General features: G+C 43.0%; 2 protein-coding genes across 9 annotated transcripts; one reads left to right on the top strand and one right to left on the bottom strand.

Moving 5' to 3' along the window:
• Positions 1 to 65,020: 65,020 nt before the first annotated feature.
• On the bottom strand, positions 65,021 to 120,151 carry SETD4 (SET domain containing 4). 7 transcript variants are annotated; one of them, XM_073231386.1, is made up of 12 exons: positions 119,052 to 119,436; positions 117,825 to 117,994; positions 115,645 to 115,740; positions 113,019 to 113,056; positions 109,985 to 110,073; positions 108,038 to 108,467; positions 105,789 to 105,963; positions 104,251 to 104,332; positions 103,300 to 103,380; positions 100,173 to 100,296; positions 99,329 to 99,495; positions 65,021 to 65,139 (listed from the first exon to the last, which is right to left on the bottom strand). In XM_073231386.1, the coding sequence occupies exons 2-11, from the start codon at positions 117,895 to 117,897 to the stop codon at positions 99,361 to 99,363; spliced, it is 1,323 nt and encodes a 440-aa protein (XP_073087487.1). In that variant the 5' UTR covers positions 117,898 to 117,994; positions 119,052 to 119,436; the 3' UTR covers positions 65,021 to 65,139; positions 99,329 to 99,360. The 7 variants fall into 7 exon arrangements, 6 of the variants coding, with proteins under 6 accessions (XP_073087487.1, XP_073087486.1, XP_073087489.1 ...); XM_073231385.1 differs by lacking the exon at positions 65,021 to 65,139 and adding an exon at positions 97,528 to 97,675; XM_073231388.1 differs by lacking the exon at positions 65,021 to 65,139 and having other exon boundaries at positions 99,221 to 99,495; positions 119,387 to 120,151.
• A 7,549-nt stretch (positions 120,152 to 127,700) lies between these two features.
• LOC108405052 (carbonyl reductase [NADPH] 1) lies at positions 127,701 to 133,453 on the top strand. Of its 2 annotated transcripts, none has more exons than XM_073231390.1 (3): positions 127,701 to 128,105; positions 128,675 to 128,769; positions 128,990 to 129,363. In XM_073231390.1, exons 1-3 carry the CDS (start codon positions 127,817 to 127,819, stop codon positions 129,305 to 129,307), a joined length of 702 nt encoding a protein of 233 aa, XP_073087491.1. In that variant the 5' UTR covers positions 127,701 to 127,816; the 3' UTR covers positions 129,308 to 129,363. The 2 variants fall into 2 exon arrangements, with proteins under 2 accessions (XP_073087491.1, XP_036870562.1); XM_037014667.2 differs by lacking the exon at positions 128,990 to 129,363 and adding an exon at positions 132,763 to 133,453 and having other exon boundaries at positions 127,709 to 128,105; positions 128,675 to 128,782.
• The last annotated feature ends 10,726 nt before the right edge of the window (positions 133,454 to 144,179 follow it).

Raw genomic sequence — 144,179 nt, 5'->3', positions numbered from 1 at the left:
GTTCATAGTTTCCCAACCGGCCTCTTACAAAAAGAGACCTGGCTAGTTCAGCCAACCCTGGTCTCCTGGCCTTTCTGGAAAACCTCCTTACCCAGCCTGGAGGCAACCCTCTGAGGCACAAACCAACAAACCACACCATGGTTCTCCCCTGATGAAAGCCACTAGCTTGTCCCCCACCTTCAGTGGCAAACACCTAAATATGTCACATGTAAACAATATAAACTACAGCCTCACCCAGCTTCTCCTCCAGCCCCTCTCCTGGCCTCAGGCCACAGGAACCTTCTGCCTTCCTCTGAGAAACTCTGTTACGTCTTTTTCTCTTTCAAACAAGACTATAGTGAATGTTATTGTGCATGTTCATCCAACCCTGGCCTCCTGGCCCTTCAGGAAATGTTCCCTTCTTTGCACAGGGAACTCTTCCTATATGTCTTTCATTCATTTCTTCATTTAGCCAGTGCTTTTGAGTGCCTAACATCTGACACCTAGACTTTAAGTTTAAAAATAGTATGTCTAACATGTTCCCAGACTACTGAACCCTTAGGAACTTCATTGATGTGACAGACCCCTAAATTTTCATAGGGTGCATCCCCTGCTTTCGGTACACAGGTGAATTACTAAGGCAGTGTTTCTCAACTTCTCACTATTGAAATTTTGGTCCAGATGATTGTTAGAGGGTGGAGGGCTGTCCAGAGTTTTGTAATCTGTGTGGCAACATCCTTAGATTATACCCACTAGATACCAGTTGCTCACCATCCCCCATTCTCGACAACCAAAAATGTCTCAAGACATTCTCAAATGTCCCCTATGAGTTGAAACCTCTAATTGAGAAACACTGCAGTAGGGTATCTATGAGACTTACCACTTCCTAATCAGCAAGTCCAGGCAGCATGATATCATTAATAGATGGACCAGAGTGATGTTCTGAGGAATGTCAAGATGATCAAGATCCCTGCAGACACGCGGACAGTGAATAGGCACTGCTGTCCTTACCATATAAAGGCCAACCCCTACAGATTTTCCCTGTTGATGGGGACTGAGAAAGAAGCATTTGCCAGATCGGTAGTCATGTACCAAGTTTGAGAATGTGTATTGATCTTCACCAGAAAATATAGTGCATTCAGCACATCTTCAACAGGGATTACCACCTGAATAAGTCAATAGCAGCCTCACAACTCCTGCTGTCCTTTAACTGATAATTACAGGAACACAATGGGTAAATGGAATGGAGATATGGGGACTACCAACTTGCACCCTTTATGTCTTTGATGATGACACCAATGTCTACAATTCTCCTGGGGTGCAATATTATTTCTGACTTGCTACCATGGATAATGGGGGAAGTAGTTTCCCATCGTTTTGCTTGGCCTTCCTGCAAAGCTTTACTTCCAGGAATCCTATTTGGAGTTCTGCAAACACTAAATATATCTGCCCCATTTAGGGACCTAAGAAATAAGCACAGGGTAGTTTTGTAGGCCCAAATGGGCCCATTGTGAAATGGACTTGGGGAAAAACTTCACTTGTCACCTGGCCTCTGACACTGCTAATCTAACTGTGGGACCAACACGTGACATTTCATATCATCTGGTATCAGTGTCAGCTCAGGCCTTGTATGTAGCAGCCCTCAAAAATCCTGACTAATCCCCATTCTCTAGCACTAGTTACTTGAGGAAATATCTACAGCTATCCTTGAAGGGGAGGATTAGAAGAATAAATTTTCCTAATACTGAGGGAAATAATAATGTCCTTCTCCAAGGGGACCTCAGCCTCCCTTAGAATCTACAGCATCTAGATGTGTGAACTGCCTTAGCTTTGAAAACTGAGTGAGAGGTCATTATTTTCCACTGCAGTGACTGAGGTTAACCTGTACTCTCCAGCATATTATTGTTACATAGTTTTAACCACACTCTAATCAGCTGCCCATCTGTCTTGTGTGACCTATTAGCCATTGCTACAAACCTCGGAAGGTTTAGGCCCCGTACTCACTATTCTGCAATGCTGGTTGTGATATATAAGGCCACCCTGGCCTCTGACAAGGAAAAGCAGCCACCTGGCTTTTTTCTAATTCTGGAATTTCATTATCTCCACTGACATTACAGAGCCCAGTTCCATGGCCATGTTTCTCACCATAACCCCTGCCCACAGAAGACAGAATCCAGCCTCTCAAAGATGTCAGTGGGCCCTTAGCTTGTTCATCCTATTGCCTTCAGAAGGATGCATGCTCTGGTCTCTTTCAAGAAATATACTTAAGTGGAGGGTTCTCAGGTTTTACACAGTAAATCCATTCTACCATTCCCAACTCCTTGAGCCTGACCCTTTCCTGAGTATTAGGCCATCCCTGCCTTGTCCGTTGTAGCCATCATCCTGTCTAAATATCAGAGTCATCCCAATAGCCTATTAAGACTATTAAGCTCCAGGTGACCGCGACAATCTAACACCCTCAAGAGCCAGTCATACAGCATCTTTGATGTACATGTGCCAGTTCCCAGAAGTCCTTTGACACATAGATTGCTTTCTCTTGGAGCACGGAGTGAACTTGCCCACTGACACTCTTCCCAGACCTGACTGGTTATTGGCCAGGAGAAGATGAGGGATGATGGGGACAGATATTGAGGAAAACAATCATCAGCTCTGGAGCACCTCCACTATGAGTTCAAGGTGACCCCCTGGAAGGGGGGGGCTGATCTCTTCAAGCTGTTGGGGACAGCTTCCGCAAGCCAGGAAGCTTCAGGCTATTTGGGATCCAATATTCTCAGTCTCAGCCAGGCAGATGTCACCACCCAAGGTCTCAGGTCCCACTCTTTCCCCATCAGGGAGTTTTTTTTTACATTGAGGAGCCATTAAGTCTGTACATCTAGTCTTTTGCATTTCTGCCATCCTTACATCCCTGATTTTTAGAATCTTCTGCCCTGCAGCTTTAGGAGATGAGAACCCCTTAAAAGTGACAATGGAAATATCCTGGCTTTCAGAGAGAGCCTCAAGATGGCAGTTAGCCGCCTTCCACTTATTATTTTCTTTTTTCCCAACTTTCACTGCCTTCAAAAGTAACTGCACAATCCTTATGGTTACCACGGCCCCGAGATGTATCAAGTGTCCCAGTGAGTTGCTATCTCAACACTTCACCTTCACCTCCTCCTCATTAACTTAATATAAAAGTTTTAGCAACCGTGATGCTACCAAGTGCCAGCAGTTGTCGCCACACACTTACTATGGCCAAAGCCCACAGAAGGGTCTGCTTTCTAGGGTCCCAATTCCCCTAGGCCAGGATCTCAAGACAATAGATCCTGGAGCATATGTTTAACACGCTAACACTTCACTAAACATGTGATCCTGGAGAAGCAGAGGTTGGGGGGAAAGAGTCCTGGGGCAGGGCAGAGGGAGCCCAAGGCCAGAGTGCAGGGCACTGCACTGGCCAAAGCTTTGTGAAGGTCTGGCTGATTGTATGGTATCTTCAGGAAGGCCATAGAGATTATTGCTTCTCAGAACAGTTTCCGGGAATGGGGGAAAAGGAAAAAAGGATTCATCAACCAGCCCTGCCCTCTCCACTTCCTCCACTGAGGCAAAGTCGGGCCCAGGGGTTTAAATTCTCTGCACTTCAAAGCTGTAACCCCCCAGCCTCTTCAGGTGCAGTGGAATCTTCTCCCCAGTCAGTACCACAAGGAGGGCAGTTTGATCTGCAGTAGTGGCTGTGATGGCAATAACCTGACATTGTGGCTATAGAAACAGTGCAAGCCATCGCTGATCCAGCTCCAGCCAGTGAGCAACAAGGGTGTGCAAACCTGGATTAGCACATAAACTGAGTCTGGCACAAGCCCTAAATGCTAGCCTTGCATTTGGATATAAACAAAGTCAATAAGTTGGATATAAAGAAGGTCATTTGTGCACAAACACAAGACACAATGACTTGCAAAATCATATGAAATACCTCTATTCTTTTCAAATGTATGGCCTTATATTTTTTTTAAAAAAGAAAGCTTTATAGTGGCTAACAAGCTGACATTTCCTTAATAGGTTCCTTGAAATAACCTAGATTTTCAGGGAATTCTACATGTTTAACCAGTAAGGCTAATGTAGGAAAGCAGCATTGTTTTATCTTATAAATTCTACCCCATTGGGCACATTCTTACTGCTCACTGCTGCTATTCTGTCTTATGGAGTTATGCTTTAACCAACAAGACAAATTGCTTAAGTTCTGCACTTACATTTGTTCTTTAAATAGCCTGCTTATGTACAGCTGCTTATAGCCTCTCCCGGTCCCCAGCTGATGTACATCTGTACTATAAGGCAACTCTAAATGTGTGCTGGGGGCAGGAGTTTAATTGTCTAAACTACAATTTAGTAAAATATAAGACAAAGGGATAAAGAGAAAGGAAAGATACAAGAGTCTCCCACTTACACTTAACCATGAGCCAAACTGAATTGGAGGGACACTTGGGATATTTAATTGTGAAATGCACTACCTATGATTCAAGATTCTACTCTTAAAATGGCATAAAAATTGGTTACAGTATATTTTATCTGAATAATGAGGATTTCTATTTAAAGACACTACATTGGAGAGTTTTGCTGCTAAGTTCTCCTTTTATGATATGAGTAATCACAACTTATTTTATCCATTTTATATGTTCAGATCTATTCAAAACTCCAGAGAATATCCCTGTCATTCATACATTTGAATTTAGGACTTAGTATCCAAGTAATACATGCATGGCTTTTGTATTAAATGAATAATACAATGCAAAATAATTCAATACAAACTAAAAACAGGTGTAGAAACAAAATTGCATTCAGTGGCATGAGGGCAAGTTGGCCACGCCTACAAAGTCTCCTGTTACCACATACCTAAAATAACATGCAGACACCGTGTTATTCCAGATTTGCATTCAGCGAACCAACACTCAAGCAGCATCTGAATGCCATGACAGAACAAAGTCTAAACAGTAATCTTTCATTTTGATCGTGCTCAGCTATCTTTGGAGTGCATGGCTTGAGTGTGTCCACTTGACTCCCTGCATTATCAAAGGCCTACAAAGGAACAAGGTCAATAGTGCTGAAGCAGAGACAGTCGACACAACGTTACCCCATGATATGAACAGGTAGGGGGTTTTGTTTTTCAATAAAAATATCCCCTCTTCCTGCATGAATATTTCAGACTAGATTAAAAGGGGCTTTCTTAGGCATCCCAGCAATCTGATGGACATTGGGTTGCCGGCCACAGAGCCTGCTGCCAGGCCTACAAAGGGTCCTCACAAGTATACTTTGCCTTAGGTTCTTAACTATTTTCCAATTTAGTCATATTCTGGGGTAAAATGGGGAAGTAAATGACATAGATGAGAGCCACTTAGGAACAAAAGAAGTCACACAACAAAGCTATCCACTAAACTCTTGATGAATGAATGAGTGAGCAATGTGACACAACATGCATTTTTCTGTACCTACAGTCCTACCCAACTAGCCGAAGCCTTGGTAAGACAGACTCACTTACGTCTTTTTAATCTCTTTTTTAACATAAGCAAGCACACCATACATTAAAAAATGACATCACTAAAATGTGGAAAATCAGAGATGAATGTTCCCTAGGTGCTATTTCTTAGATGTTACCTCCGTGAACAGTTCGCTGCCTAGTATTCCAGGCCTTTTCCCATGCGTATCTAAAATACCTGGACATAGTTTAAACAAAGTGAGATCATACACTGCATACCATTCTGTTAGCCACTTTTTTTTTCTTTTTTTTTTTGTTAGCAAAGTTTAACTTTTAGTCTTTTTATTATTAAGATCTCATTTTCTTAAATACTCTGACACCTTACTGAGACTTTAAGCATGAGAAACTGCTTTGATTAAACAATTAGAGAACTTTTTGCAATATTTCAACATTAAGAGCAGACTAACAGTTAAGAAAACTTTGTCTTTTTTTTTGAGAGAGCATCTCTCATATTTATTGATCAAATGGTTATTAACAACAATAAAATTCTGTATAGGGGGGTCAATGCTCAATGCACAATCATTAATCCATCTCAAGCCTAATTCTCGTCAGTCTCCAATCTTCTGAAGCATAACGAACAAGTTCTTACATGGTGAACGAATTCTTACATAGTGAACAGTACAAGGGCAGTCATCACAGAAACTTTCGGTTTTGATCACGCATTATGAATTATAAACAATCAGGTCAGATATGAATATTCGTTTGATTTTTATACTTGATTTATATGTGGATCCCACATTTCTCCCTTTATTATTATTATTATTATTTTTAATAAAATGCTGAAGTGGTAGGTAGATGCAAGATAAAGGTAGAAAACATAGTTTAGTGTTGTAAGAGAGCAATTGTAGATGATCAGGTGTGTGCCTGTAGACTATGTGTTAATCCAAGCTAGACAAGGACCTTAAAACATCCACGGATGCAGATTTCTCTCAAAACAGGGGGGGTTAGGTTCTAAGCCTCACCACTGTTGATCCCCAATTTCTCACCTGATGGCCCCCCTGTGACTGTGCCTGTCTGAGGTTGTTCCTCCCTTGAGGAATCTTACCCGTCTCTGGCTAACCAGCCATCTTCCGGGGCCATACAGGGAGATGTAAAGTTGGTAAGTGAGAGAGAAGCCATATTGTTTGAGAAAGTTAGCTTTTTACTTCTTTGCAGATTTATGCCCTGTGGCTTCTATGCCCAGCACTTGTCTCGAGGTATCTTTACCACCTGGAAGAATTATGATTCTCAGTGAATTCGATATGAGGCATGAATTCTATTTAAGCGTTGTAATTAGGAAGGAAGAAGAAAAGCTATAAAGGTAGCATATGGAAGAAAACATGGGAGGATTGATTATTTCTTTGCCATATCTCCTTGTAGAGTACCTTAAGTATGTATAGGTTTTAAACTACTAACTACCTTGCACACACATATTAACATAATAGGAATACAATGACATAAACTAAGCAAATCTATAATTACCAGCCATCTCCAGTGAAGCCAAGAAAACCATTTAGGCACCCTAGGCATTTGTGAGAATTTATCTATGATATGATGGATATTGTCCAACTGTACTTGAACAGTCTGAGAGAAGTCAGACAAATTAAAGCAACCCATTTCTGGGATCTGTTCACATCCCATATGTTCTTTTAACCATAGATAGTCTATAGTCGTAAGATTTTGGAGGGCTACAACTTTCACCCCTCCCAACTCCTGGTTGAGTTCCAACAGTACAGATCCACTCAAATTCATTGTCTCACTGTATGCACATGCCAGCCTAGACATCTCCCTCCTCATTCCAGTGGCAAGTCCAGGAAACGGTGGGATGGACGCAGCCACAACCGCAGCATCACCCGGATCCCTGTGGAGGCTTTTTGATGATCATCCCCTGGCACGAGTCCTCCAGAGAATGCTGATGCCGGAAGCTCCTCCTCATATCATATCTTAGTTCATTTTCTGGGTAGCCAAGCTAGGCCTTGATCTGCATAAAAACAAACAGACCCTTTGCCCACACATTGACATGCCCTCTATACCACTGTGTAGAACTCATTGGAGGTCAGCACACAGGGACTGCCTTTTTTTTTCTTTTTTAATTAAGAGAAAGGAATATTATCAGAAAAGAGTACCTCCATAGCCGATCATCTGACACCCTTTAAGTGATCAAAATTAAGGATATTTAAAGCATGCGTTGATCTTTGATTTACCAGTAGTTTTATCCTATCAAGGAGTAATCCCCCTTTTCTTTCTTTCTTTCTTTTTTTTTTTAATCTTTAATCTAACTTACATGAAGAATACTATGTTTACTATGCTCTCCCCTATATCAGGTCCCCCCTAACAACCACATTACGGTTACTGTCCATCAGCTTAGCAAAATGTGGTAGAGTCACTACTTGTCCCCTCTGTGTTGTGCAGCCCACCCTCCCCTTTCTCCCTCCCCCCCATGCATGCTAATCTTAATACCCCCTTTCTTCTTCCTGTTAGCCAATTTTTAAAACTCTCTGTGTAGGCATTTTGTATGTCAGAACATGTAGAAAGTATACCTCATTCTTTTAAGCACTGAACGAGACTCCATAAGTCACTTACCCAATCCCCTGTAGATGAAGAAGTATCATCATAAGGTCAAAAACATAAGCACTTCTTTCTTTTTAATAGATACTGTCAAATTTGTCTCTAAAATATCAAAACACCATCAATATTGAACAATATTAATCTTCTTCGCTCAAGCAATATTAATTTGTTCGCCCAAGAGGGTACATCCTTGCATATTATCTATTGATTAAGGAAGAGAAAACAAATATGCTTTTGAATGAATGTGCCCATCCGACAAATGATCTCAGAAGTTCTGCCCTGTGTAATGTACAAGAATAGTTATTACAAAGGCCATACTTTGTTTTCTATTTTTAAATTTTTTTTAATTGAAGCATAGTTGGCATATTATGTTATATTAGTTTCAGGTCGCAAATGCTGTACTTGACACTGAAGGCTGGGACTGGGACTGCGCCTGGTACCACTTTGCTAAGCCTGAACCTAACACCAGCGCCAGATGCAAAGGGTATTTACTGAATGTCAGAAGGCTCCATACACACAGCCTACAAAATGCCCTCAAGGATCTCACTGGGGCAGGGTCAGCTCTTTATTGAGTGCAACACCTTCAGCTTCTTCAACCGCTTATGCGGCTGTGGCCTGTCCATACAGTTCCTTTCAAAATCTAACAAAGCTCTAGCCACCATTTCCAAAGGAGAATATGAATTTTAACCTGGTCCTATCACATTAAATATGAAAAAACCAAAGTGGCATAGCAACATAATATATCCACTCACCTAAGATTCTAATATCAAATGCCACATTCAGAGGCTGGACAGTAGCAAAACAAGTCAATAGTCACTAGGTCAAAATTTTTGCTTCTACTTCTTTCTGAACCCTCTGGGTACACGGAAATTTAAGGGAATAGGAGGTTGACTGCTCTTCAGACTTTAAAGTAAACACAAGCCAATAGTGTGACACGGCTGCCCCCCCCCAAAAAGAACCAAATCTTACGATGGACTAATTAATAGAAGTATAATGTTGTGAACAAAGGAGGCAACATATCTCCGTATAGGAACAGCATGTGCGCCCCACTCATGACCAGAATTAGTAGGGACGCCCGCAGGAGGAGGCAGAGGGGTGGCCAGTGTTCTTCCTTCCAATCAGAAAGCAGTGGGGGCATTCGGACGGGAGACAGTAACACAGCACAAACATAGCGTCACCTTCAAACGTTGCAGGAACATTTAGTGTGCGAAGAGGGACAGATTTGTCCAGATTGGTCCAAGGTCAGTACTGAGACCAATAGATAAAAATGACAAGGACACAATTTAGCCAAACGTGCGGGAGACCTTTCAAACAATTAAGTTGTTCAAATACTGGAACAGTCTCATGAAGTGGTCAGGGGCCTGTCACTGAAGCATCCACCCAAGGGTGTCTTCCCATTTTCTCATCTTCAGGGCTTCAAGTCAGATTTTGTGGAAAATGTCCCAGAGGAGAGAGGTTAGGTTGGGTGGCCTCAAATGACTGCCTACAAGCTGACCAAAACCTCTTGCTTCATAAGATAATATTTTTTCCTATTACAAAGGTTCAGGATATCCTGTATCAGATTTTAAATGGGCACCTAATTGCATCATTAACATTTCCAGCCCTTTTACCAACCGGCAGGTCCTGTGCCCAGTGGTGGCATTTGTGCGGCCCTCCTCCCTACCCCCCACCTCCCACCCCCAACCCTGCTGCCAAAGTCACACCCGCACTTTTGCTAAAAGCTGTTGACTATAAACCTCATCATTTATAATGCAAAAAGAGAATCATTGATTTTGTTCTGATTAGTCATCATATGCTTTTCTCTTATATGTACTTAATCACTGTGGTTTCTCCGAGAATGGAAAGCTTTCCTTTCTATGGGAGAATCTAAATAGCTCTCTCAACAGACACCAGCTGGGCAAACAGTGCAGAGAATTTCAGGGCAATGTGATGAGAGCAACCACACCCACAGCCAAGGCCAAGCAGCCTCTCAGGACAGCAACCCAATCACAAATAGCTGCAGAGTCGCTCCTTTTGATCTAAGGCAGGACGTTTCCATTTCTTAAGAGAATGTTCCACCCAGTTTTGTGGTTAGTCACAAAGCCTGGGAATGATCAATGTCCTGTATCATGGGCCAGTATTTCCCTTCCAGAACTAGAACCGGACGGAGCCCAACAGCACCAGGACAAGCGGGAAATAATAAAATAATAATCCAGTTTACGGCCTGGCAACAAGCCATAATGAGAGGCCTCCCCCACATCCTCATTTCCCAGGCAGCCTTCCCTTCCCGGCTGGCCTCTCCACGCCGTGCATGTCTCCACACAGGAGCAAGGCCTTCCATGCCCACATCACAGGGAAGCCAGCGCAGTTTGCCATGTGAAACTCCAGGAACACAGAGCGGCATCCCAGGAAACATACTCAGCCTCTGCTCCTCAGGAGGTCTCAGCAGCTGTGAATGGGGTGAGCCCATTCCCATTACATAGCTGAGCAGGATGACATGGGGTGAAGAAAATGAATGAATGGATGATTCCTGTAAGACTACGAACTACGGAATGGCCAGGTGGCATTCTTCCCTTTAGGAATGTTATGGAGTGTGTGTGTATGGGGGGACAAGGGGACGTGTTCTAGGAGCAGCGAGACTAGTCAGGGGCCTCTGCTAAGCAGAGAGGCTCCTTGGAGCTGGGACAGAGGGAATAAGGTCTTCAATGCCGAGGCCACCTGCGGTCAGACCCTGGGCACGGCCGGCCTCCTGAGTAGGCCGCAGTGGCCTCGGAACCTGACTCCCTCGGGGTAGGAATGCTTGGCTTCTTTCTCTAAGGAATGAAGTAAGAAGCCACATGATCAATTTGTGTTTTCTCATTAAATGGAGTCAAGCCCTTTTGTATCCTCAGATACTGCTGTTGCCTTGACTGGATGGTGTCTTTACATACCAAATTTCAAATTACCAGATACAAACACACTTTTATTTCTGTGTGGTCTGACTTTATACAACCTAGAGCATGCTCCCAGGAAGCTGAGCATGTGTCTGAGAGGACACCCCACTCGCCCAGTTCTGCCAACCCCAGGCCAGGGAACCTGGACGCATCAGGAACGCCGGGTCTACCAGGGCCAAGTCTCCAAGTCAAACAATGACTAGGCTTTAAAGTATAAGACTTGGCAAACACAGCAGAACTATTAACCCCTCCCTATGAATTGAAAACTAAATTACATATATATTCATTCTCCTAGGAGTTGACTTTGGCATTAGTTATTTATCTACAGCTAAGAATTATATTTAGCAAGAAATGGAAATTAACAATGGGTGAGGCCCAGTGCATTGCTGGTGCAACCAGGAGCTCCCTCTCTCTCGCCTGAAGAGAGGAAAGGCTCCGCTCAGCAAGGGCAGGGCTCTGGAGAGATGCTGCAAGTAGAAAGGGAAGCAGGTGCTGGCTCTGTTCTTGGTATGGAAAAGCTCATCCCGGCAGACAGAGTGTCTCTGCCTCGGGTGATGCCTGATCTGCAGACACACAGCTGAAGGCAGCCTCAGAAATAGGCTCCCACCAGGAAGAGGCCCCCCTCTGCGGGCAGGACCACAGCCAGGTGCTCAGAGGCTGCAGCCTCACAGAGCCGACTCCCCAGCTTCTCTCTGTGCTCCCCCTCTTTCCCTACTTTCTCCTCCAGGAGCTTAGGCTGAGAAGCAGCTGCATGTACATCAGCTCATGGTGCCTGTGGCCTGTCCCCAGAGGTGGCCCTGGGCAAGGCAAGCACTGCTGCACTGGCAGCTTCCCCAAGAGCAGCCTGTACCCCGTGTGGGACCCCCATGCATGGAGCCTGCTCATCCTTTCCTGAGTGGCCTGCCACTATTTCTGCAGGGCCTACACTGGGAGGTCACTTTCTTGTTTCAGGTACCTAACTCTTGGTCTCTTCTATGAAGTGCCCCAGGTTCCCTTTATATATTGATTATGTGCCTTTATCGAATACTCTTACAGAGCTGGCTTCCCCCAGATGATAGAAGCCCCCCTCACTTGGCTGAATCATGGGGTGAATCCCAGAGCTCTCTGGCTCGCTCTGTCCTCATGCCCTCTGGCAGCCCCATCCTCTGCCACAGGCTGTGCGCTGCACGTTATAGGAGAGGAATCCTGGGAAGAGAGGTTTCTCCACTGGGTTCCCATGGTGGAACTATGAATACCATGACATGTTTAGAGGGAAAAATCAACAACAGCTGGTGATGAGATGTGAATGGAGAGGGAGGGTCCCTCGGTGACTCCCCACCTGGGAACTTGGATGACCAGCAGATGGAAAAGCTTGGGAGAAAGACAAAGCACAGTGGGGGTGGTATCCACCATCCATCTCCTCCCAAAGGCAACCCCTCTCTGGAATGTGGTCCATCATCCCCCTGCTCTGTCACATACAGGCAGTGCTGTGATGGTAAAAGGCTAACAACCAACTCTCCAAAAACTGAATGTGTGTGTTTCCCTACATAAATTTGTTTTTTTTTTTATACAAAGGATGGAGAGCACCCAATTTACAAATAATAATAAAAAACATAATATCCCACCATCCTTTATTGTAAATCTGTACAGTTGGTCGATTCTCAAGAGTTTTTTTGGTTGATTTTTGCCAAACCTTCATCACCACAGCCAACCTATGATTGCAACTGAGGAACCAGTGTAGTGCCAGTGTGAACATGGGTTGATATTTTTGTTCACATACAAGTAAGAAGAAAACAAAATGACAAGGACATATGATAGAAAATCACTTTTTCCTCAATCATGTCAGCAACTTCCTTGTGGAAGCAGGTAAGTTTTCAAATCCTGGAAGACTATTTCCTCTAGATCTATGCTATCCCAATGTAACAACCACAGATGCACAAACTTCTAAGTTCATCTACTAGTCAGTAGGAACATTTTGTCCTTCATTTTGTTAGGTGTATGTTCGTATGTGGATACAAAACAATCAAGCCCTGATTTGTAGCAGCTTTTGCCAACAACGTTGTTCCTGTGGGGATTCCCATCATGGCCTATTTTAAGCTACCCAGGGAGTATCACTGAACGCAGTGCAGAAAGAAGTCACAGTGGCACCCAGCACATAGGATTTCCACCATACAGACGCAATAAATACAAATAACCTCAAACACATAGGTAAGAGTAAAATTCAGTAAGATAATTAGGAGGCATGAGTATAGAGTATTTATTATCATGGTCTTTAGTAGAATTTATTGTAAGTTGATATACTGTAATTTTTCATGCTGGCTCTATTTAACAACTGGCTTGCAAAGTTCCTGAAGACTGAACTATTTGGGTGTCACAAGCCAGTGTGGGCTGGCTCTGGTATACCATTGTATGAATGCCCCAAAACTATGTTGTTTCATTTCTGCACTTCATAAAAATGGTACTCATGCCGTAGGTAGCCTTCTGGGACTTGTTCTCTCAGTATCATGTTACCCCTGCCCCCTTTCCTGCTCTCAGCTCTGTCACAGGATGTGGAGGGAGAGAACAGCAACTCCCAGAATCCCCGGCCCACAGGGTTTCTGATCCTTCGAGTGAGACGTGGATGGCGGGACAAAGGCGGATTTCGCTCCTCCCCAGGCAGCAGGGCTGGCAGGATTATGGGGGCCTCTGCAGTAGCAGTACTGGCCTCCCGCAACTTCCTGCTTTCTGAGGCACACTCCCGCCCCCGCTTTCACCCCCTCCTCCATCCCTTCCAACGATTTTGCAGGACCTGGTTTCCCATATTAAACCCTTCCTGCTGGAAATACATACAATTGTTTCTGGTTTTGGATTAAAAGATGGATTTATCCACATCACTGTGGCATAATTTTCTACTCTGTGATGGTATCATGTAAGATTCTCCGTAATTAGGTGCCATTTTACACTCTGCCGGCCAGATGCTTTGATTACAACCAGGGCCAGATGATAACCACCAGGGGCAACAAGACACTGTGCTCTGGCACTCGCCCCCTGGTTCTCAGGCTCACCCACTCCACCCGCCTTTCCTTGCTCCCATCACCTGCCCCGCTCCTTCTGTAGGAAAGCCAGTGGATCTTGCTCTCTATCCTGTCAGCCTTGGTATAACATGCTTTAAACACAGGACTGTTAAAAGAGAGTCTATTGGAGGTAGACAGACTGGTCCCTAGGATCGGCAGAGGCCCACAGCGGCAGCAGGGAAATGTCCTGTCATCAAAAAGTCACTCATCTGCTCACAGTAAATTGTTAGATGTAAGTTTATAAGAGCATAACATTATAATTGGCAACAGTCCATAATGTTTCCTAGCTGATCAGACGCTGTCCCTCCTGCCCCCACACAACCTGTGTGTGAGATGCTCAGGAAAGGAGTTAATTAATTCTAGGAACAAAGGAGAAAACTTTTCTCCACTCCACTTGTCTATGGGTTGGAGCCCTAGTCTCCCTTCAAAGCCCAGCTCAGATTATCTCCTCCTTCCTGAAGCCTCCTCCAACACTACCAATCGGAAATACCCTGCTCCGTACCCTCCTGAAGCCTCCTCCAACACTACCAATTGGAAATACCCTGCTCCGTACCCCCTGTGCCCTGTATGCAACGCCTTCCACCCCTGAGGGATGAGGTAATGTCTTCCCCCAGCAAGGAACGGACTTGCTTACCACTTACTACAAGAGCATTGATCCCCCAGGCTCAGTGTTCCTCAGATGTGATGCAAAGCCCTGCATGCTTAATGTCCACCAAGGCCCGCTCGTGTTGCCCCAGGGAGATTCAGGAGACAAGGGGACCCCCGCCAATATGCTGCACACTCAGCTTGCTGGGCCGTGAATAACAAAGTCCTCTGTCTCTGACCCAGGTGTCTTTTGTCTTCCGCCAACATCCATGAAACAACAACAGGCCAACTTTGTAGCTTGTAAGTAGAATAAAGTCCTAGACCCTTCACAGATCCTGGACTGAATCCATGTTCGTTTCATCCTTAGGGGCTCCAGAGTCTAGCACAGGTGCTGATTAGTATATGTTTGGAATTTAATCAAGCTGAATTGTCCAGATCAAAAACAGGGAACTTTTCTTCTCCTGAGTACCGTCTAGCCCAGTTTCTCAACCTCGGCGCTACTGACATGTGGACTGGATCATTCCCTGCTGCGGGCACCATCCTGTGCCTTGGGGGACGTGTAGGGACATCCCTAGCCTCGGCCCAGTGGGGCCCAGCTCGGTCCAGTTATGGCAGCCAACAATGTCTCCAGACATTGTCAACCGTCCCCTGGAGAGGGACCATCGCTCCCCTTGCCCCCAGCCAGTGAGAACCACTAGTGAGGACTCCGAGTGGTGGTGAGGGAGGGGGTGGGAGGAGCAGCGAAGGGACCATAACTAAATGATAATTTACTGTGGTCTGAGATTTTAATGCACTGGAGATATAAAATACTACACAGTCAACTGTATTTCAGTGAAACTGGGAGAAAAACATTGCAGTCACCTGCCTTTCCACACTTAACAAACACCATTGTGAGCACCTTCGGCATAGGTGCCATGAGGGCGATCAGCCAGATCACCCCATTTACATCCTCCAGTGATTCTGTGCAGTGGGCGTACACTTTGTAGGACACTGAGGGATGAATTGGGTAAGTAGTATCCAGGCAACTCAACCTTAAGCTCACTCAAAGGGAATATTTGGACTTGAACCCAGAGCTGAGTGTCTCCAACACTCTTGTTCTTAATTATTAACATCATGTTACGATCCCATAAAGAAAGGGGAGACAGCCTAGAGTCACTCATTCTCAACTGAGTCATACATGTATTGATGCTCCATGAAATGGGAAATCAAAGTTTACCTGAAGAAAAAAAATAAAACTCATATGTCCATACCACCATTTTAAAGGTTAAAAATACATAACCTTTTAGATATTTTAAGTGGGCAAGTAAGTACCAGAATCTGTCATAACATGTACTTTACTTTCAGTGTTAAAGTACAGCCATCATGAGCTGCTCTCTTTTCTGCATCCAGAAAAATGCTAACCATCCAGTCTAGAAAGGAGGAAAGTGCCCAAACCCGTTTCAACAAAGCCAACACCACGCTGAACTTCAATGGAGCACTTTCTCCATCTGGCGGCGGGTTATGGAATCGTCCCCAAAACACACAGCCACTTGGTTCTTTGCAACGAGGGCTTCCAATGAGTGTCCAGCTCATTCTCAGCTGAGTCAGACATGTATTGATGCTCCAAACTGACTACTGTTTAACACCAGACTTTGGTAATTTGGAGAGCAGGAAAATTATTAAATACCTTTGGAATTACAAAACAGAGTAGCTCCTAAGAAAAAAAAACTATTTTGACTTCATTTAAAACTTACCCTGAAAATGCAAATCAAAACCACAATGAGATACCACCTCACACCAGCCAGAATGGCTATTACCAAAAGGCAAGAAACAACAAGATTGGCGAGGATGTGGAGAAAAGGGAACCTTCCTGCACTGTTGGTGGAAATGTAAATTGGTGCAGCCACTGTGGAAGGCAGTATAGAGGTTTCTCAAAAAAATCAATAATAGAAATACCATACAACCCAGTAATCTCACTTCTGGAAATTTACCTAAACAAAACAAAATCACTAATTAGAAAAGATACTTGCCCCTCTATGTTTTTCAGAGCATTATGCATAACCTATGGAAACGACCTAAATGTCCATCAATATATGAATGGACAAAGAAGAGGTGGTTCATATACACAATGGAATATTATCCAGCCACTAAAAGGAATGATATCTTGCCATTTGCAACAACCTGGATGGACCTAGCAGATGTTATGCTAAATTAAATAATCCAGTCAGAGAAAGACAAATGAATTATTTCACTGATATGTGGAGTCTAAAAAACAAAACAAAACAGAAACAGACTCACAAACACCGAAAAGAGACTGCTGGTTATCATAAGGAAGGTGGGAGGCAGGGCAGGGAGACAAGTGAAATAAGTAAAGAGGTTCAAACTTCCAATCATAAAATAAATCAATCACAGGGATGCAGTTATAGCATAGGGAATATAGCCAACAATATTGTAATTTCTTTGTATGTTGACAGATGATAACTATACTTATCATGGTGAGCATTTAGAAATGTACATAATTGTCAAATCACTATGTTATGCATCTGAAACCAATATAATATTGTATATCAATTGTATTTCAATGAAAAAAAATTTTAACCTTTCCTGAGATGCTAACATTCTCAACCATCCTACAACCTTATATAAATTTGGTCCATTCCGATGGATTTGGTCTGTAGGGATGAATTCCCTACATCCTTAATTCTCAGAAATATTTAAATGCACTTGAGTGATTCATCTTGGAGGTAGAGAAAGACAGCAAGAAAGGAGGGGAAAGAGAAGACATGGAAGAGAGAGGACATCTTTGCTGTATTCAATTGGTAGCCTAAAAACATAATTCTATTAAATATATATTTGTCACATATTCTAAGATGTGTAAGTCAGTTTCTCTCAGGAATTCTGAATAACAACATCTAGAAAAATGAATGATGAATCCTTAGCTGAATAATAAATTTACTTAAAAGTAGAATTAAAGCCCAATACTAAGATATATCTAGATGACACATGTTGATAAAAATATCTTCTTCCAATTATTATATTTATTTGCAATACAATTATCTCATGTCTTCATTCCTCAAATCTTTAAACTAGTCTCTTGCCTTCTGCACTAATGCCACAGGTGAATCTATGACACATGTTCATTAATCTGGCAAATATTTTATTGAGCACCTACTACACACAGGCACGTAGCTGTAGCCATGCACAGACATAGCCTTGCCCACTGGGCTTATACTCTAACAATCCACAGGCTCTATACCAAGTCTGAAGCAGCATCTGATTTTGTTTTTACCACTCCACGAGGTGGGTCTTACCCCCACTTTATATTTGAGGCTCGGCAAGGTTCAGTGGTTTGCCCAGGGACTCAGAAGAGTGAGTGGCAAGCAGAACTCAGGTATGTCTTCTGCAAAGCTCCGTTCTTAACATCTCTACTATCCAGCTACAAGTCTTCCACAGCAAAGCAGGCAGTGTGCACTGAGAGCTAGTATGCACTGGGCACACTGCCACGCCCTGGGGCACACAGAGGTGACTGGCCCTACCTCCAAGATTAGAACAGCTTCTGCCCACCAAGATCAGCATATCAGGCTTCCAGGATAAGGGCACATCCCTCCACTCACCAGCACTCATTACCAAAGAATTCTCCCAAACTCAACGCCAATATTCCAGGAGGGGGCAGCAGGGGTGGGGGTGCGGAGGGCGTCATGGAATCCTTCTTAAAAATTATAATTAAAATTAAAGTAAAAATCAACAAAAAAAATATTAACATCAAGAGGATCATCAACAGATCCTGCAATTTCTCCACAGAGGGAAGAGAAGTTAGGTTTGGGGCAATGCATTCTGTGTGGCTTTCCCCTGCCCCACCTATTTAGAGTAATGATGGAGACCAATTACTGGAATTTTCAGGTGGCCAAATACAGCAGTTGAAGTGGAGATCTTGTTTCTGTACCAAGAGTCATTTTGAAAGGCTCAGTGAAGCAGGACATAGAGCGAGGAATGAAAAATTACAAAAGACACTCCACTTGATCAGACATAAAGTCAGCCCTTGTGTGCATCACATGCCTCTTGGGCAGGTATTCAAGAGTCATCTAACAAAAACCAGACTTGATATCAGAGGAGTAACCCCACAGTTACACTATCACTAAGGCCCACTACTCCTGGCCATTTCTGGAAAACCTTTGTTTCCCATTTCTTGTCTGAAACATACTGTTTGCTTGGCAAAAGCCAGGAGATGTGAGAACTTCCTACAGCAAATGTTGATAGAAAGAATGTCCTAAGTGACCAGTGGTATTTATCCATGTATTATTTCTGTCACCTGCGTCGAGTTTACCAAGTAGGTGGGGAGGGTTGCTCTCCTGTGTGCGTTCAGCTTGAGTTGCCTGGATACCACTTCTTGTGAACAGGGAACATAAATCTAATTGTGCCTCTCTTCACTTGAACCATAAGGATTCCAAATTAGATCATATCTCTGAACCACATGAATGAACCTTGTGCATTTGAACGCTCTGTGTGGCTTGCCAAAGCTGCCCTCTAAAACCAGAGGCAGCAAGCTTCACAATCTAGAAGCTGTTTTGGGGTCTCGCCGAACATAGCTGATGTTCCAGAATCCCTCTGGTGGCAGGCAGGGTTTTGGTTTACCAAGCCTAATTGCTGATGACATTAAGGAGCAGATCTCTGACATCTAATTCTTTTTCTGCAGCCAAATTGCTGGCATATGTAAAAAACACCCTCATAAACTGCCATTTGTGGGCACAGTCATCAGTGCCCATTTATCCCAGGGCATACTTGGCTTCCACAAAAAAAAAGAGGAAATTTGAACAAAAATAAGCCCAGAGACGGACATACCTAGAAAATGCAAAACTACGAGTAAACTTTAAAGTTGCAGCTACTGTAGAATCTTAGGCAAATCTTGAAGTTATATTATTAAACATCATGAAAATTTTCAAAGTATCTTCTCATGGAATCAACTTTTTTCTTTTGGCTGTATTTTCATTTCATAGCACATAATCACTATTATGATTCATGAATTATCTGCATGATTTTTAACTGAATGTCAGTCTCTGATTATTGTAACTCCTTTAGGAAAGGACCCAAGACCGATTTGTTTATATTCCCAATGTCCCATAAATTAGCACAAAGTAGGGGCTCCAGAACATATCAATGCTATCTTTGCAATAGTACTGTGATTTCATTATCTCAGTGTGTTGCCTATTTCAAAAGCATTTTACTTCATTTCCTAGTTTTGTCATCATGCAAGATGTCACAAGGTGAAAGGTACCTGGGACCTCCCTGTATGTGTTTTTTGCAACTTCCTGTGAATCTATTATTCGAAGTCTTGGATTTCACCTAAATAGGACTTCCATTTCGATCCTCTCACACCCACACACAATGTTCTTGGCTTCCTGGATTTCACCAAGTGTTTTCTGTGTTTCACCAGCTCTACTTCCAACAATCTGACATCCCGGACAACCTAATAAGAGCCAGAAACTCGTCTTTTTTTCCCTCCAACCCTTGACAGAGCAGATTAGTTTGAACAACAGCTGCCCTCCTGGGACAGCCAGCCCAAATGCAGAGCATGATGGCACTTCTCACACACACTCTCTCCTCCATGCAGGGACCACCAAAGAGTGGTCACACGGTAGTAATTTTCAAGAACCAGCTGGAATACCAAGGGTCTTGGTGAGACGTTATACTGATGAGCCAACATTCCTTCAGGATTGTCTGTTGGCAGTAGAACCTACAACGTGCATGCCTAGGTTCCCAGTCTATGATCGACACTCCCAAGTGTTAGTCAGCCTCAACCATGGCAGCTTCATGTTACACAAAGAATCAGGCCACGGACGAGCTGCCAAGAGCCTTGGAAAACTGTGCAAAGCACATTAAAATCAACAGAAAGTCTTCCCATGTTACAATATTTGGATAACTTCTCACCCCTCCAACCTCCCCCTGAAAGCCACTGTGCGCTGAAGTTCGACACTACTGGCTTGGATCACACAATCAGATCCAAACTTTTAAACAAACCACTGAATATCTATTAACTTCCCTGTGGGCCTGGGAACACAACTCAGTCCTGCTGGACGTTCTGTATCTGGGGCAGAGCTGAGTCAGGACTGCAGAGCTGTCGGAAGGTGAGTTTCCCAGTTGCCCAAACCAGCCCTGAGCCAAGCCCACCACCCTCTGTGGTTCTTCACCCTCCCAGATGATGACCTTCTCCAGGAGAAAAGAAGCATTTCCTGCCTTACTTGCATCAGCCTCTGTGGCTCAGAAAGCCTGTCTAGCAGCCCAATACCCACACGAGCTCAAAGCCTTGCCTTCAGCTGATGGCAATACCATAATTCAATGAGAAACAGCTTTGAGAGCCTCTCCAAACAGTGAAGCTGGGCACAGGAAAAAGAAAATGAAATGTAAACCAACTTTCAGCACCTCATGGACAAGACTGGGAGGGAGGGAAAGAAAGCCTGGAGGAGGAGAGAGAATGATCTTCATTATTAAAATGTTCTAATACAGAAGCATTATATTCTCACTGCTGGGCAGTGAGTCCAGAGAGGGACAGAAGGCCTCTGCTGTCACAAGTTTTTTGGTGGAGAAATAATGTTCATTTGTACAGCATTTTTAAATTAATACACAACTTGCACAAACAGAGACTCACTTCAACTCTCAGCAACCCTGAGCTATTATGCCCACTTTACAGATGAGGAAAATGAGACCCAGAGACCCAGACCCAGCAGTAAGGGGCAGAACAGTGGGATGGGTCAGCATTAGAGAAATGAGAGAAGCACGTGAAAACTGCCATGCTATTCTTTGGGGAAAAAAGAAATAAAACACAGGCCCTGGATGGGGGAGTGGGGTATTCATCTCCATCTCTGGTGGTGGGCCTAGGACTATGGAAATGGGACATCAGAGTTATGTTTATTCTTATTCCTACAATTCAAAGAGAATGGTCCTTAAGCTGATAAATTCTCATTTCAAAGATGATTCATAGAATATTGTCTCCACAAAGAAATCCACCCAGAAATGTAAGATGAGAGAGTTATAAACAAAGGGCCCCAGCTGTGACTTGAATGGTCGATGCCTCACACAGGACAGCAGCTTAAGCCAAAATATCAAAGGACTTTAAAAGCAAGCAGCTCACCTTGAAGAGACTCTGGAATATGACCTGGGCCGCAGATGGAGAGGCTGCTGGATCTCAAAGGCTAGGCCCCATGGCAGCATGAGGAAGCCCAGGAGCAAACCCCAAGACCCCTTCTAATGGGACAGGCAGAGCCACACCCTCCAGGGCAGCCAGAGAAGCCCCGCTCCCCAGCTTCACAGAATATCCACCTCTTAAACACAAATACACTCACACCCGATTTCCGTGGAGCAAACAGAGCGGCCTCAGGGGCTGGAGCAGTGGGCACCACTCTGCCCTCCTTTCCATTCACCATGGGAATAAACATGCTGGGCCGAGCTGATGTGCCCACCCAGTCTTCACCAATACCCTTGAATATATGAAGGTAAAGGGGAAATAAGTTTGTTGTCAGGTTCAACCTACAATTGTATTCTGGATTCTTTCCTCATCTGGCTGAGCATCTGTAGCCACACTGACGTCCCTACAGGCCACTTAGGAGGTCAGCACTGCGCTCATATCAAGTATACTGAATCCAGTCAGCACTTCCCCAGGGCTGAGCCAGCCTGACTGCATGTTCCATCATGTCAGATGAAGTGTTTGCCTCCAAAATAAACCATAAGGCCAGGAAGGAGGGACTGGAGCATTGATTCTGAGGAAAGCACAGACGCCCTACCAGCCTGATCCCAGGGCGACCCCAAGGAGCTTCAACCACCCAGCTGCTCCCCACTGCTGTGGGAGGCAGAAGTAAACATCAATTGGATTTAAGGCCCTCAAAACACTTACAAACTTAGGACAAGGGGCAACTGGGGCAACCCAGCACAGACTCACTTTTGGTGAGATTTTGGACTATATTTCTTACATTTGAATACGCCAGAAACGTGCTCTGACTTCATGCTCTGCAAAATGACTTAGCCTCCCTCTGTTTTCTCAGATTGCTCTTCAGAAGTCTTATCTGGGTTTCTCTTTTCAACTCAAACTTTTATACTGGGTGAGGCCCGTTTTGTGGCCCTTTCAATTTTCTTTTTTTTTAACTGTGGTAAAATACACATAACAAAATTCAACATCTTAACCATTTTCGAGTGTGCAGTCAGTGGCAGTCAGCACGCTCTCACTGTTCTGTAACCATCACCACCATCCACATCCAGGACTTTGCCATCTTCCCAGATGGAAACCTGGTCCCAATAAATGCAAACTCCCAATCCCCCGGCCCTGAGTAACCACCCTTCTGCTTTCTGTCTCTGTGAATCTAACCTCTCGGGGCACCTCATGAGAATGGGATCATACAGCATTTTTGTGACTGGCTAATTTCACTCAGCATAATGAAGGTAACCACATGCACTCATGCACGCTGTAGCAGGTGTCAGAATTTCCATCCCTTCCTTTTTAAGGCCACTGCACAGATACACCACATCTTGTTCATCCAGTCAGCCACCCACGGGCCCCTGGGCTGCTCCCACTTTTGGCTGTTGTGAATGCTGCTGCTGTGTACATAGGCCAAGAAATATCTGTTGGGGTTTGCTGCCCTTCCTCAGAGCTGCACCAGCTGAGATGAACAGAGTGAACGGTGCATCACAGCAGGCTGTCCTTTTAAAGATGCTATGTCACTGCCCAGCCATCTAAAGTCTCAGTGGTTTCCAAGGCCCCCCTTCCTTTGCCCCCTATGCACTACACCCAACCCTCACCCCAAGACCCAGACCTTCACAAACATACCCCAACCCTCTCACACACCCCTGACCTCCCAAACCCCTGACCTTCCACACCCTGACCTCACACACCCCAACCTCCCACAGCTCCACCCTCACACACCCCGACTTCACACACACCCACCTCCCACACTCTGACCTCACACCCCCCCACCTCCCACACCCCGACCTCACACACCCTGACCTCACACACCCCCATCAGAAGCCCCCTTGACTCTGGGCCTTCACAGAGTGGCCTCCTGCCTCCACATGAGAACCTCAGCCACTTCCCAGCCTCAGCATCACAGAAGGGGCCCCAGCAATTACATTCCCACCCCCCACCCTCTTTAAACAGGACGGTATCGTTTGGAAATCAGAACACATCCTGCCTCTGCCATGTGGGCAAGGCCCGATCCAGGTCTCCCAGACACAAAGCCCTGCTCTTACCTTGGACATCAGTGGTACGGAGGAAAAACTATAAAGCATCCTGCACCATAAAGGCTTTTGTGTACTCTCTAACTCTGGCTTCTTTGGTCCCATTTTTACTACATTATGTTCACTTTGCATCCAAAGGGAGGAAGCAATTAGAAAAACATATTTTAAATATCCCCATAAGATTTTCTGGCTGACCTTGGAGCACAGATAGTACAGAAAGACTATGGAGAGAGCTTTTAAGGAAAGAAAATGTGTCCAGAAATGATTCTGCAGATCAGACAGAAACAGGCTTTGCCAGTCTCATTCTCAGCTTTATCCCCAATGAGGATTGCATGTATGCAGTTGGCGCTCAATGAATGACTATCCAGTGAGAAGATGAATGAATGTTGGAAGTCAATAGAAGGATGAAGGGAGAGAATGGGTGCCTCTAGAGTGCCCACCTTGACTCAGGCAGGAGAGGGAGCTTCAGGGAAAACTTGGAGCAGTGTGCAATGGCTGTGTGCAAAGAGCCTAGGCCCCTGCAAAACTCACAGGCAGAGGACTCAGTGTGTGCCTGCCTGGCTCGCCAACCCCCCCCCAGCATTCTTGCAAGCAGTGATCACATGAGATGCAAGGACAAGTGCAACTGGGAATTGCACAGATGCTGATCCATCTGGAAGGGCCATCTGGTCTTCCTGAATTCCCTTGACAGTGAGACACCTGTGGTAACAACAAAGCAGGAAGTTGTCCCAGATTTCAACCTGCTTGTTTCCTGCTTCTCAGCTCCAGTTCCCAAGGGATGCAGACTCATAGCTCACTGCACCGACAGATGGCCCATCCTTCACCTTCAACCTCAGGCAGTTCAGCATCAGACAGTCAAAGTGGGGAGAAGGATGCTTTCCCACCCTTTTTCAGAATGACTGGGGCAGAAAAGTGTATCTGCCAACAGTGCACACATATTGACTGGCTTACTAAGTCTGGATAGTTACAGTCACAGATTTGGACAAGATGCACAAAACAAATGACCCTGCCATGAGAGACCAGGTCTGCTTCTCAGCAGGGTACTGAACAAGGAAATCAAGTGGCTGATGAAGAAACCTGGTCAAAACCAGTAAGACACCTTCTCAGCCATTTCCACTACATGGGCCTTTGCCTATGACAGAACTACAGTTTTCATCATTTGAACCAGTGCATTTAGCTATGCCTCAAAAGACCCCTGGCTCTGGATTCAGCCTACCTGAACTTAAGACAGGAAGACTGGAACCCACCCTCCAAGGGACCAGGAGGACAGACAGCCCACGAAGAGCACAGGCTACTGACTCATCTCTTACAGAAAGCGTTGCTCTCCATTTATTGAAAATACTAGGGCAACTGCAGAAATAATTACATAATCCCCATTTCAAGTGACCTCTTCACAGTAACTGAGGCCCAGGAAAGTCTGTCATTAAAGCATATAAAGAAAAGAAAAGCTATCATGTCGAGTTTTTGCGGGGAGCAGAGACGAAATCTCCCTAGAGTTTGCTGGTATCTCACCAAGCGGCTTTATCCCAACATGGCTGTGGTTTGATCTGCAAACAAGTTAAAAGATAAGCAAATGCCCTTCCTTCCAGATTACGTTTAACTGCCTTCAATATCCAGTGTGTTTCACGAATGCCAGCAATATTGTAGAAAGCCACAATTCACCCGCAGTCAGTCACAGAAACCCCATCTAGAATAAACCAGAATTGGGGCAGAGGAACCTATCCAAAGAACAAAGTCAAATTTGATGAAACCAGTGATGCAGCCAGCCTCTTTGAGCCACGGCTCTTTTTGAAGTGGGAAATGAGAGAGTTAGGAGAATCAGAGGAGTAATTCAAACCACTATAAAACACAACCAGACATCACAAATGATGTCTTAACATCAGAAACAAAAACTTTAGAATGGATTGAGACTAAATCTGCACTGTTCCATTCAGTATCATCAGCCACATGTACCTATTTAAATGAAACTTTTAATTAATTAAAACAAAATAAAATTTTAAAAATCCGGCTCCTCAGTCACACTAACCACACATTTCAAGTGTTCAATAGCCACATGTGGTCAGTGGCTGCCACATCAGACAGCACGTTTCCATTAGGGCAGAGTGTTCTATTGGACAGCATGGGACTAAATACTAAGAGGGGAAAGGAAGAAGAAGGAGTTTAAAGAGAAATAAAGAGGTTTTTTAAAAAGCAGAAACCTAAGTATCCACTGTGTACCTACCTTGGAGCTTCCTGAAGGCATACTCAACCCTATGGACACACAGTTGACTTGAAACGAGAGTCTAGGACTACATTGACCAATGGTGTTCCATTAAAAGGTAGTCATAGTACATGTGCCATGAGTAATTATTTTAATGATTATCATAACTTTTTTAATAAGCTGAGAGCAGTCCTTTCAGCAAAGTTTGGTTGGCGGTCTCACACTCACTTTGAGTGTGAAGGGAGAACAGGAAAACATCCCACTTCCCACTCTTAGAAACTATTCATTTATTGGCCCTCTTCTTCCCATAAATGTTCATCATAGCATAAATGAATTTTTTTTAATTTTAGGATTTTTCTTAGCACAAGCACTTTCCCCAGCCACACCAACTTTGGATATTAGCTTTGGAACAGTAGATCATTTTAGCCAAGGTTCTTTGCAAAAAAAGTAACAGAAACCAATTTGGGCTACCTTAATGAGAAGAGAAAATTTGTCAGATGGAGTCTAGGGTGCCTCATGGAGCTTGACAATAAGAAGGTCTCATGAGGGACTTGAGGACCCAACAATCCACCAGTTCTCTCTGCTTCTCTTTGTCCAACTACTTAATTCTTCACTCTCTCCAGAACTTTATTTTCCACCACACTTCCCACAGGGTGGAAGAGGGCCACCTCTCAGCTCCAAGGAACATGTGACCACCCCACGACTCTCAGATTTCACATGTCCTTTGGTACTCAGAATTTCAGAGACCCAATTCCACATGCCCAGAATTGCTGATTGGCCCAGCTTGTCCAAACAATGGTCCAAACAACCATGGAGGAAGAGTGGAACCTTCCAGAGTAACATGTCCCCAGTAGCTACTTAGGTACAGGAGAGTAGGGAGCAGACAGTTCTCAGAGGAATGTCCTCACCCTCCAGGCAGTGATATCAAGGAAAAGAAAATGTAAGTGTAAGAAACTTAAGGGTCATCAAGTAGATATATTCCAATACCCAAAAATATTATAATACAGGGTATCCATAAATTCTGGAAACGTAACTAAAAGTAAAATGTTATTTTACTTTTTAACAGGTTAAAGATGTCCTTGATAACTGTATATTCATTCACCTATGTTTCCAGACATTATGGACACCCTCTGCATGACCAGCTTCTTTAGCATTCTGACATTAACTACTATATGCTCAAAGAGAGCAAATATTTTATAAGGAGACTAAAGAGTTAGCAGACTTTTTTCCAATATACTTGAAAACCTGAGATAATTTTTGTGATTAAATTTCCAAATATACATGTTCTCTTCACAATAAAAATAAGCTAAAATGGAGGAAATACAGTTAATTTTCACTGTTTACTGTTTCTATGAAAGCCTTTATATTAGAGACATGCTGTAAAGGTGAATTTGTTGCCAATTATCTCCCTACCTGTTTTCTCAGATACTAAATACTGATTATTCTTTGAAAAATACTGAAGCAAAACAATAATAAAAGCCAAATTACCATATTTATATTTTTGCTGTGAAAGACTAAAACAATTAAAGCTTATATTGTCAGTGCAGCTCATTTTTTTGGCAAACATTAAGTTTTTTTATTTTCAATAATATTTGCCTAAATTTTTCATGCCAAAAATTCATTTCTAAAGAAATACTTTTCCTTTATATCGAAAAAAAGAATTTGTTGCCATTTGGATCCTTTCGCCAGGTAAGTTTTTTCTTCCGAGAGTTCCCAGATTCAAAGTTCAAGTCATTTAAGATGGAACTGGGTCAGCTTTCCTCATCCTTTGGCCCAGAAGGGCCAAGAAAGGTGACAAACTGAAACTTTGCTTTATCCCTTTGACTTGTCATGTCTCATAGCCCAGCTTTCAAGAACTCCAGAAATCCACCCAATTTTCCCTCTGTTCATGGCTAATGGGGTAACAGGAAAAACATAGTCTTGAAGTTAAATACCATCAATAAGTTAAATTCTGAGCAAATTGCTTAATCACACAGAGCCTATTTCCTCATCTGAATAATGAGGCTGATAATGGAAATCTCACAGGCTTTTATGAGATTAAGTGAGTCAGTATATATAAAGCACCCAACCTGGTTCTCAGCCCACAATAATTAGATCTATATTAGTATTAGAATTATGATTGTTGTCTGTCTCTCAATGGCACAGCTTTAATATGTACTGTATTCCTGAATGTGACCTTCATTGGCTTAGTCTTGCAGGTCCCTTCTCTGATCTGCTCAATGGTCATCCATGCTGGGCACCCAGGCTAAGTCCAGCCTAAGTCCCATATTCTGTTCTGCTGGATTGCAGTGCACTTCAGTCCAGACACTGACAGAGGAGCAGCAAGACAAAAGTGGATTCTTTAAAACAGCTAATAAATATTGATAAAACTTTGTAAGTCTGATTTTTTAAAAGGCAGAAAGCACACATAAAAAAGAATTAAGAATGATAAAGAAATATAAAATAGATGCACAAATTTAAGATAGAAAATTATGAATAATTTTTGCCAATAGTTTGAAAGCTTAATCAAAACAGATAAATACCTAGAAAAATAAAGATTGTCAAAAATGACTATTGAAGAAATAGGAAACCTGAATGCTCCTATAAACATTTATAACACTTAATTGGTAAGTCAAATCTTTCCTCAGCTGGATGATAAGTGCATACTATTCCCTCCCTTACAATGGAAAATTTCAAGTATATGCAAAAGCAAAAATAATAACAACATCTCATACAGAAATGCTTTTGTAGGTAAGTTTTACAAATATTTGAGGAAGAGGTGTTAGAGTAGGCAGTCAGTTAGACATAAGCAAGAGAAAAGGGCCAGGCCATCACCAAGGAAATCTCCTTGCCGGCCCATCCCTACGCCCTCCTAAGTTCCCAGTTGCACAGTCAAGGATGCCTAGCTTATTATTAAGAGGCCCAGACAATCAAGGACACTTAGATTGTTAAGAGGCCCAGGATCACTAGGGCTTCCCTGATTACAGGGCATGCACATACAAGGTCCTAAGACCTTGTCCATAAGTAACCTCACCTCATTAAAATAACATTTAAATCTAATTAGCATTGTGGTTTTGGATCCCCTTTCACCTAGGTACTTGTAGGTAAGGTGCCTGCACACTGAAAAAAAGTTATATAACCTAGAGCTGTCAATCAACCTGTCAATCAAATGACATAAGATGCAGGGTGGGACTTCTCAAGAAAAAAATAAAAGCCAACCGAATCCTAACAGCAATGCTGCTTCTGGTTTCCAGGACACCTGCTGTCCACTCTCTTGAGAGTGTACTTATGCCTTGCTTAATAAACTCCTGCTGTTTAAAACTGTCCTAAGTCTGTCTCTTGACTGAATTTTTTCCTTTGAGAAGACAAGAATCAGGGAAATGATGTGTTCTGCCACTGACAGAGGGACTCTAATCTCTCATAAAATTTTTCAGATACTAGGAAAAGAGGGAAGAGAACACCTCATTTTTAATGCTAGTATAATATCAATGCCAGAAGCAGACAAAGATAATAATAAGGAAAATTTTAGGTCAGAGAAGCTATACTGGGACCTGGGGTGTGTCCATGCAGAGGTTGGACTCACTAGTGACTTTGTCCTTTAACAAAAAAAAAAGCCTTATTTTACATAAAAAGTTTTATCATCCTTCCCCTTTTCAATTGTGATTTATCTTAATTAAACTCCAATTCTTCCATTAATAGCTGGTAAGTGTCACGGATGTAAGTGAAGAATAAGGCCAGTCCTACACCCACTACCCTGGTTCCCAGGGTCCTTTAGGGTCAAGAAGGGGCCTCTGGCCAATGTGTTCCAGGCAGAAATCCTTAACAGAGCACTGGGGATATATGTGATTCCTAATGGCTTTGTTGCTGCCTAGCTCCATCTCCAGGTGACTTTTCAAAGACATGGTTTGATCTCATCAAATTATATGAATCTGGAAGGTACACCAAATGGCAGGCCCACAGCCATGGCTCGGGACAGGGTGATACCTTTCCCCTTCTCCTCTAATCGGAAGTGGAGCCCATGCCTTACTGCCCCACTCCCCAAAGGTGTTACACTGGCAACGTCAGAGGCTCAAAGCTGCCAACTACTTTACTCCTGTGTCCCTCCTGCTGGCAGTGTTGCCTCATTCATATCATCAGCCCAATGACACACTATCTTGCTAAATGAGGCCAATTTCACTAACTTCAGGAATTAGAATATTTACAGTCAGTACTTTCCCATTTTCCAAGGCTCAGTCATTGCAAACAAAACCCACGTAAGTGGGGACAGGCATGATGTGTTTAAGGGGCTGTGAGATTATCGCTCTGATTGATGTGAATTCACCTGGGGAGTAGTGAAAGGTAAGTTTGGCCCAAGCTAGACCAAAATGAGGATGGTTTTACTTGTATGAATAGGCTGGGGTTTTTTCTCAGCAATTTTTTGGGGGAAGAAGAGGACAACTATCCAATACTGATTAATAAAATTGATGTAGGTCTTCAAAATATAAAACTGATAAAATCAGAGCTGGCCTTCTTGTAGAAGGAAGATGGAGATTCAGCAATTCACCCACTTGGCCTTCTCTTATCCTCTGAGTCATTCCCTCCAGACCCTAGACCCAGCCCTCAGCACTGTGGGCCCTGAGCACACACACAGTTCAAAATCCACTGCCATGGGCCACTAAATTTCCACTTAAAACCTCTGTCATAGAGTCATGCCTAATTCAGAGTTAGAAGGTTTATGAGAACCAAACCCTTCATTTTACCAATGACAATATTGTGAGGAGGGTCTTCCTGACTTCTCTGAAATTCACAGCTACTCAGTGGCAGAGCAAAAATACTATATATGTACCTTGATTCCTAACCCCTCCTATTTCCACCACACTCCACTGAAGCTATCACTAATTAAACAGAATTGAAATTGTTGAACTTGAACCCGCTAATGAGCCCTATACTACCTATCCCCATACCTGAATGATAAGTACATGAACTTCTGCACAGTTCTAAGGATATGTGTAACAGAAGTCCTGACTAGGCTGCAAATGAAGTTTGCAAATATGGATGGCCCACCCACACTTGTCATCCATTAGGTATTGTGATGGCCAGAAGCCTTCCCAAAATTGATTGAGTTTCTGTTGAGCTGAGGGCAGGTAGAACCAGGCCAGCAAGGGCAATCAACAGAAGGTAGGAATAGGGAAGACTGTGGGGGTCCCTGGGAAAGAACCCACTGTGCTGGATAGAAAGCTTGGATCTGATAGGCCAGCCTCACCATTAGAAGGGAAATGGTGACTCCAGGTATGATAATGCCTCTGCCTAGATGCTGCCCCAGACTCGACCACGCTGACAGCGTGTACATGACTTGGGAAAGAAGTGGGTGTGGAATACAGACAATTAAGAAAGCTGTAAGTCCTAGAGGAGCCAGTACCCAGCATCCTCTAGGGACCCCCGCACCCAGAGGAACAGAGATTGGAGAGGTGTCTTCCTATCAGCAGGAGCTGGAGTAAGCCTGGACACCACAAGACCAGGAGGTGACAGACACTGCCTTCTCCCACTCCTAGCTCAACCTCCAAGTAGGGAACAGCAGCCTGAAGGATTCTTGGGGCTCCAGGAGACTTGGAGCTCCCAAAGCAAAGGAAGCTCTCCCTGCAATGTATAATTGCAGTGTATAATGTATAAAACTACAGAAAATCACACAAATTGGTCCTGCTTGTGTCACATGACAACTCCTGGGACCAAATACCTGAGTCAGGTGTCCCTCGGGCCAGCCAGGCCCCCACAACCACACGTGATGGGGAGGAGGGGCAGGACCCCAGAGACAAAGAGAAGAACTATGTTGGAGGGAGAGGGCAAAACAAACCAAACAGCAGATATCCACCCCAGACCCTGAGCTTGAGAAATGTCTTGAGTGTTACCTCAAAAAGGTCAAGAGTAAATGGTTGACTAATCCAAACTCATTTTAGAGAGGAGCATCTGAAAAATAGGATGCAGATGAGAATTCCAAAGATAACAATTTCAGGAACGAAGATAGTAAAGGAGTAAATTGAAGATAACAAACTCCCATGTAGTCACGCGTCCCAGCACTGGATATGTTATTTCATTTTATCCTACTGAACACCTCTGAATGATACTTAGCATCCCCCAGCAAGAGCTGAGAAATCTAGGTTTCACAAGGTCAAATAAAGCAAAGCCATTTGGCTAGCTACATGGCAGAACAGGAAATCAAACTGAGATTTGAAGGACCCCATAACCTCTCCCTCACCCTCCATGCCTCTCTGCACCCACACCCTCATGCCAACCCCTCCCCCCCTACACTGTCTCCCATGTGCTGCAGCATTTTAAGCCAAATCATGACGATTCTGGAGCTGGTGTGTATTTGAAAACACACTAATAGCCAATATTAGAGGCTGTTGTATAAGAATTTAACAAATACTTATGAGTGTAACTGGAATGCAAACAAGAGAATGGGAAACCAGGAAGGTGTAGGGCAGTTCTTCCCAGATGTTAATGTGGAAAGTATCTCTGGGTACTCATTAAAACTGCACCTTCCAGGTTCTCATCCTCAGAGATTCAGAGACCTTAGGTTTGGGGTGGAACCCAAGAGTGGCAGCTTCCATAAACACCTTGGGATCTGAGGTAGGCCATTGGCAAACCAGCGCTGGAAAACACCAGGGAGAATTAATAACAGCAGTGCAGTGAAACTAGGAGGACAATTCTCAAAAAGAGGGAAAAGAAACACATCAAACACAACCACTAAATCTACTTACCTGCTTTTGAAGATGGATGCAGTCTTTGTCCCAGGAAGAGAATATTCTGGAAAAGCTGGGCAACTAGTAAAAGGAGGAAGGAGAGGACGTGCCTCCTGCATCACTAAGTGGCAAAGTACCAAACCTAAGCTAAGGCTTAAAAGAATTATTAATACTTGATCTAAAGTTATAAAAGAGTAAGGAAAGAAAGTAAGGGGAAAGAATGCACTAAGTCAATGTTATTGATTTACACTCTTAAAGGAATGCCAGAACTATTATTTAGATGTCAAAATAACTCCAAGAAGAGTACAAGGCTGTTTTGATCATTTGAAACCAAATACCTGCTTTCTTTGAGATGGGGCTTTCAGACATAGAGCCTCCTTAAATACCACTGCAATGCTCTGAACAGATCATATTTCCCCTTCAAAGGTTATACCATGTTAAATTATATGCAATTTCAAAAAGAACAAGTCATTGTCCTACTTGGAGTCCCCTTCTCTTAAAAGCATGTTTTGACTAAGATTAATTTATAGCCCAAGGAGATTTGGGGAAAGGAAAAAGCTTGACATTGCAAGCAAAAATAACTAAGAATTCCGGTCGTTTCTTAAATATCAAGTGACGCTATTTTGCGAATAGGACCAGATTTGCACAAAGCTACAGGTAAATGGACCAACTTTGGGATTTACAGTATCCAGTAGACACTTTATTAAGTAAAAAAAATCTAGCTGGATGCCAAAATCATGGAGTAGGTAGTTTGCTCAGCCTCTGAGTGGTTCATCAAACAGAAAGCTGTAAAGTAAGAAAATGAGGGCAAGATGCTTATTAACCCCACAGGAGTATTGTGAGACTAATTAGTGAGTTCTCCTAAAGCACTGAAGAATGGATCAGCAAGATGGCTTGGTGCTTTCTACAGCAGGTTCTATGAAACACACTTCTGTCGCATAGATATCTGCACCTTGACTGCTCCTGTCACAGTAGAAGCAACCACACTCATCTATTTCCATACTAATTAAGACCTTTTTATTTACTTAGTAAAAGTTTTCCATAAAACTTTATCATTTGGGTGTCCCTTTTTTAAACCAGAAAAGAAAGCATGTCCTTGTGCTTTTATGTTTTCCTTCCGTACGGCAGGAATCTCTTGGTCAGTCATCTATGTAATACTTGCTCTACCAAATCAATACGGACCATTATTAACTGAAGGGATCCCAGGGGAGCCGGTGTAGCAGGTAGTGAGTAAAAAAATCATTCACCCAACTTAGGGAGAAAAGCTTCCTTACACTCCTCAGCTTTTGCATTTAGTCACTTTGGTAATTCCATTTCCAGCATTTCTTTGATTATTTAGATGTGAATTACTAAAAGGAAAAGATGTTTTCAATAGGATAGGGGATTAAGTCCTTAAATTGTGGTTTTGATCCGTTGGGACATTCCCTGGTCCTTGGATTTTAAACTCTGGCCCAATACTTACTTCCTTAGAAAGAGGATCTAATAGTCTACTAGAACTGCCATAACAAAATACCATAGTTAACTAGCTTAAATAACAGATATTTATCTTCTGATGGTTCTGGAGGCTGGAAGTCCAAGATCAAGGTGCCAGCTCAGGTTTAGCTTCTCCTGAGGTCTCTCTCCTTGGCTTGTAGATAGATATCTTCTCGCTGTGTCCTCACATGGTCTTTCCTCTGTGACACACATTCCTGGTGTCTTTACCTCTTCTTATAAGTTATGCCAGTCCTATTGAATTAGGCCCGACCATCAAAACTTAAATGTATTAGAGTTCTCGAGAGAAAAAGAACCAATAGGATAAAAGAGAGGACTTATTATAGAAATTGGCCCATGCACTTAGGGAAGCCAGGAAGTCCCACAACCTGCTGTCTGCAAACTGGAGAACCAGGAGAGCCAGTGGTGAATTCAGTTCAAGTTCAAAAGCCTAAGAATCAGGGAACTGATGACATAAGTCCTGATCTGAATCCAAAAGGGCCAGAGCCGGAAGTGCCAATGTCCCTGGGCAGGACAAGATGGTATCTCAGCTCAAGCAGAGAGTGAACCCACACTTCCTCTGCCCTTTTGTTCTGCATGGGCCCTCAACAGTTTGGTTGTTGGCCACCCACACTGGACAGGGCCATCTCCTTTACATGGTTCCCCAATTCAACTGCCAATCTCTTCCAGAAACATTCTCAGACACATCCACAAATAGCACTTTACCAACTATCTGGGTATCCCTTAGCCCAAATTGACATATAAAATGAACCACCATGCTCATTTAATGTTAATTACCTCATTAAAGGTTCTATCTCCAGATACAGTCATGTTGAGGGTTAGGGCTTCAACATATGAACCTGGGGGAACACCATGAAATCCGTAACAAAAGATATACCAGAAACAATTACAGAATCAATTATTAAAACTCTGTAGAATGGTGGAGAAATTTACAGTATTACTCTATTTTAAGTTGACCCATAATAACATCAATGTGCAAATTTCACGGTTAAACCATACCCCTGAAATAAATCAACTACATATAGAATAAAAGCCTGTATTTATATGAAGGAACTGGTCCTATTGCTATTCTCTATCTTTTAATATGATTATAAAGGGCTTCCACTCAACCAGAAACACCTGGACATTCATTTCAGATCCAAATGTCAAAATACATATCTTAGAAACCATCTGTGATTTCACTTCTGATGGGAGAAAATGTTGTGGATATAGCATTTAATAAGAGAAAAGGGCTTTTCACTCATTATCTTTATGATCTGAAAACCACTGCTGTCAAATTTAATACCTGGTACTATTTTAATAAACAATGAGATAAAATCCAGAAGGCACTTAATCCAAGATGTTAAAATCTATAAAAAATCATCAAATGAGACTAGCCAATGAAGGAGTCAGATTTCTGGTACTAAATTGGCATTGGCCCATGGTACTTATCATTTTTCTTCATCAAGACACAAGACTCTACTGCTCCCTGAGAACTGACAAATACCTATCCGGCAAATGGGATAATGTAACCAGGGGCCAGTATGTAACATGGGTTCATTTGCACAGGGGTAAGGTTCTGGAAACAGTCCTAGGTTGTATCAAACAGCATCTTAAAATAGATTTAACCAAGACCTACACACAGATTTTTCTGAATTTCAGGGTACCCAAACCTTTTTGTGGCAGCTCATGAAACATTTCTAACAGCTGCCCAACACCTGACATTCTCAAAGTGAAATGTGCCTGTACCTTCTTAGCCTAACCAATAATGCTAAATTTCACATTTGTCTTTTCATTCTTTATTATTTTCTCCTTCTTTCCAACATCGGGTTACTTTAAGACCTCAATCCACATTACTTTGCATGATTCCATCTTTATCCAAAGTGTCCTCACATGGAAATTTTCTCTTTAAACTTCTCTACTGCTGGAGAGTTATGGTCACGAAGACCTGCTAATAGTTATTAGTGAAGTGGGATGGTAGGGGAAAAAGAAGTTGTGAGGAAAACACAAGGAACAACCCACAGAACTGACTTCTTTGTGGTAAAGGTACTTGTATATTCATGACATACTTCACCCTAAGGTATCTAATTCAATATAAAAATGACTACTAATGAAATCAGAATTGGGAAAGCACTCACATTAACACCTGCTCTAAAGTGGAAAGAACCATGACCGAATTCTGTCAATCACACCCAAGCTCTGATGAATTTCCACAGTCAGGACCTACACTGCCCACTTTCTTCTCTGGTTGATGTTCCCAAAAAAGCATAATATAAGAACAATAGCTACATTCTCCTATTGTTATTCATTAGTAAATTGCATTTTACTTCAGTAAGGGATGTGTAAAGTAGGAAGTATAAAACATATCACATTAAACTCCCAAGGGGAAATCATCTGCTCACTAGGCTTAGAGTGATCAATATAAGCTTTAATGTTTCCCTCACCTTGACTAAACTTTAGACAGGTTTATTTCTGACTCCTGTTCCTGACTTCCGTTTTCTGAGAGCATCTGAAAACTTAAAATCATAAATTTTTTCTCTGCCACTTTGAGGTATATATAATCTTTTTTAAAGCCTCTTGCCAGTTTTACAACCCAGGCATGTCTTTCTCAAGGACCTGGAAGCCACCCCTTTAAAATGTCAGCATCAAGAAACAGAGCACCCACATCTCTGTGGGATGGTAGGAGTCTAATTTGATGGACTAATTACAGAGAAAAACACTCACAAATTCAGGAAATAACTCAATGTGCTCAACACATCCTGTTGATCAGCCTCCCTGCTAACATCCTCTAGTATTTTCCCACTAGTTCATCCCAGCCCTTAAAACTATTTCAGTAGAGTTGAAGTAAGACTTGGCTCAGTCTCTCTGCCTATCCCAATAGCCTTGATAAGGTCTTTCTTGCCTGTTTAACTTTGTCCACTGCATTTTTTGCTTTAACAAGACTTCATCATTCTTAGAACTCTGCTCTTCACGGAGAAAAGGGAAATGTCTAGAAGACATCTGTTGCAAATTGCAGTTACAGACAGCCGGTGGAGAACCAGTCTGCGCAGGGTACAGCTATAAACACACAAGCCCCACCACCACCGGAAACCATTTTAGGAAAATAAACAAGGGAAGCCACTGGACTTTGTTTCTCTCAAGGCTATTGTCTAAAGGAGCTCTTTAAATTCAAGTGAGGCTTTTAAAAAGAAATTGGATAAGATTTAAACTGGAAGAGACTAAAAGCCAGATTTTACCCAGTAACCTGTGAGGTTGGCTTGGGGGAAGATCAGATCATACAGACAGAATGAAGGCATTACATTTTTCTGTAGTGTTAGTTAAACCGATGCCCCTGCACAACCATCAGCCTTGGTTACACACAGAGCTGCTGGGTCCGTGCAATCGACCTCCAAATAACCGGGAGACGCGTGGATGCAAAAGCAAGAGTGGTTATTGGGTAGCTAGCATGCTGGGGTCTCACACTCGCAGGTGGAGACCCCAAAGTACAAATTCATTCTCCTTTTATACACAGGAATGGGGTCATGTGCAGAGCGGGCTGTGCGCAGAGCGGGCCTAGATATGACCTGACCTTGACTGCAATTGGTCTCAACTTGTTCACCAACCATTTGGACCGGTTCCTTCTAGGTGGAGAGACACTCCTGACCGCCGGGTGGGCGAGCCGTCCACCTTCCATTGGCCAGGAGCATCCGGCCAGCCCTGGCAACTGTGTTGGTTAAATTTTTGTAACTCGTAACTTCTTCTTGATGTGACCTGTCTTTTACAAAATGAAGCCACTTATAAAATGGAGTAGCTTATGTCAAGACTCTTTAGTCAGGACTCTTCAAGAGCTACATTTCATTCTTACAACAGCCTTCAAACCTTGGTGCTCTGCTTGTCCCCATTTACAGAGGAGGAGAAGGAGACAGAGGGGAGGCATGGAAGTAATGAGGGCTATACCATAACCCAAAGCCAGGTGGCGCCTGCTCTAGAACCTAAGCTTGTTATCCATATCCCACATGGCCCCTGATCAGAATACAGTTAGCAAAAGGCTCAGATCATCAGGATGCCCATTTGCAAGCAAAACTAAAATACAATATGAAGCTTTCATATCAAAGTATCACGCAAAATTCTTCACCAGCAAAATGAAGCTACATGGCTTCTAAGCGTCTAGCACCTGGTCGCACAATCTGCCCTCAAAAGTTAAAAGAAAAAAAAAAAGCGTAACAGCAACAGCAGTAATTAAAGATGAGATGAGAACAATTAAGAGAAAAGGAAAGTTGAAAGAGGTTCTTATGAGAGTTGTATTTTTAGGGAAAGAAAGGAAGAAGATTTTTTTTCCCATGACTCTGAGGTTTGATTAAAGAAATGACCTTGAACCATAGCAGAGAATAATAAAAGACAATTTCCAGTAAATACGCTAGCTCAAATTAATGATTTACTTTTTATTTTTAAACTGAATTCAGTAGAGATTTACATGCATTAGGTTACAATGATTAACATTTGAAATTTGACCTTGAAATAATCTTTACATTGTAAATTCTTAATGATCAAAACAATGTTCTCAGTGATTAAAACATATTAGTAATTAATTATTAAAGGAGAATAATTGCAAATACACATTCCTAAAATCTCAAAGCTTTTAAACCATTTGTACAAATGACTGGACTTTTATAAATCTGAAAAAAAATCTCCATCTGATTCTCATTTTCACTGTCAATCTCACAACAACAAAAAAGGTACTTCTCTGTCTCTTCTATTGTCTCGCAAGCTAGAAATGCACACAAATACTTTTGGTCCCATCAAAGCCAAAAAAAAAGAAAATTGTTCTGTATATATCTGTAACATTAAGATATAATCCCAAGAATTTATGAAGTAAGGGTAATAAAAGGTCAGTAGTTTTGATCATTATTTGTCTTTTAAAAATCACTTTTTAAACAGTTTAGTAACATATAGCCAGGACATGATCGCAATGCTAACAAATATGACTGATGTCCAAACTGGCAACAGGACAGGTGGAGCTACCTAGCCAACTGGAGTCTCCTGAACGATTTTTACTGAGTAATAAGTTTTCGGGAAATACTGACATCTCATACCATAAAGAAAAAAAATCAGCCAGATATTGGTCCCGTGTATTTTAATCAAGCTTGCCTATTGCCATGGCTCTCCTCAGCTTGGATGCTCTATCCTGAAGTAGATTTCCTCTCACCAGAAGGAATCCCAGAATGTTACAAGCCAGGGCTGACTATGTTCTCCACCAGCCAAGGTTGTCCTGGGGTAGATGAAGGCCCCTCAGGCACAGTGGTCTCCCAGGGGCTGATTGCTCCTGGCCAACACTCTGGGAAAAGATACAGAAGCATCCCCTACAATCTTCCCAAACCTGTGCTTTGTCCATGGTGTCCCATCAGAAGTAACAACATTTAATAGAAAAAAAAAAAGAAAAGAAAAGAGAAAAGGCAATTTGCTGGGGCATTTGATCTATGTAATTTCCTGAGTTGTCAAACATTACTTCTCACAATTTACTCTGTGTTGATCCTATTTTTTCCAATATGCAGGAGTGATATTTGAAACATTACCTACATTAATTTTCTATTGCTGCATAACAAATTACCACAAATTTAGTAGCCTAAAGCAACACAAACTTATTTCACAGTTTCTGTAGGCCAGGAGTCCAGCAAATTTTTAACTGGGTTCTTTGCTCAGTGTTTGGACTAAATGTTTGTGTCCCCTCAAAATTCCTATGTTGATCCCTTAATCATCAATGTGCTGGGACCTCTAGGAGGTGGGACCTTTGGAAGGTAATTAGTCTAAGATGAAGTCATGAGACTAGGGTGGTCCCCCAAGATCGGATTAATGATTTATAAGTAAAGGAAGAGACCAGAGCTCTCTCTCTCTCAGACTCTGTCTCCACCATATGAGAATACAGCAAGAAGGTGACCATCTTCAAATAAGGAAGAGGGTACTCACCAGACACAGAATCTACCTGTATACCTATCTTGGTCTTCCAAGATCTCTGGCAGTGAGTAATCAATGTTTCCTGTTTAAGTACTCAGTCTATGGTATTTTTGTTATAGCAGCCCAAACTGACTAAGACAGTCTCACAAAGGCTGAAATCAACTCATCAGCCAGGTGGATCCTCATTTGGAGTCTCAACAAGGGGAAGATCCACTTCTAAGCAGACTCAGGTAGTTGACAGAATTCATTTCCTTGAGACTGTATGACAGAGTCCCCATTTTCTTGCTAGCTGTCAGCTGGGGACCACTCTCAGCTATTAGAGGCTGCTCTCAAGTCCTTACCATGCGGCCCCTCCATAGGTCCCTTCACACTTCAGATCTATCTTCTCTCCAGGAAGCACTCAGTCCTTTTTAAGGACTCACATGATTAGGTCAGACCCCACTCAAGAGAGGATCTCTCTTTCGATTAATTTAAAGTCAACTGACTGGGAACCTTAATTATATCTGAAAAATCTCTGCACTTGTGTCATATACTACAACCTAATCATTATATTCACTGTCCTATTCATTCTTAAGAAGGGTGGAGGGTTATATATGGTATGCATGCCAGAGGGCAGGAATCTGGGACCATCTCAGAATTCTATCATTTCAATTTCTCTGGAGAACCCTGACTAAAATACATGGTCATTATATGAATTATAATTCAGTCTTCACTGTATGCCTCTCCAAGGCCAATCTGTCCTTTATTTTACCCACTTTCATACAAAGGACAAAAGTGTAACCACTTTAAGATTTTTAAATGTTCAGGACAGCCCAAAAGGCTCTGGCAGAATTATATCCCATGTAACCTTGAGGCTATACTTAGTTTCTTTATACAGAACCTGGTGACTGTTTAGTCGCTATGATAATACTTTTCTACAATCACAATTTCTGTTCTCTTAGTCTGATAGCATAGAAAGTGGAAAGCAATGGGGGATGCTCCTGTTGCAGAGGGTACAATAATCACTATCTAGTATTTTCAGGCAAAAATAATAAACCAAAAGGTCAATATTTGTTATGTTATGCTGAATTGTTAATACTTGACATGAAAAGAGATCTAGAGAGAGAGAGAGCCTCCAGCATTGATTATTCAGTAGCTTATAAATAATTTTCCTTCTCTCTTCTTTCCTTCTTTTACTCAGGGTATTGACTTGGGATAACTCCCCTCATAGTCCCAAGGAGGCTGTCATTGATCAAGACATCATGCCAAAATGACAACATCTAGAAGCATAAAGGGACTATTTCTTTTCACTTACTTCTTCTTACATTTTAGAACAGAAGCTAAGGATACCTACTGTATGCTGCAAAATATAGTGAAAACATGCAATACCACACAAACTCTTTCAAAGAAGAGGAAACACTTGCAAACTCATTCCATGAGGCCAGTATTACCCTGGTACCAATACCAGATAAAGATATGACAAGAAAAGAAAATTGTAGACCAACAGCCCATAAGAGTACAGATCTAAAAATCCTCAACAAATATTAGCAAATCAAATCCAGCAACATACTAAAAAGATTGTGTTCTATGAGCCAGTGGGATTTATCCCAGAAATGCAAGGTTAGGTAATATGAAAATCAATGGTCTCAGAGAGAGATTAAAGATGGTGACATGAGAGGTGAGACAGAGAACTCCTTCCAAAACCATATATAATACGAAAATATAGTTAACACAGAAAAGAGCAACAGAAAAGAAGGCTGTACCAGACTGCATACACTTGGAGAACAGACCAGACCTCACAAAACAGGGTAACGTACCAAAGCCTTGACTCAGCAGGACCCAAGCCCTTCCCCCACCCCAGCTCACTGGCAGGAGGAAGAGAAACAGAGCGGAGAGGGGATGGAAGCCTAGGACTACTGAACACCCAGCCCTGGAGATCTACTTCAGGAGCACAAACTTACATTGCATGGTGCTCTGGAGATTATGGAGTTGGAAAGCTAAGACAGGCAGAATGCTTGGAGAGACTGAGATTGCAGCCACTTGTGGAAAGCAGGGATCCATAACCGGCTGCTCTAGGACAAAAGAAAGGTGGGTGGTCTGAGAGACTTTCTAACAGCGAGAGGGCTGCTAAAGCAGCAAGGATTACACAGAGCTTGCTGCTCAGGAGAAAGGATAGGTGGACAAAATTGTCTGGGTGCACTCTGCTCAGCAGGTTGGGAACTTTCAGGAGCTTCGGATGCTCCATCCCCCTGGCTGGCTACTCAGCTCTGAGGACCCCCACTGTGATATGCAGCCTGCTGCACCTTCCTCCTGACCTGCTGGCACAAGCTCTCAAACCAGCAGTCCCTGCCCTAGCATCAAGCCAGTCAGAGGGAGGCCCTGCCTAAGGCAGCTACTAAACACAAAGCATAGAGGCTTACACCTGTTTGCTCAGCCCACTGGTTCTGACAGGGGAGATAGGCACTGCAGCTGGGAAGCAGGAAACAGCTCTTTCCTCCCCCTAGGCACCAGTGCTGCTCCACTGGAGCTTCTGGGCACTAGAGGGCGCCACATACAAATATGAAACATCAAAGAAACCTGGTTCAAACCAAAATCTCACAAACACCAGAAAAAGGTACAAGTGAAACTGAACTCACCAATCTTCCACAAAGAGAGTTCAAAATAAAGTCAAAAACATGCTCATGGAGGTACAGAAAAATATTAAGAACTCAGGGATGAATTTAAGATGGAGATTCAATCATTGAGAAATTCCATATCTGAAATGAAACATATAATGGAGGAATTTAAAAGCAGATTACATGTAGTAGAAGAGATAGGAAATAGAATAGAAATTAGAGAAGAGGAATACCAAGAAGCTGAGGCACAGAGAGAAAAAAGGATCTCTAGGAATGAAAAGAATATTGAGAGAACTGTGTGACCAATCCAAAGGGAAAAATATTCACATTATAGGGGTATCAGAAGAAGAAAAGAGAGAAAAGGGGATAGAAAGTGTCTCTGAGGAGGTAATTGCTCAAAACTTCCCCAATTTGGGGAAGGAGATAGTCTCTCAGGCCATGGAGGTGCACAGATCTCCCAACACAAGGGACCCAAGGAAGACAACACCAAGACATATAATAATTAAAATGGCAAAGATCAACGATAAGGCCAGTCTTTTAAAAGCAGCTAGAGAGAGAAAAAAGATCACATGCAAAGGAAAACCAATCAGGCTATCATCAGACTTCTCAAAAGAAACTTTACTGCCCAGAAGGGAGTGGTATGACATACTTAATGCAATAAAACAGAAGGGCATCAAACCAAGAATACTCTACCCCACAAGACTGTCATTTAAATTTGAAGAAGAGATTAAAGATTTCCAGATAAGCAAAAGCTAAGACAATTTACCTCCCACAAACCACCTCTACAGTGTATATTTTGGAAGGACTTCTATTGATGGAAGTGTTCCTAAGGCTAAATAGCTGTCACCAGGGAAAACAGAACCACAGTAAAGAAAGTAGAACAATTAATTACTAAACAGATGCAAAATCAAATCAACTACACCCAAAGTTAATCAAGGGATAGACAAAGAGTACAGAATACGATATCAGATATATCAAGAATGGAGGAGGAAGAAAAAGGAGGGGAAAAAAGAACCTTTAGGCTATGTTTGTAATAGCATGTTAAGTGAGTTAAATTAGACTGTGAGATAGTAAAAGAATTAGCCTTGAACTTTTGGTAACTATGAATCTAAAGCCTATAATGGCAATAAGTACATACCTATCGATAATCACCCTAAATGTAAATGGTCTGAATGCACCAATCAAAAGACATAGAGTCACTGAATGGATAAAAAAAAAACAAGATGCATCTATATGCTGCCTACAAGAGACTCACTTCAAACCCAAAGACATATACAGACTGAAAGTAAAGGGATGGAAAAAGATATTTCATGCAACTAATAGGGAGAAAAAAGCAGGAGTTGCAGTATTTGTATCAGACAAAGTAGACTTCAAAACAAAGAAAGTAGTAAGAGACAAAGAAGGATATCACATAATGATAAAGGGGTCAGTCCAACAAGAGAATATAACTATTATAAATATCTGTGCACCCAACACAGGATCATCTATGTATGTAAAACAAATACTAACAGAATTAAAGGAGGAAATAGAATGCAATGCATTCATTTTAAGACATTTCAACACACCACTCACTCCAAAGGACAGATCAACAAGACAGAAAGTAAGTAAGGAGACTGAGACACTGAACAACATATTAGAACAGATGGACCTAATGGACATCTACAGAAAACTCCCTCCAAAAGCAACAGGATACACATTCTTCTCGAGTGCACATGGAATATTTTCAAGAACAGATCATATACTAGGCCACAAAAAGAGCCTCGGTAAATTCAAAAAGATTGAAATTGTAACAACCAGCCTCTCAGACCACAAAGGTATGAAACTACAAATAAACTACACAAAGAAAATGAAAAGCCCACAAACACATGGAGGCTTCACAACATGCTCCTAAATAATCAATGGATCAATGACCAAAAAAAAAAACAGATATCAAGCAATATATGGAGACAAATGACAATAATGATTCAACATTGCAAAATCTGTGGGATGCAGCAAAGGCCATGCTAAGAGGGAAGTATATTGCAAAACAGGCCTACCTCAGGAAAGAACAATCCCATATGAACAGTCTAAACTCACAATTAATGAAACTAGAAAAAGAACAAATTATGCCCAAAGTCAGTAGAAGGAGGTACATAATAAAGATTAGAGCAGAAATAAATAAAATCAAGAAGACTAAAACAATAGAAAGAATCAAAGCAAGAGTTGGTTCTTTGAGAAAATAAGCAAAATAGATAAACCCCTAGCCAGACTTATCAAGAAAAAAAGAGAGTCCACACACATAAACAGAATCAGAAATGAGAAAAGGAAAATCACTATAGACACCACAGAAATAAAAAGAATTATGAGAGAATACTATGAAAAATTATATGGTAACGAACTGGATAACCGAGAAGAAATGGACAACTTTCTAGCAAAATACAACTTTCCAAGGCTGACCCAGGAATTACCAGCAAGGAAATTGAATTGGTAATCAAAATCTACCTAAGAACAAAATTCCTGGACAAGATGGCCTCACCGCTGAATCTTATCAAACATTTAGTGAAGACCCAATACCCATCCTCCTTAAAGTTTTCCAAAAAGTAGAAGAGGAGGGAATACTCCCAACCTCATTCTACGAGGCCAGCATCACTCTAATACCAAAACCAGGCAAAGACAGCACAAAAAAAGAAAATTACAGACCAATAATCCCTGATGAACATAAATGCAAAAATACTCAACAAAATATTAGCAAACCAAATTCAAAAATAAGTGAAAAAGATCAACCATCATGATCAAGTGGGATTTATTCCAGGGATGCAAGGATAGTGCAACATTTGAAAATCCATCAACATCATCCACCACATTCATAAAAAGAAGTACAAAAACCACATGATCATCTTCATAGATGCTGCAAAAGCATTTGACAAAACTCAACATCCATTCATGATAAAAACTCTCAACAAAATGGGTATACAGGGCAAGTACCTCAACATAATAAAGGCCATATATAACAAAGCCACAGCCACCATTATACTTAACAGCAAGAAGCTGAAAGCTTTCCTTTAAGATTGGGAACAAGACAAGGATTCCCACACTCCCCACTTTTATTCAACATACTTCTGGAGGTTGTAGTGAGGGCAATCAGACCACACAAAGAAATAAAAGGTATCCAGATTAGCAAGGAAGAAGTTAAACCGTCCGTTTCCAGATAACATGATATTGTTCATAAAAAACCCTAAAGAATCCACTCCAAAACTACTAGATCTAACATCTGAATTCAGCAAAGTTGCAGGGTACAAAATTAATACACAGAAATCTATTGCATGTCTATACACTAATAATGAACTAGCAGAAAGAGAAATCAGGAAAACAATTCCATTCACAACTGCATCAAAAAGAATAAAATACCTAGTAGTAAACCTAACGAAGGAAGTGAAAGACCTATACTCTGAAGACTACAAGACACTCATAAGAGAAATTAAAGAAGATACCAATAAATGGAAACACATCCCATGCTCATGGATAGGAAGAATTAGTATTGTCAACATGGCCATCATGCCTAAAGCAATCTACAGATTCAGTGCAATCCCTATCAAAATACCAACAGCATTCTTCAATGAACTAGAGCAAATAGTTCTAAAATTCATATGGAACCACAAAAGACCCCAAATAGCCAAACCAATCCTGAGAAGGAAGAATAAAGCAGAGGGTATTACACTCCCTGACTTCAAGGTATACTACAAAGCCATGTAATCAAGACAATTTGGTACTGGCACAAGAACAGACCCATAGACCAATGGAACAGACTAGAGAGCCCAGATATAAACCCAAGCATATATGGTCAATTAATATATGACAAAGGAGCCATTGATATACAATGGGGAAATGACAGCCTCTTCAACAACTTGTGTTGGCAAAACTGGACAGCTACGCACAAGAGAATGAAACTGGATTATTGTCTAACCCCATACACAAAAGTAAACTCAAAATGGATCAAAGACCTGAATATAAGTCATGAAACCATAAAACTCTTAGAAGAAAACTTAGGCATAGGCAAAAATCTTTTGAATATAAACATGAGCAACTTCTTCCTAATGCATCTCCTCGGGCAATGGAAACAAAGCAAAAATGAACAAATGGGACAACATCAAGCTAAAATGCTTCTGTACAGCAAAGGACACCATCATTAGAACAAAAAGGCATCCTATAGTAACAGAGAATATATTTGTGAATGACATATCCGACAAGGGGTTAACATCCAAAAATATAAAGAACTCACATGTCTCAACACCCAAAAAGCAAATAACCCTATTTAAAAAATGGGCAGAGGATATATTATAAATGGGCCAAAGAATAAATTCAGAAGGCCATATAAAAAATGGGCCAAAAAATAAATTCAGATGGCCAACAGACACATGAAGAGATGCTCCACATTGCTAATTATCAGAGAAATGCAAATAAAAACCACAATGAGATATCACCTCACACCACTTAGGATGGCCAACATAGAAAAGACTACGAACAACAAACGCTGGCAAGGATGTGGAGAAAGGGGAACCCTCTTACACTGCTGGTGAGAATGTAAGCTAGTTCAACCATTGTCTAAAGCAATATATGGAGGTTCCTCAAAAAGCTAAAAATAGAAATACCATTCGATCCATGAATTCCACTCCTAGGAATTTACCCAAAGAAAAGAACTTCTCAGATACAAAAAGACATATGCACCCCTATGTTTATTGCAGCACTATTTACAGTAGCCAAGATATGGAAGCAACCTAAGTGTCCATCACTAGATGAGTCGATAAAGAAGATGTGGTACATATGCACAATGGAATACTATTCAGCCATAAGAAAGAAACAAATCCTACCATTTGCAACAACATGGATGAAGCTAGAGGGTATTATGCTCAGTGAAATAAGTGAGGCAGAGAAAGACAAATACCAAATGATTCCCCTCATTTGTGGAGTATAACAATGAAGCAAAACTGAAGGAACAAAACAACAGCAGACTCATAGACTATGAGAAGGGACTAGTGGTTACCAAAGGGGAGGGATGATGGAGGGCAGGTGGGGAGGGAGGGTGAAGGGGATTGTGGAGTATCATGATTGGTGCACATGGTGTGTGTGGGGTCACAGGGAAGACAGTATAGCTCAGATAAGACAAATAGGGATTCTGGCATCTTACTACACTGATGGACAGTGACTGCAATGGGGAATGGATGGGGGTTACTCGATAATAAGGGTGAATGTAATAACCACATTGTTTTTCATGTGAAACCTTCATAATAGTGTATATCAATGATAATTTAATTTTAAAAAAAGGGAAAAACAACAAAAATCAATGTAATACACCTTATTTAGAGAATAAAGGACAAAACGACATGGTCAGACACAAAAAAAGCATTTGGCAAACTCCAATACCCTTACATGACAAAAATATTCAGTAAAGTAGGAATAGAAGAGAACTTTTTTGAAAAAGGGCATCTACAAAAACCCATAACTAACATCATACTTTCACCGTCATACTTTCGTCATATTTTACAACCCTTCTCTTTCATGAAAGCTTTCCCACTAATATCAAGAACAAGACTAGAAGGTCCCCTCTCACCATTTCAGTTCAACATTGTACTGGAAGTTGTGGCCAGGACATTAGAGAAGAAAAAAGAAATAATTATTCACTATATTCTCTATATTCCCCATGATTAATTTCTATTATGATTGAGATTTTATGCCTCTTTATCTCCTTCATGTTGACAGATATAGTAGCTACACCAGTTGGGGTGATGATTTAATAATGTATATAATTGTTGAATCACTGTGTTGTATACTTGAAGCCAATATAATATTGTATATCCACTATATTTCAGAAAAATCCAAAAAATAGAAATAAAAGGCATCCAGATTAGAAAGAAAACTAAATTTTCAGATAACATGATCCTATACATAGAAAATCTTAAGAAATCCACAAAATAAACTACTAGAGTTAATAAACAAGTTCAGCAAGTTTGCAGAACCCAAGATCAATATACAAAAATCAGTTTTATGTCTACACAATCTGAATTAAACAAGGGCAATTAATAATCAAAATATGAAATTAAGAAAACAATTCCATTTATAATAGCACAAAAATAATAAAATATGTAGAAATATGTTTAACAAAAAGTGTAAGACTTATACATTAGACTAAACTATAAAACATCATTGAAAGTAATTTAAAATGATCTAAACAAATGGTAAGACATCCCATGTTCATGGAATAGAAGATAATATAGTAAAGATGGCTGTGGTCAGTTTTATGTGTCAACTTGGCCAGGCAATATTCCCCAGTTATTCAACCAAATACTATTCTAGGTACTGCCATGAAGATATTTGTAGTTGTGATTAATGTCTATAAACAGTTGACTTTAAGTAAAGGAGCTTTTCTTAGATAATTTGAATGGACGTGATTCAATCAGTTGAAAGGTCTTAAAAGTAGAACTGAGGTTTCCAAGAGAAACAATTCTACGTGTGGACTGAAGTTTCTGCTCATATCCCAGAGTTCTAGCCTGCCCTTTCAGACATCCTGCCCTACAGATTTCAGACTTGCCTAGCCAGGCTCACAATTACATGAGCCTGTATAATGCAATAGAGATAAAAAGAAATAGAGCAAGAGAGTGAGCTATCTTCTCCTGGTTCTGTTTCTCTGATAGAACCCCCTGAGTGATATAATAGCTATACTACCCAAATAATCCACAGATTCAACACAATCCCTTTCAAAATGTAGTTGGCTTTTTTGCAGAAACTGACATATGGAAAAGCCATAAGGAAACTCAAGGGGCCTATAATATACAAAAAAATCTTGAAAAAGAAAAACTAACTTGGAGGACTCACACTTTCCAATTTCAAAATGCACTACAAAGCTATAGTAAATCAAGCTAGTATGGCATTGGTATAAGGACAGATACATAGACCAATGGAAAACAACTTAGAGTCTAGCAGTTAAGTCTACATACACTTACAAGCAACTGAGTTCCAACAAGGAACTATGACAGTTCAACAGGGAAAGAACAGTTGTTCAATAAACAGTGCTGAGACAATTAGATATTCATTTACAAAAGAACAAAATTGGACCTTTGTCTCACACCAAATGTAAAAACTAATTCAAAACTGAGTATCAAAGACCTAAATGTAAGAGCTAAAACTATAAAACTCTTAGAAGAAAACATAGGTGTAAATCTTAATGACCTTAAATTCGGCAATGGTTTCTTAGATATGACACCAAAAGCACAAATATTCAAAGAAAAAAAAAACACTGACTTCATCAAAATCATAAACTTTTGTGATTCAATGACTCTGTGGGTAAAACTGCAGTATTTCCAGAATCTCTTGCCTGGCCTTGGTGTTTCTCCGTATCAGTAGGTATTTCCAGGGGGTAGAGAAAAGGAGTCCATCTCCATCCAAATCAATAGGTAATTACAAGGGCCAAGAGGGCATATCTGGATCAGAGAAGTTGGGTGGGATCTCTTCTTCTGCAGCCGGGTCCACGACAGACATGGGAGAACAGAAATGGACTGCTTGTAAGAGATAAACAAGTTTCTCCCACTTTTTATCCCTTTGACTGATTTTGGTTTCAATGGTATTTTGCCCAGGGATTTTCCCCCCAGAGTTACAGACACTATCATGAAAGCAAAACAATAACCCATAGAATGGGAGAAGATATTTGTAAATCACATACCTGTAAGGTTCTAGCATACAGGTTATATAAAGAACTCGTACAACTTGACAGTATAAAGATAAATAATCCAATTTAAAAGTGAGCAAATGAGTTGAATAGACATATCTCCTAAGAAGATAAGCAATGGCCAATATGCACATGAAAATATGCTCAACATCATTAGCCATCGAGAAAACACAAACCAAAATTAGATACCATTCCATTCTAGTGAGTAGCTATAATCAAAAATAGACAAAAATAAGTATTGGTAAGGATGTAGAGAAATTGGAACTCTCCTACATTGCTGTGAGTGTAAACTGATGCAGACACATTTGAAAACAGTTGTGCAGTTCCTTAAAATTCCACACCTAGGTATATACTTATGAGAGTTGAAAACATGTTCACATAAAAACTTGTATAGAAATGTTCAGAGCAGTAGACAACCCAAATGTCCATCAACTGATGAATGAATAAACAAACTTTGGTCTATCTATATAACAATATTCTTCCACATAAAAATTAATGAAGTACTGATATATGCTAAAACATGGATGAACTTTGAAAACGTTATGCTAAATATAAAAAGCCAGTCACAAAAAGCCAGATATTATATGATTCCATTTATATTAAATGCCCAGAATAAACAAATGGAGAAGGACAGAAAGTAGATGAGTGGTTCCCAGGGGCTGGAGGTGGGGGGTAAGTGGGGAGTGACTGCTAGCACACAGATGTTTCCTTTGGGGGTGACGAAATGTTCTGGGATTAGACAGCAGTGATCACTGCACAGCTTTGTGAATATACTAAAAACTACTGAATTGGATGCTTTTAAAGGGTGAATTTTATGCTGTGTGAATTCTATCTCAATTTTTTTAAGAACAGAAAAAACGTATTGTTTCCAAGAGTGTCCCCAAAAAGATGAGGAGAGGATGGGAGAGGGAGAAAGGTAAGGAGTGAGAGGGTGAGATCAGGAGAAGCACAGGCTTCCATGGGTCAGCGCTGTGGAAGAAGAGTCAGTTTTGCAGGAGAACGAATGGAAAGGAACCTGTTGTCACAAGACAGAGGCCAAGGAGAAACAGGGAGGGAGCCTCAGGGAGGTGAGAGGAGTGGACAGGCTTAAGAGGAATTAAGAGGTCTGCGGAAAAGGAGGAGAAAGGAAGAGACTCCATGAAAGGGAAGGGACCTGGAGAGGGCTTGGTTGGCCCAGGATACACAGGTTGGACAGACAGACAAGCTTGAGGAATAGGGTTCTTCTGAGGCAAAAGAATGAGTGAAACAGACTTTCATTAGGATCCATTTAATATTCTTCAAAAAACTCTAGTACAGATGGCAACTCCTACTGGGGCTGTGATTTCTTAAATAGCAAGCATGAGGACAGAGACAGGAAATAAAATCTCAAGATATACTATACCTAATCCATTATGAGTCCAAGTTGATGGAATTTTACTGCAAAATTCATTTAGAAGCAGTCTTTACTCACTGCTCTTCTGAAAAGTCAGCAAATGAAGCTACTTCCTTGATGGGTCAAATGGGCAAATTTACACAAAAAGAGGTACAGATGAACTGAGTCCCTGACAGGTCTCGGTGGAAATTTAATCCACTACTTTCAATCCTAAATTCATTTTGTTTCAATCCACTGTTTCTTCAAAATTGTTGAATAAAATATTGGATGTGACTCAGGTATCCCAAAGTCTCAAAGCCCTGCATATTTAATATCCATTTAAAGAAGACATAACATACTGGCCATTTTGGGGTTTTTTTTTTCCTGTGATCAAAATATGGGGTTTATGCTCTTGCAATTAGAGTAAAAAACTGTGATGCTATTTTGTAGTCACAGAATACATCCATTAGTCAGGTATTTATCAACACTTTAGGGATTAATTAAAGTGAGTCAGCATTTGGGGAAACAGAGGAATTTATGAAGGCAACAGTGTAAGATATCCAATAGATCCTTTGGAAAGAGAGCAGTCAACAAGAATCTTGGGTCACCTACCAATGACATTTTTTTTTGTAGGTTTACCGGTTAGCTCTTTACATTTACCTAGAAGTATCTCAGGGGAAAACGCCAAGGCAGGACACACAAATGCAAACTAATGTTGTTACAGAAGATCACCCACTGAGACTGCATCTGTAGGTACATTGAATTTTGGATTCCACCTTGATTTTTTTTATTTTGGTACCATTAATCTACAATTACAGAAAGAACATTATGTTTACTAGGTTCCCCCCTTCACCAAGTCCCCCCCCCCACATACCCCTTCACAGTCACTGTCCATCTGTGTAGTAAGATGCTATAAAATCACTACTTGTCTTCTCTGTGTTGTGCAGCCCTCCCCGTGCCCCCCATGCACTATACACGCTAATCGTAATACCCTTTTTCCCCACCCTTATCCCTCCCTTCCCACCGATCGTCCCCAGTACCTTTCCCTTGGGTAATTATTAGTCCATTCTTGGGTTCTGTGATTCTGCTGCTGTTTTTTTCCTTCAGTTTTCCTTTGTTCTTATACTCCACATATGAGTGAAATCATTTGGTACTTGTCCTTCTCCGCTTGGCTTATTTCACTGATCATAATACCCTCTAGCTCCATCCATGTTGTTGCGAATGGTAGGATCTGTTTTTTTCTTATGGCTGCGTAATATTCCATTGTGTATATGTACCACATCTTCTTTAGCCATTCATCTACTGATGGACATTTAGGTTGCTTCCATATCTTGGCTATTGTAAACAGTGCAGCGATAAACATAGGGGTGCATCTGTCTTTTTTAAACTGGAGTGCTGCATTTTTAGGGTAAATTCCTAGAAGTGGAATTCCTGGGTCAAATGGTATTTCTATTTTGAGCATTCTGAGGAACCTCCATACTGCTTTCCACAATGGTTGAACTAGTTTACATTCCCACCAGCAGTGTAGGAGGGTTCCCTCTTCTCCACAACCTCGCCAACATTTGTTGGTGTTTGTCTTTGTGATGATAGCATTCCTTACTGGTGTGAGGTGATATCTCATTGTAGTTTTAATTTGCATTTCTCTGATGATTAGTGATGTCCACCTTGATTTTTTAATTGGGGTCAGCAAACTTCTATTTATTCACAGTAAATATTTTTGGTTTTGTAGGCCTTAAGGTCTTTGTCACAACTATTTAACTTGGCCTTTGTAAGAACAAAGCAGCCATTGACAATATGTAAATGGATGAGTGTGGCTGTGTTCCCCTAAAACATTATTTACAAAAAGTAAGCATCATGCCAGACTTGGTGCTTGGACCATAGTTTGTCAACCCTTGGTTTACACTATACTGGAATCAACAGTCATGATTTATGCTTTACAATTGATACAGCTGCTGTCATGAATGATGACCCTTCATATTTATCCAACTTCAGAAAAATCCCTTATTTTGTTTCCTCTTCACACATTGCCAAATTATACAGCCAAGTTATGTCACAAATTTGGAAGTGCCACATTTTAATGGTAACGGAACATGATGGTATCAAGACAAATGTACCTCAATCCAAGTCCCCCCATATCTATACTACAGGATTTCTCCATCACTCCATACAGTGGACACCGAGTTGAACCCCCATGACAACAAAATGAGCAGGAAAAGTAAAACATCTCTTGGGTGGAAGCTGTGAAATGATTGTAAAAGCTGCTTCTCTCCCACAGTCCCTAACTTCCCTTCCCTTCCCCTTTTGGAGTGGGATTTTACCTGGTAAGATTTAAGGTAGCAGTTTTGAGATTGGATGTGCTTTTGATTGGGAACCAAGGCAGGGCCCCAGGAATCTTGGGGCATGAAGCCCTTTGGTGTGTTCTCATCCTTCCTCCCATGCCTGTAGATGCTGGAGAGGTTGCTTGTTTCCTTAAAGGCGTCTTATCCTAATTCTAGAACATTCTCCCCTTCTCAGCAGCCCACTTCAGGAAGTTCAGTCCAAGCATCAGTCAAGTAGATGGGGACTTGCATTGTCCTGGGGACCCCTGTTCCAACCTTCACAGCTCTAGATGGCCCCAAAACTCCTGATGCCTGCTCTGACCTTCCCCAGGAAAGGCCCTTTCTGCCTTGTCCTGCTCTCTGATCTCTCTCCAGAAAATGAACCTGTGGCTCCACTTCCACTGTCCTGCATCACAGAGGTCTGCTGGCTGGAGAAGACACTAAATTTTCAGCAGGGAAATAATCTTGCACATTAAGGTCCCCCTACATTATCCCACCCAGCTGTGAAATGTGCACAAATAATTTACAAATAAAAGTTTCACAGCTCTGATATCAATTATTCTTCCAATAACTTAAAATGGATTAAACATTAGCCCTGAAATAATGTCAGTTTTGATGCACTTTCTTGATTTAAGAAAAAAAAACTAGAGTAAATGAAGAGAATATGGTTAACAACCTGTCCCACTGCTCACAACCCAAAATCCCTTGGCACAGTGAACAGTTGTTGGAACTGTACTGTTTGTGAGGTGTAGTTTCATGGTTTCTGTTGTTTCCTTTTGAATTTCACTCTGGGATATAGTTTCAATAGGAAAGATGTCAAGAATAAGCAAAGAATGTGTGAACAGTGCCTGCAGAGAACATGAGCAAGAATGCTCCCACACCACTCCTCTGAGCAAAGTCAGCATGCTGGGGAGATTTGCAGTCCAGCTGTATTAATTCTTCTTTATTTTTTTCACAATATTATTATTTCAAATTTACTTTTAGGCATGAGTAGCTCTGGGAGGAGGGTGCTTCCTACCCAGGGCAAGCTCTCCATGACTGCAGTGAGACCAAAGGAAAACAAGGGTGAGAGGTTGGGGATTAAAGGTTTTATTCTCACTGCTCAGTCTCTCCTCCCTCCAAACCCCAGCCGCTGGGCTCTCTCTCTCTCCCCAGCAGCACTCTGCTCCCAACCACCAGGCTGCCGAGCTCTTCCCACCCGCACCACCTGGGGCGCCCCCTCTCACTATGCTCCCAAGCTCTCTCTTCCACTGCGGTGTGCTCCACCCCCTCCCACCCTGGCCTGGAACTCTGTGGGTGAGTCCCTGGTGACTGGCGGGAGCCTGACCAATTAGGTATCAGGAATGGAGGGGAGGAAAGAATGGGTGCTTCCTCTCCACCCCTTACCCCAGACCAGCAATCCAAACACTGACCAGCAGCTCTGCCATTGGTAAACATCCCACTGATGTGCAAAAGAGGCACTTATATGTATATACAATGGGAACTATCAAGGCCAGGTGGGAATCCTGGTGAAAAACTTCCATTTTCCCCACAGCATGTATCACAAGAAAAATCAGACCACTTGAATATGACTGCATAATGAAGGGCCTCCACCCGTAAGATGGCAAACTTCCGGCTTCTCTTCCGGGTCCTCAGTTCCCGGAGGTGCCACCTGAACCCCAATCAACTCTCTCCCCACTCCCAATCCCAGCACCTAGCCAAAAGCCACCAGCCCCATAGAAGTAACACCACAATCATCCCATGCCCCTTCCTATATAACCCAGCACCTTTCCCTAATAAAGCAGAATTCTCCGGTGAATTGCTGCTGCGTGTCGCTCCTTCCTTTCATTGGTGCCAAAACCCTGGAGACGGGACACCCCAACTGGGCCCCATCTTCCCCCCGACACCAGCAGCAGCTTGCCCTCGTCCTCTTCTTCCGGCGCTGGATCCTCACACTCACCACTCCTCTCTGGCCTTTAGGTAAGTTTCCCCCCGGAGCGGGCTGCTATTTCCCCGAGCTATCACAGTGCCATTGACCGATATTGTCTGGCAAGGCCCTGACACTCGGGGACAAGGAGGGAACTCTCTCCACCTCAGGCCTTCACGGCTGCAGTGGACCCTCAGGCCCGTCCTCCGACAGTCATGAATGGACTCACCACTCCTTCCATTAGTGCCGAAACTTTTTAGGCAAAATTTCCCCGGGGTGGGCCACTCTCCCCTGAGCTATCGCAGTGCCATTGACCATGATCGTCCAGCAAGGCCCTGACGCACAGGGACGAGGAGGGAACTCTCCCCGCCTCAGGCCTTCACGGGTGTAGTGGACCCTCAGGCCCCTCCTCCAACAGCCATAAACTAGGTGACTCCTTTGTGGATGAGAACGCTCCCTTTTCCCCCTCCTCCTTCCGTTCCATCCACCAAAAATTCCTAGTACTAGGTTCCTCGTGACTCTGGCACTCTGCCTTCTTGGAGAAGTCTGGGTGATGACCCACACTTCCTAAGAAATTCTGACTCATATATGAGTTTCCGCAGACCACCAAGAATCATCGGGGACGCCCTTTGTCTCCTTGCGGTCTGCTCCCAGTCCGAGGATCTTCTTTCGTCTTCCCCTGTTTGTCTCCTTCTCTGTCCTTTAGCCATGGGAGCCTCCTCATCCCTCCCTGAAAGTTCACCTCTTGAATGCCTGCTCAAGCATCTAACTACCCTCTCCCTGACACCTGATATAAAACCAAAACTTCTCCATAAATACTGCTCCCAAGATTGGCCGACATACACCCTAGATGATTACAACCAATGGCCCGCAGGGGGAACTCTTGATCCTAACATCACTCGCGATCTTTTTAACTACTGCCAGCACCTGAAAAAATGGAAGGAGATTCCCTATATCGAAGCTTTTCGCCTCCTAGCTCAAAATCCCAGCCTCTGCACCACCTGTTCCCCACCCCAAGTTCTCCTAGCCTGCAAGCCCTCTCCCTCCCCTCCCTACACTCCCAGTCCCTCTTCGATTACCTTTGACCCAGCCAACAAGCCCCCGCCATACAGGCTTCCCCCCTCGGCCCCTCCCCCTCCTACAACCCCTCCGCCCTCTACCGCCCTCCCCGCCTCCACCTCCTCCCCCGCAGAAGCCTCCCGTCCTCTCCCTTCCCCCTCCTCTCCTACAACAGCCCCTCCCCCTTCCTCTACCACCACCGTCGCGGCCTCCACCTCCTCCTCCACAGAAGCCTCCCGTCCTCTCCCTTCCCCCTCCTCTCCTTCATCCACCACCATCTCCTCCCCCACCTCACCCCCTCCGCCTCCATCCCCCTCAACTTCCCCACTCCCGCAGATCAAGGCTGAGCCTTTCAGCCCCCCTCTAACTAAGTCCCAGGAGACTCCTCCGTCTTTGCCCCCTTAGACTCAGTCCTGAGGGCCTCCCAAAATTATCGCATCTTTGCCCCCATCACCTGTTTCCCCCCCACAGACTGAGCCAGAACCCTTCAGTCCCCCTCAGACTCGGTCCCGAGGGCCTCCCAAAATTATCGCCCCCCTCTGGGAGGTAGCAAAATCTGAAGGCATTGTGCGCGTTCACGTCCCTTTCTCCTTAGGAGAATTAGCCCAACTTGAGAAATGCCTAGGTTCCTTTTCCACTGATTCAACGACATACATCAGGGAGTTAAATGGACCCTCCAGTCTTACAGCCTCACACATCATGACATTTTCATGCTCCTGGCCAATACTCTCCTCCCTGAAAAGCATAGACGAGTTTGGGACTTCGCCCAAATGCACGCTACCGAAACCCACAGGACTGACCCACCTGTCTCCCTGGCCCCACGGCTGTCCCCAAACAAGACCCACACTGGGATTATAACACCCCCATGGGTCTCCGCTCTCGAGATATTTTTGCCTCCTCCTTAATAGCAGGTCTGAAAAAGGCAGCTCATAAAGTAGGCAATTTTCAAAAGCTCCAAAACATAATTCAAAGGAGGGAGGAAACTCCCTCCGAGTTCTTAGACAGACTCACTCAAGCCCTATTACAGTACACCAGCCTGGACTCAGAAACGCTTGACGGAAGACATGTCCTTATGACACACTTCCTAGCTCAAAGCTACCCTGACATTAAAGCTAAACTCAAAAAGTTAGAACAGGGCCCCGATACCCCACAGACTGAGATCCTAACAGTGGCCTTTAAAGTCTTCCATAACTGGGAGGAGGAGAAAGAACGCCGTAAACAAAAGGCTGATCAGGCCAATTTTCAAATGTTGGCCCAGCTGATAAAACCACAACCTGGGCGCCCCTCTACAAACAAGCCCCCCCCCCAGGAGCTTGTTTCAAGTACGGAAAAGAAGGACAGTGGTCAAGGGCATGCCCCTCCCCCAGATCTCCTACCACCCCATGCCCCAGATGCCACAAAAAGAGCCACTGGGAGTCTGATTGCCCAACCACCTGAAGGGGAGGCTGGACGAACAACCCCCATCCTAAGCCCGCCATAGTGGGGCTGGCAGAAGAAGATTGACGGGGCCCGGGGGCTTCTCGCCCGACCATTTCCATCACCAAACAGGAGCCCAGGGTTACTTTAATAGTAGACGGTTGCCCCATCTCCTTCCTCCTAGATACAGGAGCCAACTTCTCAGTCTTGTGAGAATACTGGGGCCCTACCATGCTTGCCATTACTTCTGGAGTCGGGGTAGGAGGTAAACAGAATTTCCCATTAAAAGCCACCCCCCTTTTATGCACAGTCCAAGACAATCCCATACCTTTCTCCCACTCCTTCCTGGTTATGCCCCAATGTCCCATCCCTTTACTAGGACAGGACATCCTTTCTCTCCTCCACGTTTCCATAACTATATCCACTCCAACAGCCCCCAGTACTCCCTTTCTGATGTCCCTCATAGCTGACGACCCCCCTCTACCCAATGAAAGCTCCGGTTCCACCCTCATACACCCTGTAAATCCCAAAGTTTGGGACATTACAAGCCCCTCCGTGGCTCTATGTCCTCCTGCCTCTATCAAATTACGTGACCCCTCTCAGTATATCTGTCAGGCCCAATACCCCCTAACCACTTCAGCCCTCATAGGCCTCCAACCCATCATTCAAGATCTCTTAAACAAAAATTACCTCAGACCCACTCACTCCCCATTTAATACCCCCATATTAGCTGTTAAAAAAATGAGCAGATCTTTCCGCCTTGTCCAAGACCTTTGCCTCATCAACATGGCCGTTGTCACTATCCATCCCTTAGTTCCAAATCCATACACCATTTTATCACAGATCCCTGCCTCGGCATCCCACTTCTCAGTCCTAGATCTCAAGGATGCATTTTTTTCCATCCCTCTGGACCCCTCCTCCCAAGATTTTTTTCACCTTCACCTGGATGGACCCATACACAAGACATTCTGAACAACTCACTTGGACAGTTTTGCCACAAGGCTTCTGAGGTAGTCCCCATATTTTTGGACAAGTCCTAGCTCAGGACCTCAAACAGTTTCATCCTGATCACTCCGAGTCCACCTTATTACAATACATAGACGATCTTCTACTCTGCAGTCCCTCGTGGGAACAGTCTCAACTTGACACTGCCTCCCTACTTAACCTTCTAGCTTCCAGAGGTTACTGGGTATCCCCCGTCAAAGCTCAAATCTCTTCCCCTTCTGTCACTTACCTCGGATTCCTTCTGTCTCAACAAAGGAAGTCCATTACCTTAGACAGAAAACGACTCCTCGCTGACCTGCCCGTTCCCAAAACCAAGACAGAAATCCTTTCCTTTCTAGGCCTGGCCGGGTATTTTAGAGCGTGGATCCCTAACTTCTCCCTGTTGGCAAGACCCCTATACGACCTCAGCAAGGGCCCCCCTGAAGAACCATTATCCCCCTCACCCCAACACTCCTTCATTAAGCTCCGTCAAGCCCTTGTGGAAGCCCCAGCTCTCCATCTTCCTGATTTGTTGAAACCCTTCTCATTATACATCCATGAAAGGTCCAGTCAAGCACTAGGAGTCCTAGACCAATATTATGGCCCATCCTTTGCCCCAGTAGCTTATCTCTCCAAGCAATTGGACCCCACAGTTCGGGGATGGGCCCCCTGCCTACAGGCATTAGCCGCTGGGCAGCTCTTGCAGAAGGAAGCTCATGAACTAACATTCGGGGCGCCCCTTCCCATTCTGTCCCCACATCACCTAAAAGATCTCTTAACCTACAAAAGTTTACAGACTCTCTCTCCCTCCAGACTCCTGACCTTACTGTCCTCTTTCCTCCAAAATCCAGACATTTCGTTCCTCCCCTGCCAGCCCCTGAATCCGGCCACTCTTCTTCCTCTACCCTACTCTCCTCATACTCCCTCGCATGATTGCCTGGAAGCCCTTCACAACTTCCTTCCGTGCCACTCCACGATCTCCGAAGGAGCCCTCTCACACTCCGACCTCATCTGGTTTACTGGTGGGTCCTCCTTTAAACATGAGGGCACCCACTACGCAGGATACGCAGTAGTGTCCCTTGAAGATGTCATGGAGGCACGAGCCCTACCCCCCGGTACAACCAATCAGCAGGCTGAACTCATTGCAGCCACCAGAGCTTGCACTCTGGCCCGGGACACATCTCTCACACTGTACACTGACTCCAAATATGTATTCCACATTCTCTTGTCTCACGCGGCAGTATGGAAAGAACAAGGCCTCCTCACCACAAAAGGAAATTCCATCACTAATTCAGCCTTAATTACTAAACTTCTAGAGGCTTCACAACTCCCACACCGACTAGGCATAGTCCACTGCAAATCACATCAAAAGGATGACTCCTCCATTGCAAGAGGTAACAACAAAGCCGACAGAGTAGCCCAGTCAGTTGCCCTATCAGAAGACACACCAGACAACAATCCGTCTGCCCTTGCGGTTTTAGCCTTATCACAAGACACCCTCTGTTCCCAGGACAAAGAGTCTCTCTTCTGCTTCTTACACGATCTGTTCCATCCCAGCCCCCAATCCTTGATCCATTTTTTACAATCCTTTTTTTCTCTCTCTCCTGAAGACAAAACCCTACTTAATCAAATCACCTGCAGGTGCACCATCTGCCAACGCACTAACCCTAATACCCCCCTCAAGGCCCGACCCTTCCCAGCTCATCAAGCAAGGGGTAATGTCCCCGCCACAGATTGGCAAATAGACTTCACTAACATGCCCCCTGTACGGCGTACCAGATACCTACTCGTGTTAGTAGATACATTTTCAGGATGGGTCGAAGCTTTCCCCACCACTAACAAACAAGTGTCCACAGTTGCCTCTATCCTCCTCACCCAGATCTTTCCTAGGTTCAGGATGCCCACTTCCCTCCAATCAGATAACAGCCCTGAGTTCACTGCCCAAATTATCCAGAACCTCTCCAAGTCGCTCTCGCTCCCCTGGCATTTACATTGTCCTTATCGACCACAGGCTTCGGGAAAAGTAGAAAGAGCCAATAGGACTCTAAAGGACATCCTGACCAAACTATCTCTAGAACTACACCTTGACTGGGTTCGCTTACTTCCCTTAGCTCTACTCCACATTCGGGCCCTCCCAAAGAAACCTTCCTTCTTGTCACCCTTTGAGATCATGTACAGCCACCTGATTCTACCACCGGGGCTCCCTTCCCACAAAGGACCAATTCCTCCCAATATGGCCCTTCCGCTACTCTCTCTCCTCCACACTGAATTGTGGAAATATCAGAATTGGCTCCTTCCTGATCCATCCGCCCCCCAAAATCCTCCTGTCTTACAGCCCGGCCAACTAGTGTTTTATAAGCCGCCAGAGGATCGGCCCTCTCTCACCCCAAAATGGGAAGGTCCACACTCAGTTATTCTTTGCACCCCCTCGGCCGCCAAGCTCTTACTGCCTGATAACTCTGTCACCCCTTGGATTCATATCTCCAGGTTGAAAACAAATACCCAGGACCCACCTTCTCTGGACACCCAAGACCCATCAGTCACAATCCAGAGTCCTTCAGATACAGCCCAAGACACTGTCTACTCTACCACACCTCATCCCTCTGATCCCTTGAAACTCCACATCTCCCGTTCACCCCCTTTGCCATCCATACCCAAATCATGACTTTTTCCTCCTTTACTGCTCTCTCGCTTTTTTTCCTCATTCCTATTGTCTTCCCCGCCACCCCAGCCTCCTTTGTATGGTGATTCAAAGTCAGACAGACTTACACACAGCATCAAACAAAAGTTACTGCCTTCATTGCCACATCAGACTGCCCTCTGAAAGGCTGCTCTGAGCCTTTATACCTCCACTTTCCTCCCTCCACCGAAGTGTTCACTAGCAGCTACCTTTATTCTCCTTACCTCTGCTTCCTCTATGACCAAAGACAAGCCTATTGCAGGCGATTGTAAGACACCTACGGGGGATGTCCCTACTGGTCTTGCACCATTCACTACATGGGTAACTCCCGGTACCCACAGTATTACTCCTCCAACCATTTCATAAAATATCCCAACAGCTCATTCTCCTTATCAATCCCAGATCCCTGGGACTCTCGATGGGCCGCTGGGGTCACAGCCTCAGTTTACTATGGGGGGTCCTTGACCCCCCACGGTACCCTTCATATCTCTCAAGAGTATGCTCCCTCTCACTCCCAGATCTCTCAAGTTGCATCAGATATTGGACATTACGAAAAAGTCATTATCCAAACTCTTGACGGCGCCTCTTCATCTTCTTATTCCTCCTACTCTTGGTTACAGCTCATTCAAGACACCACCATCTTTCTCAACTGCACCCTCAACACCGCCAACTGTTTCTTGTGCACATCACTACAGCGCCCACTGCTGGCCACCGTGCCCCTTAATATTTCCAACTACTCCTTCCATGCAGAAGGACAACCCCTCTGCCCCCTGGAAGACACACCCCTATGGGAACCAGAATACGCAGATAATCTCACCATGCACCACTGTGTAGGCCCAACTCCACCCCCCTCCAGCGCACTTCACTGTCTCTCTATCTATACCCCTACCTCCGGCTCTAAGACTTTTACACAACCAGGACACTTCTTTTGGTGTAATGGCAGTCTTTTCAACTCACTGCCTCCCAACTCCAGCACACCCTGCATTCTCGTCTCCCTAATCCCACAGTTTACACTTTACAGCATGGCAGAATTTCTTGAGCTCCAACCTCCCTTGCCCTCGCGCACAAAAAGGGCTGCTTTCCTTCCCATCATGGTCAGTATCTCTTTGACCACCTCAACCATTGGGGCAGGGTTTTCGGGAGGAGCCTTGGGTCACTCTCTATGGGCAATTAGAGATCTCAACGCCAAACTTGAGGGAGCCCTGACATCCACTGCCGATTCCCTAGCCTCTCTCCAAAGACAGGTCACTTCGCTAGCTAAGGTCACCCTTCAAAACCGGTGGGCCTTAGATCTGCTTACAGCCGAGAAGGGTGGCACCTGCGTCTTCCTTCGAGAAGAGTGTTGCTATTACATCAACGAATCCAGCATTGTAGAAACTGACATTACCAAACTCACCGACCTTGCCTCCAGCCTCCACTCTGCTTCCAATTCCAACCCATTCTCTTCAATACTAACAAACCCCCTCCTCACCTGGTTCTGGCCCATTGCAGGCCCCATAATAATCATTTTTCTCGCCTGTCTCTTCTTACCCTGTGTAATAAAGTTCATCAAATCCCAAGTTGGAAAAATCTCTAATCAAACTTTGAGCCAGCTTTTACTCAGGAACTATCAGCTTCTGGCCACAGAAGATCCCTCACCCTCACGTGACCTCCTCACCACACGCTGAGATGGACCCCTCTCTCCGCTGGAAACTGTTCCTAGAAACAATGCCCGCAGATGCCTGGCTTCTGGCACCCGTATCCTCTTGGCACCATTGGAATCAACAAGTCCTCGACCTATGGTTACAGGGAACCTTCATTGATTCCCAACCTGAAGAAGTCCACATCTACTCGTCCTTACTGTGGGGAGTCCTATCAACCCTTTCCTCCCAATCCTCAAGCCCTCACTCCCTTCTCCGCCCCCGTTCAGCAGGAAGCAGTCAGAGAGAAAGCAACGTCCACAACCCCATAGAGGAGAAAGGGGGTAATGAAGGGCCCCCACCCATAAGATGGCGAACTTCCGGCTTCTCTTCCAGGTCCTCGGTTCCCAACGGCACCACCTGAAGCCCAATCACCTCTCTCCCCACTCCCAATCCCAGCACCTAGCCAACAGCCACCAGCCCCGTAGAAGTAACACCACAATCACCCCAAGCCCCTTCCTATATAACCCAGCACCTTTCCCTAATAAAGCAGAATTCTCCGGTGAATTGCTGCTGTGTGTCGCTCCTTCCTTTCACATCTTTTATTAGAAGGCAAAGCCATGCACTGCACTTGTGCTAATCAAGTATGCTGCACTCAATGTCTTCTTATTAATATTAATAATATTTAAAATTCTGCAAATTCTATTTATTGTGATTTTTGGTGTTCACTTAAATGTGTTTTTTGTAGTACATGCTTAATTACCTGCAAATATGGAAGAACAAAATCAATACTCCTTTCAAAACAATCCATTCCTTAAAATACATTTTCAAAATAATGTTTAATGATTACATTAGCAGTATTAGCTTTTTGCCTATAAAATGGCAAGTTTTTGAGATCTTTATATGGCTATTTTACTCAAAATGTGAATAAATGCCACCAAAAAAAATTATAGCATCATTTGCCTTATTTCCCTACAAGACTTTATTTTTTTTCCGAAAACCTGAGTCCACTCATGGGATATATTATTGTATCAGATGTATATACATCTATACATCTTGGATGTGAATGTCATTCACTGTATGTTGTAGTGGGTGGAATGGTGTAGAAAGGGATCAGAATATGCTATCCTAAAATATGCCGCTTCGGCATCAGAGCTGAGAAACTGTAGATGCAAGAGGAAATTTCTGCCCTCCTATTTGCCTAAAATAAGGGCATAAATTTCCATTTGTAAAAGTGTCCCTTTCCCTACCCCATTCCAGGAAGAGAACACCTCTTAATCACCAGAGACTCTTGCCACAGAGATTACCAACTGGAATCTGCATAACAATCCTTACTAAATAGTCCTTATCTCCCATTAATTTCCCCATATATTTACCTTCCCAAAATGTATCCTCAGGAGGCGGAGCCAGGATGGCGGTGTGAGTAGAGCAGTGGAAATCTCCTCCCAAAAACACATAGAGCTATGAAAATATAACAAAGAAAAATCTTCCTAAAATAGAGACCACAGGACACAGGACAACATCCAGACCACATCCACACCTGCAAGGAACCAGCGCCTTGCGAAGGGGGTAAGATACAAGCCCCGGCCCGGCGGGACCCGAGCGCCCCTCCCCCCGGCTCCCGGCGGGTGGAGAGAAACCGGAGCGGTTTTTATTTTTTTTTTTTTTTGGCGAGCGCTTTTTGGAAGCCTTAGAGGGACGGGCCCCCGTTGCTGGGGAGGCAGGGTGGTGGGACCGGTGAGCAGGTGCCTGGGAACGGCGCCGGAGGACAAAGAATATCCCGCGTTTCTCCCTGCGGGACCGGCGGGCGGGTGCCTGAGACCGGTGCCTGAGAACGGAGGAGGTCGCGCGTTTTTCCCCTTTTTTTTTTTTTTTTCTCTTTTTGGCGAGCGCTTTTTGGAAGCCTTGAAGGGACGGGGACCCCAGTGCTATGGAGGCAGGGTGGCGGGACTGGTGAGCGGGTGCCTGGGACCGGCGCCTGAGGACAAAGAATATCCCACGTTTTTCCCTGCGGGACCGGTGGGCAGGTGCCTGAGACCAGCACTTGAGGACAGAGGAAATCGCGCGTTTTTCCACTTTTTTTTTCTCTTTTCTGCGAGTGCTTTTTGGAAGCCTAAAAGGGACAGGGACCCCGGTGCTAGGGAGGCAGGGCGGCGGGACTGGTGAGCGGGTGCCTGGGACCGGCACCAGAGGACAAAGAATATCCCGCGTTTTTCCCTGTGGGACCGGTGGGTGGGTGCCTGAGACCGGCACCTGAGGACGGAAGAAATCGTGCGTTTTTCCCCTTTTTTTCTCTCTTTTTGGCGAGTGCTTTTTGGAAGCCTTGAAGGGACAGGGACCCCGGTGCTAGGGAGGCAGGGCGGCGGGACTGGTGAGCGGGTGCCTGGGACCAGTGCCTGAGGACAAAGAATATCGAGCGTTCCTTCCCTGCGGGACCGGTGGGTGGGTGCTTTTTGGAAGCCTTGAAAGGACAGGGACCCTGGTGCTAGGGAGACAGGGCAGCAGGACCAGTGAGCGGGTGCCTGGGACTGGCACCTGAGTAAAAAAAAAAAAAAAAAAAAAATCGCTTGTTTTTTCCTTTTTTTTTTTTTTCTTTCTTTCTGTTCCCTCTCTCATTGTTGCTGTTGTTGTTTTGGTTTGGAGAGTGCTTTTTGGAAGTCTTAAAGGGGCAGGACAGGTCACTTAGACCAGAGGCAGGGAATCTGGGGATCTCTGGGCACTCTAATCCCCTGGGCAGCAGGGGGAGATAAATAGCCTCCTGGCCGCTCCCCCTCCAACGGGGCTCCACAATTTTGGAGGAACAGCCCCAGCCAGGCCAAGCCCACAGCAACAGCGGAGATAAACCCCAAAGCAACTGGGCAGGAAGCAGAAGCCCTGTCTGCGCACAGCTGCCCAGCACAAGCAACTAGAGGTCGCTATTCTCCCAGGAAAAGGCTACAAACCAACAAGAAGGGAAGCTCTTCCAGCGGTCACTTGTACCAGCTCTGCAAACTATCTCTACCACCATGAAAAGGCAAAACTACAGGCAGACAAAGATCACAGAGACAACACCTGAGAAGGAGACAGACCTAACTAGTCCTCCTGAAAAAGAATTCAAAATAAAAATCATGAACATGCTGACAGAGATGCAGAGAAAAATGCAAGAGCAATGGGATGAGATGCAGAGAAAAATGCAAGAGCAGTGGCATGAGATGCAGAGAAAAATGCAAGAGCAGTGGGATGAAGTCCGGAAGGAGATCACAGATGTCAGGAAAGAGATCACAGAAGTGAAACAATCCCTGGAAGGATTTATAAGCAGAATGGATAAGATGCAAGAGGCCATTGAAGGAATAGAAGCCAGAGAACAGGAACGTATAGAAGCTGACATAGAGAGAGATAAAAGGATCTCCAGGAATGAAACAACACTAAGAGAAATATGTGACCAATACAAAAGGAAAAACATTCGTATTATAGGGATACCAGAAGAGGAAGAAAGAGGAAAAGGGATAGAAAGTGTCTTTGAAGAAATAATTGCTGAAAACTTCCCCAAACTGGGGGAGGAAATAATCGAACAGACCATGGAATTACACAGAACCCCCAACAGAAAGGATCCAAGGAGGACAACATCAAGACACATAATAATTAAAATGGCAAGGACCAAGGACAAGGAAAGAGTTTTAAAGGCAGCTAGAGAGAAAAAGGTCACCTATAAAGGAAAACCAATCAGGCTAACATCAGACTTCTCAACAGAAACCCTACAGGCCAGAAGAGAATGGCATGATATACTTAATGCAATGAAACAGAAGGGCCTTGAACCAAGGATACTGTATCCAGCACGACTATCATTTAAATATGATGGTGGGATCAAACAATTCCCAGACAAGCAAAAGCTGAGGGAATTTGCTTCCCACAAACCACCTCTACAGGGCATCCTACAGGGACTGCTCTAGATGGGAGCACCCCTAAAAAGAGCACAGGACAAAACACACAACATACGAAGAATGGAGGAGGAGGAATAAGAAGGGAGAGAAGAAAAGAATCTCCAGACAGTGTATATAACAGCTCAATAAGCGAGCTAAGTTAGGCAGTAAGATACTAAAGAAGCTAACCTTGAACCTTTGGTAACCACGAATCTAAAGCCGGCAATGGCAATAAGTACATATCTTTCAATAGTCACCCTAAATGTAAATGGACTTAATGCACCAATCAAAAGACATAGAGTAATAGAATGGATAAAAAAGCAAGACCCATCTATATGCTGCTTACAAGAAACTCACCTTAAACCCAAAGATAAGCATAGACTAAAAGTCAAGGGATGGAAAAACATATTTCAGGCAAACAACAGTGAGAAGAAAGCAGGGTTGCAGTACTAATATCAGACAAAATAGACTTCAAAACAAAGAAAGTAACAAGAGATAAAGAAGGCCACTACATAATGATAAAGGGCTCAGTCCAACAAGAGGATATAACCATTCTAAATATATATGCACCCAATACAGGAGCACCAGCATATGTGAAGCAAATACTAACAGAACTAAAGAGGGAAATAGACTGCAATGCATTCATTGTAGGAGACTTCAACACACCACTCACCCCAAAGGATAGATCCACCGGGCAGAAAATAAGTAAAGACACACAGGCACTGAACAACACACTAGAACAGATGGACCTAATAGACATCTATAGAACTCTACATCCAAAAGCAACAGGATATACATTCTTCTCAAGTGCACATGGAACATTCTCCAGAATAGACCACATACTAGCTCACAAAAAGAGCCTCAGTAAATTCCACAATATTGAAATTCTACCAACCAATTTTTCAGACCACAAAGGTATGAAAGTGGAAATAAATTCTACAAAGAAAACAAAAAGGCTCACAAACACATGGAGGCTTAACAACATGCTAACTAAATAATCAATGGATCAATGAACAAATCAAAATAGAGATCAAGGAATATATAGAAACAAATGACAACAACACTAAGCCCCAACTTCTGTGGGATGCAGCGAAAGCAGTCTTAAGAGGAAAGTATATAGCAATCCAGGCACACTTGAAGAAGGAAGAACAATCCCAAATGAATAGTCTAACATCACAATTATTAAAACTGGAAAAAGAAGAACAAATGAGGCCTAAAGTCAGCAGAAAGAGGGACATAATAAAGATCAGAGAAGAAATAAACAAAATTGAGAAGAATAAAACAATAGCAAAAATCAACGAAACCAAGAGCTGGTTCTTTGAGAAAATAAACAAAATAGATAAGCCTCTAGCCCAACTTATTAAGATAAAAAGAGAGTCAACACAAATCAACATAATCAGAAATGAGAATGGAAAAATCACGACAGACTCCACAGAAATACAAAGAATTATTAAAGACTACTATGAAAACCTATATGCCAACAAGCTGGAAAACCTAGAAGAAATGGACAACTTCTTAGAAAAATACAACCTCCCAAGACTGACCAAGGAAGAAACACAAAAGTTAAACAAACCAATTACGAGCAAAGAAATTGAAACAGTAATCAAAAAACTACCCAAGAATAAAACCCCGGGGCCGGACGGATTTACATCGGAATTTTATCAGACACACAGAGAAGACATAATACCCATTCTCCTTAAAGTGTTCCACAAAATAGAAGAAGAGGGAATACTCCCAAAATCATTCTATGAGGCCAACATCACCCTAATACCAAAACCAGGAAAAGACCCCACCAAAAAAGAAAATTACAGACCAATATCCCTGATGAATGTAGATGCAAAAATACTCAATAAAATATTAGCAAACAGAATTCAACAGTATATCAAAAGGATCATACACCATGACCAAGTGGGGTTCATCCCAGGGATGCAAGGATGGTACAACATTCGAAAATCCATCAACATCATCCACCACATCAACAAAAAGAAAGACAAAAACCACATGATCATCTCCATAGATGCTGAAAAAGCATTTGACAAAATTCAACATCCATTCATGATAAAAACTCTCAGCAAAATGGGAATAGAGGGCAAGTACCTCAACATAATAAAGGCCATATATGATAAACCCACAGCCAGCATTATACTGAACAGCGAGAAGCTGAAAGCATTTCCACTGAGATCGGGAACCAGACAGGGATGCCCACTCTCCCCACTGTTATTTAACATAGTACTGGAGGTCCTAGCCACGGCAATCAGACAAAACAAAGAAATACAAGGAATCCACTTTGGTAAAGAAGAAGTTAAACTGTCACTATTTGCAGATGATATGATACTGTACATAAAAAACCCTAAAGACTCCACTCCAAAACTACTAGAACTGATATCGGAATACAGCAAAGTTGCAGGATACAAAATCAACACACAGAAATCTGTAGCTTTCCTATACACTAACAACGAATCAATAGAAAGAGAAATCAGGAAAACAATTCCATTCACCATTGCATCAAAAAGAATAAAATACCTAGAAATAAACCTAACCAAGGAAGTGAAAGACTTATACTCTGAAAACTACAAGTCACTCTTAAGAGAAATTAAAGGGGACACTAATAAATGGAAACTCATCCCATGCTCATGGCTAGGAAGAATTAATATCGTCAAAATGGCCATCCTGCCCAAAGCAATATATAGATTTGATGCAATCCCTCTCAAATTACCAGCAACATTCTTCAATGAATTGGAACAAATAATTCAAAAATTCATATGGAAACACCAAAGACCCCGAATAGCCAAAGCAATCCTGAAAAAGAAGAATAAAGTAGGGGGGATCTCACTCCCCAACTTCAAGCTCTACTACAAAGCCATAGTAATCAAGACAATTTGGTACTGGCACAAGAACAGAGCCACAGACCAGTGGAACAGATTAGAGACCCCAGAAATTAACCCAAACATATATGGTCAATTAATATTTGATAAAGGAGCCATGGACATACAATGGCAAAATGACAGTCTCTTCAACAGATGGTGCTGGCAAAACTGGACAGCTACATGTAGGAGAATGAAACTGGACCATTGTCTAACCCCATATACAAAGGTAAACTCAAAATGGATCAAAGACCTGAATGTAAGGCATGAAACCATTAAACTCTTGGAAAAAAACATAGGCAAAAACCTCTTAGACATAAACATGAGTGATCTCTTCTTGAACATATCTCCCCGGGCAAGGAAAACAACAGCAAAAATGAGCAAGTGGGACTACATTAAGCTGAAAAGCTTCTGTACAGCGAAAGACACCATCAATAGAACAAAAAGGAACCCTACAGTATGGGAGAATATATTTGAAAATGACAGATCCGATAAAGGCTTGACGTCCAGAATATATAAAGAGCTCACACGCCTCAACAAACAAAAAACAAATAACCCAATTAAAAAATGGGCAGAGGAACTGAAGAGACAGTTCTCCAAAAAAGAAATGCAGATGGCCAAGAGACACATGAAAAGATGCTCCACATCGCTAATTATCAGAGAAATGCAAATTAAAACTACAATGAGGTATCACCTCACACCAGTAAGGATAGCTGCCATCCAAAAGACAAACAACAACAAATGTTGGCGAGGCTGTGGAGAAAGGGGAACCCTCCTACACTGCTGGTGGGAATGTAAATTAGTTCAACCATTGTGGAAAGCAGTATGGAGGTGCATCAAAATGCTCAAAACAGACCTACCATTTGACCCAGGAATTCCACTCCTAGGAATTTACCCTAAGAACGCAGCAATCAAGTTTGAGAAAGACAGATGCACCCCTATGTTTATCGCAGCACTATTTACAATAGCCAAGAATTGGAAGCAACCTAAATGTCCATCGGTAGATGAATGGATAAAGAAGATGTGGTACATATACACAATGGAATACTACTCAGCCATAAGAAGTGGAAAAATCCAACCATTTGCAGCAACATGGATGGAGCTGGAGAGTATTATGCTCAGTGAAATAAGCCAAGCGGAGAAAGAGAAATACCAAATGATTTCACTCATCTGAGGAGTATAGGAACAAAGGAAAAACTGAAGGAACAAAACAGCAGTAGAATTACAGAACCCAAAAATGGACTAACAGGTACCAAAGGGAAAGGAACTGGGGAGGATGGGTGGGCAGGGAGGGATAAGGGGGGGGGAAGAAGAAGGGGGATATTAAGATTAGCATGCATGGGGGGGGAGGGAGAAAGGGGAGGGTGGGCTGCACAACACAGAGAGGACAAGTAGTGACTCTACAACATTTTGCTAAGCTGATGGACAGTAACCGTAATGTGGTTGTTAGGGGGGACCTGATATAGGGGAGAGCATAGTAAACATAGTATTCTTCATGTAAGTGTAGATTAAAGATTAAAAAAAAAAAAAAAGAAAAGAAAAGGGGGATTACTCCTTGATAGGATAAAACTATTGGTAAATCAAAGATCAACGCATGCTTTAAATATCCTTAATGTTGATCACTTAAAGGGTGTCAGATGATCAGCTATGGAAGTACTCCTTTCTGATAATATTCCTTTCTCTTAATTTAAAAAAAAAAAAAAAAGCAGTTACTGTGTGCTGACCTCCAATGAGTTCTGCACAGTGGTATAGAGGGCATGTCAAAGTGTGGGCAAAGGGTCTGTTTGTTTCTATGCAGGAGATCAAGGCCTAGCTTGGATACCCAGAAAATGAACTAAGATACGATATGAGGAGGAGCTTCCGGCATCAGCACTCTCTGGAGGACTTGTGCCGGGGGATGATCATCAAAAAGCCTCCACAGGGATCCGGACGATGCTGCGGTTGTGGCTGCATCCAGCCCACCGTCTCCTGGACTTGCCATAAGAATGAGGAGGGAGATGTCTAGGCTGGCATGTGCATACAGTGAGACAACGAATTTGACCGGATCTGTACTGTTGGAACTCAACCAGGAGTTGGGAGGGGTACAAGTTGTAGCACTCCAAAATCTCATGACTATAGACTATCTATGGTTAAAAGAACATATGGGATGTGAACAGATCCCAGAAATGGGCTGCTTTAATTTGTCTGATGGTTCAAGTACAGTTGGACAATATCCATCATATCATAGATAAATTTTCACAAATGCCTAGGGTGCCTAAATGGTTTTCTTGGCTTCACTGGAGATGGATGGTAATTATAGATTTGCTTTGTTTATGTCACCGTATTCCTATTATGTTAATATATGTGTGCAAATTAGTTAGTAGTTTAAAACCTATACATACTTAAGGTACTATACAAGAAGATATGTCAAAGAAATAATCAATCATCCCAAGTTTCCTTCATATGCTACATCTATAGCTTTTCTTCTTCCTTCCTAATTACAACCCTTAAATAGAATTCGTGCCTCATATCGAATTTACCGAGTATCATAATTCCTCCAGGTGGTAAAGATACCTCGAGACAAGTGCTGGGCATAGAAGCCACAGGGCATAAATCTGCAAAGAAGTAAAAAGCTAACCTTTGCAAACAATATGGCTTCTCTCTCACTTACCAACTTTACATTTCCCTGTATAGCCCCGGAAGATGACTGGTTAGCCAGAGACGGGTAAGATTCCTCAAGGGAGGAACAACCTAAGACAGGCACAGTCGCAGGGGGGCCATCAGGTGAGAATTTGGGGATCAACAGAGGTGAGGCTCAGAACCTCACCCCCCCTTCTTTGAGAGAAATCTTCTGCATCCGTGGATGTCTTGATGCCCTTGTCTAGCCTGGACTAATACTTAGTCCATAGGCACACACCTGATCATCTGATCATCTACATTTGCCTTCTTACAGCACTAAACTATGTTTTCTACCTTTATCTTGCATCTACCTACCACTTCAGCATTTTATTAAAAATAAAAATAATAATAATAATAGGAGAAATGTGGGATCAACATATAAATCAAGTACAAAAATCAAACGAATATTCATATTTGACCTGATTGTTTATAGGTCATATTGCATGATCAAAACCGAAAATTTCTGTGATGACTGCCCTTGTACTGTTCACCATGTAAGAATTTATTCACTATGTAAGAATTCGTTCACCATGTAAGAACTTGTTCGTTATGCTTCAGAAGATTGGAGACTGACGAGAATTAGGCTTGAGATGGATTAATGATTGTACATTGAGCGTTGACCCCCCTATACTGAATTTTATTGTTGTTAACAACCATTTGATCAATAAATATGAGAGATGCCCTCTCAAAAAAAAAAAAAAAGAAAATGTATCCTCCCCCCAGAAACCCAAACCTCTTTTTCTTTGTCTAGTTACTTCTCTACAATTTATCACAGCTTTTAAAATGGTATATAAGTTCTCAAGCCTAAATATTTCTTTGGTTTATTATTTATTTTTTTGTGTGGGCATTATGTGCATGCAAATTAAATCTTTTCTCCTTTGATCTGTCTTTTGTCAGTTTAATTTGCAAGCCTCAGCCACTGAATATAAGAGGATGAAGGAAAAGTGTTTTCCTCCCCTATACTAGTGTCCCCCGCCCCTGTCAAAACAAATGCCCAAATCCTAAACCTCAGTACCTGTGAATGTGACCGTATTTGGAAATGGGGTTTTTACAGATGTAATTAAGGATCTCAAGATGATTAACCAGGTATACCCTTAATCCAAAGATAAGTACTTACAAGAGAAAAAGAGAAACAGATAGAGACACACAGGGATAAGATGATGTGACCATGGACTTTGAGGTGATACAGATACAAGCCAAGGAACCCTAAGGATTGCCAGCAACCACCATAAGCTAGGAAAGAGGCTCCTTTAGAGCCTCCTGAAGGAACCAACTCTGCTGACACCTGATTTCAGATTTCTATCCTCTGAGACAGTAAGAGAATAAAATTCTACTGTTTTAAGCTGACCAGTTTATGGCAATCTGTCATGGCAAACTTAGAAAACTAAAACATGTGTTGGGACAGGGAAAAAAAATGTTGCAACAGTACAGATTATTCTTGTTCTATGTTTTAAGAGATCAAAAGAGCAGGATCTCATTATTGCCAGTCCAGCTCCTAGAAGGACAGCAGATGTAGCAGGGCCTTACTGGCGTGATCACTTGGTGCATACCAAATATCAGCTACATAACTAGGCCTGGTTCAAAACCAGTGACCAAGAGAAGGAACCTTCCAATAGAATGCTCAAAGAATGTACATATTTTATTAGATCTACAGCAGGAGTCAGCCAACTTTTCTGAAAAGGGCCAGATAGTAATTATTTCAGTTTTGTGGTCTTTGTCACAACTACTCAGTTCTAATGCTGTAAGGTGAAAGCAGTCGCAGACAACTGGTAAACAGACGAGCCCTGTGTTACAACAAAACCTTATTTACACACTCCTGGGTATATACGCGAAGGAATTGAAAGCGGAGTCTTAGGTAGATATTTGTATATCCATGTTCATTACAGCACTATTCACATTAGCTAAAAGCTGGAAACATGCCAAGCATCCGTCAACTGATGAATAAACAAAATATGACATATATACGCAGTAAAATATTATTCAGCCATTTAAAAGTAAATCTTGCCATGTCCTCCAACATGGATAAATCTTAAAGACTAAGTGAAATCAGCCAGCCAAAAAGGACAAATACTACATGACTGCACCCATATGAGGTATCTCAAGGAGTCAAATTCAGAAACAAAAAGTCGAATGGTGTGGTTCTCAAGGACAGAGGGGGAAGGAAGTGGGGAGGTGTTCAATGGGTACACAGTTTTCAGTTTTTCAAGAGGAAAACGTTCTAGAGATCTGATGGCCAACAATGTGAACAGAGTTTATACCGCTGTGCCGAGCACTTAAAAATGGTTAAGATGGCAAATTTTATGTTATGCCTTTTTACCACAATTTTTTTAAAAAAGCAGTGACTCAAAATGAGTAAGTTCTAGAATTCTGATGTACAAAAAACTGTGATCATAGTTAACAATATTGTACTGTATACTTGAAATTTGCTAAGGAGGGAGATCTTAAATGTTCTTACCACAACAAAGAAAAAGAGAGTAACTACACGAGATGTGAATATATTAATTAGCTTGATTGTGGTGATAGCTTCATAATGTGTGAGTATATCAAATCATCAGTTGTACACCTTAAATATATACACTGTTTAATTCTTAATTACACCTCAATAAAGGAGTGAGAGAGCAATGAAATGACACAAGTTACAACAGGGATGAACCTCAAAATCATTATGCTAAGTGAATAAACCAGACACAAAAGGACCAACAGTATACAATTCCACTTATATGAAATATCTAGAGTAGGCAAATTATAGGGACAGACAGCAGATTAGCAGCTACCAGGTGCTGGGGGAAAAGGAATGGGGGCTTACTGCTTAATGGTACAGAGCGTTTGTTTGGGGTGATGAAGTTTTTGAAAAAGAGTGCGAATGGCTACACGGTACTGAACTCAATGCCACTAAAGTGCGCACTTAAAAATGGTTAAAATGGCAAATATTACATTATGCATATTTTACTGCAGTTTTTTAAAGTTTGTGCTTAGAAAAAATACTTAATTTACAAGAATAGGACTGGCTGTAGTTTGCTGACCCTTGATCTGGAGTTTTCTATGGTACTGAAGTGACTCTTGGTGTGTAATTTCCTCAGAATTATGACCCCAGTGTAGTAGATGCCAGGTACTGACACTTCCCAGGAGCCCTGTAACCCTCAGTCATGGGGCTGAGGCATTTCCGTGCAGGCATGCATGCATACACACTCAGAACATGAAGGAAGGTCTATTTATGTGGGGTTGTGAGGCCTTAAAAAACCTCCAAACTATGTCATTTACACGAACATGTGCTGAAGAAGAGAAACTACAGAGAGGGCCATCTGACACCGTGTGTAGACTAACAGCCCCCTGCTCGGCTCTCAGTCACGTCCTTCAGCTCTCTGGACCTTGGTTGGTTAAAGGACTCGATTCAAAGTGAAGTGAGAGGTCATCATACCACCTGTGCATGGCTACCACTATCCTTAGGCATATTTTCATCCAGAGGAATAAGCATCCTAGCAGAAACTGACATGAAATGCAAAGCTGGTAGTCATAATTCAGTGTATCACAACCTGCAAGCCAGTGTAGACTTATTAGACAGCTAATAAAAATAAATCATGGAGGTGTTTAAAATGACTTCTCACGTGTTGCGGTTCCTTCTAGGGCATACTGTAAATTAACTGTGAAGTGCTACTTCCTGCAGGGATGTTTTCCCCCTCAAATATAAAGGGGTTATAAGGCTAAAGAATGCAGACATGCATCATGTCTGCAGAAATCATAAAAAAAGATCAAATGTAATATTTTCTTTCAACATGGACAACTGCTTTGAGATTTTCCATTGAAGCGGCCTTGAACACAGCCTCCAGCATTTGCCAACTACTCCTGACAAATACCATTTGGGCCTGAGTGATTCTGTAAGTGAAATAAAACAGTGGGAGGAAAAAAAAACCAGAACATGATAAAAGGCATTTTTTTTGGTCTGCTGAGAACTTACTGTAAGTTATACATTCACAAGGTAAGGCCCCACTTCCTGCCAGTGATGGACCCCATGTGATCTTGAGTTCTAAGGTGATTTTTGTTTGACAGTAATAGGAAAGGAAGACAAAACTCAGTTTTCACATCCCTTAAAAGGGAGTCAGCTCTTTTTTCCCCCTCTCACAAAGGAAAAAATGTATATAAACAAAGGAAGGGATACCAGGCGCTGTTCCCCATCATTCTGCACAAATATGAGCTAATGGGTGAGAACAATGCTGTGAAATCAGTCTGGCCAGAGGGCCTGAGGCTGCCAGCAGCTCAGCCTGTCTCTGATCTGTGAGCTTGAGCTTGGAGCATGTCAGGGCCCGCTGGGGGTAAGCAAAGCCACAAGAAAGAGGCGCAGCCAGCACTCAGAGTGCAGCTGCCTGGCCTTCCCCCACCCTGCCTCTCCCCAGCTTCCTCTTCTTCTAAGGTCTTCTTGTTCCAGAGCCCACAGAGCAAAGACTAAGTCCGTCCCTACCACCACTGCCTCAGTCTTTAACACTCTAGCAAAATGCGCCCCCCACGCCTGACCTCAGTGTTGCAGGGAATCAGAAGGCAGCCCAAGGAAATGACCAGAATACAGCCCACATGGCATAACGCAGACCAGGCCTGTGTTCAGCTCTGTCTGTGTTTTGAGGCAAGGAAGGGATTTACTCCCCACCCACTGAGTTAGGCTTCCCTCATCTATCAGGTGGAGAATCATGCATGGCAAGGATGAAATGGATTCATGGATGGCACCCGCGTGGCACCTTGCTGGCCCCCAGCAGTGATGCAGGCCCTGGAAGAAGCCAAGGAAATGCCACGGTGCAGTCTGAAAGTCCGGAATTCTTCCAGTCCAGGCCCATGAGTCCTACGCATCTGTAGAAACTTGTGATTTCACAACCACACTACCGCACTGGGATCGATTTTTTCTGTGAATGTAAACCTTGGAGATGTGTGTTAGGGAGGCTGTTCCACAGCCCACTGCCAACAGCCCCCCAGAACGTGGTGTGGGAGGGCGGCTGGTGGCTTCTGCTGGGCCACCCCGTCTGGCACTTCAGAGGTGTTTGGGAATAGCCATGCCCAAAAGGGGCAAAAACCATGATAATCACTCTGGTCATCTGGCCTCATGGATCCTCTTGGCAGAGTCCAGAGTTCAGCCTTCCTCTCCCTCAATGGGCTCGCTCTAACGGCGCCTCCTGTCAGGGGTGGCCATCCCCCAGCTGTGCTGAGAGGATTGCTGATGGTCAGACTGCTGGGCCCAGGAGACCAGTAATACTCCACCAAATGCTTCATCCCTGAAGCCAGCTACACTTCTGAGGCACAGCTTTCCTAGCTGTCAGGTGTATACACACCTTGTTACAATACAGATTCTGACTTGGGAGGTCCACGGTAGGGCCTGAGGTTCTGCATCCCCAACAAGCCCCCTGGCGCTGCTGATGCGGTTAGTCTGCATGCTGCCCTGTAAGAACCAGACTCTAAGGCACATGACCCCAGTAAAAGATGCTGGCAGTGCTTATTTAGCTTCCTGAAGGACATTTTTTGGTGGCATTGGCCTCCCCCATAGACTCCTGCCACTAGTAAACTATAAAAGAAAGAAAATGGATTCTAGCAGTTGCCCACAGCCAGTATTTTGCTTCTACTGGTATCAGAGACACTACCTTCTAAATAAAAAGTCAGAATATTTCCTCTTTCACACAATTTCTCCTGATAGTTGTGTCCATGTCTCCCAATCTAGGCTATACAGTGCCCACCTGCCCTGAATATTGAAACACAACAATCAAAATTAGCTCATTGTCCCAACCTGAATACTCTAAGGAAGATCTGTTTCCCAAATAAGCAGTCACCCCTGGTAACTCCAATCAGATAAACAGCCATTCGTAGTTTTCTCTACTCTTCCAGTTGAGGGGGAAAAAAATTCAATAGTGTAGCAAGAGCCTCACCCAGGTCTGCTAGCACACTCTAGCTGAAATGCCGAAGAGAAAACAATATCCATTCAAGGAAAAGCCAGAAAGTGTGTAAACAGCAAGAGCTGAAGGAGCCGGGAATCTGAAGGGAAAAGCTGTGGCAGGTTCTTCCCCGATCTGCAAGGTGAACTAGTCTTGATCTAAGGATGGATAACGGAGGTGCCAAGAAAGTTCAGCAGACCAGGGAAATCATTTCAAATGCGGCTGCCCGCGTAGTCAGTGTCATGTTGAGCTCGGTCACTTCCACCACAAGCCACGTGGGATCTGCAGTCTGCTAGTCCCTGTGGCCGGAGAAGTCCAGTGATACTCCAGCAGTGTCTCACTCTACCTTGAACTTCTGTCCTCAGATCAAAGGGAACACCCCTAACAAGGACGGGCCATCCCTCCCACCAGAGAGAAGAAACTGCTCCTTTCCAGCTCTCCAGAAAATGCACCGCTTCCTAACTCTAGAAAACGCCTGGCAGAAGAGGAGTCACAGGAGGGACTCCTCTCTGTGTGGGTGGTCCATCTAAACCTAGAAGCAACCCTCCGGGTCAGGACCTGGTCTGCCAGCTATCAGTGTTGACAGAAATTAAAACGTCCTACCTGGTATGAGCAATTCTTTCCTTCTCAGAGGTGGTGGTTAAATATCAGCGTTTATTTTTGGCCTGTCTGTAGGCAGAGATGGGACAGTTCCTGCATCTTATCCCCTGCCCCCTCCTCTCACCCCCACCTCAGGCCACCACACCTCGCCAGGCCCCTTTCCTGGCAGCCATTCCCTTGAACTAACGTTTCTCTCTCTGTGTTTCTCACCCAAGGAGATCCAACAGCCCACAAGGGAATAGGAACATCTGCATATGATCCTAGCATCAACGCACAGAGTTATTTTTGCCTTGTCTGGATCCTACTAACATGTGGGGGAAAAAACGACACTATTGGTGCCTGGTTTTGAGGCCCGGCAATGACCTGAATCAGCATCCTCGGCTCCGCGATCCTCTCATGCCATCTACTGGAAGAAGGTGGAAATGTCTCAAGCTCATTGCAAACGCCCATAAAGATTCAGAGCTGCACGTCGAATTTTTCAGGCATCACCCGAAACATCTGGAACACTTACAGGTGTGGCTTGTTTTTAAAGGAGATACATGAAAACTAAAATGACTGAATACCTACTGTGGTCGGCCATTCATATTTAACTGTACATATTTAACTGAACCAATATGTTAAAGCACTTGAGTTTTGGATTATTGAACATGGATTGGTGCTATTTAAGATTATTTCAGCAGCATAAACTTGTGTAGTAGTATAGCAGTTGGCACTCTCTATCCTGCCTCCAAAAACTATTGTAATTGTTGGTCTTTGAAAACCAGAACGTGCCAACTGGGAGAAGCTAAAGCCGTCTGTTTGTAAAAGCCCAGAGGCTCAGAAAGGGAACTTCGGCATACTTCAGAGTCACTTGGGGGCTTCAGGATCCCCACTAACTTGGCACATCCCAAACCCCAGATGCTCGGGGGTGGGACCCCAGCCTCAGTAGTTCTTAAAATTCTGCATGTGACATGAAGGTGATATTAGCAAAATGGAAGGCTAGGAGCTCCCCCTGCTCATCTCGCCATGAAAACAACAAACCAACTACAAGCCAATGAAAAAAGCTCAGGAAAACCTCTACACTACAGTGAAGAAGCATCAAAAACCCTGCAGAGCTCAAAACCTAAGGATGGCCCACAGACAGGTACAGGAAGCATTTCACCTGCACAGCCCCATCCTCAAGTCAAGAGCAGCTTGGTGTCAGGTGGGTCCCCCCAGAGGAACTTCATCCTGTGGGGAAAAGGGCATGAAGCCTCCCCAGCTGTGCCCCGGAGGTCTCCCACAGTTGACACCAGTACTGATCCCAGCTGGCAGAGCTGCCTGGCATCCCCACCACTGCATCCTCTCCCTAGAGCTGGCACTGTCACTGCAGTAAAACCTGCCCTCAGGGATCCCAGGTGCTCCTGTGCCTGTTCTCTGATCAGGCCCTCCAAGTGCCTCACCATAGACACGATGGGAGCTGACACTGCTCTGAGCTCTGCCCTAAGTCTCAGATCACAGATTTGTCCCACCCTTACTGAGGCAGCCTCTTCTGCCCTGAGACCCACCCCCAGGCCCCAGGTCATGGCTATGAACCATCAAGGCCACTACCTTGAGCCCCTCCCCAGGTTGAACATATGCAAATCAGTAATTCTGATACACATTAACAGAATGAAGGATAATAATCAAATGATCATTTCAACAGATGCAGAAAAGGCACTTGACAAAATTCAGCATCGTTCCATGGTAAAAACTCTTTTAACAAATTAGGCATAGAAGAAATGTTCCTCAGCACAATAAAAGCTATATATAACAAGCTCACAGCTACATCATACTCAATGGTGAAAAGTTAATAGCCTTTCCTCTAAGATCAGGAACAAGACAAGGATTTCCACTCTTGCTATTTCCATTCAACAGAGTACTGGAAGTCCTAGCCATAGGAATTAAGCAAGAAAAAAAAAATAAAAAAGTATTTACACCAGAAAGGAAGATGTAAAATTATCTTGGTTCACATATGGCATGACTTTAATACATAGAAAACCATAAAGACTCTACCAAAAATCTGTTAGAATAAATAAGTTCAGTAAATATGCAGAATATTAAGCCAACATACAGAAATCAGTTGTATTTCTATATACTAACAACAATATGAAAGACAAATTAAGAAAGCAATCCCATTTATAACAGCATTGAACACAGTAAAATATTCAGGAATAAATTTAACTATGGAAGTTAAAGTCCTGTACACTAAAAACCATAAGGCACTGATGGAAGGGACTGAAGAAAATACAAATGGAAAGACATTCCATGTTCATGGGTTGGGATTATTAATACTGTGAAAATGCCCATCCTACCCAAAGTGATCTACATTCAAAGCAATCCCTTCCAAAATTCTAATGGCATTTTTCACAGAAATAGAAAAGATCATCCTGAAATTTGTACAGAACCACAAAAGACCACAATAAGCAAAGCAATTCCAAGAAAGAAGAACAAAGTTGGAGGCAACCACTTCTTGATTTCAAGCTATATTACAAAGCTATAGTCATCAAAAGAGTATGGTACTAGCATAAAAACAGTCACACAGACCGGTGGAATGAAATAGACAGCTCAGACATAAACCCACATATACATGCTCTACTAATTTTTGACAAGAGCACCAAGAATACAAAACAGGGAAAGGAGAGCCTCTTCAACAATGGTGCTGGGAAAACTGAACATCCACATGCAAAAGAATGAAATTGGATCCCTATTTTATACCACTCATAACAATTAACCTGAAATGGATCAAAGACTTAAATGTAAACCTGAAACCATAAAATTCCTAGAGGGAAATACAGGGGCAAAGATCCTTGATGCAACAATTTCTTAGATAAGACATCAAAAGTATAGGCAACAAAAATGAAAATAAGGGGCGGAGCCAAGATGGCGGCGTGAGTAGAGCAGTGGAAATCTCCTCCCAAAAACACATAGAGCTATGAAAATATAACAAAGAAAAATCTTCCTAAAATAGAGACCACAGGACACAGGACAACATCCAGACCACATCCACACCTGCAAGAACCCAGCGCCTTGCGAAAGGGGTAAGATACAAGCCCCAGCCCGGCGGGACCCGAGCGCCCCTCCCCCCGGCTCCCGGCGGGTGGAAAGAAACCGGAGTGATTTTTTTCTTTGGCGAACGCTTTTTGGAAGCCTTAAAGGGACGGGCCCCCGTTGCTAGGGAGGCAGGGTGGCGGGACCGGTGAGCAGGTGCCTGGGAACGGCGCCTGAGGACAAAGAATATCCCGCGTTTCTCCCTGCGGGAACGGCGGACAGGTGCCTGAGACCGGTGCCTGAGGATGGAGGAAATCGCGCATTTTTCCCCTTTTTTTTTCTATTTTTGGCGAGCACTTTTTGGAAGCCTTAAAGGGAAAGGGACCCCAGTGCTAGGGAGGCAGGGTGGCGGGACTGGTGAGCGAGTGCCTGGGACCGGCGCCTGAGGACAAAGAATATCCCACGTTTTTCCCTGCGGGAACGGTGGGCGGGTGCCTGAGACCGGCACTTGAGGACAGAGGAAATCGCGCGTTTTTCCCCTTTTTTTTTTTTCCTCTTTACTGCGAGTACTTTTTGGAAGCCTAAAAGGGACAGGGACCCCGGTGCTAGGGAGGCAGGGCGGCGGGACTAGTGAGCGGGTGCCTGGGACCGGCACCTGAGGACAAAGAATATCCCGCGTTTTTCCCTGTGGGACCGGTGGGTGGGTGCCTGAGACCGGCACCTGAGGACGGAAGAAATCGCGCGTTTTTCCCCTTTTTTTCTCTCTTTTTGGCGAGTGCTTTTTGGAAGCCTTAAAGGGACAGGGACCCCGATGCTAGGGAGGCAGGGCGGCGGGACTGGTGAGCGGGTGCGTGGGACCAGTGCCTGAGGACAAAGAATATCGAGCATTCCTTCCCTGCGGGACTGGTGGGTGGGTGCTTTTTGGAAGCCTTGAAAGGACAGGGACCCTGGTGCTAGGGAGACAGGGCAGCAGGACCAGTGAGCGGGTGCCTGGGACCATCACCTGAGGACAAAAAAAAAAAAAAATCGCTTGTTTTTTCCTTTTTTTTTTTTTCTTTCTTTCTGTTCCCTCTCTCATTGTTGCTGTTGTTGTTTTGGTTTGGAGAGTGCTTTTTGGAAGTCTTAAAGGGGCAGGACAGGTCACTTAGACCAGAGGCAGGGAATCTGGGGATCTCTGGGCACTCTAACCCCCTGGGCCGCAGGGAGCACAGAGGCCCCTTACGGAGATAAATAGCCTCCTGGCCACTCCCCGTCCAACGGGGCTCCACCATTTGGAGGAACAGCCCCAGCCAGGCCAAGCCCACAGCAACAGCGGAGATAAACTCCAAAGCAACTGGGCAGGAAGCAGAAGTCCTGTCTGCGCACAGCTGCCCAGCACAAGCAACTAGAGGTCGCTATTCTCCCAGGAAAAGGCTACAAACCAACAAGAAGGGAAGCTCTTCCAGCGGTCACTTGTACCAGCTCTGCAAACTATCTCTACCACCATGAAAAGGCAAAACTACAGGCAGACAAAGATCACAGAGACAACACCTGAGAAGGAGACAGACCTAACTAGTCCTCCTGAAAAAGAATTCAAAATAAAAATCATGAACATGCTGACAGAGATGCAGAGAAAAATGCAAGAGCAATGGGATGAGATGCAGAGAAAAATGCAAGAGCAGTGGCATGAGATGCAGAGAAAAATGCAAGAGCAGTGGGATGAAGTCCGGAAGGAGATCACAGATGTCAGGAAAGAGATCACAGAAGTGAAACAATCCCTGGAAGGATTTATAAGCAGAATGGATAAGATGCAAGAGGCCATTGAAGGAATAGAAGCCAGAGAACAGGAACGTATAGAAGCTGACATAGAGAGAGATAAAAGGATCTCCAGGAATGAAACAACACTAAGAGAAATATGTGACCAATACAAAAGGAAAAACATTCGTATTATAGGGATACCAGAAGAGGAAGAAAGAGGAAAAGGGATAGAAAGTGTCTTTGAAGAAATAATTGCTGAAAACTTCCCCAAACTGGGGGAGGAAATAATCGAACAGACCATGGAATTACACAGAACCTCCAACAGAAAGGATCCAAGGAGGACACCACCAAGACACATAGTAATTAAAATGGCGAGGATCAAGGACAAGGAAAGAGTTTTAAAGGCAGCTAGAGAGAAAAAGTTCACCTATAAAGGAAAACCAATCAGGCTAACATCAGACTTCTCAACAGAAACCCTACAGGCCAGAAGAGAATGGCATGATATACTTAATGCAATGAAACAGAAGGGCCTTGAACCAAGGATACTGTATCCAGCACGACTATCATTTAAATATGATGGTGGGATCAAACAATTCCCAGACAAGCAAAAACTGAGGGAATTTCTTCCCACAAACCACCTCTACAGGGCATCCTACAGGGACTGCTCTAGATGGGAGCACCCCTAAAAAGAGCACAGAACAAAACACACAACATATGAAGAATGGAGGAGGAGGAATAAGAAGGGAGAGAAGAAAAGAATCTCCAGACAGTGTATATAACAGCTCAATAAGCGAGCTAAGTTAGGCAGTAAGATACTAAAGAAGCTAACCTTGAACCTTCGGTAACCACGAATCTAAAGCCGGCAATGGCAATAAGTACATATCTCTCAATAGTCACCCTAAATGTAAATGGACTTAATGCACCAATCAAAAGACACAGAGTAATAGAATGCATAAAAAAGCAAGACCCATCTATATGCTGCTTACAAGAAACTCACCTTAAACCCAAAGATAAGCATAGACTAAAAGTCAAGGGATGGAAAAACATATTTCAGGCAAACAACAGTGAGAAGAAAGCAGGGGTTGAAGTACTAATATCAAACAAAATAGACTTCAAAACAAAGAAAGGAACAAGAGATAAAGAAGGCCACTACATAATGATAAAGGGCTCAGTCCAACAAGAGGATATAACCATTCTAAATATATATGCACCCAATACAGGAGCACCAGCATATGTGAAGCAAATACTAACAGAATTAAAGAGGGAAATAGACTGCAATGCATTCATTGTAGGAGACTTCAACACACCACTCACCCCAAAGGATAGATCCACCGGGCAGAAAATAAGTAAAGACACACAGGCACTGAACAACACACTAGAACAGATGGACCTAATAGACATCTATAGAACTCTACATCCAAAAGCAACAGGATATACATTCTTCTCAAGTGCACATGGAACATTCTCCAGAATAGACCACATACTAGCTCACAAAAAGAGCCTCAGTAAATTCCAAAATATTGAAATTCTACCAACCAATTTTTCAGACCACAAAGGTATGAAAGTAGAAATAAATTCTACAAAGAAAACAAAAAGGCTCACAAACACATAGAGGCTTAACAACATGCTACTAAATAATCAATGGATCAATGAACAAATCAAAATAGAGATCAAGGAATATATAGAAACAAATGACAAAAACAACACTAAGCCCCAACCTCTGTGGGATGCAGCGAAAGCAGTCTTAAGAGGAAAGTATATAGCAATCCAGGCACACTTGAAGAAGGAAGAACAATCCCAAATGAATAGTCTAACATCACAATTATTAAAACTGGAAAAAGAAGAACAAAGGAGGCCTAAAGTCAGCAGAAGGAGGGACATAATAAAGATCAGAGAAGAAATAAACAAAATTGAGAAGAATAAAACAATAGCAAAAATCAATGAAACCAAGAGCTGGTTCTTTGAGAAAATAAACAAAATAGATAAGCCTCTAGCCCAACTTATTAAGAGAAAAAGAGAGTCAACACAAATCAACATAATCAGAAATGAGAATGGAAAAATCACGACAGACTCCACAGAAATACAAAGAATTATTAAAGACTACTATGAAAACCTATATGCCAACAAGCTGGAAAACCTAGAAGAAATGGACAACTTCTTAGAAAAATACAACCTCCCAAGACTGACCAAGGAAGAAACACAAAAGTTAAACAAACCAATTACGAGCAAAGAAATTGAAACAGTAATCAAAAAACTACCCAAGAATAAAACCCCGGGGCCGGACGGATTTACCTCGGAATTTTTTCAGACACACAGAGAAGACATAATACCCATTCTCCTTAAAGTGTTCCACAAAATAGAAGAAGAGGGAATACTCCCAAACTCATTCTATGAGGCCAACATCACCCTAATACCAAAACCAGGCAAAGACCCCACCAAAAAAGAAAACTACAGACCAATATCCCTGATGAATGTAGATGCAAAAATACTCAATAAAATACTAGCAAACAGAATTCAACAGTATATCAAAAGGATCATACACCATGACCAAGTGGGGTTCATCCCAGGGATGCAAGGATGGTACAACATTTGAAAATCCGTCAACATCATCCACCACATCAACAAAAAGAAAGACAAAAACCACATGATCATCTCCATAGATGCTGAAAAAGCATTTGACAAAATTCAACATCCATTCATGATAAAAACTCTCAGCAAAATGGGAATAGAAGGCAAGTACCTCAACATAATAAAGGCCATATATGATAAACCCACAGCCAGCATTATACTGAACAGCGAGAAGCTGAAAGCATTTCCACTGAGATCGGGAACCAGACAGGGATGCCCACTCTCCCCACTGTTATTTAACATAGTACTGGAGGTCCTAGCCACGGCAATCAGACAAAACAAAGAAATACAAGGAATCCAGATTGGTAAAGAAGAAGTTAAACTGTCACTATTTGCAGATGATATGATACTGCACATAAAAAACCCTAAAGACTCCACTCCAAAACTACTAGAACTGATATCGGAATACAGCAAAGTTGCAGGATACAAAATTAACACACAGAAATCTGTAGCTTTCCTATACACTAACAACGAATCAATAGAAAGAGAAATCAGGAAAACAATTCCATTCACCATTGCATCAAAAAGAATAAAATACCTAGGAATAAACCTAAACAAAGAAGTGAAAGACTTATACTCTGAAAACTACAAGTCACTCTTAAGAGAAATTAAAGGGGACACTAATAAATGGAAACTCATCCCATGCTCATGGCTAGGAAGAATTAATATCGTCAAAATGGCCATCCTGCCCAAAGCAATATACAGATTTGATGCAATCCCTCTCAAATTACCAGCAACATTCTTCAATGAATTGGAACAAATAATTCAAAAATTCATATGGAAACACCAAAGACCCCGAATAGCCAAAGCAATCCTGAAAAAGAAGAATAAAGTAGGGGGGATCTCACTCCCCAACTTCAAGCTCTACTACAAAGCCATAGTAATCAAGACAATTTGGTACTGGCACAAGAACAGAGCCACAGACCAGTGGAACAGATTAGAGACCCCAGAAATTAACCCAAACATATATGGTCAATTAATATTTGATAAAGGAGCCATGGACATACAATGGCAAAATGACAGTCTCTTCAACAGATGGTGCTGGCAAAACTGGACAGCTACATGTAGGAGAATGAAACTGGACCATTGTCTAACCCCATATACAAAGGTAAACTCAAAATGGATCAAAGACCTGAATGTAAGGCATGAAACCATTAAACTCTTGGAAAAAAACATAGGCAAAAACCTCTTAGACATAAACATGAGTGATCTCTTCTTGAACATATCTCCCCGGGCAAGGAAAACAACAGCAAAAATGAGCAAGTGGGACTACATTAAGCTGAAAAGCTTCTGTACAGCGAAAGACACCATCAATAGAACAAAAAGGAACCCTACAGTATGGGAGAATATATTTGAAAATGACAGATCCGATAAAGGCTTGACGTCCAGAATATATAAAGAGCTCACACGCCTCAACAAACAAAAAACAAATAACCCAATTAAAAAATGGGCAGAGGAACTGAAGAGACAGTTCTCCAAAAAAGAAATGCAGATGGCCAAGAGACACATGAAAAGATGCTCCACATCGCTAATTATCAGAGAAATGCAAATTAAAACTACAATGAGGTATCACCTCACACCAGTAAGGATAGCTGCCATCCAAAAGACAAACAACAACAAATGTTGGCGAGGCTGTGGAGAAAGGGGAACCCTCCTACACTGCTGGTGGGAATGTAAATTAGTTCAACCATTGTGGAAAGCAGTATGGAGGTGCATCAAAATGCTCAAAACAGACCTACCATTTGACCCAGGAATTCCACTCCTAGGAATTTACCCTAAGAACGCAGCAATCAAGTTTGAGAAAGACAGATGCACCCCTATGTTTATCGCAGCACTATTTACAATAGCCAAGAATTGGAAGCAACCTAAATGTCCATCGGTAGATGAATGGATAAAGAAGATGTGGTACATATACACAATGGAATACTACTCAGCCATAAGAAGTGGAAAAATCCAACCATTTGCAGCAACATGGATGGAGCTGGAGAGTATTATGCTCAGTGAAATAAGCCAAGCGGAGAAAGAGAAATACCAAATGATTTCACTCATCTGAGGAGTATAGGAACAAAGGAAAAACTGAAGGAACAAAACAGCAGTAGAATTACAGAACCCAAAAATGGACTAACAGGTACCAAAGGGAAAGGAACTGGGGAGGATGGGTGGGCAGGGAGGGATAAGGGGGGGGGAAGAAGAAGGGGGATATTAAGATTAGCATGCATGGGGGGGGAGGGAGAAAGGGGAGGGTGGGCTGCACAACACAGAGAGGACAAGTAGTGACTCTACAACATTTTGCTAAGCTGATGGACAGTAACCGTAATGTGGTTGTTAGGGGGGACCTGATATAGGGGAGAGCATAGTAAACATAGTATTCTTCATGTAAGTGTAGATTAAAGATTAAAAAAAAAAAAAAAGAAAAGAAAAGGGGGATTACTCCTTGATAGGATAAAACTATTGGTAAATCAAAGATCAACGCATGCTTTAAATATCCTTAATGTTGATCACTTAAAGGGTGTCAGATGATCAGCTATGGAGGTACTCTTTTCTGATAATATTCCTTTCTCTTAATTAAAAAAAAAAAAAAAAAAGCAGTTACTGTGTGCTGACCTCCAATGAGTTCTGCACAGTGGTATAGAGGGCATGTCAAAGTGTGGGCAAAGGGTCTGTTTGTTTCTACGCAGAAGATCAAGGCCTAGCTTGGATACCCAGAAAATGAACTAAGATACGATAGGAGGAGCTTCCGGCATCAGCACTCTCTGGAGGACTTGTGCCGGGGGATGATCATCAAAAAGCCTCCACAGGGATCCGGACGATGCTGCGGTTGTGGCTGCATCCAGCCCACCGTCTCCTGGACTTGCCATAAGAATGAGGAGGGAGATGTCTAGGCTGGCATGTGCATACAGTGAGACAACGAATTTGACCGGATCTGTACTGTTGGAACTCAACCAGGAGTTGGGAGGGGTGCAAGTTGTAGCACTCCAAAATCTCATGACTATAGACTATCTATGGTTAAAAGAACATATGGGATGTGAACAGATCCCAGAAATGGGCTGCTTTAATTTGTCTTAGGGTTCAAGTACAGTTGGACAATATCCATCATATCATAGATAAATTTTCACAAATGCCTAGGGTGCCTAAATGGTTTTCTTGGCTTCACTGGAGATGGATGGTAATTATAGATTTGCTTTGTTTATGTCACCGTATTCCTATTATGTTAATATATGTGTGCAAATTAGTTAGTAGTTTAAAACCTATACATACTTAAGGTACTATACAAGAAGATATGTCAAAGAAATAATCAATCCTCCCAAGTTTCCTTCATATGCTACATCTATAGCTTTTCTTCTTCCTTCCTAATTACAACCCTTAAATAGAATTCGTGCCTCATATCGAATTTACCGAGTATCATAATTCCTCCAGGTGGTAAAGATACCTCGAGACAAGTGCTGGGCATAGAAGCCACAGGGCATAAATCTGCAAAGAAGTAAAAAGCTAACCTTTGCAAACAATATGGCTTCTCTCTCACTTACCAACTTTACATTTCCCTGTATAGCCCCGGAAGATGACTGGTTAGCCAGAGACGGGTAAGATTCCTCAAGGGAGGAACAACCTAAGACAGGCACAGTCGCAGGGGGGCCATCAGGTGAGAATTTGGGGATCAACAGAGGTGAGGCTCAGAACCTCACCCCCCCTTCTTTGAGAGAAATCTTCTGCATCCGTGGATGTCTTGATGCCCTTGTCTAGCCTGGATTAATACTTAGTCCATAGGCACACACCTGATCATCTGATCATCTACATTTGCCTTCTTACAGCACTAAACTATGTTTTCTACCTTTATCTTGCATCTACCTACCACTTCAGCATTTTATTAAAAATAAAAATAATAATAATAATAGGAGAAATGTGGGATCAACATATAAATCAAGTACAAAAATCAAACGAATATTCATATTTGACCTGATTGTTTATAGGTCATATTGCATGATCAAAACCGAAAATTTCTGTGATGACTGCCCTTGTACTGTTCACCATGTAAGAATTTATTCACTATGTAAGAATTCGTTCACCATGTAAGAACTTGTTCGTTATGCTTCAGAAGATTGGAGACTGACGAGAATTAGGCTTGAGATGGATTAATGATTGTACATTGAGCGTTGACCCCCCTATACTGAATTTTATTGTTGTTAACAACCATTTGATCAATAAATATGAGAGATGCCCTCTCAAAAAAAAAAAAAAAAATGAAAATAAATATGTGAGACAGCATCAAACTAAAGAGCTTCTACACAACAAAGGAAACAATAAACTGAAAACAACAACCTACAGGATAGAAGAAAAATTTGCAAGTCATATGACTGGGAAGGGGTTTCTCTCCAAAATATCCAGAGTATTCACATAACTCAATAGCCAAAAAGCAAATAATCCGATTTTTTAAAAGGCAAAGGACCTGAACATTTTTCCTAAGAGGACATACAAAAGGCATATGAAAAAGTATTCAACATCACAAATCATCAGGGAAATACAAACCAAAATCACAATTAGACATCGCCTCACACCTATTAGGATGGCTATTATCAAAAAGATAAGAGATAAGAAAGGTTGGTGAGGATATGCAGAAAAGGGAATCTGATACACAATCAGTGGGAATGTACACTGATATGGTCATTATGGAAAACAGTATGGAGATTCCTCAGGAAATTAAAAATTGAATTACCCTATGATCCAGTAACTCCAGTCCTGGTTATAAATCCAAAGGAATTGAAATCAGTATCTTGAAAAGATATCTGCACAGCCTTGTTTACTGTAGCATTATTCACAACAGCCAAGATAGGGAAACAACCTAAAATGTCCTTCAACAGGCAAATGGATAAAGAAAATGTGGTACATATATACCATGGAATATTATTCAGCCATAAAAAAGAAGCAAATGTTGCCATTTATGAGAACATGGATGAATCTGAAGGGCATTATGCTAAGTGAAATAAGCCAGACTGAGAAAAACAAATACTGTATGATATCAATTTTACGTGGAATCTGGGGGGGAAAAAATGGCTTCATGGAAACAGAAGACAGAATGGTGGTTGCCAGGGAATGGAGGGAGAGGAAAATGGAGTGAAGTAGGTCAAGGGTACAAATTTTCACTTAAAAGAAGAGTAAGTTCTGAGTATATAATGTACAGCATGGTGACTAGTTAATAATACAGTTTTGTATACTCAAAAATTGCTGACAGTAAATCTTAGACATACCCACCAAAAACTAAAATTTAAAACCAGTTAACTATGTTAAATATGTGAGTTGATAGATGTGTTCATTATCTTGATCTTGGTAATCATCCTATAATGTGCTTGTATATCAAATCATCACATTGTGCACTTTAAATATGTACAATTGTATTTGTGAATTACGATTCCCATGAACAGCTAAAGCTACCCACTGCCACCACTCTGAGGCTTAGGAGGCCAATTTATTCAGTATAATAAGTCCCAGCAAAACAGGAAGCAAAGATTGAAGCTGCCTGCCTCAAACACACTCTTAGACTTAACCGGCTTCCTCAGTGGCATCCTGAATCCCTTTATCACAAATAGTTGAGTCTCCCTTTGTGACAAGGGCAAAGTCAGAAGTGGAATCACTTGCTGCCCTAATAATTGCCAGGTGGACCTTGCAGTCCTGGTCTTGCCTTATCCGAGGTAGCAGAAGCCTTTCCAGCTGCGCAACGGGACAGGGACTCTTGGAAACGGCAGGCGAGCCCCCACCTGGGACAAGTTCCCCTGCGACGGGAGGGGGCTGCCTGCGGGACTGCCTTCTCACCCTCTAATAACACCGAGTGCCCTTTGTGGGATGTGGGGCATCACAGTGACAGGGAGAGGCCTGTAAAACTGAAATGTGCCCAGAAAAGGTGAAGCTGCAGGGCGAGGGCTCAGCCCACAGGGACTTCTGGGCAGGCAACTCAGCTCGGCCTGCTTCCTTGCTGCCAGCCTGCACAATGAGGTCAGTGAGGTGGCCCATTATTACACAGAACAACACACTGTACGGTGCTCTGTCCCCATCCTGTACCCTAGGCTGCCCATCTTTGGGGCAGAAACAGGCGTAAGTGACAACTAACAGACGAATTCAGATTCTCTTGGATTCAAATCCCAACAAGATAATGTGGGTCAAGTTGCCTGTACCCTGTGTACCTCAGCTTCTTCTTCTCTCGCCAAAGGTCTAAGAGCTGCCCGTAGAGCCAAGGGGAAATGGGATGGGAAAGTCACAGAAGCACAGCAGGCCAGGCGCGGGGAAGGCCTGGGCTCCTGCAGTGCCTCCTCCACCTCCTCTCAGGCTGAAGGCTCGCTTCCCCTCCCCGCACCATGGCCTTGCTTCCGCTCTCTACAAGAATTCATCTCTACTTTGTGGAGTTCATGGGAGAGAGCCTGGATCTTACCATCTGGATGGAGAGGGCAGGAGAGTGGCAAGTCCACCAGAATCATCAAGAAAACACAGGTTGTCCATGGCTCAGAGCAAGCTTCTCAATGCTATGGGGCACCAACCACAACACGAGGGGCCAGCGGGTTCATCTTGAGCACCTCCTCCTGCCAATCCTGATGCCACACAATAAGAGTCTGCCTAAAGCTTCACATTGAGCCCACGAAATGACCAAACTAAAACCGTGGGGACCAGCACCTCAAAGCAGGGGCACAAGCCTGTGTTGGAATAGATCAGTGGTTCACAAATTTAGCAGGTGCTGAACTCACTAGGGCTCATCAGAAATATACATCCCTGGACTTCTGCCCAGAGACTCTAATTCAGTGGGTTTGGGATGGGCTCATGCAACCTGGCTGTCTCTGGTGCCAGGTTAGGGAACCACATTTTGACAAACGAGCTCTTAACAAAGGCTCCAACCACCCAGAGCAAAGGTGGTCTCATGCCCCCATGGGTCATCTAGTACCTGTGGCCACACTACTTCGCTTCCCCAAGCCCATTTCCTCTTCTGCACTATGGGACTAGTAACACCCACCCTCTAGGAAATGGCTGTCATTTCTGAAGGCAGGTTCCCGGGGCCGCACGTCTGTTCTCGCACATATTTTGAGGAGTCTCTTTGCTTATCACAAGTGTGTGTCAGGAGGGAGAGCACTTATGCAGGCAGGACTGCAGCATCAGAGCCCTCGAAATCTTCTCCCGAGGTTGACGAGCCCAGCCACACTGGGAATTTACACAGGCCTAATTGGGTGAGACCAGATACCTGCTACCTAACCCCGCATGCACCTTTCATGGTCTCTGGCATATGAATACTAGGTGCATGGGGTCTGGGGGACGGCCAGGTTTGAATCCCAGCTCTGCCACTTGGCAGTGTGTGACCTCAGCAATAATTTTACCTTTTTGGACTTTTGTTTCCACATTTACAAAATCAGGAAAACATTACCTCAACAGATCAGCATATGGATTAAACAAGGAGATAAGTGTAATACATGGGACAGAGGGCCTAACACTGCCAGGGCCTTATCACCATCAGATTGACAAACTCCAGACAGGCTTGTGAAAAAGCATCAGCTGAAAGTGAGAAGTGTAGTTCTCACCCAGTCGGCACTAACCTTACTTTTCAAAAAACAGCTTTATCAGAATTTAACTCACAGGCCATACAATGCCCCCATTTAAAGCGTACAATTCAGTGGGTTTTGGTATATCAACAGAATTGTGTAACCAGTACCAGAATAAATTCTAGAATGTTTCATTCTCCCCGAGAGACCCTGTACTCCTTAGCCATCACCCTCGAGTCCCCAGCACCCCACCCCACTGCAACCACTCTTCTGCTTTCCATCTCTATACATTTGCCTATTCTGGACATTTCACATTTCATTCAAATTAAATTATATGTGTCTTTTTCGCCTGGCTTCCTTCATGGAGCATCATGCTTTTAAGGTTCACCCACATTATAGCGTGTCAGGGCTTTGTTCCTTTCTAGGGCTGAGTAACATTCCGTCGTATGGAGAGCCCACGTTCTGTTTATCCATTCATCTACTGAGGGACAGCTGGGTTGGGGGCTGTTGCAAATATGCTGCTATGCACATTCATGTCCATGTTTTCATGTGGACATGTTTTCGATTCTCTTGGATGCATACCTAGGAGAGGAACTGCTGGGTCATAAGATAACTCTGCGTTTAACCTTTTAAGGAACTGGCAGACTTTTCCAAAGCAGCTGCACAATTTTACTTTCCCACCCGCAGTGTGTATGGCTCCCAGTATCTCCACATCCTTGATAATACTAGTTATTGTCCATCTTTTTTATTATAGCTGTCCTCATGGGTGTGAAGTAGTAACCCTACATTTTTATTAAATTCTGCTATATTTCTGTGGGCAGTTTTTAAAATTTTATTCACAGCTTAATGTTACAACTACATGGAATAGAAGGAAATTAAACAAGAAAACATCCGCTCAAGGGAAGGCTGCAACACAGTAATAAAGACAGAGAGATGCCCTTGGGAAGGTGAGCAGAAACAGCACTGGGGAGCGCAGACGGCTTTGTTGTATATGGTACAGTGACGCCACAGTGTGCGGTGCGCTGCACGGCCCCACGCGGGATGTTGGGAGGGCTGAAGAAAAGGGCATTAGGCCTACTTCTTTCCTCCTAATGTTTTGTTCCCTTTACTTCACACACGACTTAATCAATCTGTAGAAAAAAGCTCTTTCCTCAGAGAACTGACGTGATGGCATTCCCGACAGAGCTCTATATTCAAATGTCAGCTGACAAATCAACATGCGCTTCATTAGACCTTCCTCCATGGCAAAAAACCGACTGCCCAACATTACACAGAGTGTAGTTGCTGCTGCCAAGGGAAGGGCTACAAATAAATTCCCTAATTCTGTACCTCAGTGACCTCCAAGGCCCTTCAGGAAAGCCACCTCATAGCATTATAGCTCTGATTTCCTGAAAGATCACCAGTCTCCACTTTCAGGCAGAAGCACGGCAAGTGCCCTAGTCTGAGAAGGGTCTCTTCTGTGTCAGCCTGAAAGACATGAGGAATGCCTCGAGTGTCAACTCCTGGCATCTCTTCCCTCAGGCAAGTCAGCAGCAGGAGGTTCACCACCAACAACTCCACAACAAGACACCAGCTGGGGTGGGTATACTAGGAACTCAGGCAGGCCTAAGGCACTAGCCAAGAGAAAACCAAAAAAAGAAAAGAGTTGGTGAAGAGGAACGGGTGATGTATTCGAGAAGGAACTAGCGCCCCTGGGACGGGCAGCGCAGGCACCCCTCCCTGGATGGCAGACGGGTGTTGCTGGCCCTCACCGTAGTTTTGCAAGGACAGGCCAAGGGAGGCAGTGTGTGGCCTGTAAACAGTGGTCTACCCTGTGACACAGGCTGCCCCACAGGAGCCGCAGATTTCTTGCAAGAAGTCTGACTGCACATATACACCAAGTAGTGTCTACAAACTGAAATTCATGTTCTACTGCTTCTCAAATAATCAAAATCTGTTGTGGATGCTGAAACAGTTCTCATTCGTAAACATCTGAGTAGTTGCTTTTTGCCATTGTCTCTTTGTTCTCATCACTGGACAACTAAAGCACCTTTACCCTGCCGGGCTGCAAAGTTCTTCAGGTTAAGGGGGCTTTATTTTTAAAAGGGACAAAGCACCTACAAATAGGAATTTACATATTTAGTTCCTAAATGTCCACTAATAGTGAACAGGAGTTACTACCCATGACCTGTCTTTGTAAATAGTTTCACTGGAAAACAACCATCTCATTTGTTCACATATTGTCTATGGCTGCTGCACAGTGTAGTTGGGACGGACCATAAGGCTCAGAAAGCTTAAAATAGTACTACCTGGCCCTTTAAAGTTTGCAGACCCCTGGGATAGCATACCATGAAACATACTACAGCCATTTAAAATGAAGTTAACACCAACTATATACATGAACATGAAAAGATGTTCAAGATACAATCATGAAAATGTTTTATTTCCAACTCTGCCTGCATTCAGAGACAAGCGGCCTCATTCTCTTGTATTTGGTGTGCTCTACAAAGAGAGGAATTTGAGTTTTGGGGAAGGATGGAAACCTGGCAGGGAAATCCGGAGGACACTGGACTTTGGCAAAGTCTGACTGGGACAGCCTCTGCAGTGTGGCCAGGACTAGCAGGCCCCAGTCCAACCCCACCTCTGAGAGTCCTGGCTGTCCCTACAAGGCCTCAACCCCTGGGACCAAAGACAGTGGAGAGTTGTGAAGGGAAAGCCACCCTTGTTCTGAAAAGGATAAAAAAACGTAAGACTAAGTAAGGATAGAGGTCAAAATATGACTGAGGCTTTAGGTCAGTACACCTAAAGTGAACCCCAGAATCAAGTCACCATCCCCTTGAGGCACAGCTGTGCTGGACACGGCCAGGATGCCCCAGGGGGGAGGCCTGCCCAGGGAAGAGCACAGGAGCAAGGCTGGAGAACTGCACAGTGAGCCCAGGCCTTCTCCCCACATAGATGGGTAAGCTCTGCCTCAGGGTGCAAGAGGTCAGCAGCACTCCCTCCTCCTGGGAGCCCCAAGTGTCCCCCAGAAGGTTCCACCAACAGCTACCTACCTCAATACATGCACATGAGGAAGGACTCGTAGGCTAAGCAGCTGTGCCACAGAGCAGAGGCAGCCCCTCGCTTTCAAAGACCCTCTTCTCCCCAAGGACAAGCCGTGCTGCACTGGCACCCACCTGCCACCTTCGTAAGGAAGGAGACCCGCAGGGGGAGCCAGGCCCAGGCTGCTGAAAGAGACAAGAAAAAAAGAAGGCTGCTGTCTGCTGGGGCTCCCACTATGTTTTCAACTGAGACTTCAACTGCACAGAGGGAGAATGATGCCACCCCCTCCATCTCCACCGCAAACTTGGCAGCGAAGTCTACAGTGCTCACGGACCCTCGGGGAGGAGAGCTCAGGGAAGCACACCTGCGTGTGTTCGTGACAGCTGAGGCTGAGAATGGAAAGGACAGGCACGTCCACGTTACCCATACCCCCAGGTAAATTCTGGACACAAACCCACCAAAACTATGGACAGCGGTCCCTCTGAGGGCAGAGTGAATGGGTATTTTCTCTCCACTGCATACTACATGTCCTCTGGGACAACTCTGTCACCTCTTTATTTGTAAAATAGGGTAACTGTGAGGCCTAACTCACTGTACATAAAGGCCTCAGGGCAGCACCTCCCAACCAGTGTGACTGTTGTTTTGTCATGTTATTGTCTTATGGTTTGATACTGGTCAGTTTTTACAAGCAGAACACATTTGTTTCTGTGCTTTAATACCTGCCCTGACCCCTCACAGCTGTTCTGAAAGCATGAAAATGTTGTGGAAAGTCTAAGTCCAGAGCCAAGATCCACAAAGTACAACTCGGAGCATATTTCATATAAAAACCAATCTCAGAGGAAGTCAATAGCCTAAATGCTTTTATTTTTAAAAAGAAAAAGGCAGTAACTCTTAATTCAAAATGGCCAACAGGGCACAAAAACTTACCTCCTATTCCTCCCAATACCCCACTGAAATGTCAGAAAAGCAGCAGAACCAAAGAGTTAAACACCCACCATGAAGAGAATAGTAAAGGGACACAGCCTGACAAGAGGTTTAAACATTCTGGAAAATTGCAAACAGAGGGAAGACTGCCTGCGCAGGCTCCACGCTACTTCTTTGTTCAACAAGGACAGTCAATACTGGACCCAACATCCGACTGATTCCCTGGTTCTCAGAAAGCACTGAAGCGGACAGGGGAGGGTGGTATCACCAGGGGCCTCTGCCTGACAGGTGTCAATTCCTCAGCCCTGCCCCTGGCTTGAGGGCTGGAGGGCAGAGGAGCCACCACTCCAGCCCTACAGTCTCACTTCCAGATCAGCAACTGAAGTGATCTGCTCAAGCTCAGAGCCGCTGGGGATGAAGCCCACTGGGACCCAGGACAGCCACCCACCCACAATGCAACCCTAAGCCCGACGGTATCAAAGTATAACACAAACACAATTTCTTGCCCTTCGACGGCTGCCGCATCAGAGGAGAAGCAGGATACCCAGAGGAAGACCACAATTCAGCCAGAGCCACTCCTGGCTCCCTCACAGCCTCCCTCTCGTTACAGTTCTGTGCCTGCCTTGTACGTCACCCTTGAAGACTGTGGTTGATTTGGGAAGTGTGAGTTGTGCCATTAGGATGACATATTCATCCCCACTTAAGATCCCAGAAGCCCAGAACCTGCTCCACCCCCTGCACACATTCCTTAATGTCCCAGAAACAACCACAATTCCATCCCACAAAGAAAAGCAAAGGCATAGGACTAAGTATATAATTGTTTAATAGAAACCATTCGCTTTATATCAGTCTATATAAAATAAACGTTTTAAAATGTTTAAAATATTTTTAAATGTTTAAGAAACCACACCCACCATAAGAAGTGATCTAATGCACTTGAGTGAAATTATGCAGAAGGTGTTTGTAAGTTGTTTAGAATCTCAGCAGAAGCCTGGAGAATATTCAGTTCTTCTGTCCACAATGCTTCTACCAAAGTTAGTTGTTTTATCAATGCCACTTGTTGATCTTTCATATGAGAAACCTGGAAGTTATTTAAAAATTTTTATTATAGTTAGATATACATAAAATGCACCATTTGGCCACTTTTAAATGTACAATTCAGTAGCATTAAATATTCACTATGCTACATAACCATCCCCACCATCCATCTCAAGAACTTTTTCATCATCCCAAATGGAAATTCCATCCCCATTAACATTAACTCCCCATTTCACCATCCCCCAAGTCCTGGTAACTTCTACGCTACTTTCCCTCTCTGAATCTGCCAGTTCTAAGTATCTCACATAAGTGAAATCATACAATATTTGGATTTTTTGTGTTCTGGTTTATTTCCCATAGCATTCACTTCAAGATTCATTAAAATCAGTTTTTAATGCCTGTTAAGGTTTTCATTCAAACAAGCTGATTTCTCATTTAAACATTTACCAAATAAAACATAAAAAGGAAAGAGTACTTGAAAATCTATTACCAAGAATTCATGTAATAATTTTACCCATTAAAGATTTTTACACATTAAATGTGTTTAATTTTACCTATTAAGTGTTAACAGTCAAAAAAAAAACCCAGAGATTATATCAATGTTCACCTATTTAAGGCATTTTGCAATGTCCTAATAAGGTGTACTGTTCCAATCCAACAAGAACAAAGTATTTCTTAAACACTTCTTTAAGAAAGGGACGTAATATTCTAGAAGCATACCTTTTGAAGCGTAGCTTTAGTTTCCTCTATGAAATAATGGCATATTTTCTGGGCTATGTCCAAACCTGTCTTCTCATTTTTATCTGAAATTATTTCCCCAAGAAGCACTTTTTTCCAGCATGTACTAGAACCAAAATATTCAGTCAGATTTCAGCAGGCTCTCAAAAAATAAAGAAGGCTTTTACACTTTGACACAACCCAAACTCTTCTCCTGTTTCTCCAGAAGCATAAGCCGATTCCCTTAGAGCTCCCACATGAAGCACACAGATGTATAAGAATGAAAAAGAACAACTGAGAATAAGAAATAAAGGCACTGGCGCTCTCTGCAGGCAGGGACTGAATTAGTATCATCACAATCCTGTGTCTGGCACTTGAGTAAGTAGATTCACATCTACCAGCCACAGGAACAGAGCAACTGAACAGGGAGGTGAATCCATAGCTGACAGGCTAAGGACTAAGGGCAAATGTGGCAGTTTTCCTTCTCTTAGAGTACAGTCTTAAAAAATTGCAAGCTAAACAGAACACTTTTCACAAGTAAAATGCTCTAGAGATGGGAGGAGGAATCTACAGTGAAGTCTTTCTCCACATACATGTCATTCCCGTTTTATACTAACAAAGTCTGTAGGAAATGGGGTTCAGGGGTGAGTGCAGGCAGAAGAGTATTAAGTGGAGGGTAGTGTGGTCAGGGTAGGCACAACGGAGCCACAGCAAGATGCCGAACCAGAAGGTGCCAGTCAAACCTATATTCTAGGAAGAAGTATTAGCCAAGAAGAAAGAGGGTGAGGAACAGAGCTGGGTGCAAGAATCCAGGTGTGGAATTTTGTACAGGTTACATACGTGGCCATTTACCTAAAGTCCTTCCAAAGCTACACATTTTTTGTTTTAAAAAATTAGACTCTGTTTTCCTTCTTGGTAAGAATCTGATATCAAACAGTTTTTAGAGACTGTCGTCTCATATACATAAAATGGACACATGGCTCTAAGATGCCATGTAGGAAATGAGTAGCTATGTATTTTATTTTATTTTATATGTCAATCTATTTTATTGTAGAAAGATCAGAGGTTTGACCAGAATTTGTGAAAACCTGTAGTGAATGCCTGAGGCTGTTAACTAAAGCATGGCATAGGGGTTGCCCAGTGGACTGGTTTTATGTTGGGAACTACTTAAGTGAGCAGTTACCGCGCTAATGAACTATATTAAAACAACAAAAGAGGAGGGGAAGAAAGGTGACTGCTGCCACATCCGGGTGAAAGTACAGCTGACCTCTGAACAACACAGGTTTGAACTATGCAGGTCCACTTACATGTGGCATTTATCAATAAATATATTGGAAAAATTTCTGGAGATTTACAACACTTTAAATAAACTTTTTCTTTTCTCTAACTTACTGTATTCTAAGAATACAGGATATAATACATATACAAAATATGTGTTAATCATTTATATTATCAGTAAGGGTTCTGGTCAGTAATAGGCTATTAGTAATTAAGTTTTAGAGAAGTCAAAAGTTATACATGGATGTTCATTTCAACTGGCTGGGGGCCAGTGTGTTGCTCAACTGTATGCAGAAATCACTTAGAAGTTCAGAACAGCTCACAAGCCACATAGGGAATAAAGTCTTAGAAGTCTTCAGCTTTAGAGACAATGGTTGAAACCACAGGCATGGAAGGAAGGGAGGGAGGGAGGGAGGGAGGGAGAAGAGAGTGAGGAAGGAAGGAAATTAACTATGTGCCAAGCACAGCGTTTCACATGGAACCATTATCTAATTTAATCTGCACAATAATCTAGCAAAGAAAACGTTACTATCCCCATTAGACATAAAGAAACTGAGAATCGAATCGGGAATGGCGAAGAACTCACCCAAAGTGACAAAGCTAATTAAAGGCAGAGAAAGCTTGCATGCACGTCAGACAGAATCCCAACGGCATGTGCTTTCGGCCACACCACTCCAGACAGGAGAAATAACTCAAAGGGAGAAGAGAGGCCACAGGAGGACCTCTGGGAAGCACCCAGTTGTTTTTTTAATTTGAGGCTGATGTGCCTGAGAAGGACTCAGAAGCTGAAGAGGGTACACATGAGATAAAATAAAATATAAGATGAGTGGACAGGGAAAGACTAAGGGGAGATGAGAAGAGGAAAGTTAAGGCACAGCCAGGATAAATTTCAGGCTTTAAAATCCTGCACAATTTGCTTCAGGGTTTTCTGGTGAACAGTGTAAGGAAGGAAACATATCAGATACAGAATTCAGTGTCTGTAAGATAAAAAATACATCACCTGCTGAGAATAAACCCTATCTCTGATGTTGAGCCCAGGGAGTAATCTTTCCTCCGTATCATAAATACCACAGCAAGCACCATGAATAAGCACCAACTACCTCTAGACACTGTGCTCAGGGCTATTTCTAGGCACTATGTCATTGAACCCTCACAGCTGCTCAGGGAGGCGGTCCTCCATCTTCAGGAAGCCCTCCTTACATATGGTTTCTCTCATCTAGGCGTAGCGAAGTAAGCGATGGGCATTGCTCCCCACCTCTTGACAAGGACCCAGGCTGACAGAGCCACCTGCACTGGGCAGCACACAGCCCTTCCCACCCTGCGGGAAGGACCCGCAGCCTCCAGGGAACTTAAGGAGCCTGACCAGGATGCCTGTCTGCACTGGGGGCTCCCTCTACCTGCCTCCTCCCTGGAAATATCCAACCTCTCCTTCAGCGGGGGTCTGGATCTGTTACCAGGGTAAAACCAACCGGGGGCCATAGTCAGGGGCTCTGTTTGCCCCCAAGAAAAATCTACCTACCCAGAGACTTTCTCTGAACAGTGCCAATGCCCTTACTTTTTGAAAGGTGTACCCAGAATAACCAGCTGCAGATCACCAGGGGGAAATAATCTGAGAGACTAATAAATCTCAGGACCATGTGCCCTAGGACTCTAAAACCAGAATTCCAGAAAAGGTGAAAACTCAGAAGGGAAAACACTCACCACATGGCCGAGTTACATAAAGAATAAGCAACCCCAATATATAATGGCATTCTTTTCTCCTCTCAGGTTGGCTATATGAATGTAAGCCCAACACCCCAAAGTTATATCCAGACTATACCTATAGCTGATGACCAACATATGTGGAACTTACAATTCTTCAGCTTCCAGACATAACAACTTCAGAGCTGTGAGTAACCTCCAAGATGGTCCATCCCATCCAAATGTCAAATTCCTAAAGCAGAAAGACGACAAATCCATCATTTCAGTACTTCCCAACACCATGGCAAATGACTCAAGAGCCAAACTTTTTTTTGAAGGGGCTAAATATTCTGCAATCTTGGTCAGAAAGACAAAAGTAAAAATAAATCTACAAATACTTAATAAAGCCTGAGTAACAGAAAATTTCTCCTGTTAAAAAAAAGTAAAAATCTATTTTCCAATTAATTTTGCTAAGGAGCTGATCTTGGATGACAGGGTGTGTGCCACAGCACAGAGCAATGAGAATGATGAATGGCAGCCACCACAGCTAGACTGCTCTCACACTGTTGCTAGATTATTTAAAATTTAATTTTATCTATGGAAGGAAATTTGAAACGGAGAGGCTTACACCGTGCTTGGCCCATTTGGTTTGGCATCATGCAGACACCAGCCCCCACCCTCCACCCCAGGAGTCTGCACCATGTTACCAGGTGACTGAGCACCAGCCTGGCCGGCAACAGCCCAATTCCATCCCACCTGACTATATTAGGGACAAACTCACATGGGGCCACCAATCAATAATACAGGGCTCCCTTTTGATACAGCAAGTTTGTATCTTATATTAAGATATACAATAATACAATACGACAGATCTTTTACAATAAGTTTGTATCTTATATTAAAATAATAAGTTTGTATCTTAAGTCCCCCCAATAAGTTTCTTAAAAATATCTTGTAATCGTGTGCCCAACATCAAGCACAATTTACTGCACACAGTAAGTGTTCAAGAAATACTTGTCAACTGGTACAGGTCAGGAGGTATCTCACACCTGATAGAAACCCTAACCCTCTATTATTTTCATCCAAATTTCTGGACGGAATCATTTCAAGAGAGAACACTTACTCTATAAAGCCATGGTCCTTTAAAATGGAAATTTTTTTGTTCACCTGTTTATCTGTTGAATGAAGATATTTAACAAGTATATCTACATTAGAAAAAAAATCAGAAAGAGATTTAGAGTGTCATTCAGACAGAAGAGTGGAATTTTCCTTCTCAAATTGCTTTCCTTCCCATAAGCAATCAAGTCATGTGTAAACAGTTTTAACCTAATTCACATCAAAAACTCTATTCAAGTCCATTCAAAGAGATCATTATTTAGCCCTTGAAAAGCTGTAAGAATTCCAAGGCAGGGGACAAACCACCCACAAACCTCAGCTCATGCTCCCACTAAGCAAACCAACCAACAAAATCAGGTAACTAAGACATGAGCAGGACCACTGGGAAGTTAACACCCACTGAAAGTACAGGCTCTGTACAAACCTGAGGAAATGTTTAGAGCAGGTTTTCAAAAGCCAGAATTCAAAGCTGTCTGGACATTAATGATGCAACAACCATAAACAACTGAAAGTGAGTATGCAAAAATTAACAGAACTACTTGGGATAGTAGTAGAAATAAAAGATTTTTCTATTTTTAAAATTTTTTTATATTTCTGTATTTTCATTTAATGTAAAAATAACTAAAATGTAAATTTTGTTCAAATTGACAAATCAGTATTTCATGGTCATCAACATTAGTTATCCTGTAATCGGAAGACTCATCTCAAAGCTAGCTTTCCTTTAAAAGACCAAGCAAGGCCCAGTTTTGCTTTCTTATTTTTGAGAAATAATATTATTCTGCCTACAATATAAGATGGAGTAATTATCACCTTAGCCAAGCTTCTATCTCCACTAGAACTTATATTAAAATGACCTCAACTTATACACTCAGTAAATCTCTGGCCATTTCTTCATGACCTAGAAAACTCTTTCTCTGGTAACAGCTTCAAGAGAAGCAGAAAAAAGTCAGTGTCCTATGTACTATTTTTAATACTATATTTGGAATTTTTATAGTAAATTTAATAACTAAATTGTTTTTAAAATAGCCATGATGTTGGCTAGTTAGCAGGTCACAAGAAAAAACAAATGGAATCAATTATTTCATCATGGCATTAAACCCCCAAAATAAGGACTGCATAACGTATTTACCTCTGTGATCAGCACAGTGTCTTCTTACACACAGGTATTTAGTTTTTTTTATTTGTTGGCCTCTAATCCTTTCTTTAGTGACAGTGACAACATCTCAGTACCAAAATTTCCATCTATTAATATTACATTTATTTCCTTAGTGGTCTTCCTTTTCTTCCATTCTATTGTCTGACCTCATGCAATAAAACTTTTCTCAGTTCTTATCCTCAATATTGATCAAAGCTTTGTTGTTTTTATTTCAACAGTGAAATTACACAGTCGTTAATACTAAGGCTAGTCCTACCTAGAAGGAAATGAATGACATACCTTTTAAGGTTTTGCCATTTTTATTAAAACATCAAATAACTACATTCCCCAAATTGGGGTGGGGAAGACATCTCATCTATTTTAGTGGTAAGAACAAAGCTGATTCCAACCTTTTGAGACATAAACACAAGCATGTGGATTGTGGATGGAAACAAATCCATATTCCAGAAGCAGACGCTGGTTATCATGAGGGCCATAGCAGATGAAAACCTCTTCATGTTTTCTACAACTTGAAGCAGTTCTGATTTCATAACAATGAGTTTCCTCATTAAATGCTGCTTTTACCTACAATAGAAAATTGTTAACCAAGTTTTAAAACAAACCATAAAACTAAGAAGACTAAAAGTTATTGTCTTAAGCCAGAAGCAGCTTTCAAACACTCATCACTGAATTTAACCACATGTGCAAAAGATGTCATGTCTGCACTTCAGCCTCTTTTGATTGACTCTACTTCAGCCCCTTAGGTACTGAGGATGGCCCAACACATGACACTGGACAGAGGAGGTTGACAGCAGTTTCTGACTCACATATACAGCCTGAGGGGAAGGACGCAGCAACCATGCAGGGCACACTGCACTCGGGAGCCAAGCGGCCATAAGGGGCCATGGGAAGCAGGCTCAGAGTAACAGGAGGTGACTCCCCTGGCTCCTGTGGAAGATGTGATTTGCTTGTTTGAATAATTTTTAGGGTTAGTGAGGAGGTGAAACCCATTAAAGTATGGACCTAATTAGGTGGGATGCAACTAGCCAGGTGGGAAGCCTTTACCCCTAGATGGGGAGAATATCTGGTGAGAGCAGAAGAATCACTGTCAGGTCTTTGGGGCCCTGCGAAACCCAAAGATGTCAAGGCAGCACATGAAATTTCAGGTCTTACAATACACAGCCTTTGAGCAGCACGGTATTGGTTGACACAAACACATGGATTTTGTGACAATTTTGTTAGTTGATAGGTTTAGAGAAAAAGGCCCAGAAGACCTAACTGCTCCCCGCAGTAAGGAGTGAGTACAAGCAGTGAGACCCCCTCACTAAGCAGCAAATCCATGAGGAGTAGGGGTAACAGGCTGAAATTCCTAGCTTGAAGCTCAGTGACAGATTAGAGCCAAGCTCTGGAGCTTCATGCCAAAAACCAGCTGCAGTGCATTTTACACTAGGGCTCAGGAATCTTTTTCCACAAAGGGCCAAGAGTAAATATTTTAGGCTTTGCTAGTGCCTTTGAACACATGCCCACAGGCTGTAGTTTTCAGTGCCCTAACCCTCAAATGTCAAATCACTGGTTTAGAGCATAAATGCACTAACCTAACCGCCCAATAAAAATAGTCATGCCATCAGGGATGTGTTGCCAATGGGTTTCAGCCCCAGGCAAGTTCACTATGTATTCAATGAGACCGAAACATAACAATGGAACATTCTTGGGGTGAAAGGGTTTATACCCAGCTTTATTCCCCCAGTGGCAGGTCAGTCACTAGAATCCCATCTACTCAGAGGGAGCCTGCAAGCAAGTGGGTCTCTGCCTCTGGGTCTCTCTGCCCCCGCAGCCGTCTCAGTCTCTGTCCTCAGTGCTGCCACCACTCCAGTCTCTGCTCTCCTGCAGCCTTGCAGCCACACCACCATGTCGCCCAAAGCACTGGGCGGAGCTCTTTATATATAGTCAACAATAATGTATTGCCCACATGTGTGTAGTGAGCTAGTCAACCACAGCCAGGTGAGAATCTTGGCTATAGGAACCTTCACTTAATCCACATCCACAGATTTAATCATCTCCTCTATGTGCTGTCAGGGTAAGGACGAGGAAGAGGAGATCTCTGACTGCTTCCCAAAGAGGGATTCTTCAACAATTTTCCAGCCTGCTTTTCCCCACAAATATTCATTCATTCAGAAAAGGTTTCTGAAAACCTACCACAACCCCTGTGCTCGGGTTACAGAGAAGAAGGCAAAGCCCTGTCCTCTGAAACTGCAGAGCTCAGAAGGAAAAGGAACAAATCAATCCGTGATCACAGTGCAGATAAATGCTGCCGGCAACGCCGCCGAAGGTAAAAGGGAAGAGACAGGAAAGCAAGTTGCGCTGTCGGCTCACCACAGGTGTGGGAGGGGGGCAGCTGCTTGACAGGGCCATCCACGGGAAATAGCACCCAGCTCTGCAGCCCTGGAGAGCAAAGTGGGAAAATGGAGCAAAGGAAAATGATACCAGGAGGGAAAATGGGGTCAGAAAGAAAGACAGAGCATATCTGACTGCAGGTAGATTTACCTAAAGCCAGCTACAATTTCCCCTGTGGTTTTGCTCACTATTCAAAGTCACAAGTTCTACATGTCGGATTTCTTCCTATTGAAACAGGACATGTGTCCCCTCATCAACTTCTCACCTGCACGTCTGGGCTGTGATTCAGCAGATCCAGATACGGGGCAAGCGCATAGGTGTTTGGCTCTGCAGAAAAGCACTGCCTCTGTGTGTGCTTCATGTACACAGCTCTGGTGTTGAGTGTGCACCAAGCCCACACGAGGGCACTGTAGCTAAAGATGCTCTCAACAGTCTCAGAAAACAAAGGCTGCAGGGAAGAGAAGAAATCTCTGGAGGAAGTAAAGAACTCCTGCACGTGGATTCTCTGCTCTTCCGCTTTGGCTTTCAAAGGTTTGGGAAGAAGATTCACCACTTCTGGCTCCAAACAAACAGGGCAGGTGTAGGCCTTTGGTAAAATGTCCAGGTACGGTTTCCAAAGAGAACGGTCCCCAGCATGCTTTTCTGAAACTAAAAAGGTGCACAGAGCCAGCAGAGGAGATGGAGGAGGCTGCCACCTTTTAAAATTAAAAGCCAGATTGAAAGAATTACTTTTACTCAAAATATGCAATAAGTTAGAGATATAGACACCTTGGTGGCTTATTCTGCTCCCAAAGAGACTGTGGCCTAAGTGTCAGGGCACTCTAAGTATGCATAATGCATCTGAGAGAGGGCCTTCCTTCCTCAAGGCCTTCTCTGCACACACCCCAGTGTAAGTGCTCTAAACAAGTCACACTGATGGGTGAAAAGAACTGAGTAACCTGCTTTGTTTCCAACAGATTACTTTTTGCAGAAAAACCTCTTTCCTTCCAACTTGGTTTCCAGTTTTAAAAATTTTCTGCAAGTTCACTTATTTCACTTAAATGAGTATATGGAACTCAGTAGGGAAAAAATTTGGTGGAAAGAACCTAGAGCTGCCCCTTCCAGTATAGTAACTACTGCATACATGCAGGTATTTCAATTTTAATTATTTAAAATTAAATAGTATTTAAAATCCAGTTCCTCAGTCATGCAGGTCACATTTCAAGTGCCATATGTGGCCAGTGGCTACCACACTGGACAATGCAGACTGAAACATTTCTATCACTGTAGAAAGTTCTATTGTACATTACTACCTAGACAGAAAACTGATGAACTCAATATAGACCTGTTACAGTTCTAAAGCTTTTATTCCTACACTTACCCATCCTATTGCAAATTACACACTGCAGAATTTTTGCTAACAATAAAAATATTTCGTGGTGCATGAATGTATCTGGAAAAGTTTTCATTAATCCTTCAAAGTCCAGATTCCTATATTGCCATACATTCTACTCAAAATTTCAGAATGATACATAAAATGGTACTACTAAGAGCATCCTTGCCTCTACTCAGGCCAATAAAAATATATTCACCCCCTTATAAAAACATTCCAGGGAAGCAAAAAGTCCAGAACTTACCCTGGGTTAAGAAACAATACCATTTCAACCCTGCTTCTGCTAAGGATCTCACTCACTCCCTCTTCCTCAGAAAGTCCCCTAAAACAAAGACCCCTATAACAAAAGCCAGAAAATAGCTCTCAACTCCCATGCTGGTCTCCTCTCTTCTATGCTAAATAAAACGAACTCTTTCATAATGTCAACATTTCTTCACAGTTGAAGGAGAATTCAAGCAAGTACAACAAGGGTAAAAATACAGTAACATTTGTCAAGACTTACTATGATGGAGAACAGACTATTACGGAGTCAAGGCATTTAGCCGTGATTTACATCTACTATCCCACTTAATCTTCATTTTCTAATAAGTGATAGATCATGATTCAAACCCACATCCCAGGCAGCCTATTAAAAAACCTTAAAAATGAAGTCTACAATGAATTAAGAATTAACATAGAACAGTAAAATTCATAGAACAAAGTCAACTTTTCAAATAATTTCGGTTATTTACTATGTAGACAAAAGGTCCTAATGGACTGTCTTAGAATACATATTTGCCAATGCGATCAACTTTAAAGGAGAAGCACCTGCACCAGGTGAGCATGTGAGTGGTCACTTACTTAACAATGTACTCCCCTAAGTAGCTTCTAATCACTGTGTCCGTGGTGAGCAGGCAACTCTCAGGCAATGAGATAATGATCTGTCCCTCCTTACCAAAAAGAAAGTAAAGTTTAGAACACCCATTCTTTGGGAAGGACCTGAGAGCATTAGTTTTGTTAAGTGCTTGATTTCACGATCATCTGCTAAGAACTCAGGATACCACCCACCCACAGAGCATCAAAGGGTCCACCAAAAGACTTCCAAGTCCTCAGTCAGCAAATGCAGGCAAGACTGCTCCAACACCAGATACTACAACCCCAACCAAGAATTAAGGGTTAATTACATGACTGACACCCACCATTCAACTTTTCACCAGAAAAGAATATGGAAACTCCTAACAACTCAAATTCTACTGTTCACTTTCTTATGCCAGAAAATAGCACTACCTATAGGACACAGGCAGAAAGCACTCAAAAAAAATTCTACCCAGTGAAGCTCATGTGTCCAAGCACTATCCCAGCAACAGCGCATTCCCCATAACCTGTGCCAACTAGCTAAAGAAAGGGAGCCCATCCAGCACAAGGTCTCATTTCACCTCCTGCAAAATACAGTTTTCAGTTCATCCCACTGAGACAGAAACAGATAAAGTAATAGACAGCACAAACAAAGCAGTAAAAGCTAGACTAAGATCCTGTTTCAGTAAAACTGGTATTTAAGTTGGTTAAAAATCTCAGCCAAAAATCTTCTGGGTTCAATTTGTGGTTTCTCATCTGTAAATCAAGATTAAGTTGGGGGATCACTGTAGTCCCTTACTGCTCCGACAGCCCATGATTTCCATTTTTTTTTTAAAAAGCCACTTAATCAAAATGTTCTTTATCTTGATTGGAATAAATCTCTTCATTATCTAAACTCATCAAACTGGATGCTTAAAAACTGCATTTCACTATGTGTATAGTATGTCCCAATTTTCAAAAAGTTAAACAAAAAAGCCACATTTGAAAATACAAGTAAAGCAACTGCCAATTGTCATCATATGAGTTGAACAAAAATTACCTCTATTTATCGCTATAATCATGGGAGGTATAGTTCTCCTCCCCAAATTCTGCTACAGAATAAAGTCAATTATGCCTCCCCTCCAAAGCTAAAAATATTATACAACAATGTAAACATACTTAGTACTATTGGACTACAGACTTAAAAATGGTCAAGATTTTAAATATATTTTGCAACTTAAAAATTTTAAAAAGAACATTAAAAGGGCCCACTCTTTAGGCTAAACATATGAACCCAGCTGCGTTTTATATAAATTAAGTTCATTTTTGCCTTTACAGGAAACTGTGCTTTAAGTTGCACAAGAACTAAAATGGACTGTGGAGACGACCTATGTCATTCACCTCCTGTGATATGAGTTATAAGAAATACGTATTTGGTCATTCATATGACCAAATATATATTTCCCAGGTATATTTCATCTTCACCCAAAGTTTCTGAAAACATTGCCAAGTCTTAAAGGTGAAACAGGTGTTTTGTGATGTTAATGAAAGACTTCTGCACCCCAAGGGGTGGGGCTGGAGGCTGAATCAGCCAACGACCACTAATGTAATGTAGTCAATCATGACTGTACAATGAAGCCCCCCCAAAGCCCTTGAGAAGAGGTCATGCTCTCGCACTCAGTTGCTCTGCTCTGCCTGCTCTGCTTGGTTGGATCCTGCTTCTTGGTCAGAGAGTTTCTATACTTGGGGATAAGCTCCTTTATTTGGAACCTTGCTCTAGGTATCTCTTCATCTGGCTGTTAACTTGTATGCTTTACAGTATCCTTTATTAAACTGGTAAATATAAGTGTTTTCCTGAGTTCTGTGGGCTGTTCTAGCCGCCTTATCAAACCTAAGGGGGAGGTCATGGGAACCTCCAACTCTGTAGCTGGTAGGTAAGGAGCACAGGTAATAACTGCCTGGGGCTTGTGACCTGCGTTTGGAGTCGGGGGTGGAGGGCAGTCTTGCAGGACGGAGCCCTTAACCTGGGAATCTGGTGCTGTCTCCGGGCAGAGAGCATCAGCATTGAGTTCTCCGACACCCTGCTGGTGTTTGAGAATTGCTTGGTGTAAATATGTGTGGGAAGACTCCTCCCACATACTTACACACATTGGAATCTGGTCCAGGTACTTGAATGAAGTTACACTACTATTACTGTTGTGTATAATGTTGTTACTGTTATACATATATGTAAGGAAAAAAATACACCACTGAATTTGGTGTTGGATGGGTGGGAATTGCACCTCCTCATCTTCCAGGTGAGGAAACAGAAGCTGAGAGGGCTAGAAACCTGGCTTGAGGCTCCAGGGCTAGGAGAAGGTAGTCCTGGGACAGGCACCAAGGCCTCCTCCCTCTGCATGCTCAGGTTTTGTTTCTTTCTATTCTCTACACAGCCTGTTGGATGAGAGCAGCTCCCTCCCTGGCACATTTAAAATATGACCTGACTAATAGAATTTGCTGCAGCAGAGACTGCTAGCTGCCTACCCCAATATACCTGCTCTCCTCCCACTAACCCAGTCCTCTCCAGAGGGCACAGAGATGGGGAAGGACAAGCCATCTCACCTCCCTTGCAGCCAGCTGGGGAGGGTACTGGCATATGAGCTGGGGCTGGAATCTCCTAAACAGAGGAAGCCTGCCCCTCTTCAGCCTCTCACTCCATCCTGCTGCTCTCAACCCACAAGCTATACCCTGCCCCTGAGGGTGTGGGGCTCCTTCTGTGACATGGATAGGAAGCTGGAAAAAGTCTGGGCCTCTGATGGCCATGGGAACCCACACCAGCCCAGGTCTGCCTATCCAGTCTTGTTTACATGAGAGCAAAATAAACTTTCACTCTGTTTAAGCATCATTACTTTGGGTTTGTCTCTTATATGCATCAAATTCAATCCTAACTGACACACTTACACTCAATAGTATCCATTAAGAAATGCCTGTATGTCTGAAATACTTGTAAGTCACTTGATTTGAACCACAAAAACAAAGCAGTAAAATCTACACTGAGTTTCAAAGATAAACAAATTCTCACCCGCAGGGATGTTTTGCTCATCAGCCCTCTTCCTGTACCTAAGAATGCAAAGACAGAAAAAGGACCATTTTGAATTAAAAATAAGTGTTGAACTTCAAAATTACACAAAGCTAAACCTGGGTGTTTCTCATCCTGTGACTCTCAGGTGAAATAGAGGATCAAAAAGCTATTCTGGAAAATGTCTTACCCTCCTTTTGGGTTTAAAATCCTTGAAGGGAACAGTAAGTTTCAGAGTTAAGACCTAAGAGACCATCAACGAAGATCTGCTGCTGGGTCTTTTAAAGGAACCTTTAAGTTGGACTCTCTCCCATGGGGCCTACCAGCTGGGGTGGATGAACTACTCTTCATGCCCACCCAACCTCAGAGGTGGGCCCCTCAGGCCACTTTTACCCACTAACAGACCCAGCTTCCCCCAGTAAAGATCTCGAGAACTTTTTGTCTGGCTGACCAGGAAAGCCCACTCAGGTCCTACAGAGCCTGCAGACTACACCCTTGCCTCCCTGACCAGTAACCCATCAGGCAACCCATGAGACATGCTCTCCTTGACTGGCTGAGCTCAGCAGGGGAGGTCCAGGGCCACTGCTCCCTGCGAGCCATGGCCTTGGCCAGAGCCCAGTTACAAAAGAACTTCATCACCTGCACAGTCAACCCCACCAACATCCAGAAGCTGCCCCAACATGCCTGAGGCTCAGGCTCCCCTCCTATAGCAGCCAGAAGACAGCTTCTGGCAGGCATAGGTACAATATGATCTGTAATTATTATATGGGGTCTAGAGTATGCATCTTCTCAAATTCATAGTTCTTGATCTTTGTTCTCTCAGATAGCATGGGATGTAATCTAGCAAAGGTCAATCCAAGAGGCTACTGGGAACTCCCAGTTCATGCAGGGAATTCCTACCCCAAGTCCTGAACCAGGTGTCCAGCAAATTTGAACTGATGAGTTCCTAACTCATCTCCAAACCCAGAAGCACACTGTCCACTCAGACACAGGGTTTTGATCTTAACTTATTTAATTTCTTCTGTGTGTCCCATGGTGGAGTTAATCACCCCTGCAGGCCAGAAACCTTCCTGGAACCAATTACTGTGGGAGGATTTTTTTCTATGGCGTAATCCTTTAAAAGACTCATGTGCTAATTTAAGCAGAAATTTCCCTCCAAACATACATATATGCAGAACCTGACATATGAAACAAACCTGGAAGATTTCTACAATAGTGCTCACTATCAGAAAACAGATCATAATAACCTGCACTTACTGAGGCATGCTAGAAAGTGGCCATAAGGATCCTATAAAAGTAAAGATGACAGACTTCTCACTGTCTTAAAATTGCTGCTATCATAAATCCACCTGAGATGCTTAGATCAGGCCAGTGCTTTTGGTGGTAAAAGGGTATACTGGGATCAGTCCCCAAGCATAAATCAGGTGAGGATCTAAAGACTGAATCCTGTTTGTACTTTAGGAACATTGCCTTGCCCCTCCACAAGCTAAGATTAATTCCCCAGAATTTTGCTCATTTTGACAGACTGCCATGAATGTTTCCTCCTATCATGCACTGATTAGGAGCTAACGATACATACAGCACTTAGGGAAAGGGTTATGAACTGAATGTTTGTGTCTGCCAAATTCCTATGCTGAAATCCTAAGTCACAATGTGATGGCATTAGGAGGTGGGAGCCTTCGGTAAGTGATAAGGCTATGGGGGTGGAGCCCATGTGAATGGAGAAGTTACTGCCCTTGTAATAGACTCGTCACCCTGCTCCAGCTCCCTGCTCTCCATCATGTGAGGAAACAATGAGAAGATGGCAATTTACAAACCCAGAATCTGTCCTCACCAGACTCTGCATCTGCCCACACCATGATCTTGGAATTCCCAGCCTCCAGAACAGTGAGTAATAACCTGTTATTCGAGCCCCGGTTTATGGTAACTCATTACAGCAGCCCAAGCTGATTAACACAGAAGGTTCCTTGCCCCAGAACTGTAAGTTAGTGGGCTCTCATCATTACTAAACCATTTTTCTTTTAGCTCCTCTATGACCGTGCTCCTGGAGATGGGCCCAGAGAGTGGTCTCCACTTTTAAAAACAATAACTCTTCACTGCTCTAAATTACAGACAGGTAGTTATATTCAGGCATTCCATTTAAACCACAGACCAATTCCCGCTTGGTAGCTGTAAACCCATCCTTCTTAAGGGAAAGGGACATCCAAGGAGCAGCCAGACCTCAGCCACATGAGGCCACTCCTTACATTATTACTCTTGACCATCTTGTGAAGAACTCCACCCAGTAAAATCTAACAGCGTGGCTTTTACTGACTGTTCCACGACACACAGAAAAACAGACGTAAAACATTCTGTTAGAGGCTGACAAGCATGGTTCACTGTCATAACACAGGAGAAGCCCTAACAGAAAATGGCTCAAATAAAGTCTTTTAGCCCAAAGTTGTCATGTATAACTTACACATAATGAACAACTTTACACACATCACCTCACTCAAGCAGGGCACATGTCGTAAATAATTTATCTTGGGAGTGAGGTATAAGAAGTTAATGTGCTCTAAGTTAAATTACCTAATGGGTACTTGAAATGATACCCTAAGAAAGGTCATGAGAGTTGAATGCCAGACCTTACCTGGAAAATGAGCAGGGGTTAAGTTTGTATCTTCAAACTTCCTATCTTTCAGCCACTTCTTAAGCTCTATAAATTCAGGCTTATAGCTCTCATTCACTGATCAGGAGAAGAAAGAAAAAATGGTGATTAAAATCACAATATAATCAGATCACCATTTAAAAGTATATCTCTGATCAACTGTCTCAGGCAGACAGTCATATCATAAAAATGAATAAATTTAAGAACATGCACAAGTAATGTAAGTTAAGAAAGAAAAATCTAGCCCATACAATCATTTCAAAGATGCAGAAAAAGCACTTGATAAAATCTGACATTCATTCCTGATAAATACTCCCAGCAAGCATGGAAGGAAGGGAACTTCTTCAACCCAATACAGAATATCTAACAACAAAAGAACTACTGCTGACATACTTAATGATGAAAACCTGAGTGCTTCCCCCTAAGATCAGAAACAAGAACAGGATGTTCTCCCTACTTCTATTCAACATTGTACTAGTGGTTCCAGCCAGCGCACTAAGGAAAGAAAAAAAACAGAAGCTATGCAGTATGGGTTGAACTCTGCCCCCCAAGTTCATATGTTGAAGTCCTAATGCCTAATACCTCAGAATATGACTTTATTTAGAAATGAGGTCTTTAAAGAAGTAATCAAGTTAAAACAAGGTCATCAGGGTAGGCCCTATTCCCATATGACTACTGTCCTTATACAAAGGGAAAGTTTGGACACAGAAACACATACAGGGCAGATGACAGAAGAGCCACAGGGAGAAGACAGCCGTCTACAAGCCAAGGAGGGAGGCCTGGAACTGATCCTTCCCTCATAGTCCTCAGAAGGGAACAATCCTGCTGACACTTTGATTTTGAACTCCAGACTCCAGAACTTTGAGACAGAAAAATTTACAGCTGTATATGCCCACATGAAAAAGAAGATCCAATTAAAAAACAGGCAAAGGACTTGAATAGACATTTCTCCAACAATGATATACAAATGGTGAACAAGTGTATTTAAAATGTTCAACATCACTAAGTATTAGGGAAATACAAATCAAAAACCACAATGTATATTGCATCATATCCATTAGAATGGCTACTATCAAAAAAACATAAATACTGTTGGTAAGAATGTGGGATAACTGAAACTTGCATACTGTCGGTAGGAATGTAAAATAGTACAACCACTGTGGGAAACAGCATGGTGGTCCTTCAAAGAATTAAAAACAGAGTTATTGTATGACCCAGCAATTCCAATGCTGGATATAGATCCAGAATAGAAAGCAAGGTCTCAAAGAGATATTTGTCCATGTTCATAGAAGTATTATTCACAATAGCGAAGAGGTGGAAGTAACCTGATAAACAGAGTGGCAAGGTGAAGCCCCCTCATAAAGGGAGTTGATGTCAGGCAGGAGGAGGCCAGATAGCACACAAAAGGGAATATGGACCTCTGGAGGTCCTAAATCAAAAAGGAGGCATGTAAACAGTCCCTTAGGAAAGTTAGACTGGTGGCAGTAAGTGGAATAACCAGCAGGGAAGAAAAACACAAGTGTAGATAAACCAGCAGAGAGCCAGCTGCTGAAATCATCTTCAGGCAACAGGAGGAAGAAGGAAAAGCTAACCAAAGAAAGGCCAGGTGAGATTAGTAGGACATAGGCTATGAAGGGCAAAGAAGGGTGAATAGTTAAAGATTACCTCAGATGGTGCTAAGATGGCGTCTTAAAATTAAAAGCAGAGTTATTGTATGATCCAGCAATTCACCTGGCCTTGATGGGGTCAACTAAGAAGAGTGTTACTAATTTCCATAAAAAAATAACAATTGCCTTTATGTAGTACTTTCCAGTTGGCCAAGCACTTTCACATACACTACCTCATTCAGACTGGGTTACACTGAATTTGAAATGATGAATTTATATCCAAACACTGATACCCTACATGTATAAAGGTTAGAACCAAAAACAGAACCTGGGAGTCATCCCCAGAGAAGACACAGTTGAAGCAATGAGAAATATATTTGTATTCCCACAAGGATTTGAAAGAATATAATGGCACTACTAAAAAGAATATTCTTTAAGAAATATTATCTTTGAACACTGCCCTCATACCTTTGAGAAAAGCTATGTGTGTCTGTTAATACCAATCAACAAAGGATTCCTTTTTTCAACACTAGCACCAAAAGATCAAAACTGTACCTCCTCTTGATTGAGAACTTCTGAAGAGTTTTCGTCTTCTGATCCGGCTTGTTCTTCCTCTTCTCTTCTTCATACTAAAATTGCAGTTTCTGTTTAGGTGCCCAATCTAAAAGAAAAGGCATTTTCTTTGCCTTTTTTGCCAGTCGTATGATAATCACTGTTCTGTGTATCTGTAAGGATTTAAATTTGTAAACTTAAATTATTTCTGATAAGCTATTTCTTTAATGCATTTTGATATACAAGTACATTTACACTGTGAGCTAAATCATGATCCTTTGCACAGTAAGGGAATGTCCAAACTTTTGGCCCTTTTAGAAGTTGTATCTTGAAGTCCTACTAAATGTTTATCAATCATGGAAATCCGCATCACTGATTTCACAACCATGTACTTTGGTGACTTAAGACATCTCATTCTGATCAACATTTACTAAGCACCAACCCTATTTTGAATAAATAAAAGCCATAAGACCCCCATCAAGTAGGAAGTCTTCAAGAAAAAAAAATCCTCTTTCAGCATGAAGTAAATAACGCTCTTAGAACCAGGATTCTTAAATCAATTAATTAAATGAGGGCTTGCAACAGATGAGAGAGAATGAGAGCCAAGAAAGCAAAGAAATTATCATCATAAAATCTAAAAATGACTGTTTCTACATCCTACTTCCTTGAGAGCATAAAATCGAAATCCCTTAAACACGCCAGCATAATAAAGGCAATGGAATGAAATATTATGCAGCCACTAAAAGGAAGATGACATGTAATAAGATATAAACACGTCTAAGATACGTTAAGTGAAAAAATTAAGTTCAGAACATTACAAATTCGATTATCCCTTTTGGGTTTGCTTTCGAGCACATTATATACATTTATAAAATATGAGAATTTAAGGAAGGATATTCAAAAAGGTGCGAGGGGAGGGGGCATTTACTATTACTTTTGTACCCTATTCTTATGACTTACATGCCTGAGTACATAAGTGACATAACGTAAATATTTACGTGCGTACATGCGCATTTCAACCATACTTTTTTAAATCTACTACTAAAAGCCACCGTACAGAAATGAACAAGTCAAGAACACCAGGCACTACTAATATCCCACTTCAGCAGTGGTAGGTTCAGTGTCTGATCTACCCGAGGTTAGCGAGCCGGCCCCAGTGCCAGCCGCGCTCGTTCGCTCCCGGCGCCCAGCGTTCCGTCCGCAGACGACCCGGGAAGCCCCGACACTGACCCCCGGTCGCGCTGCACGCGGGTCCCCGACCCGGCGAGCGAGCTCTCCACGAGCGCGCAGGTGACAGCACGGCTCATGGCACTGTCCTCGCGCCCAGTCCTCAGGCCACTCCAGGTCTCCAACACACCGCTCGCCGCGCCCCCGCCGCTTTCCGGCAGATGGGCCTCGCCCCGGCTGGTTACGAACTCCCCGCCCTAAGCTCCTTCGTAACCCCCAGCGCGCCTCAACGGCGGCTAAGTGAACAGTATCCAGACAACCGGGGAGGAGAACCCAGCTCAGGTATCCTTTTCACACCAAAAACTTAAAAGCACAAGGAAAGTTCCGGCAACGGTTACCCGGAAAACCCCGGGATTCCCGAGCGTCCGCGACCCCGGAAGTCTTTCCCGCTGACCTCCGAGAGGGGCAATTCCTCCAGGACCGCGGCAGCGGGCGGGCCCAGCGCACGTGGGCACGCACGACGGCGCCCCGGACCAACGAGAGTTAAGGAAGCCGACCAAAGCGGAAGACGGGCAGGGTAAGCACCGCCAGGCCCTTCTAGAGTCCTCACCGACCCTTGTTCCGCGTCGCCGGGCAGAGCTTTCTTCCCGCCGCAGGCCACCGCCTCCTTGCGCGCACATACGCAGTTTCCCGGATGCGGACTCAACGGGGGTCAAGGGTTCCGGACGCCCCAGCCAGGGACGAGAACCCCAGGGGCCCCGTGTAGGCTGGGAATCTGCGCCCTGAAGAGCCGGCCTGCGGGTCTTTGCTTCAGTCGTTGAGGGGAGAAGCCTCCTAGGGCGCGCGTCCCAGGCCCGGCCTCTAAAGCAGGTCCTAACCTCCCTTGGTTGGCCGCCTTCAGGGCGGAGCTGACTGCCCCTCAACCGAGCGGCCTTTGCGTCATTTGCCCCATTCTTTGCTCCACTAGCCGGGGTCCACTCTCGCCCCTTTCCTATAAGCCCCGTCCCACTTAACCTTCGTTGCCTTGCTGCCCCAGGACCAACCTTGAAGAATTGCGACTCATTCATGTGTATACTCCACCCCCTGGATGTAGCTCAGTTTTTGCCCCACCAACCCCCCACCTTGATTACTGTCTGTTTAGTGACTTACTTCCAAAGAGTACATTATGGAAAGGAGGAATAAGTAACTTTACAGCGGAGAAAACTGGCAAACGCCTTGGCCAGGTGATGGTAACATTATCAGTGATAAATCATGCCGATAGCATGTTCCCTGGATATAAGAAGGCTACTTCTATGATATTATTAGGAATATTAGGTAGAAAGATAGACATGAGCAGCCAGAAAAGGCGAAGATAAGGTAAAATAAAAAAAGCCATCCAAATTCTGCCCCAGCCGCGGGTCGGGGTGTCCCATGAGAAGACAACAAAGTCTTTGCATGGAGGTAAACCTTCCCAGCCAGACCCTAACATGGGCACAATTGAACAGAGCTAAGAACTACCCAATCACACCTCATCATGGGAAAGAATATGCTCACTGAGAAGAATGGCTATACAGATGGACCTGTAATTCAAATAACCATCTCGTCAAAGAGGCACCTCCAAGCCAGAATACAATAGAAAGACAGACCTCTTGACTAAAAACGGTGTGCCTTTGTCTACCTTGACCCTGGCCCACTCCTCCCTTGGAGTGTATTCAAATAAAACTTTAACTCTGCCTTTCAATTCTTTGTTGCAGGGGGGACAAGAATGAAGGAGAACAAACTCAACCCAGAACAGTATTCCCCCCCAAAACCCATAACCGTGGTTCCTTCTTGAGAAAAGCACTGTTAACCTTAAAAATGAAACTGCCAGTTATTTTACCAGCAAAATGGGTTTATTCAGGAACAGCAGAGATTCACAGTTCAGGATGATCAAGCTCTGGCAAAACTACAGGCATGTCTGGAGAACAAAGGAGAGGAGGAGGCTCTTTAATAGAGGAAGGGGAGACTTGAGGGGACTGTTCTAAGCAGAAAGTCCATGGGAGGAAACTAGGAGTCCCACATGCTGTGGCTGCTCACTGGCTGAGTTGTAACAATCTCTCATCCACTGGGCTGTTGCTGGGGAAGGCAGAAAACTCTTCCCTCCTCCTGGATGGTAAAGGACCAAAATAGTATGAGGTGCAAGGTGTCTGTCTCTTCCTTGCAGTGGGGGCTGCAACTGACAGAGTGGTGGGCATGCAAACTCCTCCTGCAGGCCTCTTGAGGTCATGTCCGTGAGGTTTCCCTTTATCAGTTCTCACAGCATCAAACCCAGAACACGGGAAGTACCTGACCAGTACTCCTAAAATGTCAAAGGTCATGAAAAATGAGTAAATTGAGGATCTGTCATAGACCAGAGAAAACTGAAGAGAAATGATAGTTAAATGTAATGTGATATTCTGAAAAGAATCCTGGAATAGAGTAAGGATGTTAGGGGAAAAAAATACAGTGAAATCTAGATAAAGCATGGAGCTTAGTTAATACTACTGTTCCAGTGTTGGTTTCTTGTAACAAAAGTGACAAATAATAATAAGATGTTAATAGAGAAAATGTAGTGAGGAGTACACAGGAATTCTCTGTGCTGCATTTGTGACTCCTTAGTAAACCTAAAATTTTTAAATTTACTGAAAAAAAAGGGGGGTCTGGAATTAATTCAGATTTGAACCTACTCAGTGATGTCACCAAAGATCAAAGTTTTTTTCTAATTTTCCAAAATATCAACTTTAGGGATTGGTTCACCATTTAGTTTATTTCCTCATGGTGTCAAGATAGTTGCTGCAGCTCCAGGCATCACATTCTCACATGCATTCAAGGTAGGAAGAAATGGGTCAGATGAAAAAGGTATTTTATGAGGGAGTAAAATAATATACTCCTGTTTTCTAGATGGGAATTAACAAAGGTTCTCTTCTTGACCAAACACTAGCCAGGCTTTTCTAAGCCTTCTCATCTAGGCCTTGACCTTGGCCTATAAAATCTACAGACTAAGCACAAATTATTTCATCCATTCCCCTCTTCCTTAAATTAAAAGACACTAACATAGTTTCAAACAGCTCAAGACCACATGCCTAGGATGACCCTAACCCCTCCCCTTATGCTCAAGGCTGCCAATGGAATTTACTGTTTGTTCTAACCAACACCTGGTGATAGGTCCTTTCCACCCTTTCTTAGAGCATTTACTAAAAATAACTTATAATTTGTGAATCCTTCATCTTCCTCTGTCCATTTGACACACACACACACACACACACACAGATATATATATATATATATATACTACAACCCAGGAATACCTTTCTCAAGGACTTGAAAGCAATTCTTTGAAATGTAATCATCAGGAAGGATAGGATCAGTGTCTCCCAATCTCTTGTGTGGCCAACATAGTTGGCCTAACGACATTTACCCTGACCAACCCTCTGTAATTTTTCATTTCCCTGATTCTACTAGTGCCCCTCCATCTCCCCTCCCTACTCCTTCATTCTCCCTTTAAAATGTTGAGGCATCTCTGTATAAATCCAAATTGAGTTTAGTTCATACTGGACACACTTCCCTATGTAACAGTATATTACTGATTAAAATCTGTCTCTACCACTTTAACTAGTATCCAACATTATCTTTGACAAAATTAAGTAAATTGCTTAGAATTATATATCTCTAAGCTGCTCAAGCACAATTTGATTCCAGTACTCAGAAGTCCGTGTTCTACTATTAGGAAGACTTATTAAATACCCAAAACAAGCATTAAGTATAAGAAAAGCCAGTGTCAAAACAGAGGTCTGTGAGAGTAAATAATCATGAGCAAGGGAAAGCCCTTACAGCTGAATAACTTATAATTTAACAATACTGTTTTCCAACGTGTTTTATCTTAATAGTGTTAACAAATTGTATTAGAAAACAAGAAATTTAACTGAGGAGAGCTGTATTGCAGAAAAGCAATTTGCAAACCAGGGAGACAAAACCTTTGGCTAGAGACCAAAAAGTATGTTCTGAGGAAACAAAGAGAAGAGGTCATCTTTATTTTTAAAAGTTCCTACCTGCTGGGAGCCCTACTACTCAAGCTGTGTAGCAAAGCTCAGGCTGGAGGAGACCCCCACAAAGCAGGGGCCTTCACAGCTGGCTCCCCCTATTACCCACCTTGATTTTGTTATTCTCCATTATACTATTGGCTTTGTTTTTGCTTGCATTGTTGTGAAGGGCTAAGCTAACCTTTGCTAAGCAGCATGGAAAGGAGGAGAACATAAACTTCCCAGAAGCTTTTCAGGACAGTGCTCCTGAAGAATGGAACACGCAGGGGCCAGATGGCGATCTTGGCATGGAATACCGAAACCTGCAGGTAGCTAGTCAGACATTGAGTACCCCATCTCCACGTAAATGGGAATGTCCCCCTTGTTTGCAATGCTAGTGAAATTAGTGATGGAGAGTTTTATAGGAAAATTAGAGAAAGAGTTATGAGAGATTACTGAATAGAATAACCCTGTCTGACACTTAAACCATCTTCTCATGTTTTCTTCCATGTGCTACTTCTATAACTTTTCTTCTTCCTTCCTAATTACAGCCATTTACTAGAATTCGTGCCTCATATATGAAATTACCAAATACCATAATTTTTTAAGAAGTAAAGATACCTCAAGACAAGTGCTGGGCCTGGAAGCCACAGGGCATAAATCTGCAAAGAAGTTAAAAGCTAACATTTTCAAAGAATACTGCTTCTCTCTCACTTACCAGCATTACATCTCCCTTTATGGCCCTGGAAGATGGCTGGTTAGCCAGAGACAGGTAAGATTCCTCACAGGAGGAACAACCTAAGACAGGCATAGTTGCAGGGGGGCCATCAGGTGAGAAAATGGGGGCCAACAGAAGTGAGGCTTCAAACCTCACCCCCCGCAATGTTGAGAGAAATCGTCTACACCCGTGGATGTTTTGTTGCCCTTGTCTGACTTGGATTAATTCCTAGTCTATAGGCACAAACCTGATCATCTACACTTGCCTTCTTACAGTTCTAAATCATGCTTTCTGTCTTTATCTTGCATCTACCTACGATAGAATAAATATTATGAGGAGATAAAATGTATCCATTGCATTAAAAATATAGATGATACCTGCCTAGCTAACTGTAGTAGTGAGTGACCTGTATTTCAACCTGAGTTGATAGACTCCATAGTCACTGCTACATGCTGCACATTTCTGGTCACATGCATTACTTAGAAACTGCTTTGCATAGAAACAAGAAGCACAATAGAGTACATGTTGCTAGGAAAAGTTTCAGTCAAGGAACAGAAAATGATCACCTGTCTAACACTTGGCTAACCATGTATAGATTAGAAGGAAACAGAAAGAAAAAAGCTTGCCTATGGTTGTTAATCAAAAGAACAAATAAAAAATAATCATATCCTTGTGCAAATGGTATAAATAAAGCTGTCATTGGCACTTTGTCGAGAGACCACCTCCATCTGACTCTGTGTCCTGTCTCTCCAGGCACCGACTCTGTCTCATCCTCCACCCCACCCCCCCGCCCTCACCACTGGAGCAGGACTCCGGCACCTACCCAGGTTCCTGTTCAGAAGCATCTATGTAAATGGGGGATGCAAGCTTGTTCAGTAGTGATTGGTAGATTTCTCAGCCATTGTCTGTTTTGGCCTTGGTTCAATTCCAGGGAGCAGATCTGCTTGTGGTCTTTCTGAGGACACAGAATAGGTATGTGGTCTCCTATGGATACATGGCCATCCAACTCCACTGTGTTGTGGGCCTCAGTTAGCCTGACAGAACCCATCTTGTTTTCTGGCACATCTGTATTTAGGAGGAGGAAGAACTCATTTGTTTTTGTCTTATTTTCACAAAAAATATCATGGAACTATGCACTTTAAGACAAATAAAATAACTGCCTTGAAACAATGGGTAGTAAAGGTGAGTTTATTCCACAAGTTAATAGATGTGATAAAATTCTTTCTCTATGTAGCAGCTAGGATGATCTCAGATTGACCCACGACAAAGGATTATCTGCCGAGTTAGCCATTAGCAATAATAGCAGAGATCCATGGCCTCTATCTTCACTCTTTAGTTTTATTTCTCAAACTGTTATGAACCCAAAGTGCTATGTATGGAGAGGAGTGGGGGAAGAGGGCTACAAACACATCACCAGGATCAATACCCAAATTTGACAGAGGAAAGAAAAATACAGTCATTCAAGTAGAGCTTAAGTCACTGGCTTTGAATTACCATGCTTTTCAAAAACAAACTTTAAAAAAGTTCCCCACAGTCAAATTTGTCAGTCCTGTCCTTTGTGATTCTTCCCTTGTTCTTACGCTTACAAAGTCCTTTTCCCATACTGAAAAATCAAAATTTTACTTATATTTTTGTATTTTTCTTATTAAGGTATCATTGATATACAATCTTATAAAGGCTTCATATAAGCAATATTATGGTTATTACTTTCACCCATATTATCAAGTCCTCCCCAACACACCCCATTGCAGTCACTGCCCATCATCGTAAAGATGCTATAGAGTCACTACTTGTCTTTTCTGTGCTATACTGCCTTCCCAGTGACCCCCCCCCCTTATGTGTGCTCATCATAATGCCCCTTAATCCCCTTCTCCCTCCCTTCCTCCCTCATCCACCCTCCCCACCCCCTTCCCTTTGGTAACCACTAGTCCCTTATTGGAGTCTGTGAGTCTGCTGTTGTATAAAACCATGAAGTTTTAAAAGTGAGAAAGCATTTTTTTCTCTCTTTTATAAATTAATTGGTGTATGTTGTAAGGTGAGTATCTCTTTTTTTCTTTCCAATCATTACTCCCTCTCTCCAGTACCATTTTTGGAATAATTCTTTCTTTCACCCATTAGTTGTTAATGCAACTTTCTTATATGCTAAATTCTTATTACTACACAATACTTTTTATATTGTATTTTCTGGAGCATCCTGCTCAATTGACTTGTCAATTCTTGTGTTGGTACCAATGCAAATAGCATAAGAAATCAGACTGAAACAATGATTCATGGCCCTCTTAGAATTTGCCTTTTGAAACAGCAGGCCCCTCACCGTACACAAAGTTCCCTGCACACCATGCTGTCATCTCTAATGGCTCTCCCAATGAATTTAATACATCCCATTTACTTCTAACACTGGCTCACTCCAGCTGTAGGAGCAAGTAGCTAGTGCTGTGGAAAGAGGCCAGCAAATGACAGAACAAGCATAAATTTGGATAAGGAAGAAAATTCAAAACAAAGCTCTCAATTATCCTGAGTGAATAAAAACTAATCCCAAAATGTTACAATTCCATTGATGGGACATTTTTGAAATATTTAAATTTTACAAATGGAGAACAGATTAGTGGTGGCCAGGGAGTACAGCTGAGAAGGTGGGGGCAAGAGAAAGTGTTTGATTATAAAAAACAACAGGAGGGATTCCTTGAGAGAAATGTTTTATGTCCTGACTGTAGCAGCAGATACACAAACCTACATATGTAATAAGACTTTGCAGATCCAAACATGTGCACACACACACATACATACACAAATACGAACAAATAAAACTGAGGAAATCTGAACATATTGGTGGATCGTTTTGATATGAATAACCTGATGGTGATAAGTACCATAGCTTTGCAAAATGTTACCACTGGGGAAAACTGGATAAATTATAAGGAATCTCTGTATTACTTCTTACTACTGCATGTGAATCTGAAATTCTTTCAATAAAAATTTAAGTACAAAAAACCCACAAAGGTCTTTCCTTAGTTATTAATTTTGGTTTTTGCAACTGATTGGGAACCTACCCTTGCAATCGCAACATAATTCAATCTATCGAAAGTATAGCTGTTCAACAGAACTTTCTTCTGTGATGGAAATATCTCTTACCTGCACTGTCCAATACAGTGACCACTAACCATGTGACTATGGAGCACTTGAAATGTGGGTCATGCAACATAAAGAGCTGAATTCTAAATTGTATTATTTTGATTACATTTAAATGGACGTTTGTCACTAGTGACTATCATAAAGGGCAGCTCACAAACGAAACTTGACAGTGTAGTCCTCAATTGCTCTGTTGTTAGTAAATAGTGAGAAAGAAAATTCTTCTCCCGCCGCTAAACTAATTTATGAACTTTCTGAGGATCCATCTCCTCACTTTAAAATGGAGATAAGATGCATCCTAATGTGTGAGAAAGGGTTTTAAAGCCGCGTGGCACCTGCACCCTGTAGGACATAAACACAGGTAACTTGATGACTTTACAAGCGTCTACGGAGATATCCCGGGATGATTCAATAAACGTTCCCCACTATTAGGTGAAAAGTAGTGAAGACTAAGCCAGTAGCTTTGCCTTTACATACTTCGGGAAAAAATCCACACACACTTCATCCCTTGTCTTGTTCTTTCAGCTTATGCCACAACTGTTGTTCCAAAGACTCAGTTCAAACGGTATTTTGTCAACCAAGAAAAAAAATTTCTGTACAAATGCCCTATTTCTTCAAGTGCTACTGTCAATAGCTGAATAGTTGGGGGAATACGAGGAAAAACTCTTGGACAACCAGGAATAAAGGTTCAATTTAAATGTAGTCACACGACCAAACGGAAGGGTTCGCTGCAGCCAAGCGGGCAGTCGGCAGCCGCCAGCAGCCCGAGCCGTCAGCGGGGGCCCGCAAACTGCCACCCTGCCCGGGGCCTTGGCCTTCTCCGCGGGGCGGGGCCCGAGGCTGCGCATGCGCGCTCCGCCGCTAACCCAACCAGCACCGCGCAGAAATTGAGGCGCCAGCTATACTGACTCCTTTCCGGTTGAGTCCACGCTCAACGCCCGCGCCGCGTAACCCACCACCCAGTCATGTCATTCTGCACCCGCGTGGCGCTGGTCACCGGGGCCAACAAGGGCATCGGCTTCGCCATCTCGCGCGACTTGTGCCGGCAGTTCCCGGGGGACGTGGTGCTCACATCGCGGGATGCGGCGCGGGGCCAGGCGGCCGTGCAGCAGCTGCAGGCCGAGGGTCTGAGCCCGCGCTTCCACCTGCTGGACATCGAAGACCCGCAGAGCATCCGCGCCCTGCGCGACTTCCTGCTTAAGGAGTACGGGGGCCTGGACGTGCTGGTCAACAACGCGGGCATCGCCTTCAAGAGTAAGGAAGGGGCAGGGTGCTGGGACGGCAGGCGAGGAGGTCACGCGGAACACCCCCAGCCAGGATGGGCTGGATTTGTCTGGAGATCGCTGTTGTGGGGGGGGCTCCTTCTGCCTTCGGGTCCAGAATGGCTCCCTAGGGAAGGAGGAAGCGTGGGGGGACAGCTAGAGCAGAGTCCAGCGGGAATTGGAGGGAGTCCCAGCCAGAGGGACCTTTGTGTTTCTTTGGCTCAGCTCCTGGGGATGTTTTCCGGGTGGCACAGTTTCCCTCGGATTGGAGTCTAGGGGAGTTAGGTGAACTTTCAATGCATTTTGAAATAAAAAAAATTTCACAAACTGGTTCACAGAGATCCCATGTGTGCTCCCTTCACCCAGCCTCCCCAATGGTACCCTCTTACAACACTACAGAACATTATGGAACCCTGAAATTGACAAGAGCACAACTGTAACTAAATGCCAGTACAACACAAAATTCACAGATTTCACAACCACTTTTTTCTTTATATCATTCTATGGAAGTTTTACAACATGACTACTATTTATTATTTCTACTTTCTTTCTCTCCTAAAGCTAATGATTCCACACCATTTCATATTCAAGCAGAAGTGACGATGAAAACCAACTTTTTTGGTACCCGAGATGTCTGCACGGAGCTGCTGCCTCTGGTGAGACCACAAGGTGAATCTAGTGAGCAGCCCCCACAGAGTGACTCTGGTGTGATATGGCCCCGCTGCCCCTGACCTCATCTCCAGGCTCTGTGCACTCTACACTGGCTCCCGGGGTGTGTCTCCTCAGGACCAGGGGCCCCTCTTCTCTGGACTACACACTTGTCAGTGGCCATCAGTGATAACGTCCCCTGCACAACTGCCTCTTTCTCTTCCTCAGCTCTTCAGTCAAAGTCTCCCTCCACAGGCCCTTTACTTGTTCTCTGCCCCTCACACACGGGGGTCCCTGAGCATGGTCCAGGAAAGACCAGGCATGGAGCTTCCAGTCGTCCTATCCCAGTGGAGTCCTGTGGATAGCATGGAATTCTCCCAGCAACCATGTGTGACAGTACGCATGGATCCTGCCAAACAAGAAGCTCATCTAAGCATTGATGTTCAGGTGTTTTTGTTGTGGGTTAGGCACATAGACATGACCCACCTCCTTCTTAGCCCAAGGCCCTGCCCTAATCACAATGTTAGCATAGATTATGTAGCTTGACCCTTGATCCCCAAGTAAACAAGGACAATCTTACCAGAACATTCCAAGGGTTTAAAGATTACCTCCCAGCAGTCTGGGGCAAAGGGCCAAACTTCCTCTTTGGCCAGGCTTAAATCATTCACTTTCACAGGCCACCATCTGGTCCTTCTCCAAGGCTGTCTTATAGCCAAAGAATCATTGAGCATCTGCATTTAGTACAGAATTTATATGACAGATACAGCAATAGTATCAAAAGTATGCCTAACATTTTGGAGCAGCCAGAGTAGGGATAGATTTAAAGGAACACATAATCCATCCCATAAAGCCACTAGATACATTTTCTTGTTTTTGTACCAATTTGATTCTCCCCTTTATCAACTGCTAGTTATACTTTATTTAGCATAGAACTATCTGTGCAGAACTATTTAGTATTGTTAAGAGAGGAACTGAGGCATGTGAAATATTTCAGAGTTTGAGAAAAAAATCTGTCTGAATCAGGAAGCACCAAACTAGAAGTTATCAGGATCCCTCCAAGGACAGGTGCTGCAGTGAGACTATTACAGAGAAAAGGTGGACACAAAGGGAGGAAATGATTGGTTGGCTGTAGCTTCAGGCCTTGTTGGCTGTCTGTGATTGGTGGTTGTTTGCTTTTGATTTTGTAACTTTGAAGCATTTACTGGCTTAAATTTTGGTTTCCTTAAGTAGGCTGCCAGGGTATTAGAGCCACCTCAGTGTAACGGCCTCCTTTTTTTTAACTAATGTAGCAGTATGAAAGCTAGCTGATGGTCAGCTAAATCCAGTTTTTCATCAAGCCATTCATTTTCCATTGGTATTACATCCTGAGGAGACGAACTCAATCTGCCAATGCATTGATCATCAGTATCATCATGTGACTCATTCATATATGGCAGTTGAATATTACCAACAAGGCCAGTGTTTCACAACATCACAGCACGTGTAACCTGAAAAGTAAGAATTGAGAGAATAGCATATTGCTGAAGTCCCATTCAGTCATTAATGATTGGTTCAGCTTATCACCGTGTAATGTGACCACATACCCCAGCTGATGCCACTCAGATTCACAGGCTTCTGTTCCACCCTGTCAGGTCTCTAAATCAGCTGTGGTCTTGGCAAATGTGGCTTCACCATTTTAGGCATCTGGAATAATTGAGCTAAGAGATGGTATCATCTCCTGCAGAGCATAGAGCTTTAATCCTCTTGCTGCATAACCCGTTTATTCATGCCTTTAGCCCTCAAGTTTTCATTTTTCCTTCTCCCCATTTATCATTGACTTTACCCAAACTTTTTCACTTTCCAAAGGGACGTCAAGTCCAGCCACTGTGCTGATCCGGATTGCCTACAATGATACTAGTCTAACAAGTGCCTGCCCTTCAGTTCACCTCCAACCACATAGGGTAGAGTTGCATAGGTCCAAAATGAGTGGGCTGTCTTAACCACTACACAGTAAAGCTGCATTTGCTGTTCCTCCACTTTTGCCAGATGGGGTGAAGGCACAGTGCATTCACTCCATCAGGCCCTTAGGAATTCTGACATAAAGGGTTAAAGCTGTAGCTATAGTTTCTTGCTTAGGAATTATTCCTGCTTCTATATCTGCAGTTGCAACCTTGGTCTCAGGACCACCATATTAGGCAGGAAAAAAGAAATGTGAGGTGATATGGGGAAGAGCTGTATAGTCACCAGGGCATCCTTCCCCAGCTACCCCAGCAAAGCAGAAGAATCTATCCTGTGGGGAATCTCCCTTGGTTCACCTCAGATAGTGTGATCACATGCTCATGAATGTATGTAAGCCAGAGCTTCATGCCCTTACCTCCTCAAGTTTGAGACAACCAGGGTTTGAACTGCACCTTCCAGTTTTCTGCCAAAACACTACTCTAAGGATGCAAGTGGGTTGCTTGATCTGCAGAAATGTAACTTACTCCAAATTGGTGCGGTGTCTTCTGTGCCAGTCCTTGGACACGTGCATCTACTTCTGGGATGTAGAACCTGGGTTGCAGAGAGCATCTCATCTTGCCAGGACCCATTTGTAGCCTCCCAGGGCTACTACCTTCAACCCTACTAGCCATTGTGCAGGACCTTCCCCTCGGAGAACCTTTCCCATGACCACCTGCAGTCTTTTGTCTCTCTTGTGGCAGACAGAACAGTCGCTGGCATTTTCTGCCTCAGAGGGTGTGAGACCATGTCAACAATTATCCCATCTCTGGATGCTGCAGCACCCCATTCCCACTCACTCATAGACCCAGGTGGCCACTTCAAACCCACACGCCAGGATATCCCCTTGCTAGTTCTGGTTCCCTTCCGGCTCTGGAAGTGGTTTTCTTGATGGGCATTAACATGTCCTACTCTAACTTCCCCCCAAATTCCCATAGTGGCTTCCAAAGGGCCATACCCTATATAGGCATCCCTTCAATAGTCCAGTGTTCCCTGCCCCTCTCCAGGACCATATTGTCAGGCCACTGCTCATGAGTTGGTCAACACCCAAACATGGAGAAAACAGCATGCAGTTCTGCCTACTGAGCTGACTTGACTTCTCCTGACTAGAGCAGAGCAGCCACCTTCCAAACCAGAAGCTGTATGTTCACCATGGAACTGTCATCAATAAACCAATCAGCTTTTCGTTGGCCAGTAGACACCTGTTTCTAGAGCTGACCATGTGCCCATAAGATCCTCATATTAAACCAAAGGTGGCCTTAAGGGGAGAAAGGCTGTCTCATCGTGAAGTATAATGAGCACCTCCTTACCTTCCCCTTAGCATGTTCCTGTATAAACTCTCATTTTCTTATGCAGCTTCTGGACACTGCCCTCCCATGAAAGCATTTCCTTGACCTCATTTGAGACATGAGTACAACAAGTTTCGACTGAGAAAAGAGACAACTGAAATTTTACAGAAACATTATTTGGGGTCTTGGAATTGCCATTTGGGGAGCACAGATTGAGGTGGCAGCCCAAATTGTGCCCCACAAGGGAACAAAAGCTAGGGGTTTTTAAAAACAAAAGGGAATGCTTGTATGTGTTACTTATGTAGAATTTTGATTGATGTTGGAGGTGCAAACTAATCTTGAGTGAATATAATATAATTGGTTGCTAAAGTTATCACCCAGCAAAGTCTCTTACTGTATGTAGCAAGGTGCAGGTATTCAGGCTCAGTCCTTGGAATATTGGCAGTTTAACCAGTTCACAAGTTCATGGTTCCAGTGGTAAATACATAAGGCTCATCCCCTTAATGGGCTCCTGGCTCCATTTTAAAACCCCCTGGTATAAGGGAATCCTTTTTTATTTCATCCTCCACATAAGTTTCAAGACTGTATCATGACCATGACTATCGAGTCTTAATTAATGCCCATAACCACTGGTAATTTTCTCTCAAATGCAAATGTTCTGGTCCAAAGTCCTGGAGAATTTAGTATTCATCGTGCTTGTGCATGCATTTCTACATAACAATTTGTTTTGTATTTCAGGCAGAGTGGTGAATGTGTCTAGCATTGTGAGTCTCAGAGCTCTTAAAAACTGCAGCCCAGAACTGCAGCAGAAGTTTACAAGTGAGACCATCACAGAGGAGGAGCTGGTGGGGCTCATGAACAAGTTTGTGGAAGATACAAAGAATGGAGTACACCAGAAGGAGGGCTGGCCTAATACTGCATATGGAGTGACAAAAATTGGTGTCACAGTCCTGTCCAGAATCCAGGCCAGGAAACTGAGTGAGCAGAGAAGTGGGGACAAGATCCTCCTGAATTCCTGCTGCCCTGGATGGGTGAGATCTGACATGGGGGGACCCAAGGCCTTGAAAAGCCCAGAAGAAGGAGCAGAGACCCCCGTGTACTTGGCCCTTTTACCCTCAGATGCTCAGGGACCTCATGGACAGTTTGTCATGGAGAAGAAAGTTGAGCAATGGTGAGCTCATCTCAGAGCTCCCTCCATGGGCCCACCACATGGCCTGTCCTGATCTGACCAAAAGGACATGTATATAGTCAGAAATTTCCCTATCAAAACAAACAAAAGGAATCACCACACCTATAGAGTACCCACTCTGAGTTGGGTACCAGTTCTCTGAAGTCTTTGATGATTTCCTCTGTAATAAAAGATGAGAAAAAGTGGAAAGATAGTGATTAATGAAAATCTAAGATGAATAAATGGTTCTTTACAAACGTCCATTTCTGCTGATTGTTTACCTGCCAACCAGCTCAGGTAACTAGAGACCTAAAGGTTAAGCCAAGGCAAGGGACAGGATAGCTCAGGGGTCCGCAAACATAGAATGAGCCAGATGGTAATGATTTTCAGCTTTGCAGACTACGTGGTCTTGCTGGAACTACTCCGATATGCTGTTACAGCAAGAAAGTAGCTACAGACAATATATAAACCAATGAGGGTGGCTGGATTTGGCCTGGAGCCCATACCCACCTCTATTACCTGAATGACACCATGGAAGGAAAGCTTCAGTGTGCGCTCTTTAACACCAAACCATTCGGGATAAAAACCGTAGCAAAGTGTGATTTCTGAGTGGGCTCTGTAAGAAATATAACCCATAAAAGAATCTGAAACAATGTGGTATCCATGAAAAGTTCATTAGTATAACCTTGAAATAAAGACAGTTTTATTTGAGCCAAACTGAAGGCTGAGAAGAAGCCTGGAAACACCAACTCCCATGGACATGTAGGAGAAATGTTTCAGAGCCCAAGTCATACAGAGGTGGTCTATCTTCAAGGGGACAAGGAAAAAATAACTTTAAAGGGGTACATCCATTTACATAAAATATGGGATGCTTAAAAAAAAGATAGGGGTTTACATACATCTTGGCACCAAAGGGTGTTAATAAGGAAAGGCAAACATTGTTGCTCATCTTGACAGGGAAAACAGATGTGGTTCATACTTTGCTTACCTTGACCTTGGTTATAATTAACAGCAGGTATTACAGAGTTAGATAGTTTCAGTTTGAAGAGTGGCCATTTGAGACAACCAGCAATGATGAAACATTGAATACCAAGCCCTTAGATATCTTTTTACTGGTCAGCTTTTCTTTAGCTTACCAGGGAAAACTGGATATGGATTGGGTATTAATGCACAGGACAGAATTATTATCAGATCTCTTCAGTGTGAATATGTTGGTGACATAGAGATGAAGTGTCAGGACATTTATTTGCAACATAAATCCTTCAGCAAAATATATATGGAAGATGAACCCAAAACTATATGAAAAAGCTCATAATTGTTGAACGTAATTGAGTGGACATAGGGGTGTCTAATAGACAATTCTTTCAACTTCTCTGCTTGAAAGCTTTCAAACACCTGCAAACAAAAATTCCTGACTGCCACCTTACTGCACAGCCTTGAGGAAGTCACTGCATCTTACTGAATCTTGTTTCCTCAATGACAGAACTTGGGAAAATTGTCATAGGACTGCTGTGGAGATCAACTGGTACAGGTGGAAATGTTGGAAGCATGTGGGAAGAGAAAGCGTGTTGGAATGTGAGTGCCTGAAGGTGGCCCTAACAGCACAGAAGTGACGAAGCTCCTCCCACCCCAACCCTAAACCTGGTCCCCCAGCAGGGTAGGGCCTTTATTTTAAAAGGGAGGTTTACTTTCCAAGACTCACCCTCAACAGGGCTGTGAAGTTCCTGCCCCTTCATTTGTTGTTTAAACTGACATCAGAGGAACACCAGTGTCTAGGACAGGACCAGAGCATTTCAACTGCTACTTTGCAAATGAATTCTTATATCACAAAGATGTTTACCTTAAATCTTAAAAATAACACTTAACTATATACATATATAGAGAGAGAACACAAACTTACTAAGTTTGACCTAGGTCACATCCTAAAGTTGGCACTTTTAGCAAACCGAGGGATTATGTAACCATGACATAACACATGACAGTGGTTTGGAATGTACTAAGAGCATCGTGCACATTCCCTCCCCCCTGGGTTCACCTAGACTCACACAGAGGGAGGAACCCTGCCCACAAGGAAACTCTGCTCACAGGACCGATTTTCCCTAATTTTCTACCTCTTGAGTTTATCTTACAAAAGCAGGAAGATTATTGTCCTGGGCTGGGGCTCATTCCAAACTACTGCTGTGGGGCCATCAGCTCCTATGGAATCTACAAGGGGCTCCCTAGGAAAGGTCACACTCCAGCCGTTAGGGAAAACATAATCCCCGAGACTTGCAAACCTTAGCAGCCAGAGAGACTTTGAACTGTGCTGAATCAGACTTGGAAAACTCATCCAGATTTTCTATCTGACTGGACTTTGGAGTAGATTGGTGAATTTGTTACCTTTTTTGAAATAAACAGGAAATTGCAAAGACTGATAAACACATGCCACTGTACATCCTTCACGGTGCCTCCCTTATGGGGCCACCTTTAACACTGTACCACACTGACAAGCTGGGAAATTGGCACTGACAATTCTGTTAACTGGACCCACACCTTAACTTGGAAGTCAGCAGAGTTCATAGGCAAAAAGAAATTTTTTTCATTCTATGCAATTTTGCCACATGGCCACTATTCAGTTGCTGTATTCACTTTCTCCCCCAACATTGATGTTCCCACATCCTTACATATTTAAACAGAACTGATGATGAAAATCAAGCATTTTGGTCCCCGAGATGTCTGCATGGAGCTGCAGCCTCTACTGAGACCGGAAGGTGAGTCTGGTGAGCAGCCTCCACGGAGTGTCCCTGGTCTGATGTGGCCCCACTGCCCCTGACCTCGTCCCCAGCCCTGCCCCCTCTCCCTGCTCTGCTATACTGCCCCCCCTCCACCCCAGGGTGTGTCTCCTCAGGGCCAGGAGCCCCTCTCCCAGGACTACACACTCGTCAGTGGCCATCAGTGCTTCTGTCCCCTGCACAACTGCCTCTTTCTACCCTCAGCTCTTCAGTCAAGGTTCCCACATGCCCTTTACTTGCTCCCCGCTCCTCATACCTGGGGGGCCCTGGATATGACTTCCTGCCCTCTCTCCTCAGTCCACCTCTCTGTCTCTCAGAGTGAGCATATTAAATGTAGCAAAAATTATACAACCCTAATTTATTAGGCCCAACAAGATCAGTCACCTGCCCAGAACATTGTCAGAGCTGCAGGAACAGGCTCCTCTTCTGTTCTGGCCTGTCCTTCCCATCCAGATGGCCGCCCCTCCTCTAGCATCCACGGCAGATAATGCATTTCCAAAACACATTCATCCTTTCCCCAAACTTTTTGGCCTCTGAATTACTCAGCTGCCACGATGCCAGAGGTCACACGACCACCTCCTGTGATCATTAACCAGATCTCAAGAGTTGTCCACCAGAGTTTCTCCCCAGGCCACCTCCTCAACCCCATCTTTACAACACATGCTCAGTTGGGACAATTGTAACCCCTCGTAAGGGACCACCTTCTTGAGTGCTTTCCTTCCTGAGCATTCTCTGTACCATCTGCATGCTTACTCCCTCCCAAAAGTTCTTCTGGTGGATGTCCAAGACCCTAGCATGGTTTGTGCATCTCTCTGTCATGTGACCTGGCGCCCCGCCAGGACATGTTCACTCTCCTTCATCATAGCTAATAATTGGGACAAAATGAACTATCATATTTCTTTGTTGGTCAACTACTACAATACTTAAATGCTGACATTGACAATACTGTTAATGTGCAGTTCATGTTGGCAGATAACAGTAAGTACTCTAAGACAAACAAATAATATTAAAAAGATCAAGAAGTCTAGTTTGAAACTGACAATTTAATTTGCACATAGTTAATTTCAAATCTGGCTTGATTCCCTGTCCTGTCCTGGAGCATTCTTCTGCTTCTCTAAGACTTCACTAGGGCATCAGTGCGCTCTTTCAAATGTCAGCTGACTCTCTCACCCCACCTCTGATGGTAGGAATGACTTCCTTGTGCCACCATCATGCTCTATCACTGTGTCCCTCTGAGAACTAATCCTAATGGCTTCCGGCTGAGAATTTTTCTTAAGGAAAGAGAGCTGTGTTGGTTCTTGCTGTGTGGCGCCAGTCTGGAGGAGGAAGGAGGGGACGCCTGGGATGTTAAGGCAAGCTTTCATCAGCCTATTGATCTAGCCTCAAGAAAGCGGGAGTTAGAGGCGGAGCCGAGATGGTGGCGTGAGTAGAGCAGTGGAAATCTCCTCCCAAAACCACATATATTTTTGAAAAGACAACTCTTCCTAACAGAGAGATCAGAATACACAGGACAACATCCAGACCACATCCATACCTACGAGAACCCAGGGCCTCACAAAGGGGGTAAGATACAAGCCCCGGCTGGGCAGGACCCGAGCGCTCCACACCCCAGCTCCAGGTGAGAGGAGAGGAGTAGGACCAGGGAGGGAGAGGGAGCCCAGGACTGCTAAATAGCCAGCCCCACCATCCACACCAGAGCGCAGACACAGTGCATGTGTGGGGTGCTGGAAACTAGGGAAACAGGACAGTAAGACCTGTGAGCAGGTCCCTTCAGCCAGCGCCCTGGGGACAAAGAAAAGCGAGTGCTTTATGGAAGTCTTAAAGGGACAGGGACCCCAAAACCAGATGGAAGTGTCCTGGGACACTTAGTCTAGCAGCAGGGAATCTGGGGAACTCTGGGCACTCTAAACCCCTGGGCACCAGGGAGCACAGAGGACCCTCATGGAGATAAATAGCCTCCTGGCCGTTCCCCCTCCAACGTGGTTCCACCATTTCAGAGCAGCAGCCAGAGGCAGGCCACGCCCACATCAACAGTGGAGATAAACTCCATAGTGGGCTGGCAAGAATCAGAAGCCCCATCTGAGTGCAGCTGCCCAGCACAAGCTACTAGAGGTTGCAGTTCTCCCAGGAGAGGAAGGCCACAAAAAAACAAGAAGGGAAGTTCTTCGCCCATCACTCATACCAGCTCTGCAAACTGTCTCTGACACCATGAAAAGGCAAAATATCAGGCAGACAAAGATAACAGAGACAACACCTGAGAAGGAGACAGAACTAACCAGTCTTCCTGAAAAAGAATTCAAAATAAAAATCATAAACATGCTGACTGAGATGTAGAGAAATATACAAGAGCTAAGGGATGAAGTCCGGAGAGAGATTACAGATGCCCGGAGGGAGATTACAGACGTCCGGAAGGAGATTACAGAAGGGAACCAAACTCTGGAAGGATTTATAAGCAGAATGGATAAGATGCAAGAGGCCATTGATGGAATAGAGACCAGAGAACAGGAACGCATAGAAGCTCACACAGAGAGAGATAAAAGAATCTCCAGGAATAAAACAATATTAAGAGAATTGTGTGACCAATCCAAAAGGAACAATATCTGTATTATAGGGGTACCAGAAGAAGAAGAGAGAGAAAAAGGGATAGAAAGTGTCTTTGAAGAAATAATTGCTGAAAAATTCCCCAAACTGGGGGAGGAAATAACCGAACAGACCACGAAAATACACAGAATTCCCAACAGAAAGGACCCAAGGAGGACAACACCAAGACACATAATAATTAAAATGGCAAAGATCAAGGACAAGGAAAGAGTTTTAAAGGCAGCTAGAGAGAAAAAGGTCACCTATAAAAGAAAACCTATCAGGCTATCATCAGACTTCTCAACAGAAACCTTACAGGCCAGAAGAGAATGGCATGATATATTTAATGCAATGAAACAGAGGGGCCTTGAACCAAGGATACTGTATCCAGCATGATTATCATTTAAATATGAAGGAGGGATTAAACAATTCCCAGACAAGCAAAAGTTGAGGGAATTTGCCTCCCACAAACCACCTCTACAGGGTATTTTAGAGGGACTGCTCTAGATGGGAGCACTCCTAAGACTAAACAGATGTCACCAGAGAAAATAAAATCACAGCAAAGAAAGCAGACCAACCAAATACTAACTAAAGGCAAAAAATAAAACCAACTACCCATTAAAAGCAGTTAAAGGAAACACGAAAGAGCACAGAATAAAACAACCAACATATAAAGAATGGAGGAGGAGGAATAAGAAGGGAGAGAAGAAAAGAATATCCAGACAGTGTATATAACAGCTCAATAAGTGAGCTAAGTTAAGCAGTAAGAAACTAAAGAAGCTAACCTTGAATCTTCGGTAACCACGAATCTAAAACATGCAATGGCAATAAGTACATATCTTTCAATAGTCACCCTAAATGTAAATGGAGTGACTGCACCAATCAAAAGACACAGAGTAATAGAATGGATAAAAAAGCAAGACCCATCGATATGCTGCTTACACGAAACTCACCTCAAACCCAAAGACATGCACAGACTAAAATTCAAGGGATGGAAAAACATATTTCAGGTGAACAACAGAGAGAAGAAAGCAGGTGTTGCAGTACTAGTATCAGACAAAATAGACTTCAAAACAAAGAAAGTAACAAGAGATAAAGAAGGACATTACATGATGATAAAGGGCTCAGTCCAACAAGAGGATATCACCATTCTAAATATATATGCACCCAACACAGGAGCACCAGCATATGTGAAACAAATACTAACAGAACTAAAGGGGGAAATAACTACAATGCATTCATTTTAGGAGACATCAACACACCACTCACCCCAAAGGATAGATCCACTGGGCAGGAAATAAGTAAGGACACAGAGGCACTGAACAACACACTAGAACAGATGGACCTAATAGACATCTATAGAACTCTACATCCAAAAGCAACAGGAAATACATTCTTCTCAAGTGCACATGGAACACTATCCAGAATAGACCACATACTAGCTCACAAAAAGAGCCTCAGTAAATTCCAAAATATTGAAATTCTACCAACCAATTTTTCAGACCACAAAGGTATAAAAGTAGAAAATTCTACACAGAAAACAAAAAGGCTCACAAACACATGGAGGCTTAACAACATGCTCCTAAATAATCAATGGATCAATGAACAAATTAAAACAGAGATCAAGGAATATATGGAAACAAATGACAACAACAACACAAAGCCCCAACTTCTTTGGGACGCAGGGAAAGCAGTCTTAAGAGGAAAGTATATAGCAATCCACACTTAAAGAAGGAAGAACAATCTCAAATGAATAGCCTAACATCACAATTATTGAAACTGGAAAAAGGACAAATGAGGCCTAAAGTCAGCAGAAGGAGGGACATAATAAAGATCAGAGAAGAAATAAACAAAACTGAGGAGAATAAAACAATAGAAAAAAATCAATGAAACCAAGAGCTGGTTCTTCGAGAAAATAAACAAAATAGATAAGGCTCTAGCCAGACATATTAAGAGAAAAAGAGAATCAACACACATCAACAGAATCAGAAATGAGAATGGAAAAATCATGACAATCTCCATCAAAATACAAAGAATTATTAAAGACTACTATGAAAACTTATATGCTAACAAGCTGGAAAATCTAGAAGAAATGGACAACTTCCTAGAAAATTACAACCTTCCAAGACTGACCAAGGAAGAAACACAAAAGTTAAACAAACCAATTACAAGCAAAGAAATTGAAACGGTAATCAAAAAACTACCCAAGAACAAAACCTCCAGGACAGATGGATTTACCTCGGAATTTTATCAGACATACAGAGAAGATATAATACCCATTCTCCTTAAAGTTTTCCAAAAAATAGAAGAGGAGGGAATACTCCCAAACTCATTCTATGAAGCCAACATCACCCTAATACCAAAACCAGGCAAAGATCCCACCAAAAAAGAAAATTACAGACCAATATCCCTGATGAATGTAGATGCAAAAATACTCAATAAAATATTAGCAAATGGAATTCAAAAATATATCAAAAGGATCATACACCATGACCAAGTGGGATTCATCACAGGGATGCAAGGATGGTACAACATTCGAAAATCCATCAACATCATCCACCACATCAACAAAAAGAAGGACAAAAACCACATGATCATCTCCATAGATGCTGAAAAAGCATTTGACAAAATTCAACATCCATTCATGAAAAAAACCCTCAGCAAAATGGGTATAGAGGGCAAGTACCTCAACATAATAAGGGGCATATATGATAAACCCACAGCCAACATCATATTGAACAGCGAGAAGCTGAAAGCTTTTCCTGTGATATCAGGAACAAGACAGGGATGCCCACTCTCCCAACTGTTATTTAACATAGTACTGGAGGTCCTAGCCATGACAATTAGACAAAACAAAGAAATAGAAGGAATCCAGACTGGTAAAAAAGAAGTCAAACTGTCACTATTTGCAGATAACATGATAGTGTACATAAAAAACCCTAAAGACTCCACTCCAAAACTATTAGAACTAATATCGGAATACAGCAAAGTTACAGGATACAAAATTAACACACAGAAATCTGTGGCTTTCCTATACACTAACAATGAACCAATAGAAAGAGAAATCAGGAAAACAACTCCATTCACAATTGCATCAAAAAGAATAAAATACCTAGGAATGAACCTAACCAAAGAAGTGAAAGACCTATGCCCTGAAAACTATAAGACACTCTTAAGAGAAATTAAAGGGGACACTAACAAATGGAAACTCATCCCATGCTCCTGGCTAGGAAGAATTGATATCTTCAAAATGGCTATCCTGCTCAAAGCAATATACAGATTTGATGCAATCCCTATCAAATTACCAGCAACATTCTTCAACGAACTGAAACAAATAGTTCAAAAATTCATATGGCAAAAGACCCCAAATAGCCAAAGCAATCCTGAGAAAGAAGAGTAAAGTGGGGGCATCTCACTCCCCAACTTCAAGCTCTACTACAAAGCCATAGTAATCAAGACAATTTGGTACTGGCACAAGAACAGAGCCACAGACCAGTGGAACAGATTAGAAACTCCAGACATTAACCCAAACATATATGGTCAATTAATATTTGATAAAGGAGCCGTGGACATACAGTGGGGAAATGACAGTCTCTTCAACAGATGGTGCTGGCAGAACTGGACAGCTGCATGTAAGAGAATGAAACTGGACCATTGTCTAACCCCATACACAAAAGTAAATTCGAAATGGATCAAAGACCTGCATGTAAGTCATGAAACCATAAAACTCTTAGGAAAAAACTTAGGCAAAAATCTCTTAGACATAAACATGAGTGACCTCTTCTTGAACATATCTCCCCAGGCAAGAAAAACAAATGCAAAAATGAACAAGTGGGACTATATTAAGTTGAAAAGCTTCTGTACAGCAAAAGACACCATCAGTAGAACAAAAAGGTACCCTACAGTATGGGAGAATATAGTTGTAAATGACAGATCCAATAAAGGCTTGACATCCAAAATATATAAAGAGCTCACCCACCTCAACAAATAAAAAACAAATAATCCAATTAAAAAATGGGCAGAGGAACTGAACAGACAGTTCTCCAAAAAAGAAATTCAGATGGCCACCAGACACATGAAAAGATGCTCCACATCACTAATTATCAGGAAATGCAAATTAAAACCACAATGAGATATCACCTCACACCAGTAAGGATGGCTACCATCCAAAAGACAAACAACAACAAATGTTGGCAAGGTTGTGGAGAAAGGGGAACCCTCCTACACTGCTGATGGGAATGCAAATTAGTTCAACCATTGTGGAAAGCAATATGCAGGTTCCTCAAAATGCTCAAAATAGACTTACCATTTGACCCAGGAATTCCACTCCTAGGAATTTACCCTAGGAATGCAGCACTGCAGTTTGAAAAAGACAGATGCACCCGTATATATAGTGCAGCACTTTTTACAATAGCCAAGAATTGGAAGCAACCTAAGTGTCCATCAGTAGATGAATGGATAAAGAAGATGTGGTACATATACACAATGGAATATTATTCAGCCATAAGAAGAAAACAAATCCTACCATTTGCAACAACATGGATGGAGCTACAGGGTATTATGCTCAGTGAAATAAGCCAAGCGGAGAAAGAGAAATACCAAATGATTTCACTCATCTGTGGAGTATAAGAACAAAGAAAAAACTGAAGGAACAAAACAGCAGCAGAATCACAGAACCCAACAATGGACTAACAGGTGCCAAAGGGTAAGGGACTGGGGAGGATAGGTGGGTAGGGAGGGATAAGGAGGGGAAAGAAGAAAGGGGATATTATGATTAGCATGCATAATGGTGGGTAGGAGAAAGGGGAGGGCTGTACAACACAGAGAAGACAAGTAGTGATTCTACAACATTTTGCTATGCTGATGGACAGTGACTGTAATGGGGTTTGTTGGGGGGACTTGGTATAGGGGAGAGCCTAGTGAACATAATATTCTTCATGTAATTGTAGATTAATGATAACAGAAAAAAATAGAAAGAAAAGGGGGATTACTCCCTGATAGGATAAAACTAACTGCAATTCAACGATTAATGCATGCTTCACATATCCTTAATTTTGATCTTTTAAAGGGTGTCAGATGATCAGCTATGGAAGTACATTTTTCTGATAATATTCCTTTCTCTTAAAAAAAAAAGCAGTTCCTCTGTGGTAATCTCCAATAGGTTCTTCACAATGGTATAAAGGTCATACCAAAGTGTGGACAAAGGGTTTGTTTGTGTTTATACAGAGGATCAAAGCCTAATTTGGCTACCCAGAAAATGAATTAAGATACGATATGAAGAAGAACTTCCAACATCAACATCTTCTGGAAGAGTCATTCCAGAAGATGATCATCAAAAAACTTCAACAAAGATCCTGGCACTGTTGCAGTTGTAGCTGCATTCATCCCACTGGTTCCTGGACTTGCCATTGGAATGAAGGAGATATCTAAGCTGGCCTGTTCATATAGTAAAACAACAAATTTGACTGGATCTATACTGTCAGAACTCAACCAAGAATTAGGAGAAGTGCAAGTTGCAGTGCTCCAAATTCGTGCTATAGACTATCTACTGTTAAAAGAACATATGGGATGTGAACAGTTCCCAGGAATGTGTTGTTTCAATTTGTCTGATTTTTCTCAAACTATTCAAATTCAGT

Source organism: Manis javanica, chromosome 3 (genome assembly GCF_040802235.1).
Source record: "Manis javanica isolate MJ-LG chromosome 3, MJ_LKY, whole genome shotgun sequence".
NCBI lineage: Eukaryota > Metazoa > Chordata > Mammalia > Pholidota > Manidae > Manis > Manis javanica.
Note: the sequence above shows the minus strand (reverse complement) of the source record. Positions and strands in the feature narration are given on the sequence as shown.

Coding starts and splice junctions, on each gene's coding strand:
- SETD4 (XM_073231388.1), bottom strand. CDS start 117,897: ATGAAGAAGAGAAGAGGAAGAACAAGCCGGATCAGAAGACGAAAACTC. Junction 115,741..117,824: donor AAGTTCTCAATCAAGAGGAG/GTACAGTTTTGA, acceptor TCTCCTGATCAG/TGAATGAGAGCTATAAGCCT. Junction 100,297..103,299: donor TGTCTGGAAGCTGAAGAATT/GTAAGTTCCACA, acceptor TTTTGGTTCTAG/TACATGCTGGAAAAAAGTGC.
- LOC108405052 (XM_037014667.2), top strand. CDS start 127,817: ATGTCATTCTGCACCCGCGTGGCGCTGGTCACCGGGGCCAACAAGGGC. Junction 128,106..128,674: donor CGCGGGCATCGCCTTCAAGA/GTAAGGAAGGGG, acceptor TCTCTCCTAAAG/CTAATGATTCCACACCATTT. Junction 128,783..132,762: donor GCCTCTGGTGAGACCACAAG/GTGAATCTAGTG, acceptor TTTGTATTTCAG/GCAGAGTGGTGAATGTGTCT.